The sequence below is a fragment of the Schistocerca piceifrons genome, chromosome 2 (assembly GCF_021461385.2).
Source record: "Schistocerca piceifrons isolate TAMUIC-IGC-003096 chromosome 2, iqSchPice1.1, whole genome shotgun sequence".
NCBI classification, from domain to species: domain Eukaryota; kingdom Metazoa; phylum Arthropoda; class Insecta; order Orthoptera; family Acrididae; genus Schistocerca; species Schistocerca piceifrons.
In genome coordinates, this window is record NC_060139.1 from 546,243,390 (window position 1) to 546,387,568 (window position 144,179).

Sequence of the window (144,179 nt, forward strand, 5' to 3'; positions counted from 1 at the left end):
CGTCAGACACACCCAAAACCGTGAGGTGCTGCGATACTATTCTTAATACATAGGAATGGATTTCTTCTCTACTGGAAACATTGAAAATGATCTAACATAAGGACGAAATTTTAATGAAATTATCTAAAACATTAGAGTCATATGTTCACCTGAAGATGTGGCTTTTAGTGCCACGAAACCGGTAGTGATCCAATAATAAAGGAATAAATAAAACTGAAGCGGTTATTAATACCCAATATGGCTACTCATAGCTGTGTTTGCCCCACCTGCAAGTTTGTCTGCACTTAAGAATCGGTATGGCAGTGTTCGGTCATGATGATAGTGGTGTCACACCTCGCATTTCCGGAAGTATAAAACGATCAGTACTTGACGCTTCGCACTTGTGTCTCGTGTATGATGTATGATTTGCAAATAATATATTGATCATGTACCTCACGCAGAATCAAAACTATGGCAGTAACCACTGCAGCTGAAGAATGGATCACTATGTTATACTGGTTTTTGTAATTAACACAACTCATGCGTTGTGTCTAGGTTGACCATATTTTCTTCGGACGGAAGTGGGACTTCCATACATTTTCTTGGCCAAAAAGTGGGACAATATTTATTTCTCGTTAAATATCACTTTTAATGCTAACATTTATTCTTCCTCTGCAAAAATAGCCTTCACTGATATTTGTGTGTGTGTATGTGTGTGTGTACAAAACCAAACAAAGAATGGAAAGACTGGAAAGAAGTACATTTCAAGTTTTCAGAAATTTACTTATTAAGAAATGTAACATTTATAACACAGAATGTAGAAAGACATACAATAGCAATCACTGCAAAACAAGTTCTTAGTGAACACAAGGAATTTATGGTTTTGTAGATTCCACACTGCAATCACATTTCTTCGAAGATGAAATTTCATTCAGCAACTCAGGTTTGCCTAATAGGTATGAATAGAAGTCAGTGCAACTGTATTTACTGAAGCTTAAACAGGTCAGTAAAATACACTTAACGCTCCTCACCGTAAATCTATTCCTCTCATCTGTCCACTACGACGATAGTAAGCTGAAAACTCTTTCAACATTTGCATTGTGGGCAGGGAGTGAAAAGAAGTACTGCGCTATATTAAGCGATTCTCTGAACTGTTCATTAGACTGGCAAGATCTAAAAAACCTACACCATTTTTCATGTACCATCAACTGATTCCATTGTTCACTGTCTGTTTCCACTTGTTGTTTTACAAATGACTGTATATGAACTATTTCATCAAATAAGAGGCTGTCATTTGCTAGAATGCCCTTTTCATTTAGCCACATTAAAGTATTTTCAACTACTGACCATTCTGGTGGTTCTGTGAGCATCATCCATGAGAATACAGAAAACTCAGCTATTCCCTGTAACCATGAGGATAAATAGTGTACTGAAGCATCATAAAACGTTGATACTGCTATGTCAAATTTCTTAACTGACTGATCATCGCAATCATTCAGCAGATTTTTTACACTTAGTGGTACAAAATGTTCATGTTTTCTTGAATTTAGACTTGTCAAAGCTTTATTTAAGACTGCTAATACTTCACATATGGAATTAATCTGTTTCTCAGTGCTCAGAATGGATTGCTAGAAAACACTCATTTGTGAATGTGCAAAAAGTAAATAACATTTACAGGATCACTGAAAAAACTCTTTAAGATTGCAGGGCGTTTTGAGTTAGACTGTGACAAAAAGAAAGATTTCATAGGTTCATACTGAATTGCCCTCTCTGTTTATTGATTGGATAGCCACTGAATTGCTATTTATTTATTTAATGAGATAATAATTATTATTAAAAGGTGAATTTTATTTAAGCACTGTTTTTACTCTTTCGATTGTTGCGAGTCAGCGATAGTGCAATGCTGCTCGCTTTGGAGAATACACATATTATAAGAATTATTTGGTCCAGGAAACACTTTTGCGATCACTGTTGCGATTTAGACGGTATTCGCGTAATTGTACTGATTAAAAGTTATCGTTTTCGAAAGACGCAAGTTCGATTAAAGCTGTGTGCACTTTTGCGCGTATACTGAAAATATTCATAACACGCCGCGCAACAAAGAGAAACATGCAAATCACAACCGTGATCAAACGAAGAAAATATATGATAACATAAATGTTCTTCGCTGTTATTCAGGACAGGCTCAGATTAGACCCTGCAATCTTTAGTTATAGGAAATCACAAGACGTTTTACTTTAGAGATATTTGTTTTGAATAACTTGTATTTACCTTCTCTCTCTCTCCTTTCTACAGCCTTTATACCTTCACATCGATTAAGGAACTTTTCCTTCTCTACCGACCAGTATGAGAACAAAATTCAGACACAACAAAATGTCTTACATCGACTTATTACATGCTTAACACCTAACAATCATATATAGTTTCGTAGTACAAACAATGCTAATTTATTCCGTGCACTAGAAAGTCTTTGATACACTGAGCACAAAAATGAAAATAATAAAATTATAATTACATTTTTAATATCATGAATACTTCTTTAAATCATGAAAATAAAGTTTGACATCGTCGTAATATTAATTTTCATCGTTGTAGCACTACAATACATTTTCAAGATCCTTTATATGGCTGGCAACAATGAAAGCCACCTTGTTTTGGAAAAGGAAAGTAAATTTTTGTAAGTGACACCAACAAATTCACAGAATTCAGTGAGTTCTGCAACACGAATAGAAAAAATGTGAAAATGGTTGTACAACTTCATGATAATGCAGTCAATGTCAACAGGTAAAACATCACAAGCACTCTGAAGTGTGTTATGAACAACATGTGCTGGGCAACCTATGCCAACAATGTTAGAGTTTTTTAATTTTTCTTTCAGATGTGTGAAAACATTATTACCCTCTTTCCTCATTGACCCCCCAAAATTACAGTTCGTAATGTCTGCACAAAATGCAACACACTTTGAGATGATACTGAATGACTGTATAACATGAGAAAGATAATTGGAAATTGTTTCGGACTTTTCGTTCTGCAATTCATCAAGATCAAGCAATTTCGTCTGCAGTCCACCCTCACTTACAGAAAAGTACTGAACATCACAGGAAAAATTTTCTGATGGCCATGGTTGTTAGCATCAGTAGATATTGAATAGTATTTTGCACTGTTTACAGGAGCTATTACCTGTTTCTGGGAATGCGGAGCTATAACATTGTTGATAATTGCTTCACACTTTGTTCCTCCACACGAAACATTTTCTGTAATCTTAGAATGAGGAAAATTTTTTTGTTTAGTTGAACACTGCAGTCATTAGAACGAGAGCTTTGGTGGTGTTTAACAACGTGGAATGACAGAGTTCCTTCTGCTGCAGCTACGTCTTTCTGTTCCTGTGTATTTGAAGTTACAAAATATCTCGTCATTTTTTGCGAGGAACCTGCCGATCGAAGATTCTTCCTGTGTTTCTCTGATTCCATATGATGCTTGAGATCTGCAGCACCACCATGAGACACGGATACAGCACAGTTACATACGTTACATTTTGCTGAACAGTCATTGTCTGTAGGAGTGAAGCAAGGAAATTTCCTCTGATGCTCTTCCGAAGACTTTGGTTTTCGTTTCGGCATCGCCACCACGTGCTGGCACTTCACGAAACTGATACTGAGTGCTGACAACAACGGTAAGCAAAAGCAAAGAAAATAAGAGTACGCAACAATTATAGTGCTTAAGCTGTACATTATCAGGGAGCACCAATGTACGGAATGTCAGTTTCAATTGATAGTTTATAAAATCGACACTCAGAAAATATTTTAACCACTTTGTAAATGTCTGAAAATAATCCTTGAAAATCGGGACAAATTGCTTGTTTTAAAAAAAAGTCGGGACAAATTTTTAAGCCTCAAAAAACGGGACAATTCCGATTAATCGGGACGTATGGTCACCCTAGTTGTGTCACAAACCAAACCAATAAACACCATTACTTGTCTCTCAACACCACTGTCTTTCAGTTGTGCCTCCAGTTGTCTCCATGTTCCTGTACTTACTACTGACTTTACATTGACTTTTATTTCTCTGGACACAGTACATGTGTATTAGAAACTATACATGTACAACACTGACACTGACATAAAATTTACGTATTTCAGATGATTTAAGTAATATGAATTTTTTTTGAAAATAAATAAACCAGCAACTAAAAGACTTCGTAGTCAAGTGATTCAAGGAAAGCGTGGGAAGCCAAAAAGGGTGCCACTGAGTGGGGATTTAAACTGTGGACGTCCTTTTAGAGCGAATCCAGTGTCTCGGGCACTCGTCGCCTCTCTCCGTTATGACATTCGACGCCACGTATGCACAGGAATTCACGTAGAAACGTGCGCGCAGACGCTGGCCGCAGCGGCCGCCGTGTGTGTGTCGTCTGGCAGGCCTGCGGCGTGTTTGCCCTGCACAAAGGCGCCCACATTATCGCCTCGCTGCCGCAGTCCCCTACAAAGGCCGCCGCCACCGTCACACACTTAGCGGCAGCTCCACACCGCCTTATGTTCCTGCTGGAGGCGCTACCCGCCTTAGCCTCCCGTAAGTCTCACCTAAATGGAATATCATTCGAAATATGTTTTAAGCAGAATGTGGAACATAATAGTAAATACTAACAAGGGACCCCTTGACTGCGAAGTCCGAAGTTCAAAATGCAGTGAGGCTCATTTGAAAATACTGTGTTAACAATTATGAAAGGAAAAATATCAGCTGCTAATGACTCACCATTTACATCAGGAGGGCGACAGAAAATCAGTGTCCGGAAGGTGCAGAGGTCAACCTTCTGTGAGATGTATGTAGTACACTTCAAAAATTAACATTGTCAAATTTCAAGAAGTGTTCGAAACAAACCATTAACTTCCATCATGGACACTGAATCAAAAATGGCGCACCACAGTTATCAAAAAGGTTCGTGTCAAAAAGAAAGAAGGCAAAAACTCCTTGGGAGTTTCAAAATATGCGAGATCTTCAGCTAGGTATCCACTCTTAAAGAATGCATATAGAATCATGCTAGTGTAACGGGGTGATGAGAACTGATTGAATGTCATACCATGTAACCGAATGTAAAACAGTCTGTCGTGCAACTTATGGTGCCGCGCGACCGCTACGGTCGCAGGTTCGAATCCTGCTGCGGGCATGGATGTGTGTGCTGTCCTTAGGTTAGTTAGGTTTAAGTAGTTCTAAGTTCTAGGGGACTGATGACCTCAGATGTTAAGTCCCATAGTGCTCAGAGCCATTTTTGAACTTATGGTGAAACTAGCTATCCTTTAAGGCACAGCTACAGTTAGTGAGATAACTTGTTTTATAGGCGCGGGAAACCAGGCACTCAGAGACTGAATTCGTCCAGCGGTTCCAACTGCAAGAAAAAAAAATGGCTCTGAGCACTATGGGACTTAACTTCTGAGGTCATCAGTTCCCTAGAACTTAGAACTACTTAAACCTAACTAACCTAAGGACATCACACACATCCATGCCCGAGGCAGGATTCGAACCTGCGACCGTAGCGGTCGCGCGGTTCCAGACTGTAGCGCCTAGAACTGCTCGGCCACACAGGTCGGCTATGAACTGCAAAGTCACAACTTTTCAGGAAGGATAGTTCGCTCGAAAGGAGTACGATTTTTATACGCAGACCGTAATCAAGTAAAAGCAAGTTATTTTGACCAGCTATTGGCCAAAAACAATGATCCTACCATAGTTGTAGTTCTCTTACTCCCATTTTCCCATTCTTGTTTGCTTTGACGCAAATATTCCCTACTGTCCTTGCAAGCTCCATCCAGATTAATCGTCGGCATAATTACGTACGGTTGCATTAAGGCATTGATGTTAGTTGGTTTTGATACAGCTGTCTTCGTACCTCTTATTTCCGTGGTTTCTTTCACTGCATTTCCTCTGGAAACAAATTCCTTACTGGATGATAGGATAAGTTTTTTATATCATCTACAAATCTTCGGGCTTATTCCTCAGTTTGCTGTCCATCGTCAAGTTCGCGCTTTGTCTGAAATTTCGTTATCTTGCGCCTTCCACGTCAGTAGCATTTTAAAATTTTATTGTCGTAGTTTTCACAGCGTTAACGAAGTTTGAGAATGAAAACATGGTCCAGATAGGCTCTGTTCTTTTTATTATCTATGCGAGAGATAACAAAAGGAATACAGTATACCCGGACCATGTTTTCATTTTGTAGCACTGTTTGAAGTTCCGCAACCATCCACTGCTTCCCTTGAAATATCTGTTATCTACACTGATAAGTCAAACCATTTTGACCACTGCCTACCGAGACGTTGGATGGCTTTGCGGGCACTTGAGGCGGTAGCAAAAGTAACTATGTAAGTGGAGCAGACACGGACGGCGGATCACCGTAGCGAAGATATGGGCTGCAAATGTGGAAATTAATTGATACAAAGAGCAGACAGTTATTACGCAAAGCCAGTGAGCGAGTATCTCGAAAACGACGAAGCTCGGTGAATGTTCACGTGATGCTATCATGAGCATCTACGGAAAGAGGTAGAAGGACAGTGAAACTAATACCACTATATGATAAATGGTTGGACGTCCATGACGCTTCACAAAGAACGTGTGGTTCGGAGGACTGTCTGCTCTCTGAAGTAATAGATGGTGATCTGTGGCATCTCTGCCAAAAGAGCACAATGCTGATGCGAGCACAAGTGTTTCGGAGTACACCGTTCATCATACATTTTTGAATACGGTGCTCCGCAGCAGAGCACCCCCACGTACTCAGATGTTGACGCAACGACATCGTCAATTACGATTTCAGTGGGCATGGGACCATCGGGATTCAACCGTCGATCAATCGAAACGTGTCGGCTCTTTGGGTGAATCACCTTTTTGCTACACTAGATCGATGGTCGTCTCCACAAACGCTGTCATCGAGGTGAACGGTGGCTCAAAACGTGCAGCGCGCCACGGACGCAGGCTGGTGGGAGCCGTAATGTACTGTGGGAGACATGGGACCAATGGTAGTAACCGAAGACACGCTGAAAGCTGCGAACCATCTGCATCTCTTTATACTTGATTCTTCCCCGACGGCGATGTCATTTTTCACCAGTATTACTGCCCGTGTCTCGAAGCCAGAACCGTGCTTTAGTGATTTGAGAAGCATTATAGAGAACTCACGTTGATGTTTCGGCCACCAAATTCGCCTGATGTATATCCTGTGGAATCCCCTTATTTACCCGAATTACTTGACTTGTGCGTAGACATCTAATGCCATATACTTCCACAAACGTACCAACAAACTGTTGGATCCCTAATACCCTGAATTAGTGATGTATTTCGTGCCAAAGACGGATAAACAAGCAGGTGGTGATAACGTTTTGGCTCACCGGTGTACGTCACGTGCAATTTGATGTTCATAACGTAGAAGATCACTATTACGCACATTTAGTAATTGTATCGAGCATTCTTGAAACGCTCAAGCAATAGTTTTTGTACCAAGTGCTCCTTGTCCTCCCTTGAATATCCGTAGTTTTTCTTATGCACTACAAGGTCATATTGCTGCGGACTTATTCGAAATCCGTTCATAATTGTTTTTTTACTATGCTGCGGATGATCTTCTATGTATGTAATTATGTTTAGTATCCTTTCCTTGGACAACGACTGTCCTTTACTATGTACCACTGGAGGTGGGATTTGTGACTCCCTGTCCGGCAATTATGATGAACTACATGGCTCGATACCTGTTTCAGTATCACTTTCACTTTTAAGCACGTATTGTCATCATGAACTCCGCATGTACATTGTCCGCACAGTCGATCGTATATGACACCATATAATCCACTGACCCATCTTGAAGAAACGCTAATATTTCATCTGTCACTTCTTTCCCACCCTGTGAAATTCCCTGGGTTCCTTTCTGGTGAAAACTTCACCAACCGTTGTTGTAGATGTAACGGAGTATTTGCTTTTTATCGTTGCCTTTTCTCTGCTTTGTACCAACACCATTAGTACTTACGCACTGTTGTGAGTTAACTCGTCGACTTAGTGGTTTAACTACGCCGTGCTCACTACTGGATACCTCCAGTCCTGCCCCCTGTTGCCATTAGCAGCCAATATCGTAGTTACATGGCAGACAATATGTGGAGCGTCGAAAACCATGAAAACCCTTGGCCTTTTGCGATCTCGCACTCGAAGAGTTCCTTGTGAGTTACTGAACCCTTGGGTTTGTTGCAGAAAGTGATAGTATTGAATACTTGCATTGCCTTCCTCCAAAGTCTGGCACGGGTGTCAGATATATCGTGTTGGCGATTGTTGTAGTCCTACTGCAGTATGGTGAGTTATTGTTGTTTTTAGAAGATCCCTGAAATAAAGGGGAAGAAGGAAGGTGATATATGATTTTAACAAACTGCGTCTTTCGAATAGCACCAAGGAGTATGCAGAGTTCCTCTGACTGAGATACCAGCAACAAGATTATAGCACGTCATCACTCCATGAAACACTTGGGAGTCTGGAATTAACCCGACCGTAGACTCACTACTTCATTGTCAAGAATTTTGCTCTAAACATCTGCTCCCACTGATATCCGAATAGTGTCGATGAAAGTCTTTTCATCAATATCATTTAGATATCAACACCTGCACTTTCTTGTTAACAGTTATCCTTATCCGTGAAGAATGGCGTTCATTTCTTCTGAAACTCATATAAAATTAGGTTAACTGTCGTTTCTCTAAATAACATAGGGTACCTTTGAAGAGGACACACTGATTTCCTTCTCATTCCATCTCTAGTGACCTCGTCATAAAATGTGACGCTACACCTAAATCTTTCATTCTTCCAACATCTAAGGAGGATGAAATTGGATTCTGAACACTGGACGTAACTTGAGCGCATAAGGGAAACGAAAGTAAGACAAGAACCATCAGTATGCCAACGGAAAGAACATTTCAGTAACGCACTGTCCAGTTTTTCGATTTCTTTCATCCCGGGACTCCCTCATTCCTAATTGAGGCATTGAATCCAAAAAGGGTGCTTGTCATCATTCTTGGATTATAAGAGTTATTACTGTAGTAGTTATTTTCAAATGTATCCGCACCTGTTGTTCTAAAATGGGGCTTGTTCAGTGATTTTTTCGCTATCTAAACCAGTGCTGAAATTTCGTTTCATGCAGAATGAAGGCTTGTCACAAAGACATTGTGTGAAAGAACGCGAGGAATCGTGACAGCATTGTAGCGGGATGCAGTAAACAAGCTATTTGAGCACATTGTTCAGTCAAAATGCGTCTCTATGTCACCCAGTGGCAGCGGAATGGTGAAATACGAATTTTATTAAGACCAGAATAGTCTCTCATTTTCATAATGTGCCGAGAGCATATGTGGACGTCATTCCTCTGAAACCCGAGAAACTATAGGCTGTTTCACGCTTGATTGCTGTTATCCCCTGGACTTTCGTGGGTATTTTGATAATATTCTAAAGAAATGTGCCATTAACAAAATGACTAGTGGAGGGAAGACAATTAATCTGGACGTAAAGTTTGGGACCGTAATCAAGAGTAACAAGTTCATGAACATACGTGTCTGTCAAAATAAACAGGATTGCTTAATAAGTAAGAAATGTGGAATGAACACTCCCATGCTACAGGCCAAGGTAATAAAAAGGATACTGTCTTCCATTATACTGTCTATTTTGATATGTATTGTTTAATTGACCGACCCCCGTAGCTGAGTGGGCAGCGTGACAGAATGTCAGTGCTAAGGGCCCGGGATCGATTTCCGGTTGGGGCGGAGATTTTCTCCGCTGAGGGACTGGGTGTTGTGTTGTCCTGATCATCATCATTTCATCCCCATCGACGCGTAAGTCGCCCAAATGGCGTCAAATCGAAAGACTTGCACCAGGTGAACGGTCTCCCCGACGGGAGGCCCTAGTCACACGACATCTTTTTATTGTTTAATTATGGATGTTTATGCAATTAAATAAATGTATAAACATATTGTTAGTGATTAAAAAGAATATTTTGCTTGAAAATACAGTGCTGTTTAAAATACAGAGTTGTTTAAATCAGAAACGGGCAATGTCACTCGCCTTTATTCTATGGTTACAGATTTTTGTGTGAGATTGTATTCCTTCTGATAAGCATGTGGGAGTAACTATAAAGTCTGTGGTATTACTACCTAAGATTAAACAGTTTTTCAATATACCTCGAAACTACTGTCGAGTAAACATATCCCTCTTTTCATCTGAGCACTTCTGAATATGCTGTTACTGCTGGAGCACACATCAGAAACAGCAAGAGCCCGCATTGAAAGCGAGTGGGATGGAATCAAACACATGTGTCTGAGAGAAAAAGATTACCTCTCTCATTAAGTTGTCTCCCAGAATATTTCCGTAAAGGTTTAAATAAAACGACAGTGGGACTCCAAAACAAAGAACAAAGGCCAGTATTACCGGTAATTATTCTCCTGGTAAAATAATGTCTGTCTCTTAAGGGAAAGGCCAGGGAGAGAATTAGAGCTTCAGTAGGATTTCACTCTCCTGTATGACTCCACCTCTCTATGAAACTAGAAAGCTGCACCGAGATAAACAACATAACTTTTAGGTACCTAACGTTTTCAGAATACTTGTAGCAGTTGTTAAAGGTTTCGAAGATCAGTCGACAAGCGCACAAGTAGCCTTTATGCCTTGTATACCGCTTACCCACAAGAGTGGGCTGATAAAACGTCACAATTACTTCCCGTCGCCCTTCTCTTCTCTATGTTTCCTCGTTTCCTTTCATCCACCACAAATTCCGCTAGTGCTTCAGTGCAACCGCACCACGCGGCTAGCAGATACGGCATTGTGAAAGCTGCACATCACATCAGGCATTTCACGCTGGAAGTACTTAGATTATTGTCCGTCTACACAGTGTCTTCGACTGAAAGTTATGCTTGTGTAGAAATGCCGTGGACCCGCAACTGCAAGTCTACAAGTGTCTACTGCTGCCATTTTTCCATCAATCAATGGCCCTGCACTATTAGTAGACTTGTTTTCAGCCAGACACTTCACACACAACATAACGGTAAAAATTCAGGGAAAATTTGACGCCTTAAATTTCTTTTTTTTCCATCAGTCTTTGACTGTTTCGATGCGGCACATCACGAACTCCTTTTCTAAGAGTAGCACTTGCAACTTACGGCCTGAATTACTTTATGGATGTATTCCAATCTCTTGTCTTCCTCTACAGTTTTTACCCTCCACAGCTTCTTCTAGTACCATAGGATATATTCCCTAATATCGTAACAGATGTCCTGTCATCCAGTTCCTTCTTCTTGTCAATGTTTCTGATATATTCCATTCCTTGCTGATTCTGTGAAGAAACTTCTCTTTTCTTAACTTATCAGTCCATCTAATTTTCAACATTATTCTGTAGCACCACATTCCAGATGCTTCGATTCTCTTCTGTCCCGATTCTCCCACAGTTTACTTTTCACAACTTTGCAGTGATGTGCCCCAAATGTACATTTTTAGAAATTTCTTCCTTAAATTAAAACCTACCGGATGATCAAAGAGTCAGTATAAATGTGAAAACTGAATAAATCACGGAATAATGTAGATAGAGAGGTACAAATTGACACACATGGTTGGAATGACAAACCAAAAAAATACAAAAGTTCAAAAAATGTCCGACACATAGCGCTTCATCTGATCAGAATAGCAATAATTAGCATAACAAAGTAAGACAAAGCAAAGATGATGTTCTTTACAGGAAATGCTCAATATGTCCATCATCATTCCTCAACAATAGCTGTAGTCGAGGACTAATGTTGTGAACAGCACTGTAAAGCACGTCCGGAGTTATGGTGAGGCATTGGCGTCGGATGTTGTCTTTCAGCATCCCTAGAGATACACGATACACTTGCGACTTCAGGTAACCCCAAAGCCAATAATCGCACGGACTGAGGTCTGGGGACCTGGGAGGTCAAGCATGACGAAAGTTGCGGCTGAGCACACGATCATCACCAAACGACGCGCGCAAGAGATCTTTCACGCGTCTAGCAATATGGATGGTTCTAATAAAACCCCATGTCATTCCAAGCATGTGTGTCAATTTTCACCTCTCTATCTACATTATTCCGTTGTTTATTAAGTTTTCAAATTTATACTGACTTTTTGATCACCCGGTATATTTGACGCTACAGTCGGGGCGGCGTACGTTCAAAAATGGTTCAAATGGCTCTGAGCACTATGGGACTTAACATCTGAGGTCATCAGTCCCCTAGACTTAGAACTACTTAAACCCAGCTAACCTAAGGGCATCAAACACATCCATGCCCGAGGCAGGATTCGAACCTGCGACCGTAGCGTTCGGGCGGTTCCAGACTGAAGCGCCTAGAACCGCTCGGCCACACTGGCCGGCGCGGCGTACGTAGATTCCTTACAGCTCGTAGCGCTGCTGCCAGCTTTCAACTGCGAAGCGCTAATGGCTGCAGCCGAAAACAGCAGCCATCTACAAAACTGAGACAACACTGAAGTGTTGCCATAGAGACGTTTACAAAATCGCGTTCAGTTGTCGGCTGAGGTAGACTCGTGAAGCTGCGGCGCCGAGCCTACTGCATCATCTACAGTGTAGTAAACTTCTCTTGGCCAGAAGACTATGTACCAGTAACGCCATCCTCGATTCTTTAAAGAATCGAACACTCACATGTAAAACAGCTTCAAACGTTTGATTACTTCACAAATGAATTAATGTGTTAAACATTTGACGTTAAACATGTAAAACCTTTATGGCTGCAGGCGCAAAACCCTAATAATGTCGGTTTTATTACTTCCGGATTATTCTCCCATAGAGTAATGAAAAAGCTTAGAAAATGTTTTACATTACTTTTAAAGTTCGTCGGAAGTTGATAAGTGGTCTCATTGTCAGACACTGGAAGACTGTAGCCTAGGTAACTGGCGCTCCGTTCCAAGAAAACGCTAGTTTTTCGCACATCTCAATCTTTTGACGCCATATTTACTAAACTATGTGTGGTACAATCATGTAATTTTGCAGGTACATTCAGTGGTATATGTTGATACTGCCTGATAAATGTGTTTCCAATACATTTAGTGGTACCGAGTGAGGTTGCGTAGTGGTTAGTACACTGGACTCGCAGTCGGGATCCCGGCGGAGGTTCGAGTCCTCCCTCGGGCATGGGTGTGTGTGTTTGTGCTTAGGATAATTTAGGTTAAGTAGTGTGTAAGCTTAGGGACTGATGACCTTAGCAGTTAAGTCCCATAAGATTTCACACACATTTGAACATTGTTTCGCAGTCGGCCGGACGATGGTTCAAACCCGCGTTCGGCCATCGTGATTTAGGTTTTAATTGATTTCGTTAAATCGCTTCAGACAAATGCCGGGAAGGTTCCTTTGAAAGGGCACGGCCGACTTCCATCCCCATCCTTTCCTAACCCGATGTAACCGATGACGTCGCTGTTTCGTCCCCTCCCCCAAATCAACCAACTGACCAACATTTAGTGGTAAAGACATAATAAAATAAAACTTCCTAGCTGATGCTCAAGTTTTACTACATGAACAGCGAAAATGTAGTCAGCGGTAAACGCGTCGCCCTACATCATTTTGTGGGGAGATGACCGGAAGAAAAACTTTCTTGAAGGTTTGAAATTAGATAGAAAGTTTGTTGGAAGTCGCTAAGTGCTCTCATGCCAGAACTCTGGATGACTATAAAGTTGGGTAATTTTGCTCGCTGTTAATTCTGTTGCCTCAAGGCGTGCTCGTATACACAGTTTCTAACTTTAATACTTGACTTACTGTGTTAATCTTATACCGTGACATTGTACCTGTTAATGAGTGAATAACGACATGATTTTAAATTTTTAAATTCTGATGAGACACACAGAAAATCATATTTTTGTTGACACTGACAGCCGTTAGATAGGCAACCCGCAACTGGGATCTGGTGCCATGAAGCGGGTTAACCGTTTAGTAACATAGATAGTTCATGTTGTTCTTATATTCCTCTGACAAGGGAACCTCCCCATCGCACCCCCCTCAGATTTAGTTATAAGTTGGCACAGTGGATAGGTCTTGAAAAACTGAACACAGATCAGTCGATAAAACAGGAAGAAGTTGTGTGGAACTATGAAAAAAATAAGCAAACTATACAAACTGAGTGGTCCACGTGCAAGATATGCAACATCAAGGACAGTGGATGCTCAGGAGCGCCGTGGTCCCGTGGTTAGCGTGAACAGCTGCGGAACGAGAGGTCCTTGGTTCAAGTTTTTTATTTTCAGACGATTATTATCTGTCCGTCCGTCCGTCCGATGTGACTGTGAAACTGTTGCATTCATTTGTTGTAGTTTATGTGACAAACTCTTTATGTTTTCATCACTTTTTTGGGAGTGATTAACACATCCACAAGAAAACCTAAATCGGGCAAGGTAGAAGAATCTTTTTACCCTTTCGCGAAGTGTACAAGTTAGGTGGGTTGACAACATATTCCTGTCATGTGTCGCACATGCCGTCACCAGTGCCGTATAGAATATATCAGACGTGTTTTCCTGTGGAGGAATCGGTTGACCTATGACCTTGCGATCAAATGTTTTAGGCTCCCATTGGACAGGCACGTCCTTTCGTCTACTAATCGCACGGTTTTGCCGTGCGGTCGCAAAACAGACACTAAACTTATTACAGTGAACAGAGACGTCAATGAACGAACGGACAGATCATAACTTTGCGAAAATAAAAAAGGTAAACTTTTCACTCGAGGGAAGACTTGAACCAAGGACCTCTCGTTCCGCAGCTCCTCACGCTAACCACTTTTTTGTTTTGTTTTTAATCTCATTTTGTTCGTTTTCGTTCGTTGTATCTGCTCGGTGCGGACATCGCAAGACAACCATTTAAGTTCGTCGTTGACCCATTCACTCAGTTTTTATTTTATTTTTTTTATTACAGAGGGCAGCTAACCCTCTGACCGAACACGCTGAGTTACCATGGCGGCACCACGGGACCACGGCCCACCTGAGCTAACACTATCCTTGATTTTGCCTATCTTGCGCATGGACTACTCAGTTTGTATATTTTGCTTATTTTTTCATAGTTCCACACAACTTCTTCCTGTTTTCTCGATTGATCTGTGTTCAGTTTTTCAAGGCCTATCCACTGTGCCAACTTATAACTAAATCTGAGGGGGGTGCGATGGGGAGGTTTCCTTGTGAGTGCAATGTATGGAGAACCAACTTAACAGCGAATCATTTTATAATATCACAGGCGTTTTTGAAGACATCTTCGGTTTTAGCATTAAAGAGCAGAGCTTTAGATATCATACCACCTGAATTTTACACATTGGATATACTAACTCAAAAGTGTAGGAAATACAACTACTTCTGTACGAAGGTTAGTTTTCGTCTTACAAGACATTTCGTTGTTCTTCTCAGCGCACTGAACGAGTTTTAGGCGTGATACTTTTGTCGAACCCCCAGTTGCCAAGGTTATTTCGACTACTCTGGAGAAGTTTCGCAGGGAAGACCTTACACATCCTCCATACAGTCCCGATCTGTTTCCACGCGAATAAGATATTATTTGAGTCCTGAAGAAAGACATTCGCGGCCGTCGATTTGCTTCGACCGAGGAGGTGCACACCTTGATAAATGATGGTTCAGTAAGCAACCGCAAACTTTTTTCCATGAAGGCATTGACTTTCTTGTTTCAGAGCGGGAGAAATGTATTAACAGTTCTGACGACTATTTTGAGTCGGCCGCCGTGACCGAGCGGTTCTAGGCGCTACAGTCTCGAACCGCGCGACCGCTACGGTCGCAGGTTCGAATTCTGCCTCGGGCATGGATGTGTGTGATGTCCTTAGGTTAGTTAGGTTTAAGTAGTTCTAAGTTCTAGGGGACTGATGACCTCAGAAGTTAAGTCTCATAGTGCTGAGAGCCATTTTTTTTTTTTTACTATTTTGAAATAACAAACAGTTTACTTACCTTTTTTGCCATCTGCCTCGATTTCATGTGACTGCTCCTTATAGGCGGACTAACTTTCTGAGGATTCTCTTTCCGAATTTCAGGTTGGCGTATGCTTCTCCTACAATTAATTTTATATGGCCGTTCCAGTTTAAATCGTTCTGCACAGACACCTTTGGATTCACGAAAGCCTTATGCAACAAATGAAAAACGGTAATTGATCAGATGCAGTTCTCTTTGTAAATCACTAGTGTTAGAGCTAGGAGGTGGTGTATTCCACGGCGGGAGGCCGTCATCGTCATCGTAGACGGCACGCAGCGCCGCACGTGCAGCGGCAGGTAAACACCGGCGGCACACGTGCCGGGCAGGGCACGGCGGACGCCCACGTGGGAATAGCGGAGCGCCCACACGGCACGCGGCTTCTGCTCGCTTTCTACACCATGCCTTACGGCACCAGCAGTGCAGGCTGGCAATACAAAGAGGATGAAACACGTCTGCTACGCATTAAGGACAAACGGAAGACTGGGGTTTTACGTCCCGCCGACCGTGAGACCGTTTCAGACTGGGCACAAGCTTCGATCGATGAAGACGTGTCTTTCCACAATAACCATTCCAACAGTTGTCTTACTAGGGAAAGTATTTGTTTCATAAGTTCAAACACCTGTTCCTGCTACACTATAATATTCGTTTACAGGCACGTTTCGCCTCTTACATTGATCTAATTTTCAAGGGATTTTGTGGAAAATATGCAACTTAAGCTTTTAGAAACCATCCCAGCTTTTACCTTGTTACGGGAAATATTTGTTTTATAAGTTTAAACGCCTTTTTATATTGCACTATGATACTGGTTTAGAGGCACATTTCGCATGTTACATTAGGATAATCTTCAGCGGATTTTTATGGAATAATGTAGATTTTCTTTCTATAAATGATACTTATATATTCTAGACACATTACATTATAATTTTCACATAAATAAATTTTAGAACTATATCCCCATATATGATCTGCCACACAGGTCTTTTCCTCTCATTCTTCTCTGATGCCTCCAAATAATGTCTAAACAAAAAGTCCAAGTATTTGAACACATAGACGCCTCCGTCTTTTAGGAACTTTCTCGCAGCTATTCTATCCATCTTACAGTCCTCTCCCCCCCCCCCCCAAGAAGTGAACAAACGATAGCTTGGTAAAACTAACACCAAAAACCAAGACGAGAAACTGCACACAAACAAACAGTTCTTAACGACAGAATCTTTATAGGTCTCATATTATAAATCCGAAGGTCTTGCCAGATCAGCAGCGACGCGTTTCACGTCATTTAGGTAAAAATGAAAGGAGCGTATGGCATTGTTGGCCAGGAGGCCCCAACTGGGGAAGTTCGGGCGCCAAGTGCAAGTCTTATATCAATCGACGCCACAGTGGGCGACTTGCGCGCCGGTGTTGAGGATGAAATGATAATGAGGACAACACAACATCTAGTCCACTAACGGAGAAAATCTACAACCTGACCGGGAATCGAACCCGCGCCCGGTTGCATGAGAGGTTAGCACGGTACCACCCAGCTTAGCAGGTGGACGTCATTTAGGTAACTAGAAAAAATGTGTGAAACAAAGGATGTCAAAAGATCTGGACGTCAACATGTGCTGAATTTGCGGTCTCTAACCTGTTATCAGATGAGAGGAGACGCAGATGTCCACAGGAAAGAAGAGTAACAGTAAACAAAAATTCATTTATGGATAAGTTATAGTGTGAATTGTTTCCAATCTTCAGGTATCATCGGTAAAAAAAGTATATTTTTCAGAGAAATATCGACATAAGATGTATTTAATATAAAAAGCGAATCGCATTTGCAAAGTAAATATTAGGTTGTAGCAAGCAAAAGGTGCTAGGATTTATAAAATGAATACATGTTGCGGAAAACAGCAAACGCAACAACCCATCTAATTCAAGGAAACCACAAAAACGTAAATTCGGATAGTGAGACCGCGACTTGAACCCAGTCCTCCCGATATTAACCCAAAGTGTCTTATAAGTAGTGTCACGGCCGCCAGTAAGCGGAAAGTAAATGTTCCTGATAGAAATTTCTCGTGTTTGTTCCCTTGCAGTTCGTGTCGAGGCAGGAAAGTGAAATGGAAAGAACACATCTGAACAGTCACCGTATAGTGAAACGCAGTGTGCAGTAAACTGATTGTCAGATTTTGATGAAACTTTTCATAGCACATGGGCAAAGTGATCACTTAAAAAAGAAAATCTTACACTAATAAGCCAAGACAAATACACTCCTGGAAATTGAAATAAGAACACCGAGAATTCATTGTCCCAGGAAGGGGAAACTTTATTGACACATTCCTGGGGTCAGATACATCACATGATCACACTGACAGAACCACAGGCACATAGACACAGCCAACAGAGCATGCACAATGTCGGCACTAGTACAGTGTATATCCACCTTTCGCAGCAATGCAGGCTGCTATTCTCCCATGGAGACGATCGTAGAGATGCTGGATGTAGTCCTGTGGAACGGCTTGCCATGCCATTTCCACCTGGCGCCTCAGTTGGACCAGCGTTCGTGCTGGACGTGCAGACCGCGTGAGACGACGCTTCATCCAGTCCCAAACATGCTCAATGGGGGACAGATCCGGAGATCTTGCTGGCCAGGGTAGATGACTTACACCTTCTAGAGCACGTTGGGTGGCACGGGATACATGCGGACGTGCATTGTCCTGTTGGAACAGCAAGTTCCCTTGCCGGTCTAGGAATGGTAGAACGATGGGTTCGATGACGGTTTGGATGTACCGTGCACTATTCAGTGTCCCCTCGACGATCACCAGTGGTGTACGGCCAGTGTAGGAGATCGCTCCCCACACCATGATGCCGGGTGTTGGCCCTGTGTGCCTCGGTCGTATGCAGTCCTGATTGTGGCGCTCACCTGCACGGCGCCAAACGCGCATACGACCATCATTGGCACCAAGGCAGAAGCGACTCTCATCGCTGAAGACGACACGTCTCCATTCGTCCCTCCATTCACGCCTGTCGCGACACCGCTGGAGGCGGGCTGCACGATGTTGGGGCGTGAGCGGAAGACGGCCTAACGGTGTGCGGGACCGTAGCCCAGCTTCATGGAGACGGTTGCGAATGGTCCTCGCCGATACCCCAGGAGCAACAGTGTCCCTAATTTGCTGGGAAGTGGCAGTGCGGTCCCCTACGGCACTGCGTAGGATCCTACGGTCTTGGCGTGCATCTGTGCGTCGCTGCGGTCCGGTCCCAGGTCGACGGGCACGTGCACCTTCCGCCGACCACTGGCGACAACATCGATGTACTGTGTTGAGCAATTCGGCGGTACGTCCACCCGGCCTCCCGCATGCCCACTATACGCCCTCGCTCAAAGTCCGTCAACTGTACATACGGTTCACGTCCACGCTGTCGCGGCATGCTACCAGTGTTAAAGACTGCGATGGAGCTCCGTATGCCACGGCAAACTGGCTGACACTGACGGCGGCGGTGCACAAATGCTGCGCAGCTAGCGCCATTCGACGGCCAACACCGCGGTTCCTGGTGTGTCCGCTGTGCCGTGCGTGTGATCATTGCTTGTACAGCCCTCTCGCAGTGTCCGGAGCAAGTATGGTGGGTCTGACACACCGGTGTCAATGTGTTCTTTTTTCCATTTCCAGGAGTGTATTTACTGTATAATGAGAGAAGTATTTTTTTCTTCAGTACTCTTACGCTCAGAGTCGTTAACACAATCGAGTTAGGCGGTCTTGTTAGTCAGAAGCCTAATCGAATGGTCACCGAAACTCATCTCCACCAGAGCCAAAAAAGTTCGCATTTGTCGATTACTCGAGAATTCCCCCTGAGTACAATCACTGCAAAGATAACATAGCAGAGATCCGGTTGTTATGTGGAAGCATAGTTTTTTTTACTCCGATCGTGACCCAGAAGAAAGAAGGAATATCAGCCTAACAACATCCAAGGATAAAACGATGATCAGATTTTAACGTCCCATTGACGACGATGTTATCACAAACAAACCACAAGCTGAGATTAGGAGAAGAATTTGAGGATGTCGCTTTCAAAGGAACCATTCTGGCATTTGCGTGAGGGGATTTAGGCCACGGAGGCCTAAATCTCGATGGGCGGACGGGTATTCGAACGATTGTCTTACCGAATCGAGTATCTCAACCATTCTACCAACTGCGCAACGCTACAATAGCAAATATTCCAACAATGCCAACCAGCCTCAGACTGCACACAGCACAGCCAGTGTTTTTCATACAGAGCGCTACGTGACGTTACCAACATAAAAACCTAAACAGCCTTCTTACAACAGTAGAAAAAGGAGTCGGGAAGTAATGCGTTGTCAGTAGAGGTGCAGTAACTGCAGAATGGTTGACTTCGAATGTGGACTAATCACTTGTTGTAACCTGAGTAACAAATCCACTGCTGGCGATGTGACTGTGATTCTGTGAAGTGCAAACGCGAAGGAACAACTGTAGCTAAGCCAAGGGCAGACATACCATATGTACTGACAGACAGCAACCGACAAGCATTTCGGAGGGCGGCTGTAAAAATTGCACCAAATTAGCGGAATTAATCACTCATGAGTTCCAAAACGCTACCAGCTGTTCAGACAGCACAATGACTGTCCGTAGGGAGTTAAGAAGAGTGGGGTAGGGTACAGTGGTCGAGCAGCTCCTCATAAGCCACGCATTTCTGTGGTCAGTGCTAAGCGACGTTTGAAGTGGTGTAAAGAGCGACACAAGTGGACAGTGGATGACTGGAAACGAGTGTTTCGGCGTGATGAATCCAGCGAAACGTTGTGTAAATCGGATGGATGGGTTTGTGTTTGTGGAATGCCTGGGGAACGTTACCTGCCACCACGTGCAGAGCTAACAGTGAAGTAGGGAGGAGGCGGTGTATTTCATGATTAGGGTGCGGTGACCTTATCGCTCTTAAGAAGGCACTAAAGGTAGAACGATATCAATACATTTTACAGCATTATGTTATGCATACAGGAGAGGAACAGTTCGTAGACGGTGATTGTTCTATCAGCATGAGAGTGACCCTTGTTATAAAGACGCATATGTGAGGCAATGGTTTGCAGATAATAACATTCCTAAAATGGACTGTCCAGCACAGAGCCCGACTTCAGCCAAATGGGACACGTTTCGGATGAGTTATACAACGTCAATTTCGCTTCTCATTCCATCCTTCTTTGGTTTCGGCTCTTGCGGAAGAATGGGTCGCTATTCGTCCGCATACATTCAGACACCTCATTTAAAGTGTCCCCAGCGGAATTCCAACAGTCGTAAAGTCAAAGGATGGATACACCCCGTAGAAATGTCCACTGATAAGTGCCCGGATCCTCTTTATCAGATAGTGTGTCATTGATTGTCAGACTTACACACATCTAAGCAACGAAATTAAAGATTTTTGACAATGTATGGGGTGAAAAGATGTTTTTAAGTGCACATGGTTCAAATGGCTCTGAGCACTATGGGACTTAACATCTGAGGACATCAGTCCCCTAGAACTTAGAACTACTTAAACCTAACTAACCTAAGAACATCACACACATCCATGCCCGAGGCAGGATTCGAAGCTGCGACCGTAGCGGTTGCGCGGTTCCAGACTGAAGCGCCTAGAACCGCTCGGCCACAGTTGTCGGTTTTTAAGTGCAATTTACGCCGTAGAAGAGTATGTGCTATTTGATTACTGCACTGCACACGCACACAAATCTGCAAATCATATTTCTTTCATGAAGTCTGTTAATGTGGTAACAGTGATATTGTTTCAGCATCAGTTTTTCGCAGATTGCTGGAGCAACGAAGGGTACTTAGCGACTGGAAAAAAGCGCAGATCATTCCTGTTTTCAAGAAGGGCCGCAAGACAGAATTACCTATATCGTTCACGTCAATCTGTTCTACAATTAGAAAATATATTTCACGCACAATAATTTTGACTTTTTGGAGAACGAAAATCTTCTCTGTAAAAATTAACATGAATTCCACAAAGAGAGATCTTGCAAGACTCAGGTCGCTCTGTTCCTCCATGACATTCGTAGCGCTATAGACAACGGCGCTCAGGTTGATGGCCCGCATCTCGTGGTCGTGCGGTAGCGTTCTCGCTTCCCACCCCCGGGTTCCCGGGTTCGATTCCCGGCGGGGTCAGGGATTTTCTTTGCCTCGTGATGGCTGGGTGTTGTGTGCTGTCCTTAGGTTAGTTAGGTTTAAGTAGTTCTAGTTCTAGGGGACTGATGACCATAGCTGTTGAGTCCCATAGTGCTCAGAGCCATCAGGTTGATGACGTCAAGCAATACCGTTTAGTGATAGAAATACGAGCTTACTGAGAATCGGATCAGATTTGCGACTGGATTCAAGACTTCCTTGTAGACAGAACTCAACACGTTGCTCTTAACGAGATAAAACTGACAGAGCTAAAGCTAATTTGCGGTGTGCCCCGAGCAAGTATGACAGGACCGTTACTGTTTACAATGTATATAAATTACCTAGTAGAAATCTTCGGATGCTCTTTAAGGATTTTCGTAGATGATGTGGCTCTCTAGAACAAAGTAGCAACGACAAAAGACAGTATCGATTTGCAGAATCACCTCCAGGGGAATAACGGGTGGTGCATGCTCTGACAGCTGACGCTGAACATAAATAAATGTAACTTAATGCGTGTACACAGGAAAAGAAACCCACTATTGTACAGCTACACTATTGATGAGAAACTGCTGAAAACGGTATCTACCGTAAAATATCTAGGACTAACTATCCAGACCGACCTAAAGTGGAATGACGACATATAACAAATAGTAGAAAAACGTATGCCAGACTCAGATTCATAGAAAATGTAACTCACCCACGAAGGAAATGGCTTATTAGCAGCTTCTTATTGAGTATTTTTCATCGACATGGGATGCTTACCAGCTAGGACTGATAGAAGAGATAGGAAAGATCCAGCCAAGAGCGGCACGTTTCGTCACGGGATCGTTTAGTCGACGCGAGAGCGATAGAGAGTTGCTCAATAAACTCCACTGGAAGATGTTAAAAGAGAGGCGTTGTCCATCACGGAGAGGCTTACTGCTGAAACTTCGAGAGATCACTTTCTGGGAAGAGTCGAGCAACATATTACTTCGTCCCTTACACATCTCGCGTAATGACCACGACGAGAAAATTCGAGAAATTAGAGACTTACCGACAAACATTCTTTCCACGCGCCATTCGCGTGCGGAACAGAGTAGGGGATCTCAGTTAGTGGTACCAGAATTGCCGTCCACCACACACCGTTAGGTGGTTTGCAGAGTATGATGTAGTTGTTCAAAATGTTCAAATGTGTGTGAAATCTTATGGGACTTAACTGCTAAGGTCATCAGACCCTAAGCTTACAGCCGGTCGAAGTGGCCGTGTGGTTCTAGGCGCTGCAGTCTGGAACCGCGAGACCGCTACGGTCGCAGGTTCGAATCCTGCCTCGGGCATGGATGTGTGTGATGTCCGTAGGTTAGTTAGGTTTAACTAGTTCTAAATTCTAGGGGACTAATGACCGCAGAAGTTGAGTCCCATAGTGCTCAGAGCCATTTGAACCATTTTTGCCTAAGCTTGCACACTACTTAACCTAAATTATCCTAAGGACAAACACACACACCCATGCCCCGCGCGTCTAGATGTAGTTGTACGAAGTGGATTTGTTATGATATTGTTTCTGTAACATCTTATACCTGAACTCGTAATATTTTACAGACAGCAAAGGTTATTTCTTTAAAGTACTATTGACGGACGATATTCATATTTTTTGTCTCACTTCACATATGTCAAAACAAATAGTTAATGTAGCAGCAGGCCTGACTACCGAAAACTGACAAGGAAAACACAGTTAAACGCATACAGCGGAAAGTGCGCAATAGAGCTCCCTGATTTATATTCCATACCCCTAAAATTTGCCCATACGTTAAAACGCACATTAAATTAAAAACGTGTCGAGATAGCCATTATAAATTACCTCAGATAGTGGCACAGTTCTTGTGTCGATCGATAATCTGGCTGTCGACACAGATCGGAAATGGTGTGGGGTCGTAACATCGATCACCTGGAGACTTGCCGCCTCACAGCCCTTAGAGGGTCAAAGGGCAGGGATCCGGAGGCAGGGGAAGGGCGCGCTGAGTTATGGGCGACTCGCGCCTTGGCGTGGTGTGGACGGACGCCCTCTGCCCGCCCATTCCCACCCTGTCCCGACCCCGGCCAGCGCCGCGTGATTTACCGTCCTCCGTACCGAGAGAGCCGACTTTCATCTCCCAAGTCCCCCAGCGCCGCCGCAGGACCACTAACTGTACGATAGTTCTAGTGCAACCGAAGATTATCCCTCACATATTGCACGAGTGGCGGGCGTTCATGCAACATGGACTACGGAACATGCCTACGACAATTAGGTGAGGAAACGTTAGGACTAACTTCACCCTATTTTTCAGACTCCTTCATCGCTGCATTACCGTAACGCTTTTAGTGGCTGTGACAGCTGTCGTACAGTGTTTCATGAGATGCAGTTGAGACAGACACATACCATGAAGAGCTTCGTGCAGGCGCCGGTATACCCACCGCTCCAATCGAGCAGCCTTTCCGTGCTACCTGTGTCTGCCAGCACACAGCACTGATAACACCACGCTCCAGTCCACAACTCGAGGTTTTCTCGTTGTTTTTAACTGTCACACGAAATGTGTAAAAACTGGCGAGAATATGTACATAGGGAATAAATGGAGAATCCGTCGTTCTGTACATATAAATTAGAAGGAAGAAACAGATCAGGTTGACCGTGAGAAAGCAATAATATTTAAATGATAATTAATTGAAACCCTCAGCTGCCGTCAGGCGTTGTTGATATACCTCGATGGGGACAGCTGAAAATGTGTGCTCCGACCGGGACTCGAACACCGGATCTCCTGTTTACATGGCAGACGCTCTATCCATCTGTCGGCAGCTGAGGGTTTCAATTAATTATCATTTATTCTAGAGAAGCTACACGGTCATCAATGGTATCTGTTCTTTCGAGAACAGTTACTATATATATATATATATATATATATATATATATATATAGTTAAAGGCTACCCAGCCATTGACCTTTGTCTGTGAGAATGCGCACAGGTTGCCCGAACTCTTACAGGAATCGTCACCTTAGTGTGCGCGAGTAATGAATGGATGGGCAAATGTCTATTAGGTACATTACGAATGTAGATTGTGGACAGTTGGGAATGTGGGTCTCACGGGAAGCGTGCAAGAGGTAAATCCCTGCAGTCGCGCTGTTCATCTGGGTCCTCAGTGGCTCAGGTGGAGCCGGCACGGTAGCTCAGCGTGTTCGGTCAGAGAGCTGGTTGGCCTCTGTAACAAAAAACTGAGTGGAAGGATCAACAAAACAAACATGAACGGATCTCATGTGACGTCCGCAACGACCAAACACAACGATCAACAACAAAAAAAGATGGATAGAGCGTCTTCCATGAAGGCAGAAGATCCCGGGTTCGAGTCCCGATCGGGGCACACATTTCCAGCCGTCCCCATCAACGTATATCAACAACACCTGTCGGCAGCTGAGGGCTTCAATTAATTATCATTTATTCTAGAAAAGCTGCACGGTCATCAATGGTGTCTGTTCTTTCGAGAATAGTTACTATCTTCATATAATAATATTGACCTGGAGCAGGTACACCGGCAATTTCCTTTTTTTAAGAAGTTCCTGAATAACAGATATTTAAAAAAGTAATTTTGCCGTTACACGTAATTTCGATTACTCATAACATTGTAAGTTTTACATTAACAGCTCCTCTTCATGTCCCTCACCAAAGTACAATGATTACTAAAGAACTTGAATTTGAAACTCTAAAAAAATTAACAGGTCACAAAATAGACAGCTGACTGTTAAAGGTGCACCTAGCGAGGTGGCGCAGTGGTCAGCACACTGGACTCGGATTCGGTAGGACGACGGTTCGAACCCGCTTCCGGTCATCTTGATTTGGGTTTTCTGTGAACTTCCTAAATCACTCCAGGAAAATTTCAGGATGGTTCTTCTGAAAAGGTACGCCCGATTTCCTTCCTCATCGTTGAAATAATCTGAGTTTGTGCTCCTTCTGTAATGACCTCGATGTCGACGGGACGTTAAACCCTGAACTTCAATCCATTTTTAAAGGTGCATATCAGGAAGGATAACAAAAATCGAAATTTTACTTATCGGACATGTAGAGTAGAGCAGGAGAAAACTCTAGAACTGAATTTGTAGATTATTTTAGGGTATACAGGATGCAAACTCACTATATATTTTAAAAACGTATGTATGTATGTGTGTATGTCTCTGTGTATGCATATATGTACTCGAATGTATATACGTACGTATGTCCTGCACCTCCTCCTAAACCACTGGATCTATTTCAATCAACCTTGGTTCACGTATCACTCATTGTCTAAAAAGAATTGCTGTAGAGGCAAGAACCACCCGTCTCACAAAGGCTGGTCAGAAAGAAGCGCGAATACCAGACTTTGTTCATCCAGTATTCGGGCATGAGAGCACTTAGTGACTTGCAACAAACATTACACATAAGTTTAAACCTTTTCGAAACTTGATCTCGGTGATAGAGCCCGCAAATTGATGAAAAAAAAAAAACAAATTTTTCACTTACTACATTTTCCCTATCCGTGCAGAAAAACTGTCGCTTCAAGCATGACGTTTTAATTTATTGCTTCTTTACTACTAACTGCATTCGTGACACGTTTTACGGACGGTATTCACATATACCAATGACTGTTTCTGTAAAATTACGTCATTGTATGACATATAGTTCAGCAGATATAACGTCATAAACACTGAGATGCGTGAAAAACTGTCTCATCATGTATACCATTTAAATTTATAAGTTCTTTGCTACTAACTATACTCACAGCATATTTTGCAGATAGTATCCACATATGCCGTTGAATGTATCTACAACGTTATAACACTTTACGACACATTGTTCATGAGGTATAACGTCATAAACACTGATCTGCCTCAACATAAAACTGCAGGGCGAAATTCGCAAGAGATAAAGGTGAACTACGGGTATATGTACAAATTTGTGTAAAATTTGTTAATTATATGTGAAATATACACTGACGTGCCAAAGAAACTGGAATAGACACATGTATTCAAATACAGAGATATGTAAACAGCCATAATACGGTGCTCCGGTCGGCAACGCCTATATAAGTGTCTGCGCAGTTGTTAGATCAGTTACTGCTGGTACAATGGCAGGTTATCAAGATTTAAGTGAGTCTGAAAGCAGTGTTATAGTCAGCCCACGAACGATGGGACACAGCATCTCCAAGCTAGCGATGAAGTAAGGATTTTCCAACACGACCATTTTGCGAGTGTACCGTGAATACCAGGAATCCGGTAAAAAATACCGTGAATACCAGGAATCCGGTAAAAAAACAGATCTCCGACATCGCTGCGGTGAGAAAAATATCCTGCAAGAATGGGACCAACGACGACTGAAGAGAGTCGTTCAACGTCACAGAAGTGCAACCCTTCCGCAAATTGGTGCAGATTTCAGTGTTGGGCCATCAACAAGTGTCAGATTGCGAACCATTCAACGAAATATCATCTATATGGGCTTTCGAACCCAAAGACCCAATCGTGTAGCCTTGACGACTGCACAACACAAAGATCTTCGCCTCGCCTGCGTCCGCCAACACCGACATTGGACTGTTGATGACTGGAAACATGTTGCCTGGCCTGACGAGTGTCGCTTCAAATTGTAAAAAGCGAATGGACATGTACGGGTGCGGAGATAACCTCATGAATCCATGGACATTGCATGTCAACAGGGGGCTGTTCAAGCTAGTGGAGGCTCTGTAATGGTGTGGGGCATGTGCAGTTAGAGTGATATGGGGGCCTGATACGTCTAGACACGACTCTGACAGGTGACACGTACGTAAGCATCCTGTGTGATCACCTACTTCCATTCATGTCCATTGTGCATGTCCATTGAGCAATTCCAGCAGGACAATGCCACACCACCACACGTCCAGAGTTCCTGCAGAGTGGCTTCAGGAACACTCTTCTGAGTTTAAACACTTCCACTGGCCACCAGACACCCCAGTCATGAACATTTTTGAGCATATTTGGGATTGCTTGCAACGTGCTCTTCAGACGAGGTGTCCACCCCCTCGTACTCTTACGAGTTTATGGACAGCCCTGCAGGATTCATGTTTCTAAATGGTTCAAATGGCTCTGAGCACTATGCGACTTAACTTCTGGGGTCATCAGTCGCCGAGAACTTAGAACTAATTAAACCTAACTAACCTAAGGACATCACACACATCCATGCCCGAGGCAGGATTCTAACCTGCGACCGTAGCGGTCGCTCGGCTCCAGACTGTAGCGCCTAGAACCGCACGGCCACTCCGGCCGGCGGTTTCATGGTGTCAGTTCCCTCCAGCACTATTTCAGACATTAGTGGAGTTCATGCCACGGCGTGCTGCAGCACTTGTGCGTGCTCGTGAGGGCCCTACACGATATTAGGCAGCTGTACCAGTTTCTTTGGTTTTTCAGTGTATGTGAAATGTGAGTAAGCGGGCAAAGCCATAGGTAAAAAGTAGCTACATAATCCCTAGATCGCTTTGAATCAAATATCGTACAAATACTACTTACTACCTGAAAAGAAATACTGTGGATGTAAGAACTAGCAACCTCCTGTCGGGATAGACGTGATCACGTGGAGAGAGAATGGAGCAGGAGGGATGGACACAGATAGGGGGGAGTAACAGAGGGACAGAGAGAGGGGAAAGGGGATGTGGACAAAAAGGGAAGAGGAGGCGATGGGCAGAGAGAGGAGATGGACGAAGAAAGGTAAGAAGAAGAGGTTGGCTCAGAGCGAATGGAGAGGGAGATGAAAGAGAAAGAGGAGATGGACAGAAAGAGGAGAACGAGGAGATGGATAGAGGGTCGAGGAAGAGGATGGATGACGGGAGTAGGAGACGGACTTCGAGGGGGTGAGGAGAAGACAGAGGGGGAAGGAGCAAATGGACAGAGAGAGGAGGGAGGAGGATATGGATAGGAATTGGAGGATAATATGGACAGAAAAAAAGGGGAAGGAGGAAACGGATTAATAGGATGGTTCAAATGACTCTGAGCACTATGGGACTCAACTGCTGTGGTCATCAGTCCCCTAGAACTTAGAACTACTTAAACCTAACTAACCTAGGGACATCACACACATCCATGCCCGAGGCATTATTCGAACCTGCAACCGTAGCAGTCGCACGGTTCCGGACTGCGCGCCTAGAACCGCGAGACCACCGCGGCCGGCAATTAATAGGAGAATGAAGTAAAAACGTAACCAGCCAACGCTGGGAACTCAGGTCGTTTAGTATACAGAGCTGCTGTCTATGGCAGCATCAATCGCTTCAGCCCAGATCGGTATCTAGTCGTACAGTGCTTGTATGAGAGACCATCATTTTAATGAAAACACGATACAAAATCTATGGTAACGCACCTCCTAGCGTAACGAATGTGTGTTGTGGACTTAGTCGCAAGTGAAATATCATTGTTCTACATCTACATATACACTCCGCTACCCACCAAGCGGTGTGTGGCGGAGGGCACTATTCGCGCCAAAGTCATGTTGTTCCCCCCCACTGTTCCACTCGCGGATCGCGCTAGGGAAAAACGACTGTCTGAAAGCCTCAGTACGAACTCTAATTTCCCTTATCTTTGAATGGTGATTGCCGCGATATGAAAGTTGGTGGTAATCATATATGCTCCACATCTTCGGCGAAGATCGAATTTTGGAATTTAGTGAGCAGCCCCTTCCGTTTAGCGCGTCGTCTATCTGCAAGTGTGTCTCACTTCAAACTTTCTATGAGATTTGTAACGCTCTCACGATGGCTAAATGTAGCAGTCGCGAACCTTGCCGCTCTTCATTGACCTCCTCAATCTCTTGAATCAGACCCAACTGGTAAGGCTCCCATACTGACGAACAATACTCCAACACTGGTCGAACTAAAGTATTGTAAGCAATTTCCTTTGTTGAATGATTGCATCGCTGCAGGATTCTACCAATAAACCGAAGTCTACCTGTAGAGTCCGCCTTACCCGTTACTTGCGTAATCTGATTGTTCCATTTATGATCATTTTGAACAGACACGCCTAGATACTTGACAGATGTTACCACTTCCAAAGACAGGTCATTTATTTTGTACTCGTACATTAATAGGGATTTTCGCTTTATTAGACGCAGTCGGTTACACTTACTAGTATTGAGAGGTAACTCCCAGTCATTACACCACGCATTTATTTTCTACAAATCCTCATTGATTTGTTCACAACTATCATATGATACTACTTTCCTGTAGACTACAGCATCATCGGCAAACAGTCTAATGCTGCTGTCAGTACCATCAACCAGATCTTTTATGTAAGTCGTAAAAAGCAGCGAACCTACTATGCTGCCCTGAGGCTCACCTGATGTTACGCTTGTTTCTCTTGAAGTCTCCCCATTCAGAACGACATGCTGCTCTCTGTCTGTTAGAAAACTTTCTATACAACCGCATATGTCATCGGATAGACCGTAAGCGCACACTTCTCGGAGCAATCGCCAGTGTGGAACTGAGTCGAACGCCTTTCGAAAGTCGAGGAATATGTCATCAACCTGGAAGCCGGTATCTAGAGCCTGTTGTATATCATGCACAAAGAGGACCAGCTGTGTCTCGCATGACCGCTGTTTCCTAAAACCATGCTGGTTTCTGCAGATGAGCTTCTCAGAGCCTAGAAAGGTAATTATGTCTGAACACAATATATGTTCCATGATTCTACAACTAATCGACGTCAGTGAAATTGGCCGGTAATTACGTGCATCCGATTTTCTACCCCTTTTATAGATTGCTATGACCTGGGCCTTCTTCCAGTCCCGTGGAACTTTCCGCTATTCCAATGATTTCTGATAGGTGATGGATAAGAATGGCGTTATATTTGTAGCATAGTCAACATAAAATCTTACGGGGTACCGTCTGGGCCAGATGCCTTCCTGGCGTCTAAGGATCTTAACTGTTTTACAATCCCAGATACACTAAACACTATGTCAACCATCACTGCGTTTGTTCGATAATTGAAAGGGGGAATGGTGCTGCTGTCCCCTACCGAAAACGAGTTTTTGAAAGCTAGGTTTAGACTTTCCGCCTTCTGTTAATCACCATCCGTTACATCACCCGTACTGTCAACAAGAGAAAGTAATGAATTATTTGTAGCGTTCATAGACCTTACGTACGACCAAAATTTTTTGGGGTTATTTTTAGAATTTGCAGATAAAATATTGCTTTAAATTCGTTAAAAGAATCTCTCATTGACCTTTTGACAGCTGCTTTCATTTCGCATAATTTCTGTTTGTCATCGGGGCAGTGACTACGTTTAAAACGACTGTGCAAAATTCACTGCTTTCTCAGCAACTTCCTAATATGTGTGTTGAAGCAAGGTGGATCCTCTCTCTACCCTTTACTTTTGCTAGGCACAAATTTCTCTAGCACGTGGTGGACAATACCTTTAAATTCCGACTAAAGATGCTCAATATCTTTGTGTCCCGCGGTGAATGCTTGGAGCTGACTATAAAGATATTCATTAATGACACTTTTATTTGCTTTCCCAAACAAGAAAACTCTACGCTGTTTCTTTGGCTTTTTAGCAACTTCCACTGACTTAGAAGCCATAACGACGTTATGGTCACTAATACCTTCTTCTAGATTTACTTCCTGAAAAAGATCAGATCTGTTTGTCGCCAAGATATCTAATATGTTCCCACCTCAAGTTGGTTTTCTGACCAATTGCTCAAGATTGTATGTTGAGAGCGCTCCTAGAATAACTTCACACGAGTCTTTGCTTCTCCACCTGTGATAAACGTGTAATTTTCTCAGTCAGTGGAAGCCAGATTAAAGTCTCCCCTTTAACTAATGGATAATTTGGATATTTATTTCCTATGTACTCAAGACTTTTCCTGAAACGTTCTGCGACAAATCCACAAGAATAGGAAATTGTTAAACTTGTTTATATAATTATTGTTGGTCGGTACCCGCAAAGTCTGCTGCAGCTCGTCAGCAAGATTCCGACGCTGGCAGAACCTGCTAAGTTTCGGAGGACATACGTGCTTCAGGGACGCCATCTAGCTCACAGTTGTTTTCCGGAGATGTAAGTGAACACACTTGCTTCGGGGGCGCTGCAGATGATTGAGAGAGGGCTGTATAGAGAGATATCTCTGATTTAGAGCTGAAATGACAAATTCCAGGCATTTTCACAGCCTGCTAGTTGCAACCACCATGTGCATTTCTGGGTCCTTTGTTTAAATCACTAACCCTATTGACAGTCACTGGCTCTGTTCGTGACATAGTGTCATATCATTCTTTTATGTTTCCAACCATCTGTGGTAAGGCTATTATTCGTACTTGCAATTCCTTGGTCACTTATTAAATGTTTGCATTCTTGACTCAGCAGGTAAATGATTTTGTTTGATATTTTATAGCAATAAACAAATCTGTTACAGTGACCGCTATTTTCCTTTCATAGTTTGATGGATCCCTTCATTAATATGATGAGGTGTAATTCCTCACACTCTCACACTTAATTCAGCCATCTTTAGCAAATCTCATTTAAAACTAGGTTATTCATGGCGCGACCTTGTCTCTTATAAGTTGCGTGACTTTATGGGAAGCTTCCCTTCCCTGTAGTCACCTGGATCGTATCTTTAGCACGTTCGGGGTGTGCTAAACAGCTCAACCAACACCTCACAACCCAGAGAGTACTTTTCACCATCTTCACAACTGGATACTGTAGCAACCAGGCCGTGTACAAGGCTGAAATTTCAACAACTTCTTTAACATAAATCGAAGAAAACACGAACACGACCTTCAAGTAAAAGGAAACATAAATAGTCCATTGCGGTCCGCAAAACAATCGGTTTTGATGGTTAGGAAATATTATTCAGGATAATTTTAATGCAAGTCTTCAATTTAAAAAATTGTCTGTGTGTGTGAATACTGAATATTTTGTTTTCCAATCTTTTCTCCTTGTGTAACATGTACCTTACATATCGAGTTCAACTGCTGAGCTTTACCAACTGTTGGTCCGCCCTGTATTGCACAAGTGTACAGTGGTTTGAAAAAGTTTAAACTTAATGAAATCCATAATTTGAAATAACGAAAATGAATCTGTTTAACTGCCAGAGGAAACTAATCGTGCACTCAATGAAAACTATATAAATGAAACTCATTACCGACGTACATTATGAATGTGCATGATGTGAAGTGCAGTGTTTGACTTGGAATAACCACAAAAATAAGTTACTGTTCTGAAAATGCCAACATTGTTCACTGAAAATTGACCTACTTACTTTGCACAACGCCTGATATTTTTGAATCGAAGATGAGATCTGCCCTGAAATAAAAGTGACTTACCTGTCGTTCAGAACGATATTTTGTATCTGATGTAGTGACATCCTCGAAAGGAAATACAAATCAGCAGATGTAGCAGCTAAAGAAAAATAATCTACTCTTTTTTATGATTATTAACAGAAAAAATCTGTTGCTGCGAGTGGCGTCAGGTGCAATGCACATACTACAAAATACTCAGAACGTTACTAAGAATGATCAAGATGGGTTGTACTTTTCAAAAAATCGTTCTTGAAAAACGAAACTTTGATTATTCACAAAAGAGGACTATACAACACAAGAAGACTGTAACAACTGATAAATTCTCTCATTACAAAACTTACAGATCTCTCAATCAATTGCATAATTTTTGACATAATGAAAAGAAAGAGATCAAATTAATACTAATCATAAACATTATTCGTTATTTAAGGAACAAAGATTTCCTTCAGTTAATAGTTTTGACAAACAAACATCTTATTCTAGCGCATACATGGGTTACCTTTAAAAATTCCTCCAAAAATCTTCTCCATTAAAGCAGAGAATGAAATAGCTTTATAAGCAAGTTTTCATCTCCATAATAAAATATTTCGGATAGTTTCTCACAGTTTCACAAATAACAGGTCCCGTTCTCTGAAGAACTCAACTGCTTGTTACGATGCGTCAAATAAGAATACCCAAGCGCTCCTCGTCGACTGATTAGTGAACCACAGATAAAACTAAAAGCAGAGTCAAAGATCTTATTCACTACTCGTGCAGCGCACTCATTCATCTTTGTCCGAGTACAGTAAAGGTACATTATTTACAATAGCACAAAACATATGAAAACCTTACACTAACAGAAAAGAAAAAAATTGGACGTATTGGAAGGGCCTAAAACTTGCATTCCAGCACGTCTGATGCCTGCATACCATCTAATTCACTCTAAGATGTATGACATAGCATGAAAACCAAGTGATGCGTGTACCCCTGAATTAATCATCTGACTTTACCGCGACTACATCAACAACAAAAGCCCAGTGGGCTTCTATTAGGTTGTCATTGTCAGTAGCATCAGTGGATGAAATTTCTGAGCTTTGGTTCCTACCCTCAATTTGTTCCCCTACGTACACTCTACGGTTCTCCTTCAGTTTCCCTCAATCTTATGCCTCGAACGTTTGTGGTGCCGTTTTAAACAGTATATGAATCCGACATGTACAAACTTTCAGAAATGAAGAGAGGCACATGTGTTAATTTGAGGTGGCAAATCATCATCCAGAAACATTTGAGTCGAATATTTCAACGAAAATATACTGTTGGTCTTGCTGACAATGATAACAATTCAAGTACATGTATTTTTGTAGTAATTTATTTACCAGCACAATTGGTCAAAAAACTGGCTCTGAGCGCTATGGGACTTAACTTCCTAGGACATCAGTCCCCTAGAACTTAGAACTACTTAAACCTAACTAACCTAAGGAAACCACACACATCCATGCCCGAAGCAGGATTCGAGCCTGCGACCGTAGCGGTAGCGCGGTTCCAGATTGTAGCGCCTAGAACCGCTCGGCCACTTCGGCCGGCCACAATTGGTCAAGACGCTACCTTTAGAGCAGTTGTTCAGAATGACGTCCTCTAACTTCTACATGGGTATCAACTGCCATACTCTCCGACATCAAGGGGAGAGTGTCTCTCAGAAACTAAGTGCGTACTCTAGCAGTTAATCGAAAATGAAACAGATAGTAACCCATTAACAGGTCACTGACTGTGCCAGTCCACAAGTTCACGGCAAATTTGTGTTCACGATTTCGCACAACTGCAGTGTAGTGAGTCGCCGCAGCTCACAGGTAACCATAGCGACTATTGAGCGTTCCGTCTGTAGGGAAATAGGTTTTAGCAGAGAAAAGCGCACACACGGGAAAGTGAATCTTGATCACACAGTGCTGCTACGTCCACTACTCAAATAGATGCGAGATCCGTTGTCAGCAAGAGCAAATCGGCACGCGAATCAAGGCAAAATCGCCATTACCATTACGGCAATCATCTCACCGATACTCAAGGTTGAACGCACCTGTCTGATGAAACACCGTGTTCCGCTGCGTGAAGAAATTCTTAACTGCCTGCTGCACATCCTCGCCCGACAGGATTCGTCGACATTTCAAGGACCTTTTTTTAGGGACCAAAGGCGTGATAATCGCACGGGGAGAGGACTAAAGGACGGGTGCTCGAGTGTCTGCCACTTGAGTTGACGTATCTTCTGCATTACGGCATTTGCGATACGAGAACGTTCGTTATCATGAAGCAGCAGCACCCATTCCACATCTGTAGTTTCCGGCAGACGTGTTGCCCCATATACATTCATTCTCCGATAGATGTCTACCGTTGTTTGTCCTTCGTCATCCAAGAAAAGAATAGCAGGACGTTAGTCGTGTTTGGACGCGTTTAGTAATAACATCTGCAAAGTTCACGTTCCCGAATTTGCCGGACGCTCATGGGAAAGTGACGAAGGGCAGACTAATCCAAACTTCCTGGCAGGTTAAAACTGTGTGCCTGACTGAGACTGGAACTCGCGAGCTGCTGAACGGTTCTCCATAACGAGCTACCATACCTGATGAGGAACAGCCAATCACTGGACCATTGATCGTATTAGTGACATCCGAATAATTTGCTGGACTAGCAATGTACAATCTACGTCTCATCAGTACACTAGCGAGAAGTGATAGTTTGGAATGTTGCTACTTAGTACGCTCGAAAATTTTATCACAGAACTCTCCTTGCATTCCGTGGATGAAGGACGGAAGGTAGACTTTTTGAGCAGCAATAACGACGATATTGCACGGTTTCGAACAGGGCCAACTGTTGCTTGCGACATCTGTGTCCTGCTGGATCTACGAAAAATGTGGACTCGTCATTTTTTTTCTATCATTGTAGGAAACTTACTTTTTTGGTAACCAAAAAAAAAAAATTGTTCGAAGGTGTGTGAAATCTTATGGGACTTAACTGCTAAGGTCATCAGTCCCTATTTTGGTAACCCTCGCAGTTTGTACTTCCATTGTTCTCCGTGTGATGATTTTTACTGATCTTTGAAGACATATCCTGTAGATACTACGTACTTTTTTGTATTCTTACGCAATGCACGGTAGCAACAGGCGAAATGTAAAGAAGAAATTTATAACTGGGAGACGTCTTGAGTTGCTAGATTGCCAAAGCGAGACGAGAGAAGTGGATCTGTTCGGAGAACAGATTTGACAGATAAGTTTCCAGCAGCCGCTCAGACTTCAGAGAAGCGCCGTTCTGCGTAGTGAAGGCGGCAGCACGCACACAGGTGCGGGCGGCGCTCCTCGGCGGAGCTGCCGCTACACGGGAGAGCCGGCGCCAGCCGCGGCCGTGGCGCTGGCACGCCGCCACAAGGGCAGGCGCCACAGCTCCGACAGCTGTAAGCAAGCGCTGCGCGCCCCGCAACCCGGCCCCTCGTTCCTCAACGTGTACCCTGGCACTGCGCTGCACCTGCATGCGTGACACAGAGTACTCTGAACCGGGCCCAGATACCTGTGCTGGGTGCTCCAGAAATAAAAATTCTGGAGGAGACTCGTTCAGATGTGGATGCAATGAATCACAGATGGAATCAGTCAAGTCGTAGAAACGCGTAGGCGCAACAATTTGTAGGGATATGAAATGGAACGATCATACAGGCTCAGACGTAGGTAAAGTGAGTGGCCGACTTCGATTCTTTGTTGCCGGAAAACCTTTCGGGCTATAAGGTCGTGATCCATGAAACCCTTCTGTTCCTAACGTTTCGTCCAGAACTGTGCTGGACATCTTCAGGGGCGTTGCTTCTCCGTTGAGCCTTGCCGACCGATGGGTCGAATGTCTGAGAGCCATACATATACTGCACAGAAAGGGGGCCTGGCCGTAGTTTCGCCTGATGCAGAGATCATCCCTGTCAAAGATAAAACTTAACTATCGATTGTTGTCTTGTCAAAGATTAAAAAAAAACTGTCCATACTTCGCGTCGCTGAGTTTCATGGTCTCTTCTTTCCTCTTAAAATACACCTATAATTATATATTTCAATGGCTTCTCCACATAGCCATGGATAATAGTACGACATGTGTGTGTGTGTGTGTGTGTGTGTGTGTGTGTGTGTGTGTCAGAACTCCAATCGTCATCCAAAGCAAAAGAGAGGTGCCATTAAAAGCCTTCTCGATGGTGCCAAATGGATCTGCACGCCGGAATACCTGGACGAAGAACTAAAACATCTGAAGCTGGCTTTCGAGAAAAATGGCTACTAGGCGAAAGAAGTAAAGAGAATTCTACGACCAAATAACGGAAGACCGAAGGACAAGCATGATGGTTCAAATGGCTCTGAGCACTATGGGACTTAACATCTGAGGTCACCAGTCCTCTAGAACTTAGAACTACTTAAACCTCACTAACCTCAGGACATCATACACATCCATGCCCGAGGCAGGATTCGAACCTGCGACCGTAGCAGTCGCGCAATTCCGGACGGTAGCACCTAGAACCGCTCGGCCACCGGGCCGGCGCGACAAGCATGAAAAACAAAGAATATAGTTGGTCTCCCTTTTATTAAAAAAGCACAGATCAGATCGTTAAGATTTTACAGAAATATGACAGTAGATCACGTTTTAGACCAACAAAGAAAATACGTCAAGCATGCCGATCTGTAAAGTATAGGCGCCCTCTTCTGTCAGCATGTGGCTTATATAAAATTCCGAGTATGTGTGGCAAGGTTTATATTGGAACAACCAAGCGAAGCGTCAATACATGCCTAAAGGAGCACAAAAGTCTTTCCCGACTGGGCAAAATAGACAAATCGGCTATAGTAGAGTATTCGCTTCAGTCAGAAAGTCACGAAGTTTTCGGAAAAAAAAATTTACGTACGACAACAAACGGTTATCCACAGCTATGTAGAGAATCCATTGAAATATATTAACATAGGAATAGTTTTAACAGGAAAGAAGAGACCACGAAACTTAGCTACACATGGAGAGTAACACTACTGAATCGCTAAACAGATTTTTTTTTTAGCTTTAACAAGATGACAGTTGATAGTTATGTTTTATCTTTGACAAGGATCATCTCTACTTATCACGTGTATCCCGCCCCGTCCCCTTTCCTATAGTATATATCTCGCTCTCAGACGTCCGAGCCGTTAGTCAGCAAGACTCATCGGAGGAGCAACGCCTCTGAAGACGTCTAGCGCAGTTCTGGACGAAACGTTAGGAACAGAACAGTTTCAAGGACCACGAGCTTATACCCCGAAAGTTTTACCAGCAGCAATGTTATCCGATCTTGAAAGCCTTTATTCTATCGTCAGACTTCGGTTCATTCGCAGAGTACTGGGAAAATGCGGTGAGTCTAAAGAAGAGACTCCTTACAAAGCACTTTTGCGTTCCATCTTAGAATGTTGCTCTAGTGTGGGGGACCCATATCACATAGGGCTAACAGGCCAGTGAACTAACACAAACAAAGGTGGCACAAATGGCCTCAGTGTTTTTCGACTCACGGAAGACTGTGACAGAAAAGCTGAAACACCTGAACAGGCAAATGCCTGAAGACAGACGCCAAGTACTCCGCGAAAGCATCTTTACGAATTGTTGATAACTAATATTTACTGAGGAATCTAGAAATGCTCTTCAACCCAACCCCTCCAAACGAAGACCCATTTGGACCTCCGAGACAAATTTAGACTAATTACAGCGAGCACAAAGGTACTGAAACAGTCTTTTTCCCGTGCTCGATACGCAAGTGGAGGTTAACCCCTGCTACACGATACTGAGTACCCTCTACCGTGCATTTCACAGTGGTTTGCAGAGTATATGAACAGATGTAGGTGAGAGGAGAAAATATGACTCAGCTGTAAGCGGAAGGTGTGATGAAGTGCCACTACAATATGAGAACGAACGTTCACCCATGCACCTTCGGCACCAAACGACAAATACAATGCCCGATAAAAGACGTGAAAGCTCGGAACACATGGTCGGATGTCAGCGTAACTTTCTACACGTACACACCGTTGGCAAGTACGTTCAAAAGTGGTTGAAATGGCTTTGAGCACTATGGGACTTAACATCTGAGGTCATCAGTCCCCTAGACTTAGAACTACTAAAACCTAACTAACCTAAGGACCTCATACACATCCATGCCCGAGGCAGGGTTCGAACCTGCGATCGTAACAGCAGCGCGGTTCCGGACTGAAGCCCCTAGAACCGCTCGGCCTCAACTGCCGGCTGGCAAGTACGTAAATGGAAAAAAATGGATTTTTTTTTAAATAACTGCAATTCTCTGTCACAGGTGGAAACGCCATCGGAGTGCATTAGTGTTGTTCTCCTTTACTGTTGTTCCCAGGCCCGTTAAGACATGTAAGGGACGTGAACAGCGTCATATGTTGAGTGATCATTATGAGGGACACGGAGACGCCGTGTACTCCTGTGAGACAGTTTTATCAGCAGCTGACAGATTTCGAGTGGAGACTCGTTTTGGGTCTGATGTTGGGCTGCAAGAGAACGCGAGGGCAGGTATACAAGTATTTCTTGATACAATAATTTACCAACAGCCGTGTGTATTGTAGAAATTTATATTACGAACTTCTTATATGCTCTTGGTGGAGCTGTTGCATAGCGATTTGATTCACGGATTCAGTTATGTGGCTCCTTCCGAGTATAGCGTTTTTACTACTATGACGTTTGGGACCTGAAGATGGCATCAATGTATCGCCGAAACTGGTAGCATATAAGAAGTTCATAAAATAAATTTCTACAATACATACGGCTGTTGGTAAATTATTGTATCAAGAAATACATGCCAGCCTTTGTCCCACAGTGCATAATGGATCAACAAAGAGGTGTACAAGTAGTCGTGGTTCCGATCGATTACGTCTGAACACCACAAGGAGAATCGCCATAGTCTGCAGCTAGTACATCGAAACCCCTTCACAGCTGCGCCTGCCGTCCGAGAACAAGTAATGGATTCCCAGTGTCATCCTGCACCAGCAGCAACCGGACTAGGGAATTACAATCCCAAGCGTAGGCTGGTGTTAACACTACAACACAAGCGACTGCGTTTGGAGTGCCGGTAACGTGACCAGGAAGCATGGACTGCTGATGAACGGCGACGCATTAACGTTCATCCCTGATTCACGGTTCTGCACTACCCTGCCTGAATATCGTCGGCGAGTATCGCGCCGACCTGGATAGACGTTCCTTCGTTGCAGTGTTTTGGAGACCCACAGCGGTGTCACGCCCAGCGTCCTCAGATACGAATTCAGGTCGTAGCTGGTAGAGATTGAAGGAACCCTGACGGCACTACGGTACGTCATGGACATACTTCGTACTCATATGTTTTCTTCCATGCGACAGGATTGTGTTGCCATTTTTCAACAGGACAATGGTCGTCCACGAGTGCAGTCTGTCTCTGAGCGCTTTCTCCGTGATACCGAAGTACTGCCGCGGCCATGAATATTTCCAGCTCTGTCCCTGATAGAACTTGTGTGGGATCAGCTCGGACGTAAGTTTCGTCCCACTGTTAGTATCCGGGATATCAAAGACCATCAACAACCCAGCTTACTTCGGGAGAGGATCCAACGGCCCGCCGAATCAGCGCGTGTATCGAGCTAGAAAGGGTGCAGTGTAATACTGATAAATGTCTGACTTTGCCAAGTTCTTTGTAAATTTGATTCGATTTTATAATTAGTGAAATCACATCACTTGCCCTCTCAAATCGTGAAGCTTCATTTCATTTTCTCCTGCCTCTCTAGGTGATTCTGTGACGCCTATTCGCTGAGGATGACACGGCGGCCGGTCGGAACCGTTGGGCCTCCCAAGGCTTGTTTCGAAGGAGTTCTTGGTGCTTCACTTTTTCTGTCAGGCAGTGTATAACGATAAATTGCTAACAATTGTAATCTTCTTTACCCTATCATTTATCCCAGGTAGTAGGAAGGGCGCTTTCTCAAGATTTGATAAATTTCATTTTAATGTGGGGCTTCGTGTCTGGGTACTCCTAGTGAAGCCACAGTAGTGAAGGTAACGCAAATGAAGTCATGCGCGTCATCTGTCTGTATAGGTATAGGTGTTCGTTTTTTCCGCGCGCTGTACGGGATTGTGATAATAGAGAATTAGTGCTGAGGTGGTTCGATGAACGCTCTGCCAGGCGCTTAAGTGTGATTTGAAAAGTATCCTTGCAGATGTAAATTTAGATCATTACGTTCTAGTCGACTGTTATGCATCTAACGCGAATGTGTAGCAGCAGCACAGAAGGAATCAAATGTGAAGAGGAACTTGCCTGATCATTGAAAGAAAAGTAAATAATGAGTTAAAATTAGCAGATGAAATGGAAAGAAGAAAATAGTATTAAACAGGAATGGGGAAAGCATGAATAGTAATAACAGCAGTATACAGGGATGAGGAAAGCATGCATAAGATGACAGTGTGACAGAAATGCCGGTTCGTTGTTCGACAGAAGAAAACAGCTGGGGTATGCCGAGAGGCGATGTAGAACGATGATAATACATAAAGTTTCAGCCTCGTCTTGAATTCAGAGTGACTGGGTAAAGCCGGCCGGGGTGGCCGTGCGATTCTAGGCGCTACAGTCTGGAACCGCAGGACCGCTACGGTCCCAGGTTCGAATCCTGCCTCGGGCATGGATGTGTGTTATGTCCTTAGGTTAGTTAGGTTTAAGTAGTTCTAAGTTCTAGGGGACTGATGACCTCAGAAGTTAAGTCCCATAGTGCTCAGAGCCGTTTGAACCATTTTGATTGGGTAAAACGCGGGTTACTGGATAGCTCGTTCCTGGGTCGCTCGTTTAAAGTGGAGGAAGAAATGAGGAAAGATTTAGTGTTGAGCGTAGGTACAGCCAAGACGCTGAAGACGTCCTGTATTGCAGTTATAGAATGATGATAGGCATCTGATATGCTAAGAGACGTTTTGATGACACCAGTGACTAACAACCAGGTAAAGAAAGCAGAGCGTGAGGAAATCACGTCATCAATCCGGTCGCATTCACTCTGAGCGTGGGAAAGGTGACTGAGGTCATAAAACGGCGAAAGGTATATACATCAGTGATGCAAGCACTTTTGAATAGCTCGAGCCATCTGGAGTCTTCACTGTTTGTACCGATCTGAACTAGATTACGGCAGCAAAGATGTGGCAGGACTAAAGACTTCTACTATTTACATAGTTAGCCACAGGCGTCCGCAGAAATTTTGCCGAGAAGGAGCAAGATTCTAACTTCATCTTTTTCAAAGTAGCTGATTTGTTGAGTGTGAAAACGTGTCGTGCCCCAAGAACTAAATTTGAAAAGTTGTAGGCAAAACTTATTGTATGTCAAACGATTGATATCTGTTTAGTATTTTTGAAATAGATTACTGTAGTACCTAAACAGTAATCATATCCAATGGCAAATTGGAAGTACTTCTTTATCTGTTATTAATATCTGTGTTGATCTCACCTTTTTGATTCGATGATCTGAAATTATGTCCTTATATGATTGAATCCACGGCATCCAACGAGCTATGAACTAAAGCTAGAAAATATTCCATAATATTTGCTCATATTCTCATAACCTTAGATTGAAGCAGAACATTAAAAAATCTGAAACAGAAAAAGTGAGAAATATTTAGAAAATTCTGTTGAATATCAACAAACATAACCGACAAAAGATGCTTCTCGAAGTGAAGAAACATGGAAGAACTTTTAAAAGCCTTCCCAATCTAAGATGCCATTTATAACACTTTCCTTAAAAAAACTTCACATTTGATGACATTATCGCATTTATTGCATTGTTCTCATCCTTTCTAATTTTGCTTAATAGAACTGGGGCTTATGGCTGGCACCTATAATGCTGCCATGTTTATGATGTGTTGTGTTGGATCGGTCTCTCTCTACAGCTCGATAACAGCGTTAAGAGAAAGTACAAGAGAAAACATTGATGGCACTATTTCGGTACTGTTTTGTACAGGTTCACATCCATCCATCTTCACTGCAGAAGGGCGCCGTGAACAGTAGGACAACAAAAACTACAGGGATAAATAGTCACTCTAAAGCCCAGTATTCCACGTCGCGATTGGCAATGTCGGCGGGTCGAGTGCTGGGGTAACAGATGGTGTGCAAGAAGGCATCAGAAGGGAACTGTGCGCTTTTGGAGTCTACTTTCTTGATCTGCGCTAAAGTACAGGTCGTCAGGCTGTAAAATTCTTCTAGAACTCTTCAGAGACGTCGTCAGCTTCTTAACCTGCCGCAGCCTAAAACGTCATGATACGGCAGGAGCAATCTCCAGACTGTCAGAATCTCCAGGAAATGAGTGCTGTGACGATCCGGCGATCCGTTGTTCGTGCTCTGCATTTTGGGGTTCCTTCAACACACTGATACTTGACGTGGATATTAAATAAGCAGTTTCGTAGAGTTGCAAATTATCATTGCTAGACATTAGCAAGAATTCTGTAATGAATAAAAATCCTGTACCCCGATTCCAGGGCAGAGAAGTGCCTACCTGTGCCCCCTCCTCCCACTCCCCCTTTGCAGACTCTTACGCCCTTAGCAGCTGGAAGTTTGTGTTATGACAGTTGTAAATTCGCCCGTACCGCATTTAGACAGAGCAGCCACTCCAGTAGAGCGTAAGTTCTGCGTCCTGGACGTGAGAGCCGTTGTGAGTGTATACATACGGTGGTCACTCCCTGTAGACCCTCTCGTATATCCGGACCGCCTCCTGCCGGCATTCCAGAAGGGCGTGGCTGCATAGGGGAGAGGCGGAGGCGGCCGGGCTGCCGCAGTAAGCAGCTCAGCTCGCTCCCCCCATGGCGGGATGCTAAGAGTTGGAGATGCCACTCCCCTCCCGTGTAGGCCCTGGCTTTCCCCACTGGCGCCTGCATTTGCTCGTTCATTGTACGGTAAAATAATGAACTGAATCAGAGTATGTGTCGACTTACATGTGTCAATCAAACTCCCTTTATTTCTATTATATACACTGTCGGAACGAAGTGGCAACACCCTCAAGGACAAGGGCATTTTAATGATAACTGAGATGACAGGTAGTCCATCCACGAAGGAGTACATCACAATAAATTCTGAACAAATGAAACACGTATCTCACCGTAAAGGTGCTCAAACAGTCGCATCAGTATACAATGTTACCTCCTCTGGAGACAATGCAGTTGAGTATTCTCGCATACAAGATCATAAAGGTGCCGAATGGTATCCTGCGATAGATTCTCGAAAGCATCTTGCGCTTTCTGATACAATTCGGCAATGGTTGTTGCACGCCCTGAAGAACAAGTGGGTTCCCGCTTCATCATATCCCATAACTGCCCAACTGGCGAGAGCTCTGGTGATCTTACTGGCTACGGCACATATTGTGCACAGGGAACATGTGGATGTGCACTGTTCTACTGAAACAGCTCATCAGTTTCCTGTCGGAGAAATGGCACTAGCACAGGAATAACAGCCTGCACAATGTAAAGGACACTGGTTACTTTACCGTGCAGAAACACCAGACATGACCTCCAGATGTAACTGATGACTCCCCCACAGTATAAAGTCTGGAATGGAACCTGTGTGTCGTGGGCGAATGTATTCTGGAATAGGCAGCTCATTCGTGACACCAGAGTAGACTTACTTGACGGTGCCGTGGTATACAAGGGGTATTAGAGATAAAGTTAGTGAACCGCTCGTAGATGATGCCTGGAATTATTGCTGTATCTGAGCACCACTTAAATAATGTGATAGTTCAAAGCCTTCCTTTACGAGGATACAGATTGGCTGGCTGTTTTTGAAGGAGTTCTCTGCGCAGTGAGGGAGTGGCCATGTACGTAAAAAAACAGTATTCCATCTAAATCTGTAGATATATCAAAGCACTGAATGGGACAGGTATTTGAATGTTGTGAGGGAGCAGTTGAATTTAGTGAAACTAAACTTCTGAGTGTTGTAATTTATAGTTCCCCTAACTCTGACCTTAGAGTATTTCTGCTCAAGCTAGAGAGTGTTCTTGGTTCATTTTATGGGAAGTATCGAAAGTGGGTTGTATGTGCTAACTTCAGTATTAATTGTTTATGTGATTGTGCAAAAATAAGGACGTTGGAAGATCTCTTAAATTCATATGATCTGATGCACACTGTTTTTTTTTCCAACCAGGGTGCAGGGAAACAGTAACACAACCACAGACAATATTTTTATTCATTCTTCATTATTAGATAGGCATTCTGTTAGAAAAAGGGTGAATGACCTTTCATACCATGATGTACAAATTTTTAAAATGTTGTTATACTCAAACAAAAGTTATATACAATAACAAACTATATAATAATGTTGCTTTAATTTTCTATGAAAGCAGTGGTGATAGTCAATAAAAGCAGGTTAAAAGCTGTGAGCTGTCTGGGGAAGTTAACCTTGCGTTATTGAGCAACTGTTTCACCAGGTATCCAGTCTAGCTTACCAAATTCCCAACCAGACTAACATTAATTATAATCTTTTAATAGTCATACGACAACCGGTGATATATATATAAAGAGAATTTAAATAAAAAGAAATAAATCAGTTTATATTTGGAAATTTATTTTAACATTGATCATTGAAATTTCAGCATATTAAACTTGTTTCCTAACTAAACTGGTGCCTTATTTAGGATTGTGAAAATGTGAGATTGTAATCTTACGGAACACATCAAATATGGAGCCAAGATTGGGAGACTGCATACAACACTGCATTCATAAAACAACACACAAAGAACGTTGAAACATATGCAACAGAAAATTAACCACTACCAACCGATTCAATTTTCACTCAAAGAAGTTACGTTCGTAGCACAATCCTGTCCGTCATGTAATTACCATACACTGGTATACTAAATTCATATTAACTCTTTGTGAAATCTTCCCGAAAAGAATAGCTGAGGGCTACTTTGATGATTACACCACATGCTTCACGTGGTCAACTTGGTTTACACAGAGAGTGTAACTCCACAATAATTTTGATAATTAAAATAAATTAGATCGAAAAGCAATTTAGAAAAGAAAAACCTCGAACTGGTTACTATCGTCTTACTATTAACCTGATGGGTCAAACAATTGTATAAGCACGTGGTACTGGTTTCACAAAGTACACCCCACGTGGGTTGAACATAAAGAAAAGTTGCTGTATTGAAAATTATTGTCAAGACGAGACGTTATAATCTCACGCACATTCGCATTTAAGATTGATGAACTTAGAGTTACTGATCAACACGTGGTTCCACTTTACTCACAAAGTAGTGACAAAGCAACTACCGGAATATATTCTTAACTTCACACGAGAATTACACTGCGCTGCAATTTAAGATAACATTAGATATTTTAGAGCTAAACCTGAAATAAAGGTGATTAAATTTTCAGTTAGGCTGAACTTAAGAAATCCATTGTCCTACGGACTTAGCAGACACGCGCTTAGCCGGAGATCTTACCACTTCAGACGCTCGCCACGGACAGACTGACCTGGCCCCTTTCTGAGGGTGGCTCACAAATACAAAAGGAAGTGGCCAGAGGGGCAGCTTCCTATACCAACATGACAAGAGACGGACAGGACCGTACTAAGGATAGAAACCTCTCTGCTTTTAGAAAGCGTAGCTACCTGTTCCGACGTTGGTCCTACTGTTCTCTAGCAGACAGGCTTGTCTGTTACCCTCAAGCATGCAACTAGAAATACATTTGCTCATTCATCCTCTCACACAGAAGGGAAGGGGGATGACAGTATCTCATCATATACAGTATATAAAAGAAAGCTGATGTAGGTTCCGTATGAGACTGTGTGACATGAATTACATATAAACTGTGTTTTAAAGTGTAGTAGTGTGACAGATCGTTCTTGTTTATGTGTAAAAGTAACACGTTCCACTACTCAGTCTCCTCCCAGATAGTCAGAAACGCCACAGTAAATTTAGAAGAGGAATTTATGCCGTAAATGACAACAGATTTAAGAAATCAAACATGAAAGGAATCCAACAGAGACCTTTCAACTATGTAGAAAACCTAATCAAACGCAATAGAGAGATTCTTAATCCTCGTTAAGGAGCAAGAGTGACAGGATGTTTATAGTGCTGATAACATAGACGACAAATATAATGTTTGCCTTAACACATTTCTCTTGCCCTTTCTATTCCATTACAACGTTCAAAACAGGGTACTAGCAATAAAAGGCAGTCCGGGTGACTGACTAGTTGGATAAGGATATCATGTAGAAAAAAGTGGAAATTACATCAAAATGTTAGAAGTAGTCGCAATCGAGGTACAGTTGTCCATTACAAACAGTACTTTAAGGTGCCTAAAATTTTATTTGAAAAGCAAAGAGTATGTGGGACGCAAATAGAATAGCTAATTCACAGGATAAAATTAAAACCAAATGGTCAGTCGTGAAGGAAGTGTCTGATCAGCAGCACAAGATCGAGGATTTAAAGTCAGTAAGTAGTAAAAATGTTTCTGTTATTGGTAAGTCAGATATATGTACAGTATTTAACAGTCACCTTCTGAACATAGCTGGTGAATTAAATAAATAGTTTCTACACTGAGCGAGGTGGCGCAGTGGTTAGACACCGGACTCGCATTCGGGAGGACGATGGTTCAATCCCGCTTCCGGCCATCCTGATTTAGGTTTTCCGTGATTTCCCTAAATCGCTCCAGGCAAATGCCGGGATGGTTCCTTTCAAAGGGCACGGCCGACTTCCTTCCCCGTCCTTCCCTAATCCGATGAGACCGATGACCTCTCTGTGTGGTCTCCTCCTCCAAACAACCCAACCCAACCCTTAGTTTCTACAGGGAATCAGATAACTCTCTTGGAAAATGCCGTTCCGAGACTGATATCTGAAATACTCCTCTGTGATACTGACAAGGGAGCGATTGAGTCAAAAATTAAATCACTGAACACTAAGGACTCTCATGGATACGAAGGAGTATCTAGCAGAATACTAAAGTACTGAGGTGCACAAGTTAGCCCTGTACTTAGCCATATTTGTAATTTTTCCTTTAGGAATGGTCAGTTTTCTGAATGATTGAAGCAGTCAGTAGTAAAGCCGCTTTATAAAAAGGGAGACATAGATATTGTAGACAATATCAAACCTATTTCAAAGCCATCACTGTTTGCTGAAGTTATTGAAAAGGCTGTGTATGTAAGGATAATTGATCATGTCATGTCACATTATTTGCTGGCAAGTGTAGAATTTGGATTAGAAATGTTTTAATAACTAAAAATGCTATATTCTCTTTTCTCTGTGAGGTACTGTGTGAATTAAACAAAAGGTTTGGAACGCTAAACATCTTTTTTGATTTAACTAAGGCGGTTGATTATATTGATCACAAAATATTACTCCAGAAGCTGGACCATTATGGAATATGCGGAGTAGGTCACAACTGGTCGACCTCTTGCTTTAAGAACAGGCAGCATTTTCCATAGTGCTGAGTATGATTATGATGTGCGGTCCGAATGGGGCACAGTTAAATGGAGGGATCCCCAGAGATCAGTGCTGGGGCCCCTCCTCGTAAACGATATGTCCACTAGTATTACACGTCATTCTAAAATATTTATATTTGCTCATGACACTAGTTTGTTAGTAAAGGATGTTGTGTGCAAAGGTGACACTGTTTCACAAAGCGCAGTTCATGACATAAGTTCATGGCTTGCAGGAAATAAACCAGCGTTAAATCACAGTAAGACTTCGTTTTTACAGTTTCTAAGACACAATTCAACAAAACCTGACATTCTAATTACGCAGAATTGTCATATGATTAGTGAGACAGAACAGTTCAAATTTCCAGTTGTTCAGATAGTAAACTTCCGTGGAAAACCCATGTTCTGGATCTTGTTCAAAGACGTAATGCTTTCATTTTTACTATTAGAACAATATCTGAGGTAAGTGACCGTTCGACACGAATAGTAGTCACTTTGCTTATTTTCATTCGTTTACGATGTGTGCTATTATATTTTGGGGCAACTCTTTCCATACCCAAAAGGTATTTTTGGCTCAGAAACCGGTGGTTCGGGCAAAAAGTGGTGTAAGTTTGCGAACCTCTTGTCGACTCCTGTTCAGTAGTCCGCGTATTCTCACTTTGGTCTCTCAGTATATGTTCTCTTTGCTGTCGTTTCTTGTCAACAGTACCAGCTTATTCCCAAGAATTAGCAGCTTTCAGTCATTTAATTCTAGGCAGAAATCCAATCTGCACCTGGATCGAACATCCTTGACTCTTGTGCAGAAAGGCGCGCAGTATTCTGATGCATCCCTTTTCAATAAGCTACCACAAAAATTCAAAAGTTTTAGCATTAATCCACGCACTTTCAAATCTAAACTGAAGACTTTTCTCGTGGCTCACTTCTTCTATTCTGCCGAGGAGTTCCTTGAAAAATTTAGCTGATTCCTGTATTATATTGTTGACTGCGTTTAAATAAACTTATAGCTTGACGTCTTTTTAGGATTCATAACGTTTTATTTCATCTGTTATTACTTTTCTGTTGTGAGTTCATGTACTGACACGTTCCATGACCATGGAGATTTGCTTCTCAATTTGGTCCTATGGAACTAAACGTGTAAGATAAAAAACAAAATCAGTGGTAGCTTGGCCAAAGGCACACGTGATATTAACGCTACTGCAAGCAGACGGTTCTCAGTGGTCCACGATGACACAGTAGGTGCAACATTTGCCTAGATTTCTTCCATGGATGATGTTCGGGTGACCACCGCTTCTCGCACAGTACATCGATCTTGACATGCGTCTGTACTACGCCAACCTCCAGAATCTGGTTGACAAGTGTGGGAATGTTCCACAGGTCACTGTTAAAAGCAGCGACACACCACTGTTAAGTTATGCCCAAGATGTGCAGGCGCCCTGCAATATGTCCATGGAGCTACCCGCTCGCTCATAACGGCTAATGCTGTTCTACGCCAGTAGGTGCTCGTAGATGGGCCGTGATTGTACCCTAGAAGAAATGTTGCACACACTGTTCACCTCTAAACTCATCGCAGTAACCGCCTGCAGAATCAAAACAGAGGGTGCGCGGACAGGCTGATTGAGCACCACCTGATCGCCGATGACCGTACAAATGAACCATTAACGCCACAATCCCTCAGTATGCACATATTATACCGTGTTACCAATGAACGCAGCTCTTGAGGGTGCTGCATTTTTTTCTTCAGCAGTGCATATTAAAAATTATATGTAGGCAGCATGTCCCAGTTTAAACAATAGAAATAAAGCTGCACACATTGAAACTATTTTACCCACATGGCTTACTTATTACTGGATACTTATTACTGAATTATTGTTACGGGTATAATATATGTAGGGGCTTCAGAAAGCAACTTACACGTCTTGTTCCACGCTGCGACCATAGCGCAACAAGAGTGGTGCTTTTTCAGAAGAGAGTACATGTTCAGTGTTTCCTGCAGATATGGTTCTGCTGTGGTACGGATAACAGTTGCTTCACAATGTAGGAGTGAAATCGCGGGGCAACTTGAAGCGTTCTCCAAAGTTGAAGTACGTGGTATAGTACGATATTGCTACCAAAATATCTAAATTACACACAGGTTCAGCTTAAAATTCTGGTGGTAAGTGCATTAAATATTATACAATGTCCGCCCAGCCGTTGCCAGCACTTTAATCAAGGCCACACAGACATGGATGACGGTGACAGGGAAGGAATTCCACAGTCTAGATCTTGCACCATGCAGTTTCCATCTTCTCGACAAACTGGAAAATCATCTGTGGGGAAAGAGTTTTCCAACGATGAGGACATTCAGACAGCGGTTCCCGAGTGGATACGTGACCAAGAGCGTATTTTTATCACAGAGGAATTGAGCGATTGCTAGAACATTCCGACAATTGTTTACAGACGCTTGCTGAGTACGTGGCCGGTCGGTGTGACCGAGCGGTTCTAGGCGTTTCAGTCCGGAACCGCGCTGCTGCTACGGTCGCAGGCTCGATTTCTGCCTCGCACATGAATGTGTTTGATGTCCATCGGTTAGTTAGGTTTAAGTAGTTCTAAGTCTAGGGGACTAAGTCTTGGGGACTGATTAAGTCCCATAGTGGTTAGAGCCATTTTAACCATTTTGTTGAGTACGTTGAAGAATAGGGTCATGTATCTGTGTCACTTTTAAGTGTAGTAAAGCATGTAACAAAAGGTATTTCGCGTGTCATAATGAAGTGTAACTTACATTTTGAAGTCCCCTCGTACTACTTAATGTAAAGAAAGCAGACAACGTTTTACAGAGAAAATAATCCTTCTCGATCCTGACCTCCAGAGGTCTATAACTAGGCAGACCACCCACATAGCGAGACGTTGCTCATAACGGAACAGAATGATGTATGGTTTTAATAAGTACGGTGTACAATTTGCACCTGCTCACACTATCTTGGTAATAGATAGACAGCATTTAAATCTGAGAACTCTCCCTTCTTTGTTGAAATGCGGCTCCAGTCCGTCGGTTACTTTCTCCGATTTTCATTAATTATAGGGATGAGGTAAAAAAATAGCAGCTCCGGGAAACATTTAGCAACTGACACGAAACTTCCACGTACTGCAGTCACAGTGCTAGCGCACAAATTGGAATTAGCTGTGCAATCCACTTGTGTTACCTGCAGACGATGAGAAACTGCATGTAGGGCAGTAGCACCGGAGGTGGTGCCAGGCCTCCTCATCTGAGAACTTCCGACGGAAAAATTTTGTTTAGCACTCAGGACTTTCTTATGGTACAGCGATTGGCATCGAGTACCTGCGGATCTAAGCTACGGGTAAATGCAGCTAACCGATGATTACCACGATTCATCAGCCGCCCATCGGACAGGATCCACTTAAGCCTCTGAGTTAACCATCTGTCGCCACTTCATTCCTTCCTACCTGAAGACTGCCGCCACGCTACCAATCAACATGCGCTCAATCAACCGAATATGTGACTTATATAGAGGCTGGACGAAATTCATATAGCTAGACAATTAGTCGCGTAGAAATTATGTTTACAAATCGTGTTAGGTATGTGACATTTCACATAAGATTTTATTCCCTTTTAATATTCATACGTATTATGTACACTGAGGTGACAAAGTCATGGGATAGCTATGTGCACATGTACAGATCGCGGATATATGGTATAAAAGGGCAGTGCATAAATACCTTTTATACAGATCTATTTAAAAGTCTGTTTGGTGAATGTCACCGGATGGACTAAAGCCTGCCGCCGCGGTGGCCGTTTGGTTCTAGGCGTTTCAGTCCGGAACCGCGCTGCTGCTACGGTCGCAGGTTCGAATCCTGCCTCGGGCATGGATGTGTGCGATGTCCTTAGGTTAGTTAGTTTTTAGTAGTTCTAAGTCCTAGGGGACTGATGACCTCAGATGTTAAGTCCCATAGTGCTCAGAGCCATTTGAACCTCTTCTTTAGACTAAAGCCTAACTTGATGTCCCGGACAAATAACGAATATCAAATAACGGGTACTCTGTCTTGTGACACACGCATATAGACAGAATTAAACACTGTTCTGTTCCAATATAAAACCAATGCATAAAAATAGGTTTTACGAGCGCTGGAAGCATTAAACAGTATACTAACAAAATAAAGCCAATTGGGTAGTGCACTGAGCACCAAACAGTAATATAATGAAATGCTAAAACCATCAATATGGTCATAAACACTGAATAAACACCATTTTCATAAAACGCAAAACATTAGAGAATATGTAAGGCAGTTAGGTTAATAGTAAGTGCCTTGGAGTCTGCTTTGGTAAAATACAAAACACATTAAGGAAAACTGGTAAAAATGACACAAAAGGATCAGTGCAAGCGATCTAAAAAATTATGTAACAGAAAGTACCTCTTGTGCGTACTGTAGCCAGCCATGTTCCTCAGTAATGCGGCTTGTAGACAACAAAATCTGAAATCTAAAGCACGTTCGCCATAGATGGGGAATACGTGTCTAGCATCAAAACACAAACGAGAGCCTTTGGCTCACAAGGTCAGACCAGCGTAATGGAACAAGTATCAAGCAAGCGCGGGAGGAACCAGGATGCAGCTGTTAACACATACGTTAAGAACAAACTTAATGGCTGTTACCAAAAGGCTTTCACCATAGTGCACAATATGGGCAACCGTTGGTTCCTCGAGCAGGATCGTTTGCTTGAACAGTCGAGTAAAAGACAGTTAAACGTCCAACCGACGTGAAGCCGAGATGACACATTGAGGAAGAGATTTTTGGGAATGTTCATTTGGTGGACAGAATTGTGTGAAGTGAATGATTGACTGTTGGAAAACTTGGAAAAAGGGAAATCGAGGCGTTGGAGATGTGGTGTTATTCATAAGTTAAAAATTAGGTCAAGTGATGAGAAGTGAGGGTTTCTCCGCTGTATCGGCGAGGAAATGATTATGTAGGAAACACTGGCAAGAATTATGGACAGGATAATAGTATATGTGTTAGACATTAGTAAATAACTTCTATGGTTCTAGAGGGAGCTGTAGAGCGTAAAACTATAGGGGAAGGCAGGGATTGAAATATATCCAACAAATAATCGAGGATGGTTGGTGCTAGTCCTACTCTGAATATTTCTGCACAGGCGTGGAAGTTGTGATGTGATGCATCAAATCATTTGGGAGACAGATGTTAAATAAATTAAAAACTAAAAATAACTGCGGATATCGGCATCTGCGTAGAACTTGAGCTGTGGTCATGTTGGTAAGTTATTAATCAAGAATTCACCTCCAAATTCGCACCTTGTACGTTGAAGCACAATCATCTAATCCAGTACTTACGTGCCCTAATTTACACACATTTGTAGAAAGAAATCTTAGACAGAACAGCAACAATACCAGTATCGAAAATATCGGACAGTCTTTATTCAGTATTGTGTCCCCAACGCAACATCACATCTTGAAATAGGAAGAACGTGGGCTTGTCATGTAACTGCCGTCCTCCTTCAAAAATATGTGGATGCGTCAGTAAACAAAGGTGACGTTAAGCAAATTATGAAAGCAGTGGGAGCCACCGGAAGTAGAGTTATGTCACTATTTGACAAGGGAAAGGTCTGGCTACGGACGTTAAGACTTTCACACACTTAGTTTCCTGTTTGGCTGTGCTATAAAAATGAGTATAGCACGTGTTAATGTTTGCGTTCTGTACGTGGCGAAAGAGCCTCGCAAACAATGCCAGCTCTCCGCACTACGTTCTCTCAAGGGCTTCATTAATTCATGATCACGACATGTAGCGGAAACAGAAGCTGCGAGGAAGGCTAGTGTTTCACCACACTGCCCCCCTCCCTCCCCCTCCAACTCTCTCTCCTTTTCCCCCGCTCTTTCGCCGCGCTCAACATGGGCAGATTCCACGAGTACTTAAGCTCAGGAAACAGTCAGAGCACATTTCGAGCCATACATGCTGGCAGAACAATAAGTAAAAATTTGATAGGTAATATTATTACATCTGTTGTGAACATTGGTTGATAGGACCGAGATTTTAATAAAATTACGAGTTTCCATTGGTGGCAGATTCCGAAAGAACATTTTTCTTAAGGTGAGTTTGTCCAAACACGGGCTGCACATGCGCACTCCGTTTCCATTGGATACAACAGACAGACAGATACAGTTTGTAACCCGACCAGATTAGCCTCCAAATGGTCGCCATTACACTGGACCAGGAACTACATATACTAAACTTTTCCTGAATGTAGTTAACATTTAACAATAGCTATATTTAACAACATGAGTAATAATGGTCATAAAAATAGTTATAGTACAACGACTGTGGTACTAATGAATTCGTATTAGTATGATGTGAACACGAGGAGTCACGTCAGAGTTGAATGTTGAAGTGATAAGGATAACAGTTGTTAGGAAAGAGGAAATAGACCGTTGCGGTATTCGTGTAGGTCCCTGTAGGTAGTGTGGGGGAGTTAGGATATTCAGAACGGGGCACGCTTCAGACAAATGTATGGGAGATATTATGGATGCGGAAGGACCGCAGTTATTGGAAAAGGCATCAGTCATTGACACTACTGAGTCAGAGCAAACCGTGACAAAAACAGAAATTTAGAAATAAGCAGATAGAACTTTCGAACCGAGAAAATTTTTCCGCACAAGCAAGTTATTCTTTGCTGCCCCCGCCCCCTCCCCCTCTCTCTCCTTTGCCCTCACACATTTTCATCTGTGTCAGTTTTCGCTACTATGATACGCACTGTATACAGATGTTGCAGTTGGGCACCCCCGATTCCCCTGTAAGCTTGGCGTCCCAAACGGCGACTTGCGTCGCTTGAGCCTTAAACTGGCCCTGGTAGTAAGTCTTAAACATAACTACCTCGTAACCGCTAACAGTAACATAGGTGTAGCTGTAGAACTGTGAGGGAAACTTGCTGAGAAGTTGGACCTTTGTTTTGGTTTCTGAGATCAACTCATAAGAACACTGCTTAGAAATGAAAGAAATACGAGTTTGAGTCCGCACTTCGGCTTTTGCTAAAGTCATTACCAATTCTTTAACAATGGAGTATATTTTATCGTCAGAATCATCCTTTTCTAAAGCACAACAGAGAACAGTGTCGTCAATAGTACTCTCAACAGTACGACTTAAACTGATTACTCCGAGAAAATCCAGGAATATTAAAAACTTGAATACACAGTATTAATGTTACACAATAATATTTATTTAATAGTTCGTTATGAACAGATTTTCGGCTTTTTAGGCCATCTTAGATAACTTAATAATAGTTCACACTACTTCAGCAAGAGTTCATAGGCATACAAAGATCGTTCTACAAAGGTATGGGGCATTTTATGAATATACCGGTACAAAACACAAGCAAAATGTAATACCCAAAGAGACTGAGGAAATATCTCTTATATTTATATTACTGTGTACTCAAATATTAAAACTATGTGAAGGTATAAGTCAAACATGGTCCACAAGTGAATAATGGTACAGGCTACTATGTCAATGGATAAACTGGTGAATGTGGCGAACAAGCCAAAAAAAAGTGGGATGAGAAAGAGGGGGGGGGGGGGGTGAGAAAGCAGTCTATGGAATGTGGGTGTGGACGAATTATAATAGCTGATGAGAGAAATAACAACTGGCTGGTGCTTTTTTAGTATGGTAGGTAATTGAACTGTTTCTGGCCATTAAGTACCAGGTCACGATTGTCTGATTGGTGTTTTGTATCGACATACTCATAAAATATCGCATATCTTTGTATAACAATCTTTACATAGCTGAAATTGTGTGGACTGTCTACTTAGTGTTAAGTTATCTGACGATGGACTAAGAAGCCAAAGAAGCCAACTGCCAAGCAAATATTATTGTGGAACATTAATTATGTATATTCAAGATTTTAATATGTCTATATCTCTACAACAACCGGCGGAATATTCTATAAATATTAATCTATGAAAATCTAAAATCTGAGTTCCCTAATACGCTCATGCAATTACTTAATTTTAGGTTGGGGATTGACATGTGAATTGCAAGTGATGCTATAAACAGGGTGGAGGAAATGAAATATTGAAAACCAAGGAGTCTGTTCCTGAAACCTAAGCTAATGCTGTGTTGAGATTTACGTAGCTGAAAAGAGTTTTTCAGAAGTGATTTTAGTTGATACTACTGGCGGAATGGACGCGCAGTCGTCGAAGAATAACAAAACAGGATGTTTTCCTCTTTAGTAATGCCACAGTCCGTATTGTGCATTATCTAAATTACACCTGCTTTATTTCCGGAATGAGCATGGTAGAACCGTCAGTATCCTGCACTACGTGTTCTGCAGAAAATCGGCAGACGAAGGTGTTCCAACCCTGGGGCATTCAGGATTAGATGTGCAGGTGCCTTTTGCAAGAGGTCTACTTCTGCATAACTAAAAAGATGGAGATAACGATAGCCAAGCTTCACAGTGGACACAGACATCTATGTTATTACATGAAGACCTCCATGGTAAAGCCCGTCTCACACGGAGCAAGATTCGCTGTAAGTTTCCTTGCTGGCTCGCGCGACGGCTACCTTGCGGGCTCTGTCGTCTGCTAGCGGGCTACCTTGCTGGGAACCTTGTAAGATTTCCAGGATAGGTTCGGTGCTACTTTTCTTGTAAGGCTCCCTGCGTGCTACCTGCGTTGGCCAATAATGAGACGTTTCGTTTGTGACGTCAGATGCGGAAAGCTTGGGCGGGAAGCCTTTGTTGATAGTCACTTTCCTGCCCTTGTGAGTTGCGGTAGGAAGTTCTTATAATTATTAAATAATGGCACCGCAGTGGTCCACGGAAGCGATTGAAGCATTGATATGTACTTATAGGGAAGAACAGTGTCTGTACCATCGTGAAAAGCGCAAACTATTATAATAAACACTTGCGTGCAGAAGCACTCGAAGGAGTTGCAAGTGCCATGTGTCTTGTTCGACCATATACGACGAGCAAGGAGTGCTATAGCAAAATGCACAATTTACGTACTCAATTTAAAGTGGAGTACGCCAAAGTAAAATCAATGAAAAGCAGTGCGCTGGGATGAATGACGTTCATTCATTCTCCCATTTCTGCAAACGTCCACAAACAAAAAATTATAATTAGCATCTACTAGAGCTAAAAGAACTATGCTGTCGTAACCTTTGTAGTTTCTGAATGATGAACCATCAGAGCGCAGAGGCCTAAACTTGACATGTTTCCCGTCAAGTGCTCCAATGCAATGCGGGAATTGCCAGAGGCTGTGGAACTCATCTTCTATTACTTTCCACTCGGCAGGATCATGTGGACACTGCAAATTACATGTTATTTCACAGTCGTGCCATACCAAGGAGAAAATCGTAGCAAATACTTATAGCATTTATCTTGAGCTTACCTGTATCGCATTATCTCCTAACACGCTTGCTATGGCCGTCAAAATCTCTTCTGGTATCATTCGGGAGAGCGTGTTGTTCGCTGTCCGTGTAGAATAGGCCAATTCTTTGTGTTTCCGGTCGCTAGGAAACGCAATGTGACAGCAAGCCTAGAGACGCATATTAGACCTGTCTCAGATTGATCGTAAAATTACAATGGATTATAAATAAAAATCAACTTTCTCTTTCGAACATATAATAATGCACTTACCTTTCCCGGGCCGTAATTGCCTGACGCATCACCGTGTCTTTCTTCTGAATCAGAGGCGAAACCATACAAAACAGTTCTTCAAATACCAATACATCCATTCGTATAAAATTTGCAAGGGATGTACGATCTTCTATCCTATAAAATAAAGTCGTATGTAACAGTCATTATTGGTATATTTATAAAGTCAAACAGTAATGAAATGGTGATACTTTTCAAACAAAAGTAGGTGTTATGCGAACTAACCTCAACTCTTTATGAAACATGGAGAGCACACCTTTTCCAGCGTTTCTCCTCTTAATCCAGTTTTTCGTCCATTCTTTCTTTCTTCTTCTTTCATTAGCATGCATTTCTGCACCGTTTAGCACCAAAACAGCTAATATCGCCAGTTTCCTCTGACCATCTGTACCCGAAGCAGCCATCTTCGTTCGATACAACATGCAGCTGATCATAACACAACTAGCTGCCGATCTTGCACCGTGGGAGAGCTTCGGCATGGAAGATAGCCGGCTCCTTTCCCTGCAAGCCGGCAGGCATGCAAGCCATCTCGCAAACTTGCGGCGAACCTTGCTCCGTGTGAGACGGGCCTAAGGGACAAGATGGTTGTTTTCAGAAATTACAGAGTAAATTTTCAATAAAATCTCAAAAATAATGTTTCAAGTATTTCCATTTAACTTTTTTTTATTCAGTTAAGTCATTGTGTTCATGTATTTCTAGAGTGAGGAGATATTTTTAGACTCATAAACTCTATACAAAACTTTATTCCTACAAATACATCAATGCGTACTTAACATTGTTTACTCGCAAATCAGTGCAGTTAACTTGCATTAACAGTGACTTGCTACTGTTTACTTGCTGTGCGATTTAACGCAACCTTATTGTGGAAACTTTCGAAAATACAAATTTAAAAAGTTCTATTTGTTTCAGTTTATGATACTAAGATTTGCATTACCTATTTCCAATAATAAAGTATGCTGTGTGATTTAACGCAACATTACTGTGAAAACTTTCAAAAACACAAATTTAAAATGTCATATTTGTTACAGTTTGTGATACTACAATTTGCATTACCAATTTTTCCAATAATAAAGTATGGCCTAACAACATCAAAAATTAATCTATGAAGTATTACAAAATAAAGTCCATTTTGTGTCGTGTTACTACAGCACATAAACAGTGTTAAGGACTACAAGCTGCGGCATAGTCGCGGACTAAAACAGCGATCCAGTAAGTGTAGAATAAATTTCTTTTGTTTCCATCAATGACCATATAACTTTTGGTCCTTAGAATACCTACCTATTTCGGTTACCAATGTCCATTTTCAGATCTGTTTCATTACATGTTCTGATCTCATGACGGTCATTGCCCATCGAAACCGGTGATCTAAGGACCAAATGTTTTGTGATCATTGGCGCGAATAAAAGAGATTTATTGTAATATTAAAGACGACTCTTAACGTCTCTGCTATCGCACTGTCACGTAAATTCACCTTAAATATGCTAAGGGTCATAGCTTAATATAGGTTACTTGCTTAAATAATTATTCACATTTAACTGATTAGTAACAACTTTCGAAGCGTATTTGCGTTCAGGAACATTAAGGATCTTTATCTTAATCGTAGTTATCCACATCATCTTAGCGTTTGTTCAAATAGTTCCTGAAAAGCTTTTTCCTGGACTTACACTGCATACGTTACTCCTACTGTCAGTCATGTTTCTAGCACTTACCACTGTTTACATGCAATATCCTGACAAAGATGTTATTAATGAGAATCTTAAATTAGAGATAAAGCTACCGTTGTTGGGTTTAACGTGGAACTATCAGTTCTTCTTCTTCTTCATCTTCCTCTCTTCCTAGGCTAAAGCCTATTTCCTTCAGACCCCTCAGTCTACCCTCAGTTTGTCGCTCCATCTTTTCCTTTGACAGACAATATTTCTTTTGCTAATTTGTTATTTATTTCTTACGATTTTCACAGTCTTCCTCTCATCTATCCTATCTGTGATCATTTCATTCATGTTTTCTCTTTATGTACCCACTCATTAATGGAGTCCACTTCACATCCTTTTCTAATGCTTTCCCTTTTACCTCTATCTCTCAGTGTCTCTCCTGTAATCCTTCACATAACTTTCATTCCCATGGCTTCCAAATTCTTTGTTTTTGTTGTTTCCGGTTTGTCTCAGCTGTCAATGTCGTAACTGGTCTCACTGTTGTTTTGCATGTTCTTGCCTTTGCATTTTTTCCTAAAAGCTTGTTTTTTCAAATAGTATCATTTAAAGAGTGTGCTGCTTTGTTTGCCTTTACTACTTTTCTCTAACTTCCTCTTCGACATTTGCACTGCTGGACAGTTCAACACCAAGATATTTAAATGTCATTACAAGCTGATTAATTTATTCATCCACTTCCAGTTTGCATCTAATGATTCCACAGATGTTTTCATTCATTTTTTGAGTGGATATGACCGTATTTATGTTCTTGGCTGCAACGTTAAAAATATGCTAAAGTTTACCTTCAATGTTTTCCTAGCAGAATTGTGTCGTCAGCACAACAAATGATTTTTATTTCTCTGTCCCCCATTCTATAACCAGTGTCAACCAATACCTTCTTTATCACCTCGTCCATGACTATATTAAAAAGTAGCTGGCTCAGAGAGTAACATGAACTAATACCTCACTAGTTAACCTGGAACCGTTTCCGCCTGCACGTAGTTGTTGGAATAAATTTCAATTGTTTTTATTAAATTGGAAAGAAACCCCCTATTGAAGGGCAGGTTTGAAACATTTGTTAACTGTATCCTATCGAAAGCCTTCTTCAAATCAATAAAATTTTGTATTCAATGGATTACTCTAAAAACTGTCTAAGAATGAATACTTCATCTGTGCGTGAGCAACTGGATCTAAATCAATACTGCTCCTCTGCAAATGATGTAATGCCTTTTATTTTGTTTCCTATTTTTTTAATGATTTATCCCTCTGTAGTTGGAGTTGGATGGATCTCTCTTTTCTCCTTTCTTGTAAATAAGAATTGTAGTACTAGTTCTCCTGTCGTTTGGAATTTTCTTACAAGCTGTAACATTGGTCACAAATTTAGTTAATTGTTCAGCTAGTGAATGTCCTCCATATGCCAGTAATTCATTGGGAGTCTTATCTTTCCCCGGAGACTTCCTATTTTTTAACAGACTTACAGTTTCTTTTACCTCTGAATGTGAAACAGTTAAATAATCATTTACTTGTGTATTGATCTCTGATCTCTCTTCGTTTTATAGTGATTTTTTACATTTATACAACTCTCTTAAATATTTAACCCATGATCCTCATTTATGTCGTTTTTTTTCCAAGTTTCATTCAGTTCTTTCCTCTGCTGTAGTTATCACTCTCCAAATTTGTACCTGCAACCCACAAAGTCATGTTCTAAATTTTTTAGAAAATATTTCCCAGTGCTCCTGTCTAAAACAATTCTCTAGTGATTTTGTGTCATTACGAGTTCTTTTGTGTTCCTCATAAGACTTGTTTAACTGTTTTGTATTTCAGATAGCCACACCTCTTTCTTTTTACACATTTCTTTAATTTGTTTGCAAAACCACGGTGCTCTGTTTGTTTTCCCCCCTTGGTTTATAACTCTTGTACCTAGTGCTTCTTGAGTTGCTGCTTCACTATCTTCTTTGATTTTCCTCCAAGCCTGATCTACGTTGTCCTATGCATTAACGAGTGACACATTTATTTTTTCTGCTGATCGTACGTGATATAAAATTTTTGTAGATTCATTCCATAATGACTCTATCTTAAATTTTTCTTCTTTAAGGTTGAGTCTTTAGCTGTCTTGTTCCTCTCAACATGCAATCTGACTTTTACCACGAGTAGGCTATGATCACTCCCCATGTTGGCAGAGTTTAAAGTCCTAACATCCAGTACTAACTGAGGATGGATGCTACTGTTTATAACAAAGTAATCTATTGTAAGTTTATGACCTCTTGTGTTCTAAAAGTTATATTTGTACCTCTCTTTTTGCTCATGGAAGATATTATTTATTCTCAGTTCGTTGCTTGAGTATAAGTTGATCATAATCTCACCATTATCATTAGCATGTCTTCATTAAATCGTTGTTTAATTTCAGAGATGACACTGTTTCCAACATGAGCACTAAAATCCCCCATTATACCTGTAAGTTTGTTGAAGGTATAAGACTGATAACTTCTTGTAACTGCTCATAGAAGGCCTGTCTTTCCGTTGTAGGTTTATTATCCTCTGAGCTGTATACAGAGATAATATTCAATTTGTGACGAGCCAGTTTCAGTCCTAGTAAAACTATGTTATCAGAGATGTATTGAGCCTCCTCAATAAGATCTTTGTATTTCTTGGAGCTAACTATCACTAATTCTTCTTGTCTCTTTTTCAATTCCAATATAAATGAGTAGGTAATGGCCTTATTCCCTCTGCCCTTTGCCCATCTTTTTTGTCTCTGGGATACTACACATTGATATTTAAGGATACTTCAGTTCTATAAACTCTTGACCTTTTTTATTAAGGGATTTTATATTCCATGTTCCAATTCTCAGAATACTTTTATTTTTCCATGTCTTATATTTGCTCCTAACCATGGTCGTCAGAGATGATGTCTGTCCTTTCCAAGGCACAGTGCTGGTAGTCTCAGAAGTGAAGTTACACCACCAGTAAGTCGCTGGCCTTGTTATAGGTGGGTTTATTTTCAAGTTTTTCCTTTCGCAAGGTTGGCTGCTTTCACTACAACTTAGAAGCGCAATCTGCCCCAACAGCCTTTATTTTGGAGTTCTGTCATCTCCTAGTCTTTCGTGCTCCCGTACCATTAATCCTACAGTGCATCAGGATGAACTGATTTTTTTCTTCAGGGTTTTCTTCCCTTATGTTCGATGATCCAATACCCGAGCAAGGCAACAGCTTTGAAGGCCTGAGTTGAGGACAGAAAAAGGAAGACTCTCTCGAAACCTAATACCGTCGGGGTTGAAAAAATCTGAGCTGGCCAAGAAACACTGAAAGGAAAGGAAATAGAGGGAGCTGACACTAGTAAGTGGAAGTAATGTGAAATTCTGCCCAGGGCCCCACGGTCGCTAAGACGTTTACTCCCAAGATGGGTGCCCGCTAAGAGAGATCTATCAACTAACATGAATAGATAACACTGTTTCTGATTTAGTGACCCTTAGCATTGTTTACACCCGAACTCTCCGTATGTCGAAATTTCTTCACGCTATTCTATCAGATGATCGTACTCGTCGAAAGGGAAAAATGTCTGTTAGGTTTTATGCAACAATGTTGCGAGAATGACTTGTCTATCATCATGATATCGGAAAAGTGACATTTTATGTTTGTGGTAAACTGAGCAAGTAATTGAAGGGTTTTGGAGAACATGCGTTACATAACTGGCTACGACTGAGCTAACATGAAAGTAAATGCTGCATCATTCGACCTGTCATTTTAATCAGAATCACGCCAGTGTCCAGTACTACGTATCTACCGAGGTGACGGTTTGCTTACGGCACTGGACTCACATTTGGAAGCAAAGGAGTGGCGAGGGGCATTAAGTATCACTTATTCATTTATTCCAGATAGTGTCCCGTAAATCTGATTCTTCAGGGATGCGGAATGAGTCTAGTTATACTTTAATAGGCTTTATATGGGAGGATCGTTGAGTCTAGCTGTTCTCTGCCTGCAGTTCCAGAGTTACAGGCTACGTGCCGGCATTGGGTTTCTCCCTCTTGCTTACCTCATCGTCATACAACACAAACATAACGCCACGCTGTTCACACACCCATTGTAGTCAACTACACTAAACAGATGTACTTACAACACGACATAAATGCACCTCTTGGAAAGAGGCCCTTTTTGCGGGGGAAGAAATCCCTTTCCGATTTGGTGGCTGAACACCCCGTCGGGATCTTAGAGACAATAATGCCATACGAGTCTTACTTTATTTTTTTACTTCCAGTAGTTTGGTTACGGGTTTCACAGTCGGTCCTTAATTAACTCTTACTGTTAACCACAAATATTATTATGGATTAAATGGGCTGGCACATAAAGGTCGCTGAAGAGCTTCCTACAATATGTTCGAATGTCGACCTTATATTCTTATACCCTTCTCGGCTATCCAGGTTTAGATTATCCGTGACTTCCCTGTATCGAATAAGATTTTAGAAAGGACCTGGTGCATCATCACTTTTCCCTTCCATCCTGGAAGCACATGAATAAACCTAAACAAGGCTTACGCCTTCTACTCCGTGTATTTGCATATACTTCTCTGTCGTCGGTATGTGTTTTCACGCACATGAACACGCGCATATTTTTAATTCCTTAATACCTCAGTAAATTCTAGATGAAAAATAAAAATAAAAAATCGTGGTGCTTTAGAGGTATACTAAACACTCAGGAGAATGCAGCCCTTGTCCGAAGCGTTGGTAGCTTCATGAAGAATTAGCACCTACCAGCACTGGCGTTCAAAAACAGTTAACCTCCCAATCATTAACACAGCATTGAGATGATGTGTGACTCTCGGCATAAGGGGTTATCCAGTTAGATATTATCTACGAGGGATATTCAGAAAGTAAGGAACGATCGGTCGCGAAATGGAAGCCACAGTGAAAATCAAAACGGTTTTATTTGTAACAGTTAGCTACACCTCGCAGCTGCTTCCCTACGTAGTCGCCGCACCGATTTAGACATTTGTCGTAGTGTTGTGCCAACTTTCCAATGCCCTCGTCATAGATGGAAGCCTCCTGCACTTTCCGACAATTTTGTACGCTGGACTGCAACTCGTTGCCTGTGTCTTCACAGACAACGGTTCATTTGAGCAGAGATGAAAATCAGAGACAATGAAGTGCCAGCTGTATGGTGGGTGATCAAACACCAAACACTTCCCATCGAAACACTGCAGGAGCGTCCTCACTGCCCCTGCAGTGAGAGGCTGAGAACTGTAACGAAGAAGGAAATGCATGACAGTAACGCTATGTGGGTTGCATGAAATCAGGCAAATTTTCTCGGCAGGGCACCAGATTGGCGGAAGACTCAATTATCTACGCGTCTTTACACTCTCACGGTGCACCCAGAACTGAGAAGAGCGACGTGACGCTATCCAAGGGCATACTAGAGACACTACTTAACACACAAGTGCAAAGCTTCATCGGATTTTCACTTTGGTTTCCATTTGGCGAGCGACCGTTCGTTACTTTTTTTAGAAAAAAAGAAATGCCGTTTCTAAAAGAGAGTTTACGTCGTCTAGACACAGTGTTAGCTGCCATGAAGAGCATTTTCAGTGCTGCATTGTCAAGAAGAAACCGTTCTACGTATGAGCGCACTGTGAGACGAAATCGATGATAGATTCGATAACCGAATTGTGGAAGACACATTGGGAGCAATCTCTGAATAATGTGGGAACAAAACGGGAACTTGCCGTAACAGAAATAGCGAGATTCTGGATGTGGCCTGAACACTGTGAGGGCAGAAATTTGCCTCTGCTGTGGCTCACATGTTCATTTTTATTGAATTTCATCACGCCACGCCTTTTGAGACGTAAGTCACTACTCGTACATCTACAAGAACGAAGACTTTAAATTGCAGTTGAGCAGCAGGACAACTGGTATAATTGTGGGCCGAGAGCCAGTGAAACAGCAAAGACGTAAAAGCATGACGGGAAAAATTATCGTCAATTATACGTTGTGGAACTCTGATCAAGGCAGTTCTCTGTAACACACATAAAGAGTAATTTCTTGTTGAATATTGAGAATGATATACATCTTTCTTTAGAAATAATTTCATAATTTCAACAAGTACAGTAAAAAAGAAGAAAAGAGAGACGAAAAATAACCCAGAATACGCCCACCATTAATATTAATGATGCAGCCAGTACAAAAAGCGAAAAGCCTCAAACACTCTTAGCCTTCAGGTGTCTATCAAAGTGACTAATTCACTTGAAAATTGCGTGTTTAATAATGATGTATGGCTTCGTGGCAGGACTGTCATTTAAGTACAGGCGGATAATTCAGTAAAGCAGTTGTAAGTTAAGAAGTAATGAACTCTGTCAGCTTTTAAAAGAATTAAAATAATGAATTTACATTCCATATTAACTTTGAAAACAACAGCAAAATATACGCATGTCAGGAACGCAGTAAATAACGGGAATCTTATTCAAGGAGCAAGGTTTCGAAGTGATTAACTCCTGCCTCACCATGATAAGTTCATGATAATAGACTGTGCTGTTAGCGCATTCGCGCTATTTTCCTTGTATTTCTTTTCTTGTCTTTTTTTCCTAATTTTTTCTTCGTTGCCGTTTCTATATTTTCATACTAATGTGTGGTTATCGTGATACACTGACGAATAAATTATTATGTATAATGTGACAACGTACCTTCCTAGCCAAAGTAATCACGGAGCACGGCTACAGATGACTAATAGAGATAAAAGAAAAAGATTAAAATTGCGTGTCTATATGACAGCTGAAAAGTTTTGATTACCTTGGACTGGACTGAAGACTACGTACGCTTTTTGTACGTGCGGTGTGGTTATGTAGATATTGCCACGTTGCAGCGGATGAATAGCGGTACTGAAAACAATATGTCTGAAATTTCATGTTTATCTGGTCCTTTATAGGCAGTGTATGTTCACTACAACTAGTACTTCGTCCAGCCATGCTGATCGATATGTTGAATTAGACTAATGTATGAAAGAAGCGTTCTCTAAATACGTTTTCTGGTAAAATTCGTAGTAGTAACTGTTAGATATTAACAGACCGTAAACCCAGTAAAAAATATGTGCAAAAAGATCTAAATGCTCAGCTGAGAAAGATACCTAAGAATTAATTAACCTCGGTATTTGACAATTTCGTCTGACGTATTGTAACTTAGCACTGGTCTCAGTGTCTCCAAGTTCCGGTATAAATAAAATCACAGTGTTCCCTGTAGTAGATGATATTTCATGTGAGTCGTATCAGGCACCAGCCTGTCATGCAGCAGTGTGTTGTTTCTTGTACAAGAGGCGTAACGGTCGGGGAACGAATGTCTAACCAGCGTCTCAGGTCCCACGTTCCCTGAACTCGTTTGACGACGGGACACCCGTCACAACATTAGCGTCCAAGAATACTTTCTGTCCAATGTGTTAGTTGTCTCTACGGTGCAACAGTTACTAAATTCAGTCTCAAATTACCTCGAATGCTGACCAGAGCTCTGTACGCTAAGTAATGAGACAGTTACTCCTCACCTCGCTTACCTGCGTCGACTCATTACTGACGTTCCATTTATGTAACTTCACTCGCTAGAACTAAAATTCCTTACTTCCATTGTGCGTACATTAAGACTATTTTCCTTGCGTATTAGCCAAGGTTTGCAGTTTTGGGCACTGCTTTACAACTTACCTGCTTAAAATTAAAAGGTAAAAAAAGAAGGAATATCCGCAGATCAAACGCTTGAATGCCATAAAAACTTCAACGCAACTCTTAAAATTTGAAGACAGACTCTCTGTCAGTCCCGGCAAACCTTTAAAAATTTCTGGTTCGACGGTAAAAAGGAAGTACGTTATTTTTGGCTTTGAGACCTCGAGGAGTAGCTTCAGGCGGATAACTGGAAAACATTTCTTCCTCGCTTCATTTCTTTCGGACCATGTGAGTTTTGTGTTCCAAGTTTGTGTATTTAGTGCGCAAACTGCAAAAGAAAAAAAAAGCGCGGCTTATGTTGCTGATAACGAAGAGACAGGTGGCAAAAGGTAAAACCTGGTGCTGGCACTTAGCGTTCTCATCCCAAATAGCACCAAACAGGCAGCCTATCTTAACGTCCCCATTACCATCAAAAGTCTGCTACTCTGACCCCACAATTCATTGACGCTATGTTTGGGAAAAAAACACTACTAATTGGTGAACAGTGTTGTGACTAGGTACTGTACCTCTATTATTTTTGTTGAGCAAATACTTTGGATGAAAACTTATTTTACCACCACGATTCGAACGTGGTAACTTCTGGCTGTCGCCACCGCACAAACTTTCCTTAGCGAATGCAGCGAGCATTTCTGACATAAACTGCTGATCTTTCTTATCGGTCTTAGAATGGCAAAATCAATATTTATTCACTTCGTTTGCAGGTACTAATCGTGAACTGTTCTGCGTTACTTCATAATAAAGAGCCTACAATATTGAGATGAGCACTTATACAGGCTTTGATTTGAAATTCGAGATTCATCACTGAAGCGTAACCTACGAAATACTACTCTCTTTACCACTCTACTGGCCATTAAAATTGCTTCACCAAAAAGAAACGCAGTTGATACACGGGTATTCATTGGACAAATATATTATACTAGAACTGACATATGATTACATTTTCACGCAATTTGGGTACATAGATGCTTAGAAATCAATACCCAGAACAACCGCCTCTGGCCGTAATAACGGCCTTGATAGGCCTGGGCACTGAGTCAAGCAGAGCTTGGATGGTGTTTACAGGTACAGCTGTCCATGCAGCTTCAACACGATGCCACAGTTCATCAAGAGTAGTGACTGGCGTATTGTGACGAGCCAGTTGCTCGCCCACCATTGACCAGACGTTTTCAATTGGTGAAAGACCTGGAGAATGTGCTGGCCAGGGCAGCAGTCGAACACTTTCTGTATCCAGAAAGGCCCGTACAGGACCTGCAACATGCGGTCGTGCCTTATCCTGCTGAAATGTAGGGTTTCGCAGGGATCAAATAAAGGGTAGAGTCACGGGTCGTAACACATCTGAAATGTAACGTCCACTGTTCAAAGTGCCGTCAATGCGAACAAGAGATGACGGAGACTTGTAACCAATGGCACCCCATACCATCACGCCGGGTGATACGCCAGTATGGCGATGACGAATACATGCTTCCAATGGGCGTTCACCGTGATGTCTCCAGACACGGATGCGACCATCATGATGCTGTAAACAGAACCTAGGTTCATACGAAAAAATGACGTTTTGCCATTCGTGCACCCAGGTTCGTCGTTGAGAACACTGTCGCAGGTGCTCCTATCTATGATGCAGCGTCAAGGATAACCGCAGCCATGGTCTCCGAGCTAATAGCCCATGCTGCTGCAAACGTCGTCGAACTGTTCGTGCACATGGTTGTTGTCTTGCACACGTCCCCATCTGTTGACTGAGGAATCGAGGCGTGGCTGCACGATCCGTTACAGCCATGCGGACAACTTGCCTGTCATCTCGACTGCTAGTGATACGAGACCGGTGGGATCCAACACGGCGTTCCGTATTACCCTCCTGAAGCCACTGATTCCATATTCTGCTAACAGTCATTGGATCTCGAACAACGCCAGCAGCAATGTCGCGATTCGATAAACCGCAATGGCGATAGGCTACAATCCGACCTTTATCAAAGCCGGAAACGTGATGGTACGCATTTCTTCTCTTTACACGAGGCATCACAACAACGTTTCACCAGGCAACGCCGGTCAACTGCTGTTTGTGTATGAGAAATCGGTTGGAAACTTTCCTCATGTCAGCACGTTGTAGGTGTCGCCACCGGCGCCAACCTTGTGTGAATGCTCTTAAAAGCTTATCATTTGCATATCACAGCATCTTCTTCCTGTCGGTTAAATTTCGTGTCTTGAACACGTCATCTTCATGGTGTAGCAATTTTAATGGCCAGTAGTGTATATAATTCTTAAGGTTGTACAGTGTTTTGTCTACCTATCTAGTTTACCAGTTTGCAGCTCCATTGGGATGAGTCCATATTAAACAAGAAACTCATGAATTAACACATTTACTGCGACGGCAGTTTCAGAATTTTTTGACGCTCGTACAGCGGACTATACTAAGTCACGTAATGCACTATCTACAACCAACGATCTTTGCTTTAGAAAAGGGCACAGACTGACGACGAGAAAAGCAGTGACTTTAAGGGTATCTTCTACTGAGGGAAATGAAACGAATTTAAATGTTATTTACTGATTTCCAATTTTTGACTGATACGTGAAGAATACTATGATTAAATAACACGTAAATTCGTTTCATTTACTTCAGTAGAAGGTACCCTTAAAGGTCTCAATCTAGGCTCTTGCAAATATATACCACAGAATCTATCAGGAACATTGTCGCCGTCCAAGTCAGTATAGTACTTATTTCCCATCATCAAGCCTCAGTGATTCGTCGAAAATTTCATTATGTAAAATTTGTAGCCTCATAAACAACCTGGCACATCAAATTAGATTAGGGGAGTCCGTTATAGAAATAATTTTAAAGATGTTTGTGAGGTGAAACATGGGTTAGTACACCACATTAGCACCTAATTCCACCACAATTCTGCCCAACACCATCGTGGATTTGACCCCCTATGGGAAAGTTTTCCCTCTCCCCCCTCCAATTAGTCATATCTCACCCGTTCTCGTGAGCCTTTGCGATGGAGATCGGAGCCGCGACTCCCAACACTGAAATGAGGCTGCTTTATTATGGGTGGCCGAGGAAAACATTTCAGACACGCCGCCGCTCATAAGCCACACGAAAAGGCCTCAGGAGGTGGCATAAAGGATGCCAATAACACCACCCCTTTCATTTACGCCCATTTCGCTGTCGAAAACGACTATCTGGAGTTCGATGCGCAACAGAACGACATTCTTACAACCTTTCACAATGCTAAGATCCCCAGGACGATTCTCCTTTTCTCCAAGTACGTCGTGGGGCTACAACTTTTTTGAAAGTGATCTGGCCCCTTTGGAGTGTAGTGCGATAGTAATTGTTCCTTTGGTATAGAGGGTGGATCAACTACTGACCGTTCACAACTATTCGACGAAATTTGAATGTGATCCGTAGCAGCAAAAGATGTTCATGTTTTGCCAGCTCTACCGTTTCGCGCCTTCCTGTGACCTTATCGTGGGGAGAGGGGGTGCAAGACTGACAGATTGCGTGAATAGAACGGTAAAGGGCCCCTCTAAGACCTTCCCGCTCCTCCCCTCTCTTCACTCCGCCAGTTCAGGAACACCCTCAGTGCCATCAGAACATGTTTTTGAGCCCTTTAAAAATGTACCTATACAGTGAAAGCAAGTCATTGATTCCTTGGCGCCGGTGTGACTGACATCCTTCTCAACTCCTCTTGATTTCGCTCGCGGCTGCCAGGAACTAATTCTGCGACGCAGCACTACTCAGCTCAGGGGTGTCTAAATAACTTCCAGTCACACTGGAGCCTATGAATCAACGTCTGGCTGTACAGGTACAGATACATTTTTAAAACCTTTAACACAGGTGTGCAGGTGGCACCGAGAGTGTTGCCGAATTGGGAGGTGGGGGGGGGGGGGGGGCTTAGAGGGACCTTTTTCACTTGTCAGTGTCGCACCCCCTCCCTACCTCCACGATAACGCCACAGGGGGTGCGAGACAGGAGGGCTGAGAAAGCATAGACATCATTTGCTGCATCGTCGAAAGTTCTTGAAGAATCCCTAGTGGTTCCACTCTCTATACCAGAGCAAAAATTGTGGTAGCGCTATACTCCTCTCAGATCACGTTCAAAGAAGTTGCAGCCCAACGATGTCCTAGGAGAAACGTTGAATCGTCCGGGGACATCGTCAATGTCAAATATTGTCAAGAACGTCGTTCTGTAACCCATTGCACGTATGCCCAAAAGAAAGGAATTGTCTCTTTGGCGCTCTTTACGCCAACCTCTGTGTCCTTTTCGTGTCTGTTGTGAGCGGCTTTGCGTCTGCAACGTTTTCCTCGGCCACCTGTAAGAGAACCGTGTGATTTCACTGCTGAACGTCACGGTTCTGAGCTCCATCGCAGAGGTGCCAAGAGAAGGTGTGGCATGTGGGCAATTGTGGTGTGTGACCATCTTCCCACCATCTGAAATGTACAGGTGGCGTCGGACAGAATGGTGGTGAAATTACGGGTAGGTGCCAGAAGGTGACGTAGAAGGGCGCCATGCTTTTCCACCATTACAAAGGAAGATCGTAAACACCTTTGAACCACACCTCACATTTCTGCGGCATAGTGATGAAAATTACTGAGTTTCAAAAAAGTGAGCGTTTAATTTTTTGTGCTGTGACTCTGACGCTCAAAAGTATCCGAACGACCTGAACTACATTCTACCAGATTTTCGTACAGCCCAAATACATAGCTTTCTTACAGGTTCTCTAATTCTTTTCCGTAAAGCCTTTTATTGTACAAAATCGTTATCACAAGAGACCCCTGCATTAGCAGGGAACACATTATTAGAGATGAGAGTTTATCGATTGTAAACTCAAATTTATTACAGTAAGTGACTTTTCAAAAATGTCACCACTTTCATTGGTAGCCGAAACAACTAATACTTGTACTTCCAAAGTTCGAGGATACATTCAAATTTCTATCATACTCCGTAAAATCTATTATAATGTTCTTGCCCTCTAAAACCACCTATTATCTGGGGCTCGCTTCGCTAGTAGTTTTTCATAAACTGGTTAATAAAATAACCAGTCAGAAATATCGTTATTAATAGTGATAAAAGCTCAATGTAAACTTCAACATCAACAGCGTATTACCAGTAGTCATGGAGGCACGTGGATCTATGTCTATTGGAAAGTCACATATCGCCCTTGTTATCTAGAACAGGGTCACATGAAATATCTAAGAGGTTCATGATCAGCTAGTTGTGGATAAGTTTGAACTTTAAATAAATTTTCGAACTGTTTTCTACTGGATATGGATTAAAACCCAGCACCTATAGCCAATGGAAGCGAAACATACGCGCCTGACCGATACTCGAACACAGCGCTGTTCATCATTACACACCAGGCGTAAAGAGACGTGAAACCTCTAACTTTTGGCCATTTTAAATCAGAAAATAACACCAGTCGGTAAACTTCAACTATTTGGCATTTAAACAAATCAGTAATACATTGTTTCAAAAGGGTAGAGTGCACAGGTTGGATGTTATTCTGAGCATTTATTCGTAAGGAATTTTCTTGAAGAACTGGCAGTACACAGTCCTTTTATTACTACATACATTAACGCAGTACCTCAATGAGAGCAATCTTCAAAATTTACCTAAGAAAAGGAAATACAGTTCTTTAAAATTTCTCAATTCTTTTAAAAGGAACAAATGAAGTTAAAGATAACCCTTTAATTAACTACTACTACTATCTAATCCAGAGAACAAAACTGAATCTGATCAAAGCAGGAAATTCAGTTCAATCTTCATGCCTCTCCCTTTTATCCAAAAAGTAAAACATAAAATTGCATCTTAGTATTTCTTCATTAAACGAACAATTAATTTAATCTTAATATCTTTGAACCAGCTGAACACTTTGGAGGAAGGCTTTATCAGAGCATAAGACATAAGTAAACATCACAGAATAACAAGGAACACCCGACGGCTTGCCCTCGTGAGACGAACCAACTCAGTTGCAAACAGTCAAACACTATCCAGCGAACAAATTCGTCACGAAGGAGAGGCATCCTTTAAGTAAACACCATCGGCAATTACTCAGACTTAGAAAATTGTAACACGAAATTGCTCCAGCGTTGAACCACTCTTGCGTGCAGCAGTCAGTTTGAAAGAGGCGATGGGACACTTTCAGGCGGAGGACGCCTGGTGACGATTTCTACACTTGACGCCCGCATCACAACAGTAGCTGGAGCTGGCTTACGTATCCCAAGTACAGAGAAAGAATTTACAGGCTTCCCCCAAATTAAGAGCGCAGACACAATACAGTACCTTATTTCTCACTGCATCAAACACTCCACGTCGCTTCAAACAATAGTATTATACGTCCGCATACCCTGATTTGCTCCAGCGTAGACCCCACCGAGAATCCACCAGCCATACAACGACCTCTGTTGTTAATATTCAGCGCCGTTCCTCCTCTCCACGCCAATATTGCCCTTGCAACTGACACAAAGTATCAGCTTGTATTTACATGATGAAAATATCTACAGTGTACTGGGACCCATGTCCATCAACTAGTGATTACGATTTCATTCACTAGTAACAAAAAAGTGTGTGCATCATTAAACTTGAAATGGCGTGACGTAAAGTCTTATGCTGGAAGGGGATTCGGATCCAGCGCTTAAAGTTCCCTTAACTAAGCACAATCTGATGATAGTCTTGCGAGTTGTTTGAACTAAACATGATAAGACAATATTTTTTGACCCTACAGGGCTTCGAGCCCGACATCTACATTTTTTTTCAAAATTGAATGGATTTTAAATATCGGCTTCTTTCGCCATCAGGGAGACGTACTCAAGTCTGAACTACAAATGAGGTGTCGAAATTTCTGTGCTGATTGGCAGTCCGGCCCCGTACATTTCGACGAGCAGACATTAACTATCCAATTCTTTTTGGCCAGTAACCAGAGTGACATGTTAGAACCTGAAACGATGTAATGAAAAGTTCTGTGTTTGACTAAGAGACGAAATCAGCAGCGTTTTGCAGTGTTGTGAAATTTGGTGCCAATGTGACCTAAGTAACTCATGAACTGAGCACTGCCTTTTCTTTCGCACGTGTAGAGCCCTTCTGTCTGAAGCGTTGAGTCCCTTTCTTGGAGGCAGGCTTATCCATAATTCGGTCCTTTGAATGATCTGTAAGTTCTTCAACCTCCCTCCAAGATCCTGTCCTGGTGTTTGCCCCCCCCCCCCCCCACATCAAGGTTGCCCCGGAAATCAAAGATCCGCCATGGGGCCGTCACTTTAAACTGTTTCCCTCTTGCAGCCAGTGTTTTGTGAGCCACTTGCTCCAGCAGCGTCGTTAGCTATATGGAAATTTCTCTTCATGTGATGAATCAGAACATATGTCAGAAGGCTGCCAATCCTCCACCCAAAAAATGGTTCAAATGGCTCTGAGCACTATGCAACTTAACTTCGGAGGTCATCAGTCGCCTAGAACTTAGAACTAATTAAACCTAACTAACCTAAGGACATCACACACATCCATGCCCGAGGCAGGATTCGAACCTGCGACCGTAGCGGTCGCTCGGATCCAGACTGTAGCGCCTAGAACCGCACGGCCACTCCGGCCGGCCCTCCACCCAAATGTCAGTTGACTAGTCACACCAAGAACCTCACGATTCCAGGATAGGTGAACGGACACAAATTATGTCTAAAGTTTCATTTGTACAATCTACCCTCTCGCATTCAACAAAACTGATGTTCATCAATGTGGCTGTCGACAGGGTGCCAGTATGCTACAAGTTGACATAGGATCATAAACCACTATCGTCCTTTGGACCACGTATCAGAACATTGTATCCCTCTCGCTCCACCGCTTTTACACAGCACTCTTGTGTTTCAGCAATGATCTTATCTCTGTCATTTGGTATTTTAATGCCAGTGTACAATACGGGCCCACCATACTTCTGGCAAAGAATCCTTCTGTTCGCAGCCTTGGGGGCATTGAGGCTACTTGGTTTGGATCTCTTTAATACGATGCTGAACGGCTGTTCGTTATTTAGGATCATGCGCTGATGACACAGAATTGCTCTCCATATTTGAACCAGCCTTCCGCCAGCCATCCACTGGAGTCAAGAATTTTGAGGTGCACATCACTGTTGCCGATGGCAAATCCAAAATTCTGTAAAGCCCAAAACGTGCCAGCTAATGAGCTACCCCTATAGTGATCCTGGAAGACCATCAGGAGCTCTGCGCATAAGTGGCGATTTTAAAGTTGCTGTTAACGTCCAAACAGTGGTCGATGCTTATCCAATATCAAAGGTAAAAGATATTGTTGCGTGTCTGACTAGGGGCAAGGTGTTTGTGAAGATAGCCCTGCATGATGCATACTTACAGCCTCCACTGACTGAAGAATCTCGAAAATTCCTACTGATCAACATTCTGTTTCGTTTATTCCAATATAACCGCCTCCCAGTTTGCATCATAAGAAGTTCCATGACTATATCTATGGTAGATGTTACACACTGCTGACAGACCATATCATAGTTACCTCTGTTCAAAACATTGGCCATCATTCCCACCAAGACAGTGCACCACCTACAGCACTGGACTGTTTCCTTCTGTTCATATATATACAGGGTCGTCCATTCATAGTGATCGGGCCAAATATCTCACGAAATAAGCGTCAAACGAAAAAACTACAAAGAACGAAACTCGTCTAGCTTGAAGGGGGGAAACCAGATGGCGCTATGGTTGGCCCACTAGATGGCGCTGCCATAGATAAAACGGATATCAAGTACGTTTATTTATTTTTTTTAAATAGGAACCCCCATTTTTATTACATATTCATGTAATACGTAAAGAAATAGGAATGTGTTGGACCACTTTATTCGCTTTGTGATAGATGCCGCTGTAATAGTCACAAACATATGGCTCACAATTTTAGACGAACAGTTCGTAACAGGTAGGTTTTTTAAATTAGAATACAGAACGTAGGTACGTTTGAACATTTTATTTCGGTTGTTCCAATGTGTTACATGTACCTTTGTGAACTTATCATTTCTAAGAACGCATGCTGTTACAGAGTGATTACCTGTAGATATCACATTAATGCAATAAATGCTCAAAATGATGTCCGTCAACCTCAATGCATTTGGCAATACGTGTAAAGACATTCCTGTCGACAACGAGTAGTTCGCCTTCCGTAATGTTCGCACATGCATTGATAATGCGCTGACGCATGTTGTCAGGCGTTGTCGTTGGATCACGATAGCAAATATCCTTCAACTTTCCCCACAGAAAGAAATCCGGGGACGTCAGATACGGTGAACGTGCGGGCCATGGTGTGGTGCTTCGACGACCAATCCACCTGTCATGAAATATGCTATTCAATACCGCTTCAACCGCACGCGAGCTATGTGCCGGACATCCATCATGTTGGAGGTACATCGCCATTCTGTCATGCAGTGAAACATCTTGTAGTAACATCGGTCGAAAATGACGTAGGAAATCAGCGTACATTGCAGTGAGCCTTGAGCAGCCGCTGGTGAAGTATCAGTGCAGCAGTAGTGCAGCATCAGTGCAGTAGCGAGTCGCATATTTATCTTTAACATTAGTTTTGTAGTTTTATTCTTAATTTCTTTCCGAGTGTTTGTGCGCCTGCATATTTAATTACATAAAATCCTTGCGTATTCGCGTATTTGAGAGGAGTTATATAGCTTATTGATAGCTGTAAAGTATAAATTCGCAGAGTCGTTAGTCAGTTGTTTGTTTTGGACAGCCAGTGCTTTCTGTTTATTACGTAGAGTCAGTTAGCAGCAGACAGAGGCCAGTGCAGTTTCATCTGTGCTTGCAGAGTGACGTGTGCGAGCAGCAGTAGCAAATGGCTCTCAGCACTATGCGACTTAACTTATGAGGTCATCAGTCGCCTAGAACTTAGAACTAATTGAACCTAAGTAACCTAAGGAAATCACACACACCCATGCCCGAGGCAGGATTCGAACCTGCGACCGGAGCGGTCGCTCGGTTCCAGACTGTAGCGCCTAGAACCGCACGGCCATTCCGGCCGGCCAACAGCAGTAGCAGAAACTAGTCGTATTTTCAGTTTTTCGTATTAGTTCCGCAGGTTTAATTACTTTGTGTGTTTGTGTGCTTGCGTGGTGAAATTTTTCGGATCTTTACGTATTTTCGAATTAGGAAAGGGTAGTATCAAATTTTAATAACGATAGAGTGTAACATCGCGTAGGTGGTTGGCATTTGTACTAAGACAGGGGTAGGATCGCATTGTAATATCTGTATAGTGGCGTAGTCGTGGTCATTTGATTGCTTAGATCGTAAGTAATTGTTCATATATCGCTGCTCAATCTGGCGCTGGTGACGCGACTGTGTAGTCGCATATTGCTGTTTTATTTGTCGCAACTCTATACGTCCAAATATTAGCAGTAGGATGGATTGGGGGTGTGCGTGCTGTGTGCGGGCGCAGGAGGAACTGGCCGCCATTCGCGAGCAGCTGAGCGTGCTGTTGGCCACGGTCAGCCGCCTTCAGGCTGCTGCCTCGAGGTGCAGCGACGGGGGAGGGTCTGGCGCGTCGCTTGAGACACTCCAGGTGTCACTTGCTGCGTCCGCTGACTCAGCCGCCGAGGCACCTTCTAGTGTACCCGGCGCGTTTGGGCCACCCTCACCTCAGGGTGATAGCGGACTGCAACGCGTTCGCGTCGCTCGAGGTGGAGGGCCAATGTGGAGGCAGGCCGGCTGGCCTCGCCCGTTCATCCTGTCAATGGGCAGGTGTCCGCTCCTTCAGCAGGGCCCGAGCAGGCACACGGGGGCAAAGGCTTGCTGGTTATTAGGAGCTCCAACGTTAGGCGGGTGATGGAGCCCCTTAGGAAAGTAGCGTACAAGGCTCGAAAGGATTCCAACGTGCACTCGGTTTGTCTGCCGGGGGGCCTCATCCAAGATGTGGAGACGGCCTTGCCTTCGGCTATCGAGTGTGAAACGTCCCCTTTGAACAATTATACAAGACTGTGCTTAAACTGGCACACAATATTTTTTTGCGCAACGCAATCTGACTTTCAAAAATCCCTACTAAAGAATGGCCCTGAATAACATTAACCTATACGTTTCACAAATCACTTACCTCACAAAAATCTTGGTTACTCAAGCTACTGCAATACAGCGAGCGCCACTACTGCCAGCTAAATAAAAGATTCAAACTACTGAAGGCACTAACTACTGATAGACATAGTTAGAAAATGAAAGATTTTAATAGAGAACAAACAAATGTTTTAAATTTACGTGTAGTAATGAACAGCTTATAGTCAAAATCATCATGTCGGCGAGTCGCATATCGGTCATTGTTACGTCGTTTCGGCGGTTCAGTTTCAAAATTCGGTGCACCTTGCCAATGTCTTTCATAATTTCCGAAGTGCCCTGTGTTATTATTTTGTGGCTGTTCCGTATTTCTATGTCCCTCTTCCCGTATTGGAGCGCGAGTGTCGTCTAAAATATGTTATTCCTGTATTACCTGTGTCAACTGATCTTGTACTTCCCGGATTTCTCTTTGGTGTTGCGTATTAATTTGATTCTGATTTTGTTTTAATTTCCTAATTTGTTCATACTCTTCAGTGTCCGTGAATGCTACAGATCTTGTGTCGTTCAGATCATTATCTACCTTTGTAGATAAGTTAGTGAACTGATCTGAAAGTTCGGCTACTTTATCCGATAGTGAAATTATTTCCTCTGTGTGTTTTTCTGAACCAAGTTTCAGAGTGTCCATTTGTGTTGAAATCGTATCTACTGTGTCCTTTAAGTTTTCCTGAGATTTGCAAGTTGCGTAACCAAATCGGTAGATGCAACTGAGTCAATTTTAGCTTGCAAGGTGTCGTGATTTTCATGAACAATAGTTTGGAGTTCTTTTATGGCTGCTTCGTGATTCTGTAATGCATTTTCATGACGCGAAAAAATAGGTTGGAAATGCTCACAAATTTGTGTTTTTACGTCATTACAGACTTTTTGACATTTCGATTAGATTTTATGTAACTCAGTAGTTAAATCTTCACGTGTTTGTTCAAGTGTGGTGTCTAACTTTTGAAGATTTTGTTCCATTGCGTCTAACTTTTGCTGTGTTTGTCTTTGGTGTTGTTCCATTGTGTCTAACTTTTGAAGATTTTGTTCCATTGTGTCTAACGTTTGAAGATTTTGTTCCATTGCGTCTAATTTTTGAAGATTTTGTCCCATTTGTTTCTGATTTTGTTCAAGCGTTGTGTCTAACTTTTGTAGCCTTTGTCCCATTTGTTGCATTAACTGTAATAACAGTGCACTGGTGTCTGAAACATGTTCCTCAGTGCTATTCGGCAGTGCATTTGAACCGGCAATATTCGCATTTTGAAAAGCAGAAAATGTGTCTTGATTTATTTGAGAAAACGGTGAGGACGCAAAACCTGAATCTACAGTATTTGCAAGATTATGTCCTGTCATTTCGGCATCCTGAGGCGAGCTGTTGCCGACCGATCGATCGATAATGCTTCCCTGTTCACTAATTGTTTCACTGCCTACACCATTATTTGCAGCCCACTCCATTTCCCTATGCACAATTACCAAATTACTACTTTGAACGTTAGTTAATTCATTACATGGTGGCGCTAACACACTGCTTTCGTCTTCACTATCATTTCTCAGTTTACTTTGGAGCCTAGTATTGCGTTTTTCACACGCCATTATTGTCACAGGATTTCACACGACAACACAGAAAAACACAATTTGAAGAGCAAAAATAAGAGAACACATTAACATAGCACTGAAAATAATATCTAGTTAATTGCAAGCGCAGCTGCGAAATACATGGTGCAAATTTACATGTGTGCCACACCTGTTTTAATGTACAACAATGAAAGACTGCAACTACAAAGGAGATTCTCTCTACAATTACGCGCTAGCAATAAACAAAATCTACACTAATTACACAAACTACAAGAAAAAATCAGAAGATTCCAGTGAGGTATCCTCGGCTAAGGGTCGACATATGAAACGTCCCCTTTGAACAATTATACAAGACTGTGCTTAAACTGACACACAATATTTTTTGCGCAACGCAATCGTACTTTCGAAAATCCCTACTAAAGAATGGCCCTGACTAACATTAACCTATACGTTTCACAAATCACTTACCTCACAAAAATCTTGGTTACTCAAACTACTGCAATACAGCGAGCGCCGCTACTGCCAGCTAAATAAAAGATTCAAACTACGGAAGGCACTAACTACTGATAGGCATAGTTAGCAAATGATAGATTTTAATAGAGAGCAAACAATGTATTTACCTTAATAGTCATCCAAAGTCATAATATATATAGCAGTTCATGACATGCAGTCTTACAAATTTCAAAACTCCGCCATTTCTCTCCCCACATCCACCACTGCTGGCGGCTCACCTCCAACTGCGCAACGCTATGCGCTGTGAACAGCCAACTGCCCAACGCTACAATGGCAGACAAAAATGCAAACTAGCCACAGACTGCACACAGCACAGCCAGTGTTTTCATACAGAGCGCTACGTGGCGTTACCAATATAAAAACCTAGACAGCCTACTTACATAGCCCCCATGCTCCCCACAAAAAATTTTACAAATTGTTTTGGGCAGTGGCCAATACAGATTTGAAGAAATTTTTCATAATTACAATAACAAAGATATCAAATGCACACACTTATTGATACAATGTTGGTCAAAAGGTAAAATTTTCTCACAGTCCACAAAGACAGTCCTGATCGTTCATCACAGTAAAATAGCAGTGTTTTTCTCAATGTCTGAACAGTAAAAGAAAATGCACACGGAAGTAGCTGATTTCCATGCAGTCTTGAAGAAGTAGTGTTGTCCTTCCAACGGATAGACAGTGCTGACTCTTGACATGCGGACAGGTAATGGGCCACAACAGAGCAAATCCACCGCAGAGTCAGTCGAAGTTTTGAAGAATATTGGTAGGTAGGTCATCACAGAGTAGATCCACTGTAGTCCTGGTAGAGATTACGGTATTGGTGGGCCATCAAAGATGCTGATCCACTACAATTACAATTTAATAACATAAGAATACAATAACGAAGGTGCAAAATACTTCATTAAAGAACATAACAATACAGATAACATTTGTAGTAAAACAGGCTTTACAAAAGAACAGAAATAAACAGATACATCAGTGTTACAGGAATTATGACATAAGTAAATATATAAAATAATGAGAATAGTTTCCTAAACATTAATTTCACACTTGAGCATTGAAACAGAACAGAATTAATAATGTCTAAACATCTTTACAAAATGAATAACATATTATTAATGCAAATTATATTTGAGGATAACAGTATTCCTCATCATAGTGAACGTACCTTAGTACTATAAAAATTCTACAACATAGATCGTATTAGCTAAACACATAAAGACAGGAAAAAGACAAATACACAAGGATACATAAACACATAGCGGAATAATACAAAAGGAAAGACAGGGTTCGTTATCAGTGTGACATTTGGTACTGCAGTCCAACCCAAAACTTCGTTCTGTAGATCTTTCCCCTTATTTCAACATTTGTTTCCACCAAAAAAAAATCCCATCCAAGCATGCTTTCTGTATTCTGTTCACATTCTCTTTCAAAATTCTTTTTTTTGGCCAAACCATTTTCTTATAGCTTCCCAATGCATTTCTTCCAATTCATCACAACTCGTTCTCACATATAGCCTACCCCATCTTAAGCTAACTTAAATCTACTGAGCTCAGATGCTAAACTAAGGGACGAAGCAATGCAGCAGCACAAAACAATTAACACAAACAGCAATGACAAAAAAATGGAAATTGGCAAAGCAAGCTACAGTAAATCTAAATTACCAAGCAAATGCAACATTACAACTAATATGAGCCAATGTGCAGCAACAAGAAAAATAAATCGGTAGTGAAACTAGCTTAACAGAGTAATACAAAGTGAAATTTAGTAGCACTATGCCTGGCAAACAGCAGCAGCAAAAGTAATAACTTATATCTAAACATGACAAAGCTCAAGCAGAAAAAATATTACACTAAAGATGGCCATGTCTAATACCTATGTCACATCTTAATACTAGAGTGATGCATCACAATTTATTCTACAAAAGAAATTACCAAGTACTTGAAAAGAAAATTCTGTATGCAATTCCTGTGAAGGGAAATGTCTTTTTGTGCTCCTTTTTTTTTTAAGTACATCATTAAGTTATTCTTTACTGGGTCTGTAGGCATAAAATATTTATATTAGTACATCTATAAAATATTATTTTAACCAATGCTACAGTGCAGCTAGAAACTAGATATTAAACAAAATAGGCAAAGAAGGCGTGAAATGTCATTCACCAGCCATATGGCGTTTCATAATGCAGTAAACAATCTTTCAACTAGCAAGACAATAGATGTGAAATGTTTCTCATCATTTCATTTCAGTAAATATCATAAATTAAGAGCTCCACAGTGTAATCATATGTTTTCAAGTTTGGGCGTGTCGTATTTGCGATGCTTTCTACAAAGAAATGTCAATAATGTGGATAATGGCCTCTTTTTTTTCCACCTGTGCCTCTGATAGGCACACACTAATGGCTTTTTCCAGGCGACTGTCGAGCAGCTGGGTGCTTACAGTGACCTACCTTCCTTACCAAAATATTTACGACACCAGTTTGCACTACAGTGACAGTCTCATATAAAAAATTTCACTGGTCGAGAATTTGCTTGGCAAATGTGTTGAAACCAAATCCTTTAAACTTAATAGTGTCCAAAAAATTTTCGTTGGCACTGTGATACATTCACGCATTTACACACATTTCATAATTCTTAAGTACGATTCTTGGTTTCCAACATCCTTTTTCACAAACCAGAGTCCCTAACCACTACTCATTATTCCTTACCTTATTACACATATACAAATTCGTCGACACTTCTTCAATATTTCATCATAATAAATACATAGCATAATCAAATTCCTCATATATCATCAGCTTATTGATCATAAACATACCTCAACAGCATAATACACATATTCATCGTAACAATAGCATCATAGCACCTCAGTCAAGTCTCAAAATCGTCGTAGCTTTCTGCAATAATTTCAAAACCTAAAAAGAATTCTCTGCTCATTTCAATAGTGTCATCTACCTCAAACGTACTTTAAAAATCATGATCTCATACCAAATGCGACATTCAAAGCTCTCATAGTATCCCAATGGCTCCAAAAAATATGAACAGTTCACAAAGTACAGACAAAATACAATTTCATAAGTGTGAAGTTACCCAACTGTGTAATTACGTAAACATCTGTCACTGATGTAGTAAAATAAATGTTTGTCTCTCTCAGTTAAATGATCAGATAGCTGTGTAATTTATGTGTTAGAGAAATATGGTACCGATGGGTAAAGTTGTATAAGCAAATACCATATTAGCTAGGGCTCCTTGTGCTTGCCAGACACATGGTACACAAAGTAGGCGTGTAGCCCCTGAGAATAAATGTAATTATACTCTCAGGTGTTACAGATTACAGCAATGGAATGAAATGTATCACGGAAAACTTTCTTTTTAATTCAAAAATCTTTAAAATAAATGTTTTAAGTACAAAATTAGTCACTCAAACGCGTGTCCTGTAGCGCTAAATGTGCGTCTTGCTGTAAGATAATTCTGTGGAAGCGTCGTAGTTATCGTCCTCTGTAAGCAAAGTTCTGCTGAAGTCAACGTACTTACCTCATCATAAACGAAAGTGAAATGCTTTGCGTATAGATATCGTAGTTATTACGTACCTTACCGTGATCAAGAAAATACTACACTGTAATGTATTGTTGTGCTATAAAAAAGGCTGTCTTATTGTAGCTATACCACAAAAGTTACTACTAAAACATGTTTTACTTTCCAGAATAATACAGAAAAACTGTGCAGATATAAAACAGATACACCACAAAACCAACAATGTAAACTGTGTCACATATTAATAGCGTCGTGATATAATCGTGTAGCTATCGAAGAAACCAAATGCTAAGTCATCTTTAATCTCACCGAATGTACTTCAAATAAAGAGTATCTTTTCAAGTAAACCAAAATGTTGCATTAAAATCTCATTAGCAGTATAAGTTCTAAGTATGTAAGCCTGATAGTCGTTACGTAATCGTGCAACTTGTTGCACGAATGTACAACACTGTGTCGTCTGTTCACTATAACAATGCATTCGTAATTACTGTCTAAATAAGTTGCCCAGGTTCTTGACTGGATATTTAACTTCAAACATTGTTGCATGGTAACAGTTTCTTAAGTCTGACAAAGCATACTAGAAATGTGAAGCGAAAAGTTTTATGGCAAAGACAAAGTTAAAAAGTAGATTATCTTTCAATAAACGGTTTTACGTGTGAAATGTGGTGTAAACCTTTACTCTTCCTAGTACACAGAGTTTCAGCTTCAGTGGAATTATCATGTGGTATATGGTACATCAGTAAAGAATGCTAAAATTTTTCTCAAGGTTAGCGTCTATGTAATTTTTCCCTGAGCCAGCTGGCGCACGTGGCTGCCTGCGGTGCGAGTCATTGTCTGTCTCTTTGTTGGCGTGAGTCGTTATTGGGATTAGGAGACCTAACTTCTACAAATTCACCTTGTCGAGAGTGCCCTACTCTGTTTGAATCCCGCCAGTTCTGATAGAATTCAGGTCTGTCGTTTTGTCGGTAGTTTACATAGTTTCTTGTTTGTCGGTCATGTGGTGGAGAATTTCTCCCGGAATTGTAACTGCGCGCTGAACTGTTGCGTCTGAAGTTATTCTGTCTCCCTTGATAATAATTGTTTTTCTTCCCATATCGTCTGTTTCTATGGTAATCTCTGTCATATTCATTACTACGGAAATGCGATCTTTCTCTGTAACTATTATTACTCTGCCAGTGGTTGTCACATGGGTGGTGTCTGTTTTGGTCACGATTTGCGTTGTAAGAATAGACTTGTCGTGTCCAGTTATTGTTTCTGTCGTCACGGAATTGTGACGGATGTGACCTGTAGTGATTGTTTTCTTGTTTTCGCATCCTGCGACTGTCTGTGTCAATTTCTAATTTTTGTAAGAGTCCCTGAAAAGCTTCAATGTCGTCTTTGCAACGTCCTGCCAGAATAATATTTCTTAAATGTTCAGGCAATTTCATTAAGCAAATGCGGATGAGTTCTGAAGGGCTGTATGGGTTTGAAAGATATTGATTCTTATGCAACATGTCTTCAAAATATTTGACAAGACTGGAAAATTCAGATTGTTCAAAGTGTTTCATCATCATGATGCTATTTTTTACTCGGTCTTGTGTAGCTTGAGACCAATATGCTGAGAGGAAGGCATGATAAAATTCTCCTTCACTGTCGCAATCGTGAATGACCGATCGCATTCTTACAGCTGGTTCATTCTCTAAACAGCCACACATAAATTCTAATCTGTGCTCTAATGACCAGTTGGGAGGAAAACAATGAGAGAATTGATGGAGCCATGCTTGTGGATGAATGTCGTTGCCAGAATTCTTAAATGTTTTAAATTTACGTGTAGTAATGAACAGCTTATAGTCAAAATCATCATGTCGGCGAGTCGCATATCGGTCATTGTTACGTCGTTTCGGCGGTTCAATTTCAAAATTCGGTGCACCTTGCCAATTTCTTTCATAATTTCTGAAGTGCCCTGTGTTATTATTTTGTGGCCGTTCCGTATTTCTATGTTCCTCTTCCCGTATTGGAGCGTGAGTGTCCTCTAAAATATGTAATTCCTGTATTACCTGTATCAACTGATCTTGTACTTCCCAGATTTCTCTTTGGTGTTGCGTATTAATTTGATTCTGATTTTGATTCAATTTCCTAATTTGTTCATACTCTTCAGTGTCCGTGAAGGCTACAGATCTTGTGTCATTCAGATCATTATCTACCTTTGTAGATAAGTTAGTGAACTGATCTGAAAGTTCGGCTACTTTATCCGATAGTGAAATTATTTCCTCTGTGTGTTTTTCTGAACCAAGTTTCAGAGTGTCCATTTGTGTTGAAATCGTATCTACTGTGTCCTTTAAGTCTTCCTGAGTTTTTGCAAGTTGCGTAACCAAATCGGTAGATGCAACTGAGTCAATTTTAGCTTGCAAGGTGTCGTGATTTTCATGAACAATCGTTTGGAGTTCTTTTATGGCTGCTTCGTGATTCTGTAATGCATTTTCATGACGCGAAAAAATAGGTTGGAAATGCTCACAAATTTGTGTTTTTACGTCATTACAGACTTTTTGACATTTCGATTAGATTTTATGTAACTCAGTAGTTAAATCTTCACGTGTTTGTTCAAGTGTGGTGTCTAACTTTTGAAGATTTTGTTCCATTGCGTCTAACTTTTGCTGTGTTTGTCTTTGGTGTTGTTCCATTGTGTCTAACTTTTGAAGATTTTGTTCCATTGTGTCTAACGTTTGAAGATTTTGTTCCATTGCGTCTAATTTTTGAAGATTTTGTCCCATTTGTTTCTGATTTTGTTCAAGCGTTGTGTCTAACTTTTGTAGCCTTTGTCCCATTTGTTGCATTAACTGTAATAACAGTGCACTGGTGTCTGAAACATGTTCCTCAGTGCTATTCGGCAGTGCATTTGAACCGGCAATATTCGCATTTTGAAAAGCAGAAAATGTGTCTTGATTTATTTGAGAAAACGGTGAGGACGCAAAACCTGAATCTACAGTATTTGCAAGATTATGTCCTGTCATTTCGGCATCCTGAGGCGAGCTGTTGCCGACCGATCGATCGATAATGCTTCCCTGTTCACTAATTGTTTCACTGCCTACACCATTATTTGCAGCCCACTCCATTTCCCTATGCACAATTACCAAATTACTACTTTGAACGTTAGTTAATTCATTACATGGTGGCGCTAACACACTGCTTTCGTCTTCACTATCATTTCTCAGTTTACTTTGGAGCCTAGTATTGCGTTTTTCACACGCCATTATTGTCACAGGATTTCACACGACAACACAGAAAAACACAATTTGAAGAGCAAAAATAAGAGAACACATTAACATAGCACTGAAAATAATATCTAGTTAATTGCAAGCGCAGCTGCGAAATACATGGTGCAAATTTACATGTGTGCCACACCTGTTTTAATGTACAACAATGAAAGACTGCAACTACAAAGGAGATTCTCTCTACAATTACGCGCTAGCAATAAACAAAATCTACACTAATTACACAAACTACAAGAAAAAATCAGAAGATTCCAGTGAGGTATCCTCGGCTAAGGGTCGACATATGAAACGTCCCCTTTGAACAATTATACAAGACTGTGCTTAAACTGACACACAATATTTTTTGCGCAACGCAATCGTACTTTCGAAAATCCCTACTAAAGAATGGCCCTGACTAACATTAACCTATACGTTTCACAAATCACTTACCTCACAAAAATCTTGGTTACTCAAACTACTGCAATACAGCGAGCGCCGCTACTGCCAGCTAAATAAAAGATTCAAACTACGGAAGGCACTAACTACTGATAGGCATAGTTAGCAAATGATAGATTTTAATAGAGAGCAAACAATGTATTTACCTTAATAGTCATCCAAAGTCATAATATATATAGCAGTTCATGACATGCAGTCTTACAAATTTCAAAACTCCGCCATTTCTCTCCCCACATCCACCACTGCTGGCGGCTCACCTCCAACTGCGCAACGCTATGCGCTGTGAACAGCCAACTGCCCAACGCTACAATGGCAGACAAAAATGCAAACTAGTCACAGACTGCACACAGCACAGCCAGTGTTTTCATACAGAGCGCTACGTGGCGTTACCAATATAAAAACCTAGACAGCCTACTTACATAGCCCCCATGCTCCCCACAAAAAATTTTACAAATTGTTTTGGGCAGTGGCCAATACAGATTTGAAGAAATTTTTCATAATTACAATAACAAAGATATCAAATGCACACACTTATTGATACAATGTTGGTCAAAAGGTAAAATTTTCTCACAGTCCACAAAGACAGTCCTGATCGTTCATCACAGTAAAATAGCAGTGTTTTTCTCAATGTCTGAACAGTAAAAGAAAATGCACACGGAAGTAGCTGATTTCCATGCAGTCTTGAAGAAGTAGTGTTGTCCTTCCAACGGATAGACAGTGCTGACTCTTGACATGCGGACAGGTAATGGGCCACAACAGAGCAAATCCACCGCAGAGTCAGTCGAAGTTTTGAAGAATATTGGTAGGTAGGTCATCACAGAGTAGATCCACTGTAGTCCTGGTAGAGATTACGGTATTGGTGGGCCATCAAAGATGCTGATCCACTACAATTACAATTTAATAACATAAGAATACAATAACGAAGGTGCAAAATACTTCATTAAAGAACATAACAATACAGATAACATTTGTAGTAAAACAGGCTTTACAAAAGAACAGAAATAAACAGATACATCAGTCTTACAGGAATTATGACATAAGTAAATATATAAAATAATGAGAATAGTTTCCTAAACATTAATTTCACACTTGAGCATTGAAACAGAACAGAATTAATAATGTCTAAACATCTTTACAAAATGAATAACATATTATTAATGCAAATTATATTTGAGGATAACAGTATTCCTCATCATAGTGAACGTACCTTAGTACTATAAAAATTCTACAACATAGATCGTATTAGCTAAACACATAAAGACAGGAAAAAGACAAATACACAAGGATACATAAACACATAGCGGAATAATACAAAAGGAAAGACAGGGTTCGTTATCAGTGTGACATTTGGTACTGCAGTCCAACCCAAAACTTCGTTCTGTAGATCTTTCCCCTTATTTCAACATTTGTTTCCACCAAAAAAAAATCCCATCCAAGCATGCTTTCTGTATTCTGTTCACATTCTCTTTCAAAATTCTTTTTTTTGGCCAAACCATTTTCTTATAGCTTCCCAATGCATTTCTTCCAATTCATCACAACTCGTTCTCACATATAGCCTACCCCATCTTAAGCTAACTTAAATCTACTGAGCTCAGATGCTAAACTAAGGGACGAAGCAATGCAGCAGCACAAAACAATTAACACAAACAGCAATGACAAAAAAATGGAAATTGGCAAAGCAAGCTACAGTAAATCTAAATTACCAAGCAAATGCAACATTACAACTAATATGAGCCAATGTGCAGCAACAAGAAAAATAAATCGGTAGTGAAACTAGCTTAACAGAGTAATACAAAGTGAAATTTAGTAGCACTATGCCTGGCAAACAGCAGCAGCAAAAGTAATAACTTATATCTAAACATGACAAAGCTCAAGCAGAAAAAATATTACACTAAAGATGGCCATGTCTAATACCTATGTCACATCTTAATACTAGAGTGATGCATCACAATTTATTCTACAAAAGAAATTACCAAGTACTTGAAAAGAAAATTCTGTATGCAATTCCTGTGAAGGGAAATGTCTTTTTGTGCTCCTTTTTTTTTAAGTACATCATTAAGTTATTCTTTACTGGGTCTGTAGGCATAAAATATTTATATTAGTACATCTATAAAATATTATTTTAACCAATGCTACAGTGCAGCTAGAAACTAGATATTAAACAAAATAGGCAAAGAAGGCGTGAAATGTCATTCACCAGCCATATGGCGTTTCATAATGCAGTAAACAATCTTTCAACTAGCAAGACAATAGATGTGAAATGTTTCTCATCATTTCATTTCAGTAAATATCATAAATTAAGAGCTCCACAGTGTAATCATATGTTTTCAAGTTTGGGCGTGTCGTATTTGCGATGCTTTCTACAAAGAAATGTCAATAATGTGGATAATGGCCTCTTTTTTTTCCACCTGTGCCTCTGATAGGCACACACTAATGGCTTTTTCCAGGCGACTGTCGAGCAGCTGGGTGCTTACAGTGACCTACCTTCCTTACCAAAATATTTACGACACCAGTTTGCACTACAGTGACAGTCTCATATAAAAAATTTCACTGGTCGAGAATTTGCTTGGCAAATGTGTTGAAACCAAATCCTTTAAACTTAATAGTGTCCAAAAAATTTTCGTTGGCACTGTGATACATTCACGCATTTACACACATTTCATAATTCTTAAGTACGATTCTTGGTTTCCAACATCCTTTTTCACAAACCAGAGTCCCTAACCACTACTCATTATTCCTTACCTTATTACACATATACAAATTCGTCGACACTTCTTCAATATTTCATCATAATAAATACATAGCATAATCAAATTCCTCATATATCATCAGCTTATTGATCATAAACATACCTCAACAGCATAATACACATATTCATCGTAACAATAGCATCATAGCACCTCAGTCAAGTCTCAAAATCGTCGTAGCTTTCTGCAATAATTTCAAAACCTAAAAAGAATTCTCTGCTCATTTCAATAGTGTCATCTACCTCAAACGTACTTTAAAAATCATGATCTCATACCAAATGCGACATTCAAAGCTCTCATAGTATCCCAATGGCTCCAAAAAATATGAACAGTTCACAAAGTACAGACAAAATACAATTTCATAAGTGTGAAGTTACCCAACTGTGTAATTACGTAAACATCTGTCACTGATGTAGTAAAATAAATGTTTGTCTCTCTCAGTTAAATGATCAGATAGCTGTGTAATTTATGTGTTAGAGAAATATGGTACCGATGGGTAAAGTTGTATAAGCAAATACCATATTAGCTAGGGCTCCTTGTGCTTGCCAGACACATGGTACACAAAGTAGGCGTGTAGCCCCTGAGAATAAATGTAATTATACTCTCAGGTGTTACAGATTACAGCAATGGAATGAAATGTATCACGGAAAACTTTCTTTTTAATTCAAAAATCTTTAAAATAAATGTTTTAAGTACAAAATTAGTCACTCAAACGCGTGTCCTGTAGCGCTAAATGTGCGTCTTGCTGTAAGATAATTCTGTGGAAGCGTCGTAGTTATCGTCCTCTGTAAGCAAAGTTCTGCTGAAGTCAACGTACTTACCTCATCATAAACGAAAGTGAAATGCTTTGCGTATAGATATCGTAGTTATTAGTACCTTACCGTGATCAAGAAAATACTACACTGTAACGTATTGTTGTGCTATAAAAAAGGCTGTCTTATTGTAGCTATACCACAAAAGTTACTACTAAAACATGTTTTACTTTCCAGAATAATACAGAAAAACTGTGCAGATATAAAACAGATACACCACAAAACCAACAATGTAAACTGTGTCACATATTAATAGCGTCGTGATATAATCGTGTAGCTATCGAAGAAACCAAATGCTAAGTCATCTTTAATCTCACCGAATGTACTTCAAATAAAGAGTATCTTTTCAAGTAAACCAAAATGTTGCATTAAAATCTCATTAGCAGTATAAGTTCTAAGTATGTAAGCCTGATAGTCGTTACGTAATCGTGCAACTTGTTGCACGAATGTACAACACTGTGTCGTCTGTTCACTATAACAATGCATTCGTAATTACTGTCTAAATAAGTTGCCCAGGTTCTTGACTGGATATTTAACTTCAAACATTGTTGCATGGTAACAGTTTCTTAAGTCTGACAAAGCATACTAGAAATGTGAAGCGAAAAGTTTTATGGCAAAGACAAAGTTAAAAAGTAGATTATCTTTCAATAAACGGTTTTACATGTGAAATGTGGTGTAAACCTTTACTCTTCCTAGTACACAGAGTTTCAGCTTCAGTGGAATTATCATGTGGTATATGGTACATCAGTAAAGAATGCTAAAATTTTTCTCAAGGTTAGCGTCTATGTAATTTTTCCCTGAGCCAGCTGGCGCACGTGGCTGCCTGCGGTGCGAGTCATTGTCTGTCTCTTTGTTGGCGTGAGTCGTTATTGGGATTAGGAGACCTAACTTCTACAAATTCACCTTGTCGAGAGTGCCCTACTCTGTTTGAATCCCGCCAGTTCTGATAGAATTCAGGTCTGTCGTTTTGTCGGTAGTTTACATAGTTTCTTGTTTGTCGGTCATGTGGTGGAGAATTTCTCCCGGAATTGTAACTGCGCGCTGAACTGTTGCGTCTGAAGTTATTCTGTCTCCCTTGATAATAATTGTTTTTCTTCCCATATCGTCTGTTTCTATGGTAATCTCTGTCATATTCATTACTACGGAAATGCGATCTTTCTCTGTAACTATTATTACTCTGCCAGTGGTTGTCACATGGGTGGTGTCTGTTTTGGTCACGATTTGCGTTGTAAGAATAGACTTGTCGTGTCCAGTTATTGTTTCTGTCGTCACGGAATTGTGACGGATGTGACCTGTAGTGATTGTTTTCTTGTTTTCGCATCCTGCGACTGTCTGTGTCAATTTCTAATTTTTGTAAGAGTCCCTGAAAAGCTTCAATGTCGTCTTTGCAACGTCCTGCCAGAATAATATTTCTTAAATGTTCAGGCAATTTCATTAAGCAAATGCGGATGAGTTCTGAAGGGCTGTATGGGTTTGAAAGATATTGATTCTTATGCAACATGTCTTCAAAATATTTGACAAGACTGGAAAATTCAGATTGTTCAAAGTGTTTCATCATCATGATGCTATTTTTTACTCGGTCTTGTGTAGCTTGAGACCAATATGCTGAGAGGAAGGCATGATAAAATTCTCCTTCACTGTCGCAATCGTGAATGACCGATCGCATTCTTACAGCTGGTTCATTCTCTAAACAGCCACACATAAATTCTAATCTGTGCTCTAATGACCAGTTGGGAGGAAAACAATGAGAGAATTGATGGAGCCATGCTTGTGGATGAATGTCGTTGCCAGAATTCTTAAATGTTTTAAATTTACGTGTAGTAATGAACAGCTTATAGTCAAAATCATCATGTCGGCGAGTCGCATATCGGTCATTGTTACGTCGTTTCGGCGGTTCAATTTCAAAATTCGGTGCACCTTGCCAATTTCTTTCATAATTTCTGAAGTGCCCTGTGTTATTATTTTGTGGCCGTTCCGTATTTCTATGTTCCTCTTCCCGTATTGGAGCGTGAGTGTCCTCTAAAATATGTAATTCCTGTATTACCTGTATCAACTGATCTTGTACTTCCCAGATTTCTCTTTGGTGTTGCGTATTAATTTGATTCTGATTTTGATTCAATTTCCTAATTTGTTCATACTCTTCAGTGTCCGTGAAGGCTACAGATCTTGTGTCATTCAGATCATTATCTACCTTTGTAGATAAGTTAGTGAACTGATCTGAAAGTTCGGCTACTTTATCCGATAGTGAAATTATTTCCTCTGTGTGTTTTTCTGAACCAAGTTTCAGAGTGTCCATTTGTGTTGAAATCGTATCTACTGTGTCCTTTAAGTCTTCCTGAGTTTTTGCAAGTTGCGTAACCAAATCGGTAGATGCAACTGAGTCAATTTTAGCTTGCAAGGTGTCGTGATTTTCATGAACAATCGTTTGGAGTTCTTTTATGGCTGCTTCGTGATTCTGTAATGCATTTTCATGACGCGAAAAAATAGGTTGGAAATGCTCACAAATTTGTGTTTTTACGTCATTACAGACTTTTTGACATTTCGATTAGATTTTATGTAACTCAGTAGTTAAATCTTCACGTGTTTGTTCAAGTGTGGTGTCTAACTTTTGAAGATTTTGTTCCATTGCGTCTAACTTTTGCTGTGTTTGTCTTTGGTGTTGTTCCATTGTGTCTAACTTTTGAAGATTTTGTTCCATTGTGTCTAACGTTTGAAGATTTTGTTCCATTGCGTCTAATTTTTGAAGATTTTGTCCCATTTGTTTCTGATTTTGTTCAAGCGTTGTGTCTAACTTTTGTAGCCTTTGTCCCATTTGTTGCATTAACTGTAATAACAGTGCACTGGTGTCTGAAACATGTTCCTCAGTGCTATTCGGCAGTGCATTTGAACCGGCAATATTCGCATTTTGAAAAGCAGAAAATGTGTCTTGATTTATTTGAGAAAACGGTGAGGACGCAAAACCTGAATCTACAGTATTTGCAAGATTATGTCCTGTCATTTCGGCATCCTGAGGCGAGCTGTTGCCGACCGATCGATCGATAATGCTTCCCTGTTCACTAATTGTTTCACTGCCTACACCATTATTTGCAGCCCACTCCATTTCCCTATGCACAATTACCAAATTACTACTTTGAACGTTAGTTAATTCATTACATGGTGGCGCTAACACACTGCTTTCGTCTTCACTATCATTTCTCAGTTTACTTTGGAGCCTAGTATTGCGTTTTTCACACGCCATTATTGTCACAGGATTTCACACGACAACACAGAAAAACACAATTTGAAGAGCAAAAATAAGAGAACACATTAACATAGCACTGAAAATAATATCTAGTTAATTGCAAGCGCAGCTGCGAAATACATGGTGCAAATTTACATGTGTGCCACACCTGTTTTAATGTACAACAATGAAAGACTGCAACTACAAAGGAGATTCTCTCTACAATTACGCGCTAGCAATAAACAAAATCTACACTAATTACACAAACTACAAGAAAAAATCAGAAGATTCCAGTGAGGTATCCTCGGCTAAGGGTCGACATATGAAACGTCCCCTTTGAACAATTATACAAGACTGTGCTTAAACTGACACACAATATTTTTTGCGCAACGCAATCGTACTTTCGAAAATCCCTACTAAAGAATGGCCCTGACTAACATTAACCTATACGTTTCACAAATCACTTACCTCACAAAAATCTTGGTTACTCAAACTACTGCAATACAGCGAGCGCCGCTACTGCCAGCTAAATAAAAGATTCAAACTACGGAAGGCACTAACTACTGATAGGCATAGTTAGCAAATGATAGATTTTAATAGAGAGCAAACAATGTATTTACCTTAATAGTCATCCAAAGTCATAATATATATAGCAGTTCATGACATGCAGTCTTACAAATTTCAAAACTCCGCCATTTCTCTCCCCACATCCACCACTGCTGGCGGCTCACCTCCAACTGCGCAACGCTATGCGCTGTGAACAGCCAACTGCCCAACGCTACAATGGCAGACAAAAATGCAAACTAGCCACAGACTGCACACAGCACAGCCAGTGTTTTCATACAGAGCGCTACGTGGCGTTACCAATATAAAAACCTAGACAGCCTACTTACATAGCCCCCATGCTCCCCACAAAAAATTTTACAAATTGTTTTGGGCAGTGGCCAATACAGATTTGAAGAAATTTTTCATAATTACAATAACAAAGATATCAAATGCACACACTTATTGATACAATGTTGGTCAAAAGGTAAAATTTTCTCACAGTCCACAAAGACAGTCCTGATCGTTCATCACAGTAAAATAGCAGTGTTTTTCTCAATGTCTGAACAGTAAAAGAAAATGCACACGGAAGTAGCTGATTTCCATGCAGTCTTGAAGAAGTAGTGTTGTCCTTCCAACGGATAGACAGTGCTGACTCTTGACATGCGGACAGGTAATGGGCCACAACAGAGCAAATCCACCGCAGAGTCAGTCGAAGTTTTGAAGAATATTGGTAGGTAGGTCATCACAGAGTAGATCCACTGTAGTCCTGGTAGAGATTACGGTATTGGTGGGCCATCAAAGATGCTGATCCACTACAATTACAATTTAATAACATAAGAATACAATAACGAAGGTGCAAAATACTTCATTAAAGAACATAACAATACAGATAACATTTGTAGTAAAACAGGCTTTACAAAAGAACAGAAATAAACAGATACATCAGTCTTACAGGAATTATGACATAAGTAAATATATAAAATAATGAGAATAGTTTCCTAAACATTAATTTCACACTTGAGCATTGAAACAGAACAGAATTAATAATGTCTAAACATCTTTACAAAATGAATAACATATTATTAATGCAAATTATATTTGAGGATAACAGTATTCCTCATCATAGTGAACGTACCTTAGTACTATAAAAATTCTACAACATAGATCGTATTAGCTAAACACATAAAGACAGGAAAAAGACAAATACACAAGGATACATAAACACATAGCGGAATAATACAAAAGGAAAGACAGGGTTCGTTATCAGTGTGACATTTGGTACTGCAGTCCAACCCAAAACTTCGTTCTGTAGATCTTTCCCCTTATTTCAACATTTGTTTCCACCAAAAAAAAATCCCATCCAAGCATGCTTTCTGTATTCTGTTCACATTCTCTTTCAAAATTCTTTTTTTTGGCCAAACCATTTTCTTATAGCTTCCCAATGCATTTCTTCCAATTCATCACAACTCGTTCTCACATATAGCCTACCCCATCTTAAGCTAACTTAAATCTACTGAGCTCAGATGCTAAACTAAGGGACGAAGCAATGCAGCAGCACAAAACAATTAACACAAACAGCAATGACAAAAAAATGGAAATTGGCAAAGCAAGCTACAGTAAATCTAAATTACCAAGCAAATGCAACATTACAACTAATATGAGCCAATGTGCAGCAACAAGAAAAATAAATCGGTAGTGAAACTAGCTTAACAGAGTAATACAAAGTGAAATTTAGTAGCACTATGCCTGGCAAACAGCAGCAGCAAAAGTAATAACTTATATCTAAACATGACAAAGCTCAAGCAGAAAAAATATTACACTAAAGATGGCCATGTCTAATACCTATGTCACATCTTAATACTAGAGTGATGCATCACAATTTATTCTACAAAAGAAATTACCAAGTACTTGAAAAGAAAATTCTGTATGCAATTCCTGTGAAGGGAAATGTCTTTTTGTGCTCCTTTTTTTTTTAAGTACATCATTAAGTTATTCTTTACTGGGTCTGTAGGCATAAAATATTTATATTAGTACATCTATAAAATATTATTTTAACCAATGCTACAGTGCAGCTAGAAACTAGATATTAAACAAAATAGGCAAAGAAGGCGTGAAATGTCATTCACCAGCCATATGGCGTTTCATAATGCAGTAAACAATCTTTCAACTAGCAAGACAATAGATGTGAAATGTTTCTCATCATTTCATTTCAGTAAATATCATAAATTAAGAGCTCCACAGTGTAATCATATGTTTTCAAGTTTGGGCGTGTCGTATTTGCGATGCTTTCTACAAAGAAATGTCAATAATGTGGATAATGGCCTCTTTTTTTTCCACCTGTGCCTCTGATAGGCACACACTAATGGCTTTTTCCAGGCGACTGTCGAGCAGCTGGGTGCTTACAGTGACCTACCTTCCTTACCAAAATATTTACGACACCAGTTTGCACTACAGTGACAGTCTCATATAAAAAATTTCACTGGTCGAGAATTTGCTTGGCAAATGTGTTGAAACCAAATCCTTTAAACTTAATAGTGTCCAAAAAATTTTCGTTGGCACTGTGATACATTCACGCATTTACACACATTTCATAATTCTTAAGTACGATTCTTGGTTTCCAACATCCTTTTTCACAAACCAGAGTCCCTAACCACTACTCATTATTCCTTACCTTATTACACATATACAAATTCGTCGACACTTCTTCAATATTTCATCATAATAAATACATAGCATAATCAAATTCCTCATATATCATCAGCTTATTGATCATAAACATACCTCAACAGCATAATACACATATTCATCGTAACAATAGCATCATAGCACCTCAGTCAAGTCTCAAAATCGTCGTAGCTTTCTGCAATAATTTCAAAACCTAAAAAGAATTCTCTGCTCATTTCAATAGTGTCATCTACCTCAAACGTACTTTAAAAATCATGATCTCATACCAAATGCGACATTCAAAGCTCTCATAGTATCCCAATGGCTCCAAAAAATATGAACAGTTCACAAAGTACAGACAAAATACAATTTCATAAGTGTGAAGTTACCCAACTGTGTAATTACGTAAACATCTGTCACTGATGTAGTAAAATAAATGTTTGTCTCTCTCAGTTAAATGATCAGATAGCTGTGTAATTTATGTGTTAGAGAAATATGGTACCGATGGGTAAAGTTGTATAAGCAAATACCATATTAGCTAGGGCTCCTTGTGCTTGCCAGACACATGGTACACAAAGTAGGCGTGTAGCCCCTGAGAATAAATGTAATTATACTCTCAGGTGTTACAGATTACAGCAATGGAATGAAATGTATCACGGAAAACTTTCTTTTTAATTCAAAAATCTTTAAAATAAATGTTTTAAGTACAAAATTAGTCACTCAAACGCGTGTCCTGTAGCGCTAAATGTGCGTCTTGCTGTAAGATAATTCTGTGGAAGCGTCGTAGTTATCGTCCTCTGTAAGCAAAGTTCTGCTGAAGTCAACGTACTTACCTCATCATAAACGAAAGTGAAATGCTTTGCGTATAGATATCGTAGTTATTACGTACCTTACCGTGATCAAGAAAATACTACACTGTAACGTATTGTTGTGCTATAAAAAAGGCTGTCTTATTGTAGCTATACCACAAAAGTTACTACTAAAACATGTTTTACTTTCCAGAATAATACAGAAAAACTGTGCAGATATAAAACAGATACACCACAAAACCAACAATGTAAACTGTGTCACATATTAATAGCGTCGTGATATAATCGTGTAGCTATCGAAGAAACCAAATGCTAAGTCATCTTTAATCTCACCGAATGTACTTCAAATAAAGAGTATCTTTTCAAGTAAACCAAAATGTTGCATTAAAATCTCATTAGCAGTATAAGTTCTAAGTATGTAAGCCTGATAGTCGTTACGTAATCGTGCAACTTGTTGCACGAATGTACAACACTGTGTCGTCTGTTCACTATAACAATGCATTCGTAATTACTGTCTAAATAAGTTGCCCAGGTTCTTGACTGGATATTTAACTTCAAACATTGTTGCATGGTAACAGTTTCTTAAGTCTGACAAAGCATACTAGAAATGTGAAGCGAAAAGTTTTATGGCAAAGACAAAGTTAAAAAGTAGATTATCTTTCAATAAACGGTTTTACATGTGAAATGTGGTGTAAACCTTTACTCTTCCTAGTACACAGAGTTTCAGCTTCAGTGGAATTATCATGTGGTATATGGTACATCAGTAAAGAATGCTAAAATTTTTCTCAAGGTTAGCGTCTATGTAATTTTTCCCTGAGCCAGCTGGCGCACGTGGCTGCCTGCGGTGCGAGTCATTGTCTGTCTCTTTGTTGGCGTGAGTCGTTATTGGGATTAGGAGACCTAACTTCTACAAATTCACCTTGTCGAGAGTGCCCTACTCTGTTTGAATCCCGCCAGTTCTGATAGAATTCAGGTCTGTCGTTTTGTCGGTAGTTTACATAGTTTCTTGTTTGTCGGTCATGTGGTGGAGAATTTCTCCCGGAATTGTAACTGCGCGCTGAACTGTTGCGTCTGAAGTTATTCTGTCTCCCTTGATAATAATTGTTTTTCTTCCCATATCGTCTGTTTCTATGGTAATCTCTGTCATATTCATTACTACGGAAATGCGATCTTTCTCTGTAACTATTATTACTCTGCCAGTGGTTGTCACATGGGTGGTGTCTGTTTTGGTCACGATTTGCGTTGTAAGAATAGACTTGTCGTGTCCAGTTATTGTTTCTGTCGTCACGGAATTGTGACGGATGTGACCTGTAGTGATTGTTTTCTTGTTTTCGCATCCTGCGACTGTCTGTGTCAATTTCTAATTTTTGTAAGAGTCCCTGAAAAGCTTCAATGTCGTCTTTGCAACGTCCTGCCAGAATAATATTTCTTAAATGTTCAGGCAATTTCATTAAGCAAATGCGGATGAGTTCTGAAGGGCTGTATGGGTTTGAAAGATATTGATTCTTATGCAACATGTCTTCAAAATATTTGACAAGACTGGAAAATTCAGATTGTTCAAAGTGTTTCATCATCATGATGCTATTTTTTACTCGGTCTTGTGTAGCTTGAGACCAATATGCTGAGAGGAAGGCATGATAAAATTCTCCTTCACTGTCGCAATCGTGAATGACCGATCGCATTCTTACAGCTGGTTCATTCTCTAAACAGCCACACATAAATTCTAATCTGTGCTCTAATGACCAGTTGGGAGGAAAACAATGAGAGAATTGATGGAGCCATGCTTGTGGATGAATGTCGTTGCCAGAATTCTTAAATGTTTTAAATTTACGTGTAGTAATGAACAGCTTATAGTCAAAATCATCATGTCGGCGAGTCGCATATCGGTCATTGTTACGTCGTTTCGGCGGTTCAATTTCAAAATTCGGTGCACCTTGCCAATTTCTTTCATAATTTCTGAAGTGCCCTGTGTTATTATTTTGTGGCCGTTCCGTATTTCTATGTTCCTCTTCCCGTATTGGAGCGTGAGTGTCCTCTAAAATATGTAATTCCTGTATTACCTGTATCAACTGATCTTGTACTTCCCAGATTTCTCTTTGGTGTTGCGTATTAATTTGATTCTGATTTTGATTCAATTTCCTAATTTGTTCATACTCTTCAGTGTCCGTGAAGGCTACAGATCTTGTGTCATTCAGATCATTATCTACCTTTGTAGATAAGTTAGTGAACTGATCTGAAAGTTCGGCTACTTTATCCGATAGTGAAATTATTTCCTCTGTGTGTTTTTCTGAACCAAGTTTCAGAGTGTCCATTTGTGTTGAAATCGTATCTACTGTGTCCTTTAAGTCTTCCTGAGTTTTTGCAAGTTGCGTAACCAAATCGGTAGATGCAACTGAGTCAATTTTAGCTTGCAAGGTGTCGTGATTTTCATGAACAATCGTTTGGAGTTCTTTTATGGCTGCTTCGTGATTCTGTAATGCATTTTCATGACGCGAAAAAATAGGTTGGAAATGCTCACAAATTTGTGTTTTTACGTCATTACAGACTTTTTGACATTTCGATTAGATTTTATGTAACTCAGTAGTTAAATCTTCACGTGTTTGTTCAAGTGTGGTGTCTAACTTTTGAAGATTTTGTTCCATTGCGTCTAACTTTTGCTGTGTTTGTCTTTGGTGTTGTTTCATTGTGTCTAACTTTTGAAGATTTTGTTCCATTGTGTCTAACGTTTGAAGATTTTGTTCCATTGCGTCTAATTTTTGAAGATTTTGTCCCATTTGTTTCTGATTTTGTTCAAGCGTTGTGTCTAACTTTTGTAGCCTTTGTCCCATTTGTTGCATTAACTGTAATAACAGTGCACTGGTGTCTGAAACATGTTCCTCAGTGCTATTCGGCAGTGCATTTGAACCGGCAATATTCGCATTTTGAAAAGCAGAAAATGTGTCTTGATTTATTTGAGAAAACGGTGAGGACGCAAAACCTGAATCTACAGTATTTGCAAGATTATGTCCTGTCATTTCGGCATCCTGAGGCGAGCTGTTGCCGACCGATCGATCGATAATGCATCCCTGTTCACTAATTGTTTCACTGCCTACACCATTATTTGCAGCCCACTCCATTTCCCTATGCACAATTACCAAATTACTACTTTGAACGTTAGTTAATTCATTACATGGTGGCGCTAACACACTGCTTTCGTCTTCACTATCATTTCTCAGTTTACTTTGGAGCCTAGTATTGCGTTTTTCACACGCCATTATTGTCACAAGATTTCACACGACAACACAGAAAAACACAATTTGAAGAGCAAAAATAAGAGAACACATTAACATAGCACTGAAAATAATATCTAGTTAATTGCAAGCGCAGCTGCGAAATACTTGGTGCAAATTTACATGTGTGCCACACCTGTTTTAATGTACAACAATGAAAGACTGCAACTACAAAGGAGATTCTCTCTACAATTACGCGCTAGCAATAAACAAAATCTACACTAATTACACAAACTACAAGAAAAAATCAGAAGATTCCAGTGAGGTATCCTCGGCTAAGGGTCGACATATGAAACATCCCCTTTGAACAATTTTACAAGACTGTGCTTAAACTGACACACAATATTTTTTGCGCAACGCAATCGTACTTTCAAAAATCCCTACTAAAGAATGGCCCTGACTAACATTACCCTATACGTTTCACAAATTACTTACCTCACAAAAATCTTGGTTACTCAAACTACTGCAATACAGCGAGCGCCACTACTGCCAGCTAAATAAAAGATTCAAACTACGGAAGGCACTAACTACTGATAGGCATAGTTAGCAAATGATAGATTTTAATAGAGAGCAAACAATGTATTTACCTTAATAGTCGTCCAAAGTCATAATATATATAGCAGTTCATGACATGCAGTCTTACAAATTTCAAAACTCCGCCACTTCTCTCCCCACATCCACCACTGCTGGCGGCTCACCTCCAACTGCGCAACGCTATGCGCTGTGAACAGCCAACTGCCCAACGCTACAATGGCAGACAAAAATGCAAACTAGCCACAGACTGCACACAGCACAGCCAGTGACTTTCATACAGAGCGCTACGTGGCATTACTCATATAAAAATCTAGACAGCCTACTTACAAGTGTACGGGGTGCAGTCGTCTGCAAGTAGTTGCTCATGTCGGCACCAATGAGGCCTGTCGCTTGGGTTCTGAGGCGATCCTTAGTTCGTACAGGCGGCTGGCGGATTTGGTGAAGACCACTGGCCTCTCACGCGGGGTGCAAGCAGAGCTCTCTATTTGCAGCATCGTTCCCAGAGTGGATTGGGGTTCTTTGGTCTGGAGCCGAGTGGGGTTCCCAACGAGAGGCTTCGTCGACTCTGTGACGGTCTTGGCTGCAGATTTCTAGACTTGCGCTATTGGGTGGGGAATTGTAGGACCCCCCCCCCCCCTAGATAGGTCAGGGGTGCACCACACAAAGGAAGCAGCCACTCGGGTAGTGGAGTACTTGTGGCGTGCATATGGGTTTTTTTTTAGGTTAGGCAGTAGTGCGAGGTGTCGTGATGAACACTCACCAGTCGACGTGCAGGCAGGGAAATCAGCACGCGCTCAGTGTAAAGACACTTCAGCTATCAAGATATTAGCAGTAAATTATCAGAGGGTTCGGAATAAAGTTCCTGAATTTACTGCCCTCCAGTAAGCGAGTGGCGCGCAAATTATTCTCGGGACTGAGACCTGGCTGAACCCTGAGATAGGAAGTTCTGAAATATTTAGTGAGGGTTGGAACGTGTATCGGAAAGACAGATTAGACACCGTAGGAGGTGGTGTCTTCATTGCAGTTGCCAAAAATATTGTGTCTACTGAGGTCGAAGTAGAGTGTGATTGTGAAGTTACCTGGACGCGTTTAACAGGGCTAGGAGAAATTAAGTTAATTGTTAGGTGTTATTATTGGCCACCAGGTTCCACCGTGACAGTTCTAGAATCATTCAAAGGAAGTCTACACCCTGTATCGCAGAAGTACCCGGATCATGCTATATTAGTCGGAGGCGACTTCAACCTACCTAGTATAGACTGGGATGTCTATGGATTCATTACAGGTGGTACAGACAAGCCGTCGTGTCAATTACTTTTGAACACATTATCCGAAAAGTGTCTTGAGCAGCCAAATCGACAGCCAACGCGTAATAGAAATATTTTAGATCTGGTAGCCACGAACAGACCAGACCTTATCGACGGTGTCATTGTTGAGACAGGGATTAGTGATCATGATGTTGTCATTACGACTATGGTTACGAAAGTTAAAAAGTCGGTCAAGAACGCCAGAAGAGTATTCTTACTAGAAAGAGCAGATAAGCAGTTGTTAGCATCCCATTTAGTAAATGAATCGACTTCATTTACTTCCGGTACGATGGACGTGGAAGAACTATTCGCAAATTTTAAACACATTGTAAATCACGCATTGGACATGTATGTGCCGAAAATGTGGGTTACGGACAGAAAAGACCCACCATGGTTTAACAGAGCAATTCGGAGAATGCTCAGGAACCAAAGACAGTTGAACTCGTGGTACAAGAAAGATCGGGAGAGTGAGGACAGGCAAAAGTTAGTAGAGATTCGTGCTGCTGTAAAAAGAGCGATGCGCGAAGCATACAACCACTACCATTGTTATACCTTATCAAAAGATCTTGCTGAAAACCCAAGGAAATTCTGGTCTTATGTAAAATCGGTAAGCGGTCGAAGGCTTCCATTCAGTCACTCACTGATCAGTCTGGCCTGCAACGGAAGACAGCAAAACGAAAGCTGAAATTTTAAATTTAGCATTTGAAAAATCTTTCACGCAGGAGGATCGTACAAACATACCGCCGTTTGAGTCTCATACAGATTCCCGTATGAAGTACATAGTGATAGACATCCCTGGGGTTGTGAAGCAGCTGAATGGGTTGAAAATAAATAAATCGCCAGGTCCTGATGGGATTCCAACTCGGTTTTACAGAGAGTACTCTACTGCATTGGCTCCTTACTTAGCTTGCATTTATCGCGAATGTCTTGCCCAACGTAAAGTCCTGAGCGACTGGAAAAAAGCGCAGGTGACGCCTGTATATAAGAAGGGTAGAAGGACGGATCCTCAAAATTACAGACCAATATCCTTAACATCGGTTTTTTGCAGGATTCTCGAACATATTCTCAGTTCTAATATAATGAATTTCCTTATGGACAGAAAAGTTGCTGTCCATGCATCAGCACGGCTTCAGAAAGCATCGCTCCTGCAAAACGCAACTCACCCTTTTTTCACATGATATCTTGCGAACCATGGATGAAGGGTATCAGACGGATGCCATATTCCTTGACTTACGGAAAGCGTTTGACTCGGTGGCCCACTGCAGACTCCTAACTAAGGTACGAGCATATGGGATTGGTTCCCAAATATGTGATTGGCTCGAAGACTTCTTAAGTAATAAAACCCAGTACGTTGTCCTCGATGGTGAGTGTTCATGGGAGGTGAGGGTATCATCTGGAGTGCCCCAGAGAAGCGTTGTAGGACCGCTGTTCTTTTCTATCTTCATAAATGATCTTTTGGATAGGGTGGATAGCAATGTGCGGTTGTTTGCTGATGATGCAGAGGTGTAGGGGAAGGTGTCGTCGTTCAGTGACTGTAGGAGGATACAAAATGACTTGGACAGGATTTGTGATTGGTGTAAAGAATGGCAGCTAACTCTAAATATACACTCCTGGAAATGGAAAAAAGAACACATTGACACCGGTGTGTCAGACCCACCATACTTGCTCCGGACACTGCGAGAGGGCTGTACAAGTAATGATCACACGCACGGCACAGCGGACACACCAGGAACCGCGGTGTTGGCCGTCGAATGGCGCTAGCTGCGCAGCATTTGTGCACCGCCGCCGTCAGTGTCAGCCAGTTTGCCGTGGCATACGGAGCTCCATCGCAGTCTTTAACACTGGTAGCATGCCGCGACAGCGTGGACGTGAACCGTATGTGCAGTTGACGGACTATGAGCGAGGACGTATAGTGTGCATGCGGGAGGCCGGGTGGACGTACCGCCGAATTGCTCAACACGTGGGGCGTGAGGTCTCCACAGTACATCGATGTTGTCGCCAGTGGTCGGCGGAAGGTGCACGTGCCCGTCGACCTGGGACCGGACCGCAGCGACGCACGGATGCACGCCAAGACCGTAGGATCCTACGCAGTGCCGTAGGGGACCGCACCGCCACTTCCCAGCATATTAGGGACACTGTTGCTTCTGGGGTATCGGCGAGGACTATTCGCAACCGTCTCTATGAAGCTGGGCTACGGTCTCGCACACCGTTAGGCCGTCTTCCGCTCACGCCCCAACATCGTGCAGCCCGCCTCCAGTGGTGTCGCGACAGGCGTGAATGGAGGGACGAATGAAGACGTGTCGTCTTCAGCGATGAGAGTCGCTTCTGCCTTGGTGCCAATGATGGTCGTATGCGTGTTTGGCGCCGTGCAGGTGAGCGCCACAATCAGGACTGCATACGACCGAGGCACACAGGCCCAACACCCGGCATCATGGTGTGGGGAGCGATCTCCTACACTGGCCGTACACCACTGGTGATCGTCGAGGGGACACTGAATAGTGCACGGTACATCCAAACCGTCATCGAACCCATCGTTCTACCATTCCTAGACCGGCAAGGGAACTTGCTGTTCCAACAGGACAATGCACGTCCGCATGTATCCCGTGCCACCCAACGTCCTCTAGAAGGTGTAAGTCAACTACCCTGGCCAGTAAGATCTCCGGATCTGTCCCCCATTGAGCATGTTTGGGACTGGATGAAGCGTCGTCTCATGCGGTCTGCACGTCCAGCACGAACGCTGGTCCAACTGAGGCGCCAGGTGGAAATGGCATGGCAAGCCGTTCCACAGGACTACATCCAGCATCTCTACGATCGTCTCCATGGGAGAATAGCAGCCTGCATTGCTGCGAAAGGTGGATATACACTGTACTAGTGCCGACATTGTGCATGCTCTGTTGCCTGTGTCTATGTGCCTGTGGTTCTGTCAGTGTGATCATGTGATGTATCTGACCCCAGGAATGTGTCAATAAAGTTTCTCCTTCCTGGGACAATGAATTCACGGTGTTCTTATTTCAATTTCCAGGAGTGTAGATAAATGTAAATTAATGCAGATGAATAGGAAAAAGAATCCCGTAATGTTGGAATACTCCAATAGTAGTGTAGCGCTTGACACAGTCACGTCGATTAAATATTTGGGCGTAACATTGCAGAGCGATATGAAGTGGAACAAGCATCTAATGTGAAGGCGGATAGTCGTCTTCGGTTCAGTGGTAGAATTTTGGGAAGATGTGCTTCATCTGTAAAGGAGACCGCTTATAAAACACTAATACTACCTATTCTTGAGTACTGTTCGAGCGTTTGGGAACCCTGTCAGGTCTGATTGAGGGAGGACATAGAAGTAATTCAGAGGCGGGCTGCTATATTTGTTACTCGTAGGTTTGATCATCACGCGAGTGTTACGGAAATGCTTCAGGAACTCGGGTGGGAGTCTCTAGAGGAAAGGAGGCGTTCTTTTCGTGAATCTCTACTGAGGAAATTTAGAGAGCCAGCATCTGAGGCTGACTCCAGTACAGTTTTACTGCCGCGAACTTATATTTCGCGGAAAGACCACAAACATAAGATAAGAGAGATTAGGGCTCGTACAGAGGCATATAGGCAGTCATTTTTCCCTCGTCTTGTTTGGGAGTGGAACAGGGAGAGAAGATGCTAGTTGTGGTACGAGGTACCCTCCGCCACGCACCGTATGGTGAATTGCGGAGTATGTATGTGAATGTAGATGTAGACATCATTTAGATTGCCATCGATAAAATGGAGGCCAATTATCCTTCCTCCCATAATGCCCCACCATACATTAACCCGCCACGGTCGCTGGTGTTCCACTTGTCGCAGCCATCGTGGATTTTCCGTTGCCCAATAGTGCATATTACGCCGGTTTACGTTACCGCTGTTGGTGAATGACGCTTCGTCGATAAATAGAACGCGTGCAAAAAATCTGCCATCGACCCGTAATTTCTCTTGTGCCCAGTGGCAGCACTGTACACGACGTTTAAAGTTGTCGCCATGCAATTCCTGGTGCATAGAAATATGGTACGGGTGCAACCTATGTTGATGTAGCATTCTCAATACCGACGTTTCTGAGATTCCCGATTCTCCCGCAATTTGTCTGCTACTGATGTGCGGATTAGCCGCGACAGCAGCTAAAACACCTACTTGGGCATCATCATTTGTTGAAGGTCCTGGTTGATGTTTCACATGTGGCTGAACACTTCCTGTTTCCTTAAATAATGTTACTATCCGGCGAACTGTCCGGACACTTTTATGATGTCGTCCAGGGTACTGAGCAGCATACATAGCACACGCCCGTTGGGCATTTTGATCGCAATAGCCATACATCAACACGATATCGACCTTTTCCGCAATTGGTAAACGGTCCATTTTAACACGGGTAATGTATCACGAAGCAAATACCGTCCGCACTGGCGGAATGTTACGTGATACCACGTACTTATACGTTTGTGACTATTACAGCGCCATCTATCACAAAGCGAAAAAAGTGGTCCAACTAAAACATTCATATTTCTTTATGTACCACACGAATATGTAATAAAAATGGGGGTTCCTATTTAAAAAAACGCAGTTGATATCCGTTTGACCTATGGCAGCGCCATCTAGCGAGCCAACCATAGCGCCATCTGGCTTCCCCCTTCAAGCTAGACGAGTTTCGTTATTTGTAGTTTTCTCGTTTGATGCTTATTTCGTGAGATATTTGGCCCGGTCACTATCAATGGGCCACCCTGTATCACATACACACACACACACACACACACATATACATATATCCTGGCAGATTAAAACTGTGTGCCCGACCGAGACTCGAACTCGGGACCTTTGCCTTTCGCGGGCAAGGGCTCTACCATCTGAGCTACCGAAGCACGACTCACGCGCGGTACTCATAGCTTTACTTCTGCCAGTATCTCGTCTCCTATCTTCCAAACTTTACAGAAGCTCTCCTGCGAAACGAGACGAGACGAGATACTGGCAGAAGTAAAGCTGTGAGTACCGGGCGTGAGTCGTGCTTCGGTAGCCCAGATGGTAGAGCACTTGCCCGCGAAAGGCAAAGGTCCCGAGTTCGAGTCTCGGTCGGGCACACAGTTTTAATCTGCCAGGAATTTTCATATCAGCGCACACCCCGCTGCAGAGTGAAAATCTCATTCTGGATCCAGAAGTTTGTTTTCATACTGACTACGATGCTGTGAACAGTGTGGGCAACTTGCCACTGGATTCATAGTTCATCGGCCAACCCAGTGCTCAACTTCCACCATGGGTGGCCACCTGACCTGAAACATCTCACACACTCCAACGTGCAGGCATACCAGTATCACTGCCGGTGGCCACCTGACCTGAAACATCTCACACACTCCAACGTGCAGGCATACCAGTATCACTGCCACAAGCTGTCGACCCTTTCAAAAAGGTCCTGCTTAAGGAAGGAGTCAATGGATATGTCTACATGGTGATACCTAGCTGTTGCTGGAATTTTGGTGACCAGCAGTATACATTGTACACGGTCCAGTCAGATTCATGTGGCCACTACCTTTGTTCGACGTCAACATTCAGTAACTATTCACTGACGGCAGATGGCAGCACTAGCAGTGGAGGGTATATAAAGCGTGTCGGGGATACGGGGGAGGCAGTGCAGTCGTCGTCGTAATGTGGAAACGGAACAATTTATCTGACGTACATAATGACTTGATCATTGGCTTTCGGACAATGGATGGAAGCTGTTCCGAAACGGATAAGTTTGTAAATTGTTAAAGGGCCGCCGTGCTAAAAGTATACCGTGAATATCAAAATGGCGCTATCCAAAACCGGCGCCGAGGTAACTGTGGTGGACAACAGGCCGTAGATGACAGAAGTTAGCGAATGCTGCGGTGATGTGTCGGGCGAAAAGACCTGCCACTTTTGAGCAACTGACCTCAAGGAACTACCAAGTCTCCTCAACGACCGTTCGGTGTATGTTGCTGCGTGTGGGCCTCGGCATTAGGTGCCCGGTTCATGCACCCATACTGACTTCTGTTCGTTGGCGACGAAGGCTGGAATTTGTACGCCAGTACCGCAGCTGGATGTCGACTGGGTGGCGACAGGTGACTTTTTGAGATGACTCGTCTTTTATAGTCCATGGCCCGTTGCCGTATACGGCGTGAAAGCAAACAGCCTGCAACAGTCGTCGGAAGGGTTCAGACCGCAGGAGGGAGCGAGATGGTCTCGTAAATGTTTTCGTGGCATTGCCTGGGCGATACGTCATTCTGGAAGCCACACCTGATCACCACAAGTATATATCTATCCTTAGGGATCACGTCCACCCCTACATGCAGTTTGGTTTTCGTCGGCGCGGTGGCGTATTCCAGCGGGGATCTGCAACTTGTCACACAGCTCGGAGTGTAGGTGCGTGGTTCGAATAGCACCAGGATGAGTCTACCGTACTTCCGTGGCCACCAGACTCCCCGGATTTACACCCAGTCCAGAATCTGTGGAAACACGCCGATTCTCTTCGCGTCACGGACCCTCAACCGAGAAGCCTAGTGTAGACGGCATGTCCCCACGTCCCTTTCGATCTCTTCCAGAACGTCCCTGACTCTCGTCCTGCACGTATCGCAGCAGTCCGCGCTGCAAATTGTAGCCATCCATGCTTCTGACAGGTGGTCACATCAGTGCGACATGACACTGTAAAAAAGGCAGCAATTTCTGTTTGACACTAAAAAGTTCATATTCGTCTCATGTCGCACTGGAGTTTGCTAAATTTCTGATGTGGTGAAAAACTCTACCCCTTTCTAACGTTTGATTAATTACGAGTGGTAAAGAGTTGCGCAGTTGACTAGTAGGGGAAAATACCGCTAAGCTCTTGTTTCAGCTGGAGAAACCCAAGAACACGCATCTGCTTTCTCTCACTATCATTATTATTACTATTATTACTTACTTACTGCTGAGGAGCACCGTGAACATCCCTGTAAGACACAGTTACAGTGTGTGCGGGTGAAGGATGGCTTCTCAACCTGACGCCTGACACCGTCACATGAAGCACCTCTTCTTCAGCGTCCAGAAGGACACGGCGTTCCCCAGAGGCTGGCGCTGCTGCACCCAGCCGGGTACAGCGTGAGCTCTCCTCTGCTGTCGACTCATTACTCAGCGCGGCGCCGGCGCCGCTAACCGGTCCTAAACGACTGCCGCGGCGGCGGCTGTGGGGCGTGTCCCCGCTGCGGCGGCGCGTCTCCCGCGGCCATTACTGTCACCGCGTGTGACGGCGTCGTGCGCGCCGTGCCTCAGCCTCTTTACACACGGCCACGATTACGTACAGACACTCAGCTACAAAGTGCGGCCGCAGCAGGCGCCAGAACCTTTATTCCGTTACTTCCAGTGTATTCATCGAGCTCGTGTGGCTTCGGAATTCAGCACAATGCTGCAGCGACGTCGTTGCTTCCTACGCTCATTACACGAGGATCCGGGGTGGAGAGGTGGTGTTTTCGCCTATAGTCATGTAAATCTGTATCTGAAAGGCAAGCATACTCTATCCCCCCTCCCACTTCAACTGCCACTTTTCAATTAGCGCAACAAGAAATTATTTGGGCCTCGAGTGGACAGTTCAAGATTTGAAAACTGCGTTAAAATTTATTCTAGTGACCATTTGATAAATTAATATCCCCAAAAATGTATAGTACAGGGACAAATTATAAAATCTACTACCTTAACCCCTGAAATCATAATCATACTTGTTATAAAAAAAAATGGCTCTGAGCACTATGCGACTTAACATCTGAGGTCATCAGTCGCCTAGAACTTAGAACTAATTAAACCTAACTAACCTAAGGACATCACACACATCCATGCCCGAGGCAGGATTCGAACCTGCGACCGTAGCGGTCACGCGGTTCCAGCCTGAAGCGCCTAGAACCGCACGGCCACACCGGCCGGCATACTTGTTATCACTAAGGGATTTATTGTACTAGGACACAGAGACAATTCAATACACAAAGTAATGTTTCTGTAATATAATCGACAATGAAAAGATACCTGAGAATAAGCTGCTGGCAAAGTCATTTGGGGACCTAGTACGTAATTACGGTTCCTTGCGTTTTATTGCAAGCAGGATGAAATGTCAAATACACTAAAACTCGACTACGCTGTGCAACAGGTATCGAGTAAGATTGTTCGTCTATAGATTCAGACATGCAAATAATCTGTGATGTGGCCGCAATGCTATGGTGCAAGTACGTGAGAGCATCAGTATGAACAAAAAACCCTACTTTGCCAGTGCTGTAGCCGGCCACTGTGGCCGAACGGTTCTAGGCGCTTCAGTCTGGAATCGCGCGACTGTTACGGTCGCAGGTTCGAATCCTGCCTCGGGCATGAATGTGTGTGATGTCCTTAGGTTAGGTTTAAGTAGTTCTAAGTCTAGAGGACTGATGACCTCAGATGTCCCATAGTGCTCAGAACCATTTTGCCAGTGCTGTGAATACTCTACCAATGTGTGAAGTCGGATCGTGGGCAGACAGCTATCGGTTCTGAATTGCTCTTCAGGCTGCAAACAAGATTGCTCTGCGGATAATTTCTCTAGTAACGGATTTGTAACATAACTTATTCCGAGCGACGATTTCAAATGGGATCTGTGAAATCCGAAACATTATCTCTGGCAGTTAGACGCCACGACGTCACTCTCGAGCAGTCCAGATGAAACTCCCGAAAAACTCTGCTTTGCGCACCAACTCTGGAATAATACCGCGCCTCGGCCTCTCCTCGCTCCTATAATTCCAAACATGGCTGTGCACGGAATCGTACACCAGTCACTTCCATACCATAGGCCACGCACAACCCCTCCAAAAACACCACGTAAAATCCAGTTTCAATGGAGGGACTTGCAGCCACAATTGAGCGGCGCTCTGTGTCGTCAGCATGAACCATCTACAGCCCTCCAATCGTCTCGCTCTTTTTTGCCGCGCGTGAGAGAACAGAGGCGAGACAAAAGGCACCCGAGAACTGCAAAACAGCGTCTACGTGTAGCGCCTGTATGTCGGACACCCCACGGTGTCAGACGTCAAGATCTGAGGACATGCCTGGCGCCGAGACGGCAACCAGCACGCCGTGCTCAGCAGTCAAGCTACTTTGCGAGGCACCTACTAGTCGCAACCTTATACAGTAATAGTGCAGTTTGTGTTGGCAGGAGCGCAACAGAGAGCAGCTGGACCAGGCAAGGACTAGAATGCACAAAACAAGTTTTGGTGGATGTTGAAAAGATTAACAAAAGGTAGAAAAAAAATAGGACAGCATCAAACCAGTAGAAACAATGATAATTCTCTATATCGAGTGTCTCTCCTATGGGTCGTGAGCCCCGTTTTCTCTGGTGTTTCGGCATCTATGTGCAGTTTCGTTTTTGCAGCATGTATCTGGTTTTACCTTAAAGAAATACGGCTCATCACATCTCTCATACGACGCACATTGTCGATTAAAAGCGTCTGTTTGTCTCCCATTATAAACATAGATCGGTCCCAAATTAGTCTAGTGGTTCTTTCTTATTTTTATTTTTTTACTGTGATGATGAGGTCCACTACGAATTCCTCTCCTGTGCCAATCTTTCTCTCAAAGTAGTAGTTATTGCAGCCTACGTCCTCAATTATTTGCTGGATCTCTGTCTTTCTCTACCGCTGTTACCCTCTACAACTCATTCTAGTACCACGAAGTTATTCACTTATGTCCTAACAGACGTCCTATCATCCTGTTCCTTCTTCCTGTCAGTGTTTTCCTTATATTCCTTTCCTCCCCGATTCTGCAGACAACCTCCTCATTCCTTACGTTATCAGTCCACCTAATTTTCAATAATCTTGTATAGCACCACATCTCAAATGCTTATATTCTCTTCCGTTCTGATTTTCCCCACAGTGCACGTTTCACTATCAACACATTAATCCCTATATTTGATACTAGTAGACTTTCCTTTCTGCTCGTTGCTTTTTATGTCCTTGTTCAGTCCATAGTCATAGGGTATTTTGCTGTCTAGCTACTAGAATTCGCTAATTTTGTCTACTTCGTGAGCCCCAATCATGGTTAAAATTCTCGCTGTTCTCATTTCTCCTACTTCTCATTATGTTCCTCTATTTTCGATCTACTCTCAGTCTATATTCTGTACTCATTAGATTGTTCATTCCATTAAACACATCCTGTAACTATTCTTCACTTTCAGTGAAGATAGCGATGTCATCAGCAAATCTTATCACTGCTATCGTTTCACCTTTCTTTCGCCATTGTTTCTTCGATGCATAGATTGAACAGTAGGAGCGAAAGGAAACATCCCTGTCATAGACCCTTTCTAATCCGAGCACTACGTTCCTGGTGTTCCAGTCTGATTATTCCCTCTTCGTTCTTGTACGTGTTGTGTATTACCCGTCTTTCCCTATAGCTGCCGGCCGCTGTGGCCGAGCGGTTCTAGGCGCTTCAGTCCAGAACCGCGCTGCTGCTACGGTCGCAGGTTCGAATTCTGCCTAGGGCATGGATTTGTGTGGTGTCCTTAGGTTAGTTAGGTTTAAGTAGTTCTAAGTCTAGGGGACTGATGACCTCAGATGTTAAGTCCCATAGTGCTTAAAGCCATTTGAACCATTTGAACCCTACAGCTTACGCCTATTTTCTTGGCGTTTAAAACATCTTTCACCATTTTACGTTGTCAAACGCTTCAGATCGACTAATCCTATGAACATGTCTTGATTTTTTTATAAGTCTTGTTTCCATTATCAATCGCTGTGTCAGAACTAGGACTGTTGTTAAAATATCGATGTATCGTAACACCGAAACTTTTCCCAAACGTTTTCGATATATGTATGTTATACCATTCTCTTGTATGTCGATGTACCGACATCGAAATGGCAATATAGCAGGCCGATATTTTTATTTTATATTTTTTTTAACAATTAACGGTAAATATTTGAAGTTGTTCTTTTGAAATTGTAGTGAAACGTAATTTTACTTTCACTGTGTGAAAAAGTCTTACTCTTATTTTGAGCTTTCATCACGTTCAGTCTTTCTGTTTGAGGGGTGAAGTAAGTACAGATGGCGCAAAAGAAGAAGCCCGATTATGCTGGGGCGGTGGCGATGTGAATGGAATAACAAGATTTCCGATGTCAAGAAGTAGTACACCAGTGACCTTAAAAACCAATTTTTAACGCATCTAGTGTGCTATTTCTTCACATTGGCATTCTTCAAAAACAGTTGATGAAAATTATGAACAAAAATGTAAATGATGAAACCGGTCTTTGTGGTGGACGGAGACGAGTGAGGGGAAATGCTGACGTAATCAGCGATCGTCGCTCCCAACGCAAAATGCAACGTTTAGCTTCGGAGGAGGAGGAGGAGGAGAGTAGTGTTTAACGTCCCGTCGACAACGAGGTCATTAGAGACGGAGCGCAAGCTCGGGTGAGGAAAGGATGGGGAAGGAAATCGGCCGTGCCCTTTCTAAGGAACCATCCCGGCATTTGCCTGAAGCGATTTAGGGATATCACGGAAAATCTAAATCAGGATGGCCGGAGGCGGGATTGAACCGTCGTCCTCCCGAATGCGAGTCACGTTTAGCTTCGCCACGCAAACTTGACACGAAAGCTGTTAGGTCGCTGGCGTTGGCAAAAATGAAAAAACAGGGAAGTTCACATGAAGTGTTGCTAACAAATCCGATATGTGACGAAACCGAACGACGGACCCATCGGACACTTTCTATTGTGCCACTTACATGCAGTTGCTAGCAAAGTAGTTATCGCCAAGCGTGAACGTGCATCGTTTCCTTTCGATTCTTGCTCTAATGGGGATAGGTAGGCTGCTACCTTGTTGACGTACACAATAGCTAATAATAAATTGATACTTAAATATACAGCTCTAAAACCAGCAGTATATTTACGATATACAACCGAATTTTTATAGTCCGGCATGTCGATGTTTTTCCGTCTATATATTTCTTTAAATACTGATATATCTTCAAGATATTTTTTAAAAAAATCAACAGTTCTAGTCAGAACTACCTCTCTCGTGCCTTTACCTTTTGTATAACCACACTGATCGTCATCTAACAAATCTTCACATTTCTTTTCCATTCTTCTGTATGTTATTCTTGTCATCAATTTGGATGCATGGGCTGTTGAGCTGATTGTGCGAAAATTCTAGCACTTGTCAGCTCTTGCAATCTCGGCAACTGAATGGGTGATGTTTATCCGACGGTCTGATGGTATGCCGACAGTCTCATCCATTCTACACACCAACGTGAATAGTCTATTTTGCCATTTTCTCCGATGATTTTAGAAATTTAGGTGGAATGTTATCCATCCCCTCTGCCTTAGGCCGAGCGGTTCTAGGCGCTACAGTCTGTAACCGCACGACAGCTACGGTGCAGGTTCGAATCCTGCCTCGGGCATGGATGTGTGTGATGTTCTTAGGTTAGTTAGGTTTAAGTAGTTCTAAGTTCTAGGGGACTGATGACCTCAGAAGTTAAGTCCCATAGTACTCAGAGCCATTTGAACCATTTTTGAACCCTCTGCCTTATTTGATTTTGTGTCTTCCAAATCCTACATTCCGATTCTAATACTGGCTCCTCTATCTCTCCCCGATCGACTCCTATTTCTTCTTTTATCACGTCATCACGTATTGTTTTATCGATGTGTATTAACAGGAACAGTACAGCACGTAGAATAATTAGCACCTCGCGGCGACCAAGCAGCACTTCTGCTTGCCAGTAGCAGTCAGCGCAGGCCAGGGCCGTGCTGTCGCTGCTGGAGTACTCGCTCTTCTCCGTGTTTGACTGTCCCTCTTAAAACACATCGACAGAACGAAAACCCCACTAGACTAATTTGCAAACGCTCTGTCTAATGGGCACGTAAAATTGCACAGTAAAAATCATTTTGCTTGTAACGGGAAACATACCGACGCTTTCCATCGAAACTGAACGTCTCATGAAAAACGTGACTAGCAGTATTTGTTTGGGCTGACTCCAGCTACACGTTGCAAAAACTAAATTGCAAATATATGCCGAAACACCAGAGATAATGTGCCGGACTATTCATAAGAGACAGACCCTCTATAAAATGTAAATGTCGTATTATCAAGAGGAAACGTTGTTCCTCTGCGAACATTGATCCTTGCAGATGTGAGAGAGTCGTGTCGTATGTGTATTTGTGGTGAGTAGGCGAGTGTGCCGGCCGGAGTGGCCGAGCGGTTCTAGGCACTACAGTCTGGAGCCGCGCTACCGCTACGGTCGCAGGTTCGAATCCTACCTCGGGAATTGATATGTGTGATGTCCTTAGGTTAGTTAGGTTTAAGTAGTTCTGAGTTCTAGGGGACTGATGACCTCCGTAGTTAAGTCCCATAGTGCTCAGAGCCATTTTTAAGCGAGTGTGAGTGATTCGTATACAGGGTGAGTCACCTAGCGTTACCGCTGGATATATTTCGTAAACCACAGCAAATACTGACGAACCGATTACACATACCGAACGTGAGGAGAGGGGCTAGTGTAATTGTTTGATACAAACCATACAAAAATGCACGGAAGTATGTTTTTTAACACAAACCTACGTTTTTTAAAATGGAACCACGTTAGTTTTGTTAGCACATCTGAACATATAAACAAATACGCAATCAGTGCCGTTTTGCATTGTAAAATGTTAATTACATCCGGAGATATTGTAACCTAAAGTTGACGCTTGAAACCTCCGACGTTCAGTTGCGTGTTGTAACAAACACGAGCCACGGTCGGCGAGCAGCATCTGCAGGGACATGTTTACGATGACGACCGTGTTTACGAGTGTGGCTGTAGTGCACTGTTGTGGTTTGGTCTAGCTGTCGCAGTGTCCGCATGTAGCGCTTGCTGGTATTGTTATTCTGCATTCGTCTCCGCACGCAGACCAACTGTAGTACACCGTGTTACCAGACGTCTGTGATAGTGTAGTGTTGTAGGAACTGTGACCATGGTGTGTATTCGAACTCTGAAAAGGCGGAGATGATACTCATCTATGGCGAGTGTCGACGAAATGCAGCTGAAGCCTGCAGGGTGTATGCAGAACGGTACCCGGACAGAGAGCATCCAACGTGCCGCACATTGCAAACATCTACCGCCAACTGTATGCAACAGGTATGGTCGTAGCAAAATGGTTCAAATGGCTCTGAGCACTATGGGACTCAACATCTTAGGTCATAAGTCCCCTAGAACTTAGAACTACTTAAACCTAACTAACCTAAGGACATCACACACACCCATGCCCGAGGCAATATTCGAACCTGCGACCGTAGCAGTCCCGCGGTTCCGGACTGCAGCGCCAGAACCGCTAGACCACCGCGGCCGGCTATGGTCGTAGCATGCAAACGGATCCTTAACAGGCCCGTCACAGGAGAAGCGGGTGCAGATGGTGTGTTAGCTGCTCTTGCCATGAACCTACACATGAGTACACGGGACATTGCGAGAGCCGGTGGACTGAGTCAAAGTAGTGTCATGCGCATACTGCATCGTCACCGCTTTCACCCGTTTCATGTGTCGCTACATCAACAATTACATGGTGATGACTTTAACCATCGAGTTCAATTCTGTCAATGGGCATTAACAGAGAATGCGTTGCAGTTCTACCTGTTTACCGATGAAGCGGCTTTCACAAACCACGGGGCAGTGAATCTACGGAACATGCATTATTGGTCCGTGGACAATCCTCGCTGGCTCAAACAGGTAGAGCGACAGCGACCGTGGACTGTAAATGTATGATGCGGAATCATTGGCGACCACCTCATTGCTCCTCACTTCATTGCAGGGGCCCAAACAGCTGCAACATACATCGCGTTTCTACAGAATTATCTGCCAACGTTACTCGAGAATGCCCACTGGAAACGCGTCGACGTATGTGCTATCAGCATGATGGTGCACCTGCACATTCCGCAATTAACACTAGGCTGCCCCTTGATAGGATGTTCGACGGGCTTTTCATAGGACGTGGAGGACGCATAAATTGGCCAGCCCGTTCTCCTGATCTTACACCTCTGGACTTCTTTCTGTGGGGTACGTTAAAGGAGAATGTGTACCGTGATGTGCCTACAACCCCAGAGGATATGAAACAACGTATTGTGGCAGCCTGTGGCGACATTACACCAGATGTACTGCGGCGTGTACGACATTCATTACGCCAGAGATTGCAATTGTGTGCAGCAAATGATGGCCACCACATTGAACATCTATTGGCCTGACATGTCGGGACACACTCTATTCCACTCCGTAATTGAAAACGCAAACCACGTGTGTACGTGTACCTCACCCCTCATGGTAATGTACATGTGCGTCAGTGAAAAAGACCAATAAAAAGGTGTTAGCATGTGGACGTAATGTGCTGTTCCAGTCTCTTCTGTACCTAAGGTCCATCACCGTTCCCTTTGGATCCCTACCTAATTCGGTGCTCTCCGATACACACGATCGAACAGCGAAGGAGTGGTACTCAAGCGTCAACTTTAGGTTACAATATCTCCGGATGTAACTAACATTTTACAATACAACAAACGGCACTGATTACATATTTGTTTATACGTTCAGATGTGCTAACAAAACTAACGGGGTTCCATTTAAAAAAACGTAGGTTTGTGTTAAAAAACATACTTCCGTGCATTTTTTTATGGTTTGTATTAACCAATTACACTAGCCCCTCTCCTCACGTTCGGACTGTGGAATCGATTCGTCAGTATTTGATGTGATTTACGAATTATATCCAGCGGGAATGTTAGGTGACTCACCCTGTATAGTGTAGTGTTGTACGACAATGCCGATGAGAGAAGCTAGAGGGTGAGACCAGGTACTGGCATTTAGGAACTCCCGTCGAATAACATCAAGGGGACCACCAAGCTTAACATCCCTATTGGAAGGGCAGACCCACTTGTCACAAGCGCTCACTTCACGAGACTGTGGAGAGCTTTATAATATAATGCAGACTGGCGATCAGGAACTTTACGCCACTACCTCTCCTCACTTTGCTGGTGGAATACTACCGTGAAAATTTCATCCAACACTAGGGTTCGAACCGGCTTACCTCCGAGCCGAGTGCCATCGCGAGACGTGTGTTAGCGACCTCTGCTACGGAGGCAGTATACAGAGGGGTCCAGAAATATAACTTAAACTAACTTACGCTAAGGACAACACACACACACCCATTCCCGAGGGAGAACTTGAACCTCCAGCGGGGGGAAGCCGCGCGAATCGTGACAAGGCGCCCTATACCGCTCGGCTACCCCTCCCGGCGACCGAACTATGGCTGTCAGTGTTTTCGGTGTGATAGCCCAACTGGACGCCTCGATGGTTCCTCGTAGCTCGTTCGCTGTAGCTGACTTCTGTTGATAAACTTCGTTTTTCAATGTTCCCCTATCAGTAGAAGTCAAGAAGTGTAACGTACGGAGATCGTGTGGGCACTCAACAGCTCCTCCTCTAGCTGTCCATCATCCAGGTAGATTTTCATCTCTGTGGTACCAAGGCGGAGCGCCATTTTGTTGTAGGCAAAATCTTTCATTTACAAACACTTTTCGGTTGGCAGGTAAAATCGATGTTTGCAGCATATGAAAATACACCTCACGAGTTACAGTACCTTCAAAGAAGCTTGAGCCAATCAAACCGCGCGATGACAGACCACACCACACGTTAACACCCGACAGATTAACGTGTTTCTCCACGTGAACGTGAGGATTTTCGGGAGCACAGTACACGCAGTTGAGGCGGTTTGCAGTACCGTTCAGTTTGAATTGCGCCACGGCAGATCAGACAGACATTCCTGCAAACCGTTCATCCGCGCGAAGCAGACCTTAAAACCACTCTCAGTACCCCATCCTTCGATCTGGATCGTCCTCGTTTATAACGTGCAACGATCTTAGAATGTACACTTTCCACTTTGCAGAATTCGTCGTTCGCTTGATCGGCTTACCCCTCTTGCACGCGCACCCTGCTTCGCAGATTTTTGCGGTGACCTAGCATAATGTTGCAACACTGCAGCGCTGGAAGCTGGACTAGTTGACGTGTCTGGTTGGCCATACCTTTTCGTATGCACATCCTGAACATTACTGTCGGCTTCAAATTTATCCCGAATACGATAAATTGTCTTGCGTACTGATGGATGAGTTTTGTACACATTACACCATTGCCGTTGCACGTCAATCATGTTTTCGCACTTCCAGTACCACTACAATACGGCCTTACGTTGCTCAAACGACAATCATACTTCATTCGTTGCTACAATGTCATCTGCTGGAAAACGCGCGTCCAGACCTCTTGAGAGAACAATGGACCATGCTACCGCGCAAAACTGCAAAGATATGTCACTTTCTTCCAAAGATGTTAACTACCAAAGAGTGTCTTTTTTTCTGGACCTCTCTGTATATATAGCGATGTCCCAAAACATTATGACCAACTGCTTAACAGCTTGTATCTCCGTATTTGAAACGAAATACGTCAATGATTCTGCGTATCAGGGATCCGACAGTTTATTGGTAGGTTTGTAGTGAGATGTGGCATTAGACATCTACGCACAGGTCATGTAATTCGCGTAAATAATGGGCCGCTCATCTGCGTACGGGCTGATAGCGCCCGATAGCGACCCAGATGAGTTCCGTAGTATTTGCATCAGGAGATCCAGATCAGTTCCGTGATATTTGCATCAGGCGAATTTGGTCGCCGTGGCGTCGACTTGAGTTAATCATAATGCATCTCAAACAACTGTAGCACAATTCTGGCTCCGAGGCACTGACAATTACACAGCTGAAAGATGACATCGCCGTCGGGGAAGACATCAAGCATGAAGGGATGCAGGTAGTCGGCAGCTGTCAGCGTGTCTTCGATCACTACCAGAGGTCTCATGCAAGCGCAGCCAGCGTTCATGGCGCGCTGCAAGTTTTGAGCCGCCGTCCACCTCGATGACGGCGTTTGGGCATAGTGTAGCAAAAATGTGATTCAGCCGAAGAGCCAACACGTTTCTATTGATTGACGTCGATTCCCAGCGGTCCAGTGCCCATTGCAATCTTAACTGACGATGTCGTTGTGTCAACATGTGAACACGGAGGGGTGTACTGCTGCAGAGATCCATGGTCAACAATGTACGATGACCGGTGTGCTCCAAAATACTTGTGCGTGCACCAGCGTTGTGCTCTTTCGGTAGAGATGCCACGGATCACCATCTATTCTACTTTACGGAGCAGAAAAGCTTCTGAACCCCACGTTTTCTGAAGATTCGTGGACGTCCAACCATTACCGCCTTGTGTAGTTTCACTGTCCTACCTCTTTCGTACATGCTCATGACAGTAGCACGTGAACATCGACCGGCTTCGCCGTTTTTTAAATACACGTTGACAGGCTCTGCGTAATAATAATCTGACCTTTGTCAAAGCCGCTTATATAACTAGATTTCTCCATTTGCAGCCCATATCTTCGCTTGGATGACCTCCCGACCGTACCTGCTTCGCTTACATACTTATGTTACTGCGTCACGTGCCCGCAATGCCGCCTGTCGGCATCCAACATCGCGGTGCGCTGTGTTCATAATGTTGGGTCCACTGCAACACGTTCGAGCACCTCCTTTTCAAAATCGGGTGTGCGAGTGGTCCTCATGTTGCCAGGTCCCTCGTTTCTTCTTTCCAAGAACCAGTCTCCGGCATTCGTCGATCGAGAGAAATAAACATTCATCGTGACGGATGATGCTTGATAGGAAATCGTTCCCTGAACAGCCTTTCAGCAACGAGAGTATTGCAACGTACTTCCCCATACGCAAGGTGAGTTCTGGGAAACTGTACCGGTACTGCTCCATCGTATTGTGCTGTACGTCTCTGGATAGCAGTGAGTAATAAATGGGTCTGTCGTTGATTCATAGCACATTCTGTCATGGGACAATGTGAATACGACACAACAAAGCCACCTTAATGCACAAGGAAAGTTAACAAAACCTGCATCATGACTTCCTACTAATCAGACTCGCTGCAGTCATGGACTGTGCAGCTGATCCCGGCGGAGGTTCGAGTCCTCCCTCGGGCATGGGTGTGTGTGTTCGTCCTTAGGATAATTTAGGTTAAGTAGTGTGTAAGCTTAGGGATTGATGACCTTAGCAGTTAAGTCCCATAAGATTTCACGCACATTCGGACATTCGAATCAGACTCGTCTTCCTTGTTTCCTTGTAGGAAATAAAAAATGTACATGTAAGTAAACAGCACAGCATGTTAATTGTAAATAGGCTGGAAAATAGTAGTGCTAGACAAAGCGGTAGACGACTTTACATCCATATTTCCTTAAGATGGCATCTCCGACCCACGCTTCCCTACCTCAAATTGTGCAATGGAGCATCCTCTATGGCCTACTAAACTTTTGCACACTGTTACGGAAACACCCTGTATAACAGGATCTCGCTAAAATTCAGATAACTGCACGAATTGTGGACTTGTATATTCGGTAATCATTTCGAAGCCAGGCGCCTAGAATTATTGCCTTTAGCTTATTTTATCAATGCTTCTTACTAACACTATGTTTCTGCCTCACGTCTTTAGAGGATGCTTTAAGGTGCGGAAACTACGTTAACGGCAAATGGTAATGTATTTTAGTTTATTTTAACACTCGTTATTAGTTCACCTTTCGACAATATGAAGCGCCTAAGTTTGTTTTCAGATATCATTACATGACCTTATTAAATTTTGAGATCTCTTACAAGAAAAGTATAATTATATTGTGCTTGTTAAGCTACAGTGAGAATTTATTCTGTAGGAAAATCCAGCAAATTTGCCAACAGTGAAAGCGTAAACTGTCGACATAACCCAGTTTCATCTCCATCGCAATGCAAACATCAGAAGGGGGACAGAACTGAGATCTGCTACTACTGTTAACCATAACACTGACGTTATTCTCCACTTTTCTTTTATCCTTCCAACGCACATTTTGACAGTCGTTTTATCAATATGAAACGTCCTGCCAGATAAAATCCATTTGCTGGACCGGTACTCAAAGCTGAAAACTGACGATCGGACCCAGCCCTCTTAACTACTGAGCTACCCAGGCACAATTTAAAAACCAGTCTCGCAACTCCAGTTCGGTCAGTATCTCAAAATTCTCATAAGCTCTTCTGTATAACTCGCACGTAGCTCAGAAACTCTCCCTCGTTTTCTGAAGCTGTATAAAATAATCAGGCAGTTATTACTCAACTAATGAATATAATCCAAAGAAAATTACTATTGGTGATTGTGAGATGGGTGAAGTGGAAATATTTTTAATATGGTACCGGTACGTCAAGGAACCTCCATGAAGTTCATGATAACAAGATATAAGAAGTAGTTGTTCTATACGTCTTTAGTATTTGTTTCCGAAGTAACAAGAAGTAAATAACCTTCGATTTAACAATGAAGGTCGTTCTGACCCAGCACTCAGCTTGGATTTTATTCTCCATTGGCTAATGAGCAAGATATTATAAGGAATGTACGTCTAAATTTCGACACCACTACAAGAAATTACATAGGCGAAAGATAAATAGCGTCGGACGTTGAGATGCACTTCTCAGGTAATGTTATGTGAAACAATTAGAAACCAAACAAGAAAGCACAAAAGCAGCGACAGTAAAATAGTTTTAACAGTGACGCACAAAGTACGAGTATAACTGATATTACAAGGTTCGATAATTGTGCACCAAAATACAGTGTTATTTTTCTTTGCTACTTCGTGTTCTCATTCACTTTACCTGATGTTTTTAGTTCAACATGGTTTATGTCGATTTCGAGTTCTTCATTAAGATGGCTAGTCTTTCATTTTGGTTCCCTCCGAACTAAACCCTCTGATTAATAATTGTTAAGATTTCGAGCATGTGAACTAATACCCAATACTTTCTAGCAATAAAATTTTCATATTAGAGTTTGCCTTTCTTTTTTAAAGCGCCCGGCCGATTAGTTTCGCTGCTGCATTCACGAAGATGATCGTTGCTTTTCCAGTGGACTGCGCGCTCAAAGGAAAATGCAACAGACAACATGGAGCAAGTTATATTTTTACACCGAGCTCACACTGTTATCTCCTCAATTTCTCTTTCTTGTAAATATCCTCATAATCTGGCAACCACAAAATACATCTATCTATATATGAAATGAAGCACACACGTGCTGCTAGCACTGAAGGAAAATTTTTCTTTCTACATATAGTATTCGTTCTGCAGATCACTGTTGCTCGCCTTCTGTTCATACAATTGTACAGTCATACAGTTGTCTCAGTTCTTGAGACACTTATGGCGCCATCTGCAGATCCATTTGTAGCCCGTATACCATCAGTCTGTATGTAGCATAGGGAATTACCATTTCACTCTCTTTCCGTTCTATTACAGAACAAGTACGGGAAGAATGAACATGTGTAATTCCGAATTTCTACAATACCATAATCATGTGATTTTGGAACACCTGTTCTCTAAGTAAAAAACGTGAAGATTCCCAGATGCACAGCATCTTTACAGTACTGTCTCCCATTAGAGTTCAAGGAGTACATCTACTGCGATTAAATGCCCAATTGTCCACATCTTCTCTGAAGTTACTCTGTCTCTTTGATCAGACCAACTTCGCTCTATATTGACAAACTGAATTCATGGATCAGTCAATGAGAATTGTGTAAGTGACCTCCTTCATGGATGAACTACAATTCCTCAAGTTTTAGACGATGAATCGCAGCCTGGAATCTGCCTTCCCATGAAGTATACTTTGTTGATATTTTCACCTTTAATCGCTCTAGGGTGATACCCACAGGTAAATGACACTTGTTTGCGATTCCACATAGCGATCAAGCATTGTGTAATCAAGCAACATAAGGCCTTTTCGGGTACTACATCACATTACACTGTATTTGATACTTATGGAAATCACCTGTCAATCTTTGTACCAGCTGTGGATCACCTTCACGCAAACAGTAGGGGTTCTCATATGTGGTCAGACTGTAATCCCAACGCTACTTTTGCTTTTCAAAATGTCTCCCCGTTCAGAACTACCCAATGGTTATGCATCTACACTACTGGCCATTAAAATTACTACACCACGAAGATGACGTGCTACAGACGCGAAATTTAACCGACAGGAAGAAGATACTGTGATATGCAAATGATTAGCTTTTCAGAGTATTCACACAAGGTTGGCGCCGGTGGCGACACGTACAACGTGCTGACATGAGGAAAGTTTCCAACCGATTTCTCATGCACAAACAGCAGTTGACCGGCGTTGCCTGGTGAAACGTTGTTGCGATGCCTCGTGTAAGGAGGAGAAATGCGAACCATCACGTTTATGACTTCGATAAAGGTCGGATTGTAGCCTATCGCGATTGCGGTTTATCATATCGCGACATTGCTGCTGGCGTTGGTCGAGATCCAATGACTCTTAGCAGAATATGGAATCGGTGGGTTCAGGAGGGTAATATGGAATGCCGTGCTGGATCCCAACGGCCTCGTATCACTAGCAGTCGAGATGACAGGCATCTTATCGGCATGGTTGTAACGGATCGTGCAGCCACGTCTCGATCCCTGAGTCAACAGATGGGGACGTTTGCAAGTAAACAACCATCTGCACGAACAGTTCGACGACGTTTGCAGCAGCATGGACTATCAGCTCGGAGACCATGGCTGCAGTTACCCTTAACGCTGCATCACAGACAGGAGCGCCTGCGATGGTGTACTCAACGACGAACCTGGGTGAACGAATGGCAAATCGTCATTTTTTCGTATGAATCCAGGTTATGTTTACAGCATCATGATGGTCGCATCCGTGTTTGGCGACATCGCGGTGAACGCACATTGGAAGCGTGTATTCCTCACACTATCACCCGGCGTGATAGTGTGGGGTGCCATTGGTTCCACGTCTCGATCACCTCTTGCTCGCATTGACGGCACTTTGACAGTGGACGTTACATTTCAGATGTGTTACGACCCGTGGCTCTACCCTTCATTCGATCCCTGCGAAACCCTACATTTCAGCAAGATAATGCACGACCGCATGTTGCAGGTCCCGTACGCACCTTTCTGGATGCAGAAAATGTTCGAGTGCTGCCCTGGCCAGCACATTCTCCAGATCTCTCAACAACTGAAAACGTCTGGTCAATGGCAGCCGAGCAACTGGCTCGTCACAGTAAGCCAGTCACTAGTATTGATGAACTGTGGCATCGTGTTGAAACTGCATGGGCAGCTGTACCTGTACACGCCATCCAAGCTCTGTTTGACTCAATGCCCAGGCGTATCAAGGCCGTTATTACGGCCAGAGATGGTTGTTCTGTGTGCTGATTTCTCAGGATCTATGCACCCAAATTGTGTGAAAATGTAATCACATGTCAGTTCTAGTATAATATATTTGTCCAATGAATACCCGTTTATCATCTGCACTTCTTCTTGGTGTAGCAATTTTAATGGCCAGTAGTGTACATTTTCGGTCTCCATGCAGTAAAACCGCTGCATCAGGCCTGACGTTTTTGTTTATTGCTTCTTTGCTACTACTAATACTACAACTTTCATTCGCAGCACATTTTGCAGACAGTATCGACATATAACATTGAATGTCCCTCCAAAATTATACCAATGTACTACACACAGCTCATGAGATATGACGTCATAAGCATTGAGATGTATGAAAAACTAGTTTTTGTTAAGACGGATCACAAATTATATATTATCTTTTAATGATAGCACTTAGCGACTTCCGACAAACTTTGAATATAATTTCTAACCTTTTTCAAACTTCTTCTCGCTTCAATAGTTAACGTTAATTATTTAACACGTCATCTAATTTGTGAAGTAACCAGACGTTTGAAGCTGCTTTATACAGGGGAGCCCGATTCTTTAATGAATCGGGAGTTTGCTAGTATTAAGTAAGAAGCTTTAAGCAGAATAGAACATTTGGTCTGATATTCCACAAGCGTGTACTTAGTTTTCTGTTGCTGTTTGGTAGTATAAAAAGCTCAATATTTAATGCTCAGAGTTAGGCTCCGCTGTCTAGATCATATTTGATCTTGTGTATGATAGTAGCCGTGTTTCACAGTGGACGTGAATACGTTACCTGTATTGACTCGCACACTAAAGTTTCTCGGTGTGTAAAGGTTAAGACACGGTTGCACGTGCTCCGTGATTCCCACAATAACTTGACATCAACAGGTATATGGTACCGTGCGTCTGTCCTGTTCACGGAAACGAAATACGGCTACCTTAACGGAATCGGTTGCGAGGCTACGTCGTTTGCCCAGGCACTGGCCGCTGCAGAGTGTTTAGCTCAGCTACCACTTGTTATGCAGGACACAACTCAGTTGTTGACGCTTCCGCCGGGAACTATTAAACTCTTCAGTCGTTCCTTCTCCACCTCGTTACCGGCCCACCTGCTGATAAGAATGCACTCATGTATAACAACGAAACAACGGCTGCCGAGAGAAACTGGCATTTATGGCGCTTCTGATATTTTTTGAAAAGCCTTTGATCGCCACGAGCCTGGCTGTGGGCTTATTACTATTCAAAAGCGAGCACCGACGGCAGTATGTGACGTAAATCACGGTAAATGGCGAAGACTAGGAAAGCTGCGGCGCCTGGTTTTCCAGACGCGGGTGGAGCAGGGCATTTGCTTTTCCTTTATGGATCGTAAATTGTCTGACACCGACACGAAACAAGAACTTTTCTGAAGCTATCTCCTGACAGAAATTTGGACTGCGTGTCCACGCCGGCATCTGTTATAAACGCGTATAAAAAGAGGTGCCGACGTCATGCACTCAGTACTAATATTTCATTGCTCCTGCAATTTACGACCGGTAAATTTCACACGATCCGTACGAAGGACGGAAGCGTTTTTGATTATATTCGTGATCTTCAGAAGCGTTGTGCCACGTTTTTAAAGCAGATTGTCACTCATGAGAAGCTATTCCCAAGAGCAAATTTGTATCAAGCAATTATCTTCCGCCGGAGACCCATCAACCACTCGTTTTCAGAGATTCGAGGTTTTAATATACAATTTGTACATATCTCCACATATACTCTGCAACCAGTGTACAGTGCTTGGTGGGAGGAGGGGCTTCGTATCATTATTAGCGGTTTCCAGTCCTACTCCATTGGCATACCGACTGGAGGAAAGACAACAATGCCTCGGTACGCGCCATGTTCTCTCTTATCTTATTCTCATAGCTTCTGCAAGAAACATAAGGTGGAGGGAGCGAAATTGTCACTCTGGTTTCCTCGGATAAGGTTTTCAGGAGTAGATCACAAACTTGAAAGGTGGCGCTACATTTCAGCTTTCATTATTTAATTTGCTACTTTCATTATGCGCTATTCACAGATCGCTGGTGCATGTTGCTTAGGCACTCCAGGTTCGATGTCATGTGTGTAGTGGATACTTACGGCCCATGTGTCAAATGTGAACCGTGAGTACCCCGATTCAGAGACAAACCTCCCCACCAGTACGTCGCAAACAACAACGTGCTGACGCAGGGATCACTGTCGCCCATTGCAGATTGTAATACTGTACGTTCAGGAAACGGTGCTCCACCTTACTGGCCAATTCACTGCTGGGGAAAAACATCCAGTAAGTAACCACCTACAGCTACATCATCGCTACAGAGTACGTCACAGGGACAGATAGTAGAATGGGCACAGGAACAGTACGAATGAACGATCGAAGCATAGGTTAAGGCGCCTGGACGGATGATTAGCGGCACCTCCTGGTACTCGCTGTTGGAACGGCATTAATGCGTTGTAAACTGAGTGAGGCACTCTATCTCACTTGCCAACAGGACACCGTTCATGCAAATGATCACAATGTTCTCGTTCAGAGAATGGTTACGTGTGGTATACTGGTCCTCCTATCAACCTGTCATAATGTGTTAACGAAAAAGAACACACGAACTTAATCTTAGATCAAGTGCATTCATTTGTTCATATACTGTGCACCGCAGGCGGCAAGACAATTCGCTTTTGAAATGCATCAGAATGTTTTGAGTAGCACTCAGTCAACATCAGCATGTTTGTGTAACCTGACCTCAGCCATAAATCTAGGACGTCACGAAAGGAGACGTGGGCACCTTAGACCAAGCTCTCGCCACTATCCATCATTTGTGGGAAGCTGCTGAACGGTCATGGACATGACTGACTCCCACATTTTTGCAATGTCGTGGGGTACATGCTACAGCACCTCTTTGCTACCATCGGGACGGGAGGGGACCCTACACGCTACTAGGTAACGTGTCGCTAGTTCATTCACTAGTGAGCATGTTTACTTGTTTCTGCTGATGCAAGTGGCTCTGAGCACTATGGAACTTAACATCTGAGGTCATCAGTCCCCTAGAACTTAGAACCACTTAAACCTAACTAACCTACGGACATCACACACATCCATGCCCGAGGCAGGATTCGAACCTGCGACCGTAGCTGTCACGCGGTTCCAGACTGAAGCGCCTAGAACCGCTCGGCCACACTGGCCGGCTCTGCTGATGCATTCTGCGTATGTGTTTGGCGGCCGTGCGATGGCGCCAGGTCAGCACGCATAATCCCGAACAGAAGCTTGGCAGCAGAAGCATGCTCAGAGTGAAATGTCTAGCTGTAAGCATGGCGGAAGTATTGCAGTCCATCACAAAGGTCTTCGTTTAAGTGAACATCTCTTATTTCACCAGTGGTGAAGATACATTTTTCTTAAATATGCTTCGTTCTTATTTGTTGAACTATGCCTTTAGTTGCGTCAGTCGAAACACTTGTTACAAAACAAATTCCACCGTTTTGCAGTAGATGGCAGTAGTGGCAAGTGGTGGTGCAGGTGGTGGACCGTGAGTGTCACGCAGTTATCTTAGCCATTTGTAAGCACAATAATAAATAACAGTCGAATTGTCATTACATCATAAACTTATTCTCGAATGAATATGCCAAATTACCAGCCTATTTCTCGTCACTCGCAGAACTTTTAATTTTCTGCTGTAACAAGAAGAAATCTGCGGCTGAAGCTCATAAAATGTTGGGTAATACCTATGGTGAGGCACGTTTTAGCGGAAGAACGTGCAGAGAATGGTTTGAACGCTTCAAAGACGATGATTTTGACATCGTAGATCGGCATTGCGGTGCAAGAAAGGTCTTCCGAACTACTGAAGAAAGCGGAAATAATCACAGGATATTGTTGTTGCAAGAAATTGATACGTTCGAGCCGAGCAATGAAAGACAGACGGCCGCAGTAGAGCGATAGGCATCAAAAGGCGAATTTGCAGCACGACAGTTCTCGACCCCCCGTCACAAAAACCGTCAAAATGTAGGTTTCAACGTTGAAATGGTAAATCCTACCCCACACGCCGTACTCTCCAGGCACTGCTCTCTCTCTTACCATTCTCGATCCCTAGCACGCGGCCTAGTTGACTAGCACTACCGGTCATACGAACAAGTGAAAAGTTGGATAGATTCATTGGTCTCAAAAAAAGATGCCCATTTCTTCCGCCGCGGGATTCGTATGGTGCTAGAAAGATGGTAGAAAGCAGTGGCCAGCGATTACAAATACCCTGAATCTTAATTTTGTTGTAAGTTTTCCATGATAAATCCTCGAACTTCGATAGAAAACGGTGCATGGGGGCTTATTTAAATGCAAGATTGAAAATATTTTTAATTTTTGTAGCTGTATGTCCGATTACGCTGTGTCTCGTAATCGGTTGGCCCTGACTAGAATTGTTACGCTATCTGACTGCAACAAACAATCTAAGAAAATTTTCGTAAACACAGTTAATTAATTAAGTCCCCAGCAACTATAAAACCTACAAACCAATAGGCACAAGAGTAACTGTTCTGTATGTGGGAGTGTGACTCAACGTCCACATCTGGCACGTTCTTCTCCAACAAGACAAGAATTTTTTAATTAACATTTATACTGAATTAATTAAAGAAAGTAAAAATACCATAATTACTCAAGAGAATCACAATTACACTCTAATCCAAGAACACAAGCCAGATGCTTTGTTGACTGAACCTGTAGTGACGCATTATTTCAGACACACAATTAATAAAAGAACATTGTAATTTTTACCTTCATATATATTGACGAAATGCACTCATTACAATAACATCTGCTATCTCTCCCATCAAATAACTGCATAAGACATGGAACAACACTCTTTACTACAACATCTTACTCCGACTTCACGACAAGCAGTGCCCACTAGCACATCTCGGTACGACTCTTAACACACACTGACCTCTACGAGCTCTCGACAAGCACAGACTGCTACGAACTCCCGACAATCACTGTCTTCCACGAGCTCTCTACTAGCACTGACTGCCACGAACTCTCAACAAGCACTGTGGAGGCGGCCCAATAGTACTCTTTGGCGCAATCTCTGGCGCAGTGGCACAGTGTAGCCACCTTTCATATGCCCCTCCTCCACAGGCCAGAATTTGATGGTATTTTTGCCAGCATTGGTGGTGAAAATACCACCAAATTCGTCCACAAAAATACAGACAAAAATAAAAGATAATATTAATACCTAAATATCACATAATTAGTTAAAAATTTTGGCTTTGCACTGACCTTTCACTAACCTAATATATAAAATACAGTAGGCAATACAAATTCTTTTCATACATGTGGCTTTACATAATAGTTTACACAATATACAAAAAATCAGTTTATACAAATGTTCACATAAAATGCTTTCAATGATTAGTTTATACAAAAAAAAAAAAGACACCAACAGGTAACATCTTTTCAGTAGAAGCAGTCCATCAGTGGCACCCAGCAATGTTGAGAGCAGGTGCAGACACCAACAAGTGATATCATTTCAGTAGGAGTAGTCCATCAGTTGCACCCAGTAAAGTTGCAGAGGTACACACAGCAACAAGTCACATTAGTTCAGTAGAAGCAGTCCATCAGTTGCACCCAGCAATGTTGAGAGCAGGTGCAGACACCAACAAGTGACACCATTTCAGTAGAAGCAGTCCATTAGTGGCATCAGCAATGTTGACCAGGTGCACACAGCAACAGGGGACATCTTTTCAGTAGAAGCAGTCCATCAGTGGCACCCAGCAATGTTGAGCAGGTGCAGACAGCAACAAGTGACATTATTTCAGTAGAAGCAGTTCCATCTGTGGCACCCAGTAAAGTTCAAGAGGTACACACAGCAACAAGTCACATTAGTTCAGTAGAAGCAATCCATCAGTTGCACCCAGCAATGTTGCGCAGGTGCAGACAGCAACAAGTGACTTCATTTCAGTAGAAACAGTTCATCAGTTGCACCCAGCAAAGTTTAGCAGGTACACCCAGCAACAAGTGACATTATTTCAGTAGAAGCAGTTCCATCTGTGGCACCCAGTAAAGTTGCAGATGTACACACAGCAACAAGTCACATTAGTTCAGTAGAAGCAGTTCATCAGTGGCACCCAGCAATGTTGAGTTGGTGCAGACAGCAACAAGTGACATCATTTCAGTAGAAACAGTTCATAAGTAACATCATTTCAGTAGAAGCAGTCAATCAGTTGCACCCAGCAATGTTGAGCAGGTGCAGACACCAACAAGTGACTTCATTTCAATAGAAACAGTCCATTAGTTGCGCCCAGCAACGTTGAGTAGGTGCAGACACCAACAAGTGACACCATTTCAGTAGAAGCAGTCTATTAGTGGCATCAGCAATGTTGATCAGGTGCACACAGCAACAGGGGACATCTTTTCAGTAGAAGCAGTCCATCAGTGGCACCCAGCAATATTGAGTAGGTGCAGACAGCAAAAAGTCACATCTCTCAGCAGAAGCAGTTCCATCAAACTCACTAGCACTGATCACACTGTTCATCAGAGTTTATGAGCACAAACTAAACATGTCCTAGTGGCACCAATCATGTAGAAAAGGTACAAATAACAGTCCATAATTTTTTTTACAATCACTGATCACACAGTTCATCAGCAGAAATTAAACACGACCAAATGTCACACATCATGTTGAAAAGTGCAGGTAACAGTTCAGAATATTTATCTTCACTAATCAGACAGTCCAGGCATGAACAATAGTTTGAATACACATACAGTGCTTTTACAGTAACATACAAATCATAACAAACACACAAATGATATCAGATAATTGTCCTATTAACTATTACAATACACAAATACCAATAAACCTATAATATTTATGGGTGTCAGTGCAAGCCACTACAAACAAATAAAATAATATTTAGGAGATAGGTGGGTAGGATTAGTAAAGGAAAACACACAAAACACACTCACTCAACTTTCATCCACATTAAGTACTACTGTGTAACTGAATAGTGTTAATTGTGTAAATGTAATTCTGTCAAAATCTGATATTCATCATGTGTATCAAGTAGTACTGGCAGCAATGTATAATAGTCAATAATAGTTAGTCAACGTCATAGTCATCATGTCAAGACCAATGTTTGCCAAGCCAGATCAAAATGTACTGTTGTTGAACAACTGTCAGTGAGCCAAGATATGCAATTACTTCCTCTCTCCAAAAAAAAGTATATACTGCTTAGTGATTTAACAAAGTGTGTGTATGGACTATCTTCCTTCTATTTTAGTGTTCTAGTCTGCTCTCTTCATCCTCCTTGTTCCATAAGACCAACAAAAAAAAAATATGCTCCTCACTTACTTTACCTCTTATACACCAAAACTCCAATAATCATCAGCTTCACGCAAACTCAATAATACCTCAATAATACCTCTTCAATACGTCTTATCATCAATATCATTTACCTTACCTCTTGTCCACAAAAACTCCAATAATAATCTACTTCACATACTCTCAATACCTCAATAATACGTCGCTACATATAAACCTCAGCACCAATATCATTTCACTTCCATAACAACTCTTTCCTCTAGTCAGTCTCCTCGAACAAGTACAGATAAAATCCTAGTGCAACTTCAATTCAGCATCCCATACAATCCGAAGACACAGTGTCCACACACAACCTCTGTGTAATCCATCTGAGCCCAATCTTCTACTCATTATAAATTATAAGATACATTTTGGTTCCTTGTCCATCATTAAATAAAAGAAATGCATACCTGACCTCTAACAGACTTAGTTCGAATAACTCTCAGTAATTAAGTACGATTACGGAGTGTGAATGATCATAATATTTCACAGTGTGTACACCACTTCAAGAATCATAGCAGAAGCAAACATGTGGAGTATTTTTTGTGTCAAGTGTCACTTCCTATTTCAATTACTCACGAAAAATGCAGTGTAATAATTGTTAATGGTCTAAACCTAGTTTTGGTCTGTCATGTCGTTAGCTTCCTTCCTATTAGCATAAATTTATACAGCTTCCATAAAACTTTAGCTCATGTGACTTCAATGACTTTCTTGTACTAATGTCGTTCGTCGAATTATAGCAGTTAATTTTCTTATCTTAAAAATGTAAGGCACTGAGCGTAAGCAAAACAAGCAATAGCGAGTAAATATACCAGTAGAGAACACAATGTCAACAAGTGGATGCAGCTCAAATCCTACAACGAGGCTCTGCCAAGTGAACAATCTATAATTAATACCATAGTGTGACCTAAACTCTATGTTTGTACACCTTATATCAGCATTTCTATATACCAAATTAAAGAGCAGTTATGGCAACAAAACAGAAATGTGTAAATATGTCATCCATACAAAAAGCAGCAAACATATATCTTACGTAATAAACAGGTCATTAGCATCATATCAGCATAAGCAAATAAATGTTCATATGTCATCTTAATAAGTAAACATGAAGGCGCAAGCAGATAAATGACAAAGTATAACTTACATACCTAAACACATCAGCACAATAAATCAGGTTACAATTATAATTTAAATAAATAAGCACAGCAGGCACATAATTAAAAAAAAATATGACATCAGTGGAAAAGCAGTGTAGCCAAGCGATGCATAATATACACAAGTTACAACCCAGTTCATTAATAATTATTGTCAAAATCAGTTAACGTACGCAAGCACGTCGCTTCACAAGTAAATTCATAGAGCATGAAATTAGCACAAAGTATGAATCACGTAATCGCGAGCAGCAAATTACGTCTAAAGTACGTACCTAAGTGAATTTATGTTACCTGAAAAATAAACTCAATTAATAGTTACCTTTTTTAGTTAATTAGTTTCTACTTGGAAATTATATTCTTCCTGAAAATTTCTCGATAGCAGGTCGTCTTAACGTCGGACACGCACAGAATTTACCTGAAGTTCTTAAATACTTTATACAACCGTATCCTGCAAAATACTGAATGTTAATAACACAATTCATCAAGTCACTATAGCTTTATACTGAATTTAGTCGGAGAAATTAGACTGTGTATTTGTTTACGGCTGTCAGTGCATTCGCACTGAGCGCTCGATCAGCTGTAGGCGCGTGACGTAGGAAGCAATTGTTCGCGGTCAACGACTGCCTTGTGCGGCGCGCAGACTTGACTGTTGCTTTGAGTATGTGCCGCCGCCAAAACACAGCGCGGTATCCTTGTACTCTCCGCATGTTTACATCTAGCTGTTGGTTTCTCAAAAGTATGTCATTCCACAAAAATTTTTACGTTAGATATGTGATGTATTCCCTTAGAGCGTCGAGATTTAAGAGTTTCTACTTCAACAGTGTTATCATGAATAATTTTGCGAATTCTATATGGACCGTTATAAAGCAGAAAAAATTTGCGACACAAGCCTTTTCCTTTATGAGACAAACGGTGGGACTTAATTAATACCTTTTGGCCAACTGAAAAAGTTTTTAAACGACCAGGACGTTTCGCTGATTTCTTTCTTCTAGCAGCCGCAGATGCAATATTTTGCAGAGCCAGGTTGACAACTTCAGAATGCCGCAGTTTCCGTGAAGGCGGAAAAGGAACGATTTCAGATATGCGATTTGTCGGTGCTTTATTTTTTAATATCAATAGAGGCGGTAAAGAAGTTGAGTCATTAGGAAGTTCATTCAGAATGTTTTGAAAAATATGAAGATACTGATCCCAAGTTCTGTGATTCTGATGACAATAAAGACGACACAATTTATTGATTTCCTTCATCCATCTCTCTGAAGCGTTAGATTGAGGGTGAAAAAGTGAAATGAAGATTGGTTTAATTTTACGACGGTGTAGAGTACGAAGCCAAATTTTAGAACGAAACTGTGATCCATTATCTGATATAACCTTATCAACATGACCAACTTCTTTAAGAAAATGTTTGATGAAAGCATTAGATACTGAACGAGCTGTTGCTTTGCGTAAAGGTGTAAAACACACATATTTTGACGTCAACTCCACTGCTACGAAAATGTACGCAAAACCATTAGTAGAACGAACCACTGGACCAAACAAATCGACTGCAGCCATCTCCTTTAATTTCGCTGGAATGATGGGAAACAACGGTGCTCTGTGAGAAATCGTTGGAGGCTTAGCCATTTGACATAATTTGCATTTGGCCAGAACAGATCGAATACGTTTTTCCATATTACTGAAGTAACAATTTTCTCGTAATTTATGAAAGCATTTTCTGGGACCAAAGTGTGCATAACTGAGATGCGTATACCAAATCAATTTATTGACCCACTCATCAGGAATACAAACTAACCAAACGGAGTTGTCGACCGATTTTCGTTTAAAAAGAATGTCATTGCGAACTAAATAATGCTGTCTAATCGCCACGCTTTCCTTTCTCCTCCACTTCTCCTTAATGTCCTTCCAGATTGGATCCTTATTTTGCTCCTTAGCGATATCCTGGAGCGAAGACGAAATAAAGTTCTCAAACGCAACACCTTGAATATACATCAAACAATAATTGTTTTCCTTGTAGTCCTCTTCAGCACTTTGTTTCAAACCCATAGGTGCACGTGATAAAGCATCGGCAACAATATTTGAAGAATCCTGTATGTAAACAATACTAAAGTCAAATTCCTGTAGGTACAACGCCCATCGTGACAATCTGCCGTGAGTTAATTTTGTTGACATAAGAAATTCCAGAGCTCGATGATCGCTGTAAACCTTAGTATGTCTGCCAAACAAAAATGTGCGAAATTTTGTGAAAGCCCAAACAACAGCCAAAGCTTCAAGTTCCGTAATCGAATAATTCTTTTCTGATTTAGAGAGAACACGACTTCCAAATGCAATAGTTTTCTGGACTACAACGCCGTTTTCTTCTATCTCTTGAAATAAATGTGCACCTAGGCCCTTGTATGATGAGTCCGTTGCCAGACAAAATTCTTTAGATAAATCCGGATGTGAAAGAAGTGGAGCAGCAACTATAGCATCACGAAGCTGTTCAAATTCTGACTGAGCTTCCTCATCCCAACACCAATTAGATTTCTTTCCAGATAGTTCACATAAACGTGGTGTGGCCAAATCGTCCAATTTAACAAAGCGTCGAAGAAAATTACAAACACCAAGGAAACTACGAACATCACGTTTTGTAGTAGGAACAGCATAATTACGAATAGCATCTAATTTTTCTGGATCAGGAAGAATACCTTCTGTAGAAATAATGTGACCGAGAAATTTCACCTGAGAACGACCAAATTCAGATTTTTCCAAGTTTACTGTAATGCCAACTTTTGCAAAGATACGTAATAATGAGTCCAAAATTTTGTTGTGTTCACTCCAAGAACGTTTAGCAATAAGAATATCGTCAACATATGAAGTAATATTGTCACGAAGATAAACAGGTAAAATTTCATTTAAGCTACGAATGAATGCTGCTGAAGATACAGTAAGTCCAAACGGTAATTTCCGAAATTGGTAACAGTTACCAAAAGCTAAAAAGGCAGTATATTTTCTACAGTCAGGGTGGAGTTCTATTTGCCAAAAACTTGCGCGCATATCAATCGTGGATAAAACTTTAATTCCATGGAAATGTTGAAGAAGTTCATCTAAATTTTGTGGGCGGTCAGTTTCAGGAATGATGATGTTATTTATCTGTCTGGAATCCAGAACCAGACGAATTGATCCATCCTTTTTAAGAACAACGTGTAATGGGCTAGTATAAGGACTGACTGCAGGCTCAATAATGCCCTGATCTAACATGTACTGAAGTTCATTCTTAACCTTGTCTCTGTAAGCCAAAGGAATAGCGTACGTTTTCCCGCGAAATGGTGTGTGTTCTTTCACTTTAAATAAATATTGTAAGCCTTGTATAGTTCCTGTGTGATGACTAAACACTGTAGCATGTGAAGTCAAAATGTAGTGCAGCTCTTCTCTTGCAACGTCATCTGGCACTTCAGCTTTCTTAACCTTTTCATTAATTAATTCTTCGCTATTAATTATATCATCCATCGCGTCTCTGTATCTATTGTCATTATCATGAATAAACACATTGTCGTCATAATGCTCAACGAAAACATCAGAAGTAAGAAACCTTAAACATTTTGTATCTGACTCAGATCTTGTTAAACACTCGAAAAATTTTAAACTTTTCGGCATTCCGGCAACAGTCAAATTCACACTTCCTTCTTTAAAGTTCAAAATTGCCTTATGTGCGTTAAGAAACTCCATACCTAATATAATTTGTGTACTGAGTAATGGAACAATAATAAAATTAGCAGAAAATTCGCATCCTTGACAAATGAAATTTAAATTGGTCTGTTGTCTGACCTCCACACTTTTTCCAGAAATCGCACCTCGAATTGTAGTTTTAGAAATAGGTAACACAGGACAATCAATAGTTCTTACACATATACAAAAAACTGATTCACTAATGACATTCAATGGGCTCCCAGAATCTAATACTGCAGTGAACTTACTCTTACCCACACATACTTCAATAACAGGATGTAAAAATGCGTCTACATTATTTTCCTTTTCGTCTAATAAAATGTCTCTCATGTCTTCCAGGCGTACGTAGTGTAAAGTCGTAGTGTCATTACTTTCTGATCCGTCTATATTGCTGCCAGAAGCCGAAGCTACAAGTCATTGTCGATTGTTTGCGTCACGTCTTTGATTATTCGCGTCATTTCGCGGATCAACTTCTACGATTTGCACTTGTCTCTCTGAAGTTCTGTCACGTGGAGGATGCCAATTAGGTCCCTCCTGTCTGCTAGATGCAAATTCTGGGTTGTGTCTGTTATTAAAATTTCTACTTTCCTGTCTGTCTGCATAACTACTTCTTGTATAATTTCGACTGTCACTTCTGAAATTATTGTTGTATCTACTACCCTGGTTATTTCTGTAGTAAGAATTTCTATTACTGTATGAATAATTTCTGTCTTGATAATACCGATTACTGTTTCCGTATGATTGATCATTCCGATACGAATTACCGTTGTTATAGTTGTCTGTGTAATTTCTGTTAGAACGTCTGTTATTGTCATAGGGCTGGTATCTATTGTCGTGTCTGTTACGTCTGTCATTCTCAAAATTACCCATATAACGCCCGTTCCGATCACTATCTCTTTTCTCTGAAAGTCTATTGTAAATACTGTTACTGAAAAAGTTACAAGAAGTCCCGTCGTCATTGTCATACTCAAGTTCTTGCAACAAAGTCTTAAAAGTCTCGATGTCGTCCTTACATCTTCCAGCTAAAGCAATTTGTCTTATGGATTGTGGCAACTTAGTTAAACAAATGCGAATTAATTCAGTCGGGCTATAAGGGTTGGACAGGAACTGATTCTTTCGAATCATGTCTTCAAAGTACTCTGCCGGCGTGCGGAACTCAGACTGTTTAAAATTACGCTGCATAATCAGACTATGTTTGACTCTGTCTTGTGTGTTTTCGGACCAGTATGCCGATAGAAATGCATGATAAAAATCATTTAGATTATTACAATCTCTAATGAGTGCACGCATCCGCGTCGCTGGTTCATTTTCTAAATATCCACACATAAATTCCAGTTTGTGACTTAGTGGCCAATTTGGTGGAAGTGCATACATAAATTGATCCAACCATGCACATGGGTGTATGTCATTCTTAGAATTGCGGAAGATCTTAAATTTCCGGACAGTCAAAAAGTGTTTATAGTCAAAGTTTTCGCCCCGTGGCGACAAAGACCTACCGCGTCTGTCCCGGTCCGAATGTCGATTATTGTAAAGTTCGCGCGCCTGGCGCTCTCTTGTTGCATCCCGTAAATGAAACAAATTATTTTCTTCAAACCCCTCTGCTACCTGTGATTCTAAATTTCTTCTGCTATCTTTTCCTACAATTTCGCCTTCGATCTGCTTGACTTGCTTTCGTAATGCCTCAAATTCCCTTTTCACGCGTTCATTGAATTTTCCTTGATTTTCAACATGCTTATTTATGTTCTGGTATTCTTCGGTTTCTGCAAATGGCAATGGAGCTGTATCATCCGAATCTCTGTCCCCATGTAAACTAAGATTTGTCAGTTTATCTGAAATTTCCTCAACTCTTTCCGATAAGTCACCTAATTGTTCTTTCTGTTTATTTACGTCTTCCGTAAGTGTCGCGACTCGGGTTTCAGTATTGTCACATTTGGTAGCTAGCTGTTCGTATTGTTGTGTTAGGTTATTTAATCTGTCATTTGGTACGGATCCTTCGATTCTCTCAAATATTTCTTCCTTATCCTTTGCACGTTGTAAATTTAACTCTGAAAAATTCTGTACTATCACGCGATCTCTTTCTTCCTGTTCTCTATCCTGTTCCCTTTGTCTGATTTCTACTGCGATTAATCTATTATTGTGAGAATTCAGAATCGGTTGTACTTCTTCCCTGATTTCTTTCTTTAATTCATCTTTCATATTTTTGAAACATGTCCCTATTCGTGAATCTATCCGTGTTTCCAAAGTTCCCATCTCTGTTTTAAATTCAGATCCTAACCGAGTTTCCATTGTTCCCATCTCAGTTTTAATTGTTCCTATCTCTGTTTTAAATTCAGATCGAAACTGCTCCATTGTTCCCCTTTGTGTTTTTAACTCAGATCCAAACCGTGTTTCCATTGTTTCCATTCGTGTTACCATTGTTCCCGTTTGTGATCCCAGATTTAATATTGCACCCATCAACTGCTCCATATTAACTTGTTCTAAATTCTTTTCGCCCCTAACATTTCCCGCAAAACCATTTTCCTTCGTCATAGCTGTAAAGCTATCAGTGTTCGATACTATTCCAGAATCTTCTATCGTTAATCTCGGATTCTGTGGATTATCTGATTGCGAAAAATTTTGAAATGGTTCCGGACTATTTTCCCGACTTATTACACTGTTTTCCACCTCATTATCCACCATACTGTTTTCCTCTGTTGGCGAGTTCGCCATGTCAACAATTTCGTCATTCTCACTATTCATCATTTTTCCCTTTTTCATCGATCGCATAATCATTTGCAAAACATACAAAAAATTCGACACTGTACGAAAATTACACACAAGGACTCCTTATTTCCAACAATACCATTTACATGCAATGTCTCCCTCAAACACGATCAATCGAACAATTGAAATAATTGCACTAGATTGTCAAACGCGTAAACAAGACAACAAATCAAATTCTGAGAAAAAAATATCATTAGAAGAATGCCAATTACCAAATCTACACATGCAATATAACCTACAATTACTAAACTACAAATTACTACAACAATACTACAGTCTACAATTTTCACAATCAGAAGAATCCAAGGGACGATCCGAAGCAGCGGTCGCCACGTGCATGGGGGCTTAATTAAATGCAAGATTGAAAATATTTTTAATTTTTGTAGCTGTATGTCCGATTACGCTGTGTCTCGTAATCGGTTGGCCCTGACTAGAATTGTTACGCTATCTGACTGCAACAAACAATCTAAGAAAATTTTCGTAAACACAGTTAATTAATTAAGTCCCCAGCAACTATAAAACCTACAAACCAATAAGCACAAGAGTAACTGTTCTGTATGTGGGAGTGTGACTCAACGTCCACATCTGGCACGTTCTTCTCCAACAAGACAAGAATTTTTTAATTAACATTTATACTGAATTAATTAAAGAAAGTAAAAATACCATAATTACTCAAGAGAATCACAATTACACTCTAATCCAAGAACACAAGCCAGATGCTTTGTTGACTGAACCTGTAGTGACGCATTATTTCAGACACACAATTAATAAAAGAACATTGTAATTTTTACCTTCATATATATTGACGAAATGCACTCATTACAATAACATCTGCTATCTCTCCCATCAAATAACTGCATAAGACATGGAACAACACTCTTTACTACAACATCTTACTCCGACTTCACGACAAGCAGTGCCCACTAGCACATCTCGGTACGACTCTTAACACACACTGACCTCTACGAGCTCTCGACAAGCACAGACTGCTACGAACTCCCGACAATCACTGTCTTCCACGAGCTCTCTACTAGCACTGACTGCCACGAACTCTCAACAAGCACTGTGGAGGCGGCCCAATAGTACTCTTTGGCGCAATCTCTGGCGCAGTGGCACAGTGTAGCCACCTTTCAACGGTGAAAGCGAAGTTGTAGACATATCACTGCGTCATGTTATTTCCATTGCTAGCTTCAAAAATGTACTAAATACATCTCCCTAAATGATTCTCTCTGCAGTATGAGGCTAATGTTCACATCTTTGAGCCCTTAGAAACGTTTACTATTTTCGGTGAATGAATGAAAACATTTACAATTAATGCATTTCGGTACGTCCCGTTTACTTGTCTGATCGGTGCACTCCCTAGACATCATAGGGCAGTGTCCCTTCTTTCCTGCGTCTCTCGCGAGCAAGCAGAGGTATTCTCTTCTGAGTGACTTCCAAGTAAAACTGAGATTCTTTGTAAAGCATTCTGCATACTTGAGCGACGAGCTAATCGACTCTTTTCTGTATTTTGCTCAGTACCCAGTCACTAGAGATTCTTTGCATTTTTAGTGACACTTGGAGCGACTTCCTCCTCTGACAAAGACATTCAGGTGACAAAGCCATGGGATAGCGATAAGCGCATGTACAGATGGCAGTAGCATCACACACATAAGTTATGAAACGGCAGTTCATTTGTACTCTGGTGATTCATGTGAAAAGATTTCCGAAATCATTATGGCCGCACGACGGGAGTTAACAGACTTCGAACGCGGAAAGCTAGTTTAAGATGGATGCATGGTACATTCCATTTTGGAAATCGTTAGGGAATTCAGTATTCCGAAATCCATAGTGTCAAGAGTGTGCTGCGAATACCAAATTTCAGGCATTACCTCTCTCCACGGACAAAGCAGTGGTTGATGGCCTTCACGTAACGACCGAGAGTAGTGGTGTTCGCGTAGAGATGTCAGTGCTAACAGACAAGCAGAACTGTGTGAAACGATCAC